The sequence below is a fragment of the Ornithodoros turicata genome, chromosome 5, assembly GCF_037126465.1.
Source record: "Ornithodoros turicata isolate Travis chromosome 5, ASM3712646v1, whole genome shotgun sequence".
In the NCBI taxonomy this organism is placed as follows: Eukaryota; Metazoa; Arthropoda; class Arachnida; order Ixodida; family Argasidae; genus Ornithodoros; species Ornithodoros turicata.
The window spans coordinates 19,083,299-19,196,056 of NC_088205.1; the positions used below are offsets into that span (position 1 = coordinate 19,083,299).

The 112,758-nt window shown below is 45.5% G+C and overlaps 3 protein-coding genes across 8 annotated transcripts; 2 read left to right on the forward strand and 1 right to left on the reverse strand.

Annotated features, from left to right (window-relative positions):
• Positions 1 to 13,677: 13,677 nt before the first annotated feature.
• On the forward strand, positions 13,678 to 26,801 carry LOC135394159 (DNA-directed RNA polymerase III subunit RPC3-like). Of its 2 annotated transcripts, XM_064624720.1 has the most exons (11): positions 13,679 to 13,958; positions 14,036 to 14,181; positions 14,379 to 14,476; positions 14,602 to 14,756; positions 15,911 to 16,062; positions 16,698 to 16,878; positions 19,312 to 19,490; positions 20,957 to 21,077; positions 21,157 to 21,225; positions 23,427 to 23,594; positions 25,721 to 26,801. In XM_064624720.1, the coding sequence occupies exons 1-11, from the start codon at positions 13,812 to 13,814 to the stop codon at positions 25,859 to 25,861; spliced, it is 1,557 nt and encodes a 518-aa protein (XP_064480790.1). In that variant the 5' UTR covers positions 13,679 to 13,811; the 3' UTR covers positions 25,862 to 26,801. The 2 variants fall into 2 exon arrangements, with proteins under 2 accessions (XP_064480791.1, XP_064480790.1); XM_064624721.1 differs by lacking the exon at positions 23,427 to 23,594 and having other exon boundaries at positions 13,678 to 13,958.
• A 40-nt stretch (positions 26,802 to 26,841) lies between these two features.
• On the reverse strand, positions 26,842 to 30,186 carry LOC135394160 (FHF complex subunit HOOK interacting protein 2A-like). The gene is made up of 2 exons (XM_064624722.1): positions 29,422 to 30,186; positions 26,842 to 28,875 (listed from the first exon to the last, which is right to left on the reverse strand). The coding sequence occupies exons 1-2, from the start codon at positions 29,875 to 29,877 to the stop codon at positions 27,214 to 27,216; spliced, it is 2,118 nt and encodes a 705-aa protein (XP_064480792.1). The 5' UTR covers positions 29,878 to 30,186; the 3' UTR covers positions 26,842 to 27,213.
• A 174-nt stretch (positions 30,187 to 30,360) lies between these two features.
• LOC135394161 (protein kinase C and casein kinase substrate in neurons protein 1-like) lies at positions 30,361 to 109,447 on the forward strand. Of its 5 annotated transcripts, none has more exons than XM_064624723.1 (12): positions 30,361 to 30,456; positions 58,281 to 58,372; positions 81,758 to 81,830; positions 82,710 to 83,053; positions 84,885 to 85,106; positions 87,166 to 87,392; positions 91,547 to 91,667; positions 94,360 to 94,470; positions 96,337 to 96,527; positions 98,740 to 98,823; positions 102,665 to 102,822; positions 106,880 to 109,447. In XM_064624723.1, the coding sequence occupies exons 4-12, from the start codon at positions 82,724 to 82,726 to the stop codon at positions 107,008 to 107,010; spliced, it is 1,575 nt and encodes a 524-aa protein (XP_064480793.1). In that variant the 5' UTR covers positions 30,361 to 30,456; positions 58,281 to 58,372; positions 81,758 to 81,830; positions 82,710 to 82,723; the 3' UTR covers positions 107,011 to 109,447. The 5 variants fall into 5 exon arrangements, with proteins under 5 accessions (XP_064480793.1, XP_064480795.1, XP_064480796.1 ...); XM_064624725.1 differs by having other exon boundaries at positions 82,713 to 83,053; XM_064624724.1 differs by lacking the exon at positions 30,361 to 30,456 and adding an exon at positions 51,911 to 52,055.
• Positions 109,448 to 112,758: the final 3,311 nt, after the last annotated feature.

Sequence of the window (112,758 nt, forward strand, 5' to 3'; positions counted from 1 at the left end):
AGAACCATGACGAAAACCCGAGACTGGGAAAAAGACGAAAAACATACGACACAACACAAAGTCTCAAAAATACTTTGTGTTGTGTCGTCTGTTGTTCGTCTTTTTCCCAGTCTCGGGTTTTCGTCATGGATCTTAGCCACCAGCTCGCTTGCTTTTTAACCATTTTATCTGTATCATTGCTTCCAGCACCGTGTGTCGGGGATTTCCGGCGCACGTCAAAAGAACCCCAGGTGGTCCAAATTATCCGCAGTCCTACCCTGCGGCACGTGCAACATGTCACCACACTGTGCAGACACGTACACTTGCGTGTAACATCACAGTACCATCATTATATTATTAACTAAAGTAACCCTGGCCAATCGCCCTGTGTGGCTTTTGGCCACTGTGCTTAGGGGTGGAAGAAGAAGAAGAATACAAGTGACGGCTGTTGTGGTGCGTTGTTTCTTCGTGCTTACCCATACTTAGGCTTGTCTACTATGGAGTTTATCCACCAGCTTGCCTGCATTTATGCCAGAATATTCTTCGCGCGTATACCCGCTAAACCTGAGTCGTTTCTATATTAGGCTTTCCGCAGGACTGGGCCGCTCCGGGATATGTGAAGTGCATGCATGCGCACTAGCGAAATGTATGCATATGTGCACTGTGGCATACCACCCAAGTAAATCTCTGTCTCAAACTTCCTGTTTGCAAAAAGGAAAACACGCAGTTAAACGAGGTATCTAACTGAACACAAGTACCTTCGAAAGAGTGTTCAAGTTAGATATAAAATAATGACCGTTAAAGTACATGTAAGATACCAAGTTGCTCCCAAAAGCATTTAAGATGGCAGTAGTATTTAAGTTACGTACAAGTCTGGCCGCGGCGCAGTAATGTGGGGACGGGGGCCCTTCTTACACAACTGTACTTTAGTGCTCAGTGGGTATTTCACTTATCTCATTGGCCTTTTTTTTTTTTAGTCTATAAAACCTCCAAGTGACGTCGTCGAACTAATATTCTTAGGCACTTGAGGCTTGTGTGTTGTGTTGTCCTTTCTTCTGTGTTCCAGCCTCAGACCATCAATTTCCAGCGCATATGAAACTAAGTTTCTTTGAAGTGTCGCGCTACAGACACACATAATGTGCAGTCTTTTTCGTGCATGGAAGATATAATGAACCAAGGCCCAGAATTTTAGGCATTTGCCTATAAATGCCTATAAACGCCTAAATGCGACGTTTTGGGGCTTGCCTGCCTCTTTATCAGCGCTATTAAACTGTAGCCTTTTTTAACATTTTTAGATGCCATAGCGGCCTTTTTTTAGAGGTACAAGCGCGAGTGAACCTTTCAGTCTCGTGCTGACTACTGCATTTTGTTTTTCGTTCCTGAGTGTTTGCACCTTTTGTTCTTCTTCTGTTTTTTTCTTTTTTTCTTCAGTACCTTGGGTTGCTAGAAGGGGTTCATGTATATTTGATCAAAACATTTGTCCTTTCTTGGCTCTTCGAGGTCTCCGGGGACGGAGAACCAAAAGTATTATCCAATATCGCGTGCTTCTATAGGCCGCCTCAGCATTCGTGTACAAGAAGTCGAAGCTTGTACAGTACCGTGGCCTTTTTTTCTGGATGGAGCGTTCTGAAGCATCAACAAAGCCAAAGGGTGTACCGGGTTAACGTGCCTATTTTTGTATTTTAATGTCCATTTCGCTGTTTTTGAGGGCCTAATTGCCAGACTATTTCCATCGTTTTTAGTGCCTAAATTTCCGGGCCCAAGTAATGACGATACTTATCCCACCTGTCCGAGCTCGCGGTCTTCCTGGTATTTCGTCTTCGAGAAATATTGTTACCACCGGCTGTGCCGTCTGAGGTTTTCCCTGGGTTTTCCGAAGACATTCCAGACGAATGTCGGCACAGTTGCCCCTGAAGTCGGCCCAGGACGCATACTAACCCCACTCCCCCTGTCCCGGCCCCACTCCTTCCTGCTGTCCCCTCTCCATCTATCTACGTCTGTACGCCGCTCATAGCAACAGTTGCTTCGCGGCGATAACACGGAATTTAAAAAAACTACACAAAAAAATAAAGAAAGAAAGAAACTCGAAGTTCGTGGAAACATTCACGAGGTAAACTTCGAGAAATACGTCATCGTCCACTTCCGGTTTCTCTTCGTTCTCTCCAAAAGGTATATTTGTAGCACACATCCTATAAGCTCGTTTGTATCACGTATTTCTTTTTGCAATGTAGTCCTGTACAGTATTACGTAATACAGTATCCAATGGCTCAAACGCGTTTTGCACAACGCAGCTGCTCTCGATTCCGTGCCACTACATCCAACTCGCCGTTTCGTCCATCGTGCACTTACATCCAAAAACGAGTCGTTACATCCACCCTGCTGTTACATACAAACGACCGTTACATCCGACGAGACTTTACGTCCATTTCTGGCCGATACATCCATAAGTCCGTACATACAACGAGCCGTCATATCCAACGGAAAACCATACACAACGACGTCCATTGTGCCATTACATCCACAGAAATAGGAAAGTGTGGAACAGTGGTTCCAATGCTAGCGCAAAGAACACATGTGCCGCTCAATATAGACGCCTGTGTCAAACCTAGATGCTAACGCGGTATCTCACAGGTATTTATTTGAATAGGAAAAAAATAAATAAAAAGAAGTGACCTGTAATACGGATTGACATCGATTGGTTCATAGACAGCTGCTGAGTCTTAAGCAACGCAACATTTGTGGTGCAACGCGCATTTTAATAAAATGTTAGGTGTACAGCAGATGGCTTTTTGTATTGTTAACGGGAGGCAATTTGAAAATAGAGAAAATTGCAACGCTGCGTCTGCATTCCAGGAAGTTAACTTTGTCGCTGCTTTGTTGTTACTTTTATCGTTCGCTGCCTTCGCGCCATTCGTTGTCGTGAAGCAGTGTTAGTGCTTGCTTATGCTTACTTACGCACAGTCCGTCCGTGCTGCCAGGATGTTTTGCCTGGGTTCCCCCCACGATAGCACATGCCGGTACGGCTTCCTTGGAAGTCGGCCTAGGACGCGCGCTGCCCACTCCATTAAATGACGCGTTGCGTTGGTCGTGACGAGCGGCCCGCCTTCAGCGAGGCCAACTACGGCAAGCAGAATATGACGCACCGCCAGTAGGTTTTTTACCTAATGGGTATATTATTTCGTGAATATTTTGAGATTTGGGGATTTCAACTTGTGCACCAACCTCGTAATTTAGAACCTGACCTAATTTATTATCTCACGACAGCAACTCTGTCCGTTACTTGTGAACATATCAAATCATAAAACAACGCAATTTGACGGACTGTCACGAAAACGAACATACGAACAAACAACTAAAACATTCCGAGGATACGCCGCGAAATATGTGTTACGGAGTAGCTGATTCCAAAACTGCATCGACACGACATATCCTGAAGCCGCTTGTCCAACGAGCAGTTACATCCAAAAGTTACCCAAGTCCCCCGTGCGGTTACATCCAACGTGTCGGTACATCCATACCGTGACGTTGTAGCCAACGAGCCGCTGCATCCAATGCACGGATACTCCGTGATCCAATGCGCCGTTACGTCCACCGATGGATGTAACGGCGCGTTGGATGTAGCGTCTCGTTGGACGTAGCGACCCCAGACCGCTGCTCTCGGTGAAGAAGTTTGTTTTAGGGGCGCGCCTTTATCTGTTCCCATCTTCTCCATCATTTATTGTTGTTGTTGTTGTTCCGTTAACTGTTTTGCGTTCTATGAGAAATGAGAACATCATATGGTCTAGCTGCTCTTGCTCACTCGCGTTATCGCGCCGCATAGTCTTTTTATGTCTAGTTACCACATTAGTTAAAGCTTTGCACGTTTCTCATAGTCAGAACACAATGCATCTCGACGAGTGCAGATAAGGCCACCCTCCCGAAACAAGCTTTTCTACAGCGTAGTTGTGTAATGCGGGGAAGGTGCATTGCCCGCGCTCAAACTGTTTCTCTGGTCAGATATCAGCATGCCTGTCGCATCTGACATATAGTTGTCTGGTCTATCATAAGAAGCAAAATATGCGAGCTTAACGTACTCACTGAGAGAGATAAATAACGTGTTCATTCAGCGTCTGACAGTCCAAAAGGACCTTAGGCCGGAGGCCTGGATTACATCACCCGAACGGGCAGTAGATGCACCGCGGTGTTCATAATGCCGCAGGAAAACACGTCAATTTAACAGCTGTCAATGAGTGTCTGGGTTGGCTGGTAATTTGTTTGGGTTGGCTAATGTGAGATTGTGCGCGGACCTTTCCGTTTCGTTAACCACAGACTTGGCTAATGGCGAAGTATTTGTAACAGATGCGAAATCTGCGAAAGAAGGCCAAGTCAGTAGAAGGGGCCATCGGTAAGTACGAGTTGCTTTTTCCGCGCAAACACCCGATGCTGTCTGGTATCTATCGCACGAAACGACTTTGGTCTGGATCGGGCTCAATCACGATTTGTTAATCGAATTACCTCGTCGCTGTACAAGAACCGAACTCACACTGGACAGTTCCAAGCGCACATACGGCAATATACGTGCGTGCTTCTAACAACTTTTCAACGAATACTGCTCTGAAACATTATAAACGCTACATGTGCACAAAAATTATTTTTACATCCTCGGGGGATCAGTCGGTAACGCATCTGATTCCAAGACGGTGAAAAACCGGGCAAGTTGGTAGACGTCCAACATGGTGAGCTAGCTCTCTTTGCCCGTGTCTTTAGCACTAATTCACGACGTCTGGTTCCAAGGATGCAGGTTCGTACCTCGTCCGACCGCGACAACGGTACGTGTTGAAATAGCGGTCGAGTCAAACACCTTAGAAGTTTTCGAACGCAATTGGAGTTGCGCGGCGCTGCGACGCTGCAAAACTGGATGACAGTTGAGAGGTTGAACGTTTATATCAGTCAAGTGCCTGCGTCATGACCGTCGCTGTCTCATTTTTCTTTTTTTCGTGCTACCGAAAATAGTCAAGCGCAATAAATAAATGAGAAAAAAGAAACACGGAGAAAAGACATCCCAAGCAGCACAATGCACTGAAAGTCGAGTGCAATAGGGGTGGACGGTATGTGTCTTATCAATGTTCTTTAGTCTCACGAGTCTGTTCAAGGCCTTCCACCTACCAGTCCACCCCCATTGCACTCGACTTTCGGTACATTATGCTGCTTGGGATATCTTCTGACTCTACGTGACTTTTCCCTGACCCTGCTCTTATTGCTTCAAAAAGTCGAGCCCTGCTCGGACGTGACCATTGCTTGGTGCTCTTGCTTTGGTCAAACTTGTACTGGTAGTCCTTTTCCACTAGCCGCCTTAAAATTGCGCGTACCCGCCGTTTAGCCAACGAAGCGCGCACGTGTGACAGCTTCAAATGGCAGTTGAGTCAATTGACAGTGCGCTCAAAGACCTTCGATATTCCAGTGTGACAGGGGTATTAGATGCGTCGAGAGCCGACATTTCAAGGCGCGTTAAGTGTAGTGAACGGCACTACTAACACCGTGCATCTTGAGTTCCTTGAAACGTAATGGAAAGCCTCAATACCCCTTATTTAGAGGAGCCGCGTTTGTGGCCTTTAGAAGATCGACCAGAGACAAAGTGTGGTATTTGAAACCCGGAGCAATCCGTCGCGTGAGAACGACGCGCTAGACTGCCGAGATTAAGGCCTCGTGGAATTTCCTCACGATATATTTGAGATTAGAGAATCTTCTACGACGACTCCATTTCCAACTACACTTACCTAAGGCTTAGGCCATAAGTATATAGCCTTTCCTTTATTGTCGTAGACAGCTTTTTCCGTTGCAGGTTGCGATGCATTACTTCCTCGTGTCACGCACTTTGTAATAGGTTGTCCAGTATTGCTACTATCAATTTCTTTAAATGCCTCTCCCATTCCGTCTTTTACGCCAATGCTCGTTGTAAACGTAGTCCTATAATAGTCGTTCAAGCGGATCTCCGTAAGTCTTTCATCGACGAATAGCTGCCGACATTTTTCATAGTCGAGGCATACCGTGTCCTACACAGTCTCGCCTGTATTATGCCCGTTTCGTGTTCCATGTTCCTGAATTCAACGTATCACTATGGCGTATCCTAGTTCTCCGTCTGTACCATCAAAAAACGGAAGAAAAAGAAAGTTTTTCTAGGGCGAAGTGCCCTTGGAGCGATTAATTCAGCAGGAGTGAAAGAATTGAAAAAACGCCATTCTCTCTCGACCTTTCCGATCGGATTGTCGATGCGCCTCGTATTACAACGGTCAGTTTTATGAATCTCCGCTTATCTTTTCAGAAAGAACACGTCGCCTTGTCCGCGTATTCGCACTTGAAACGAGAATTGCAGTTTCATGGGAGCTGTTGTTGTCGTCTGCTACGGTAAAAATGGTAACTAGGGTAGGTTTACACGAAGGTGTGCAAGCCCCTTTGTGTGGTGACATGCTTCACGTGCGCCGGAAAACTCCGACACACGGTGCTAGGAGTTCAGTGTCTACCTTCCCCACAACCGTCCACTTGGGGCCCGGAGTTTTCAGCTAAAGTCGTGCTCTGCTTTATACTATCTTCTCAGGGACGGCTGAAATCTCAGGGGGGGTGGGGGTGGGGGGCACTCACGAAGAAAACAAAAACGAAAAAGAAAGAAACAGCATGTCCTCAGATTTTCCAATTCATACAAACCCTTCCGAAAACAGCATGGCTGTTTCCTAGATATTTTTAAATTGGAGATTTGGGATAAGTCTTGAAAATGGTTGCGCTGTCGTCGGCTGAATACTGAATTATCAAAAATGGGTTCCTTGAAGGTGTCGCTTGAAGAGGCCTACAGGAGTACCGACTCTAGCCTCCCCTGCTAATATTTGGAGTTTCGACTGCGATCATTATAGAAATAACCGCAGTTGAGATGATGAACCTGTGCACTTCAAATGCTGAACATACGACTGAAGAAGCCTGTGGCTAGGCGCAGGTCTGAACCTAAACAAGAAAAACTAAAGCAATCTTACTCAGCGAGTATTACCAATACGATGAAGCAGCAATTTTCATGAGTCAAGGAATGACACGGAATCACATATGAATTAATTGCATCAATCATTCAACAAAAGATGTAAGTAATGCCTTAGCTGTGATGTGCAGTGGAGTCCAGAGCTTGGCCTCGTCCGCAGGGGCAGGCGATAAGACGATACGCGATGTCTGCGCTCTCATGCCCAGCGGTGGCCATACACATAACGCGTTCTACTGTGACTGCTGTTTTACTGTTTTAGACACCCGTTGGACAGACACACAGAGAACCGGTCACAATCTTGCATCCCTTATAGTTTCCAAGAAGTCTTCCTTCACGGCTCACTTAAAAGAAGCCTGCCTTTAACACCCTGTCTTTTTCCTGTAAAACGGTTAAGTAGGCCAGTAAAATGCACCATGAGAAGTAATTCACACCACAGAGTCATAATTATCGCAGAAATTATGCGAAGAAAACCGCCAAGAGGAAGGCTCACACGCAAAGCGACGTTGGTGGAGAGATACCAGCCTGTGACCTTGCGCTGACGCTACACAGTCTGCGCTCGTTGATTGGCTCAGAGCATCGTCTGCTAGTGTGCTGTTTAGGGCTCTGAATAAGCATTGCGCACAGGGAAACTCCGGCGGGACAGTGAAATCATCCATGCGCACGGTCACCCTTTCAATTCCTAATCTTCCCCTAGGGAATAAGTTTATTGACTGTAAAAGGAGAAAGCCCTCATAGACGAAAAGAAAAAGACAGGCGCTCACCTCCACTGACCGGGCAGACGGTATGACGTCACGGTCGTCCTTCTCATCCTCGTTACACCCCGGGGGGCGAGTCGAGAGTGAACCAGCGCTCCTGTGTGTTTGTGTACGTTTCTTTCTCTTTTCTTTTATAAAATAAAAACTGCATGCATCAAGACCTTTTGTGCTGTTATGCAAATTGACGCATACACTTTCATCAGATGTTTTCAGCTGAAAACACTTTGGATGGCCATTCCGAGAATCGTGTGACACCCTCCCTAAAGTCGGCTATACCTGTATATCCCATGGGTGCAAAGTATTGCACCTCGTTTTTCTCCTGCATCTCAATAAACCCAGTGTTGCCAGAAAATGTCCACGTCTGGACGAACGAATGAGACCCCCTACGACATTTTGATAGCAAAATCGTCCGGTAAAAAAATCAGGGAAACAAAGAATGATAAACTGATAACCGCACTGACGGAAGGATTGCGAAACAATGATAAGTCGTTTCACGCGGCCTTCAGTTTACTCTCCCGCCCTACCCAACAGTTCCTCCTTTCAGCTGTTGTGACCCGTGGCATTGCTTATCTTACAAGGCATTTTGGAGTAAGATGAAGCCAGCATTCAGAGGGAATGTCCCTGAATTCTCCTCATGCCTCTGTGCCCTCTTTAACACCTAATAAAACCTAATAATCACCAATTCCCTAATTGTTTCCATATGGAAGTTTCGAAAGAAGCTAAACAAAACGACCACGAAGAACGAAGGCTTTTTCCGTGCATACAATTAAGCACAAAAGAGCCGTCTTAAGGTGACACTAGAGTCATTAAATAAGCTGGGCTTCAGGGTATCGACACTGTGGTCCAAGGGAGAGCAGGAGCGCCATCTTGTTTCCGCTCCACACTGGTACCATCCCCAATTGAGGATCAAAGACGGCTAACATAGTGTTTGCTATGGGATAGAGAAGCGGTTATGATTGTTGTGCGACAATTCATGAATTGTCAACCAGAGTGTCCCGAAGATGTCAAGGTGAGCTCAAGACCGTCACCCTTGATGAGCTGCTTGCAAGAGAAAGGAACATTTCACTCGCGTACGATAGATGGTATCGTCCCAGTGTTGCCAAGTCATTTCCAGCTGTCTCTCCGGATGAAGCCAAAAAACCTCCAGAGTTTCACCAAAAACCTTCGTTGATTTTCTTCAGAAGCCGCCTTATAAACATCAATTTAATTCAACGTTGACATGCACACTTGCACGGGACATAGTTGCGTCATAATGGCCAGTTCTCACTTGGCGACGCACGACGCGGCGTCGTGAGCGGGCGGCGGAAGTAGAGGCGCATTTCCAACGCCCCGTCAGCGCGCACAATTTTCATGTTCCCACCACAGTGGCCTTCCGTCGTCCAAAGCAGACGAAAAATCAGGGGGCGTGGCCTTTCTGTGTCACCTAATTGGTCGCCAGCTGTCGTTCTCGGCAGCTCTCGCCGACGTCGTGAAAGAAGTTCGACATGGCAGTTTTTTTGGCTCGACGTCTCTCCTCTCCCGACTCCGGAAATGCGCGTCTATTTCCGCCGCCCGCTCACAACGCCGCGTTGGGCGTAGCCAAGTGAGAACTGGCCCTAAGAACCGCTGCACACGGCTGGAGATGCGCTTCATAACAGAAACAATGTAATGCAAAACTATACAGTGGCGAGACATGCGGCAGGCTCGAGTTCGGTATACAGGGTGTTCAAAATTAAGCTTTCACTAGCACTTTATAAATAGGTGAACAAAAGAAAACTGGTGCTATTTTTTCTGTTCCTTGAGTAAGAAACAGGTGCTACATAATTAGCAGCACCTGTTTCTTATACAAGTAGCGTAAAGTTATCATCCGGCTTCCTGTCATCGCTGTGTTTGCGTAGCGCTCGTGAAAGCTTAATTTTGAACACCCTGTATAGTCTTGGATATCTGCAGCTTGCGAAGTACTCACTGAAGCACAGCCCGCGTGGCTGTGGAATTGTACGCTGTCATAGTTCCAATGGAGCGCAGGACGGACCATGGTAGGACCAGAAGAAAGCAAAGTCAATTCAACTGTTTTCCTCTGGTAGGGTTCTTCCAGAGACATACGCTTCTGGGCGCTGTTTCATAAATTTTGTAAACTGAGAACGAAACCTCCAGATTTCCCTCCAATCTCGAAATCGAAATTCCTCCCTCCAGACGGCGACACCAACCCTCTAGATCTGGAGGGAAATCCTCCACCTTGGCAACACTGCATCGTCCGCTAAAATGTGCCCTGAAGTGCGCGTGTGCGTGGCTACCGTGGCGCGGAAACAAAATGCGAAACGGTGAGGAAAAACGGCGAAGCATGCGGAAAGCGAGAGCTGGATCAACCCTGCTCAGCGTGACTGGACGGAGAATGTCAGCGGTCCATTGGCGGGTAGCCAGAGGAGTCACGAGGCGTCAAAGTACGGACCGACGATCTCCTCTCAGCAGCACAATACACGTCCGTCTCCTAGACGAGAGAGCTGCTTCTGCGGCGCTGTCGGCTTGTTCATTCCCGTCGACATCGCAACGGGCCGGAACCTACTGAAAAAAAAAACAGCCTGTGTCCTGCTTCGTAGACAAGTTTGTAAGCCATTAACAAATCCATAACCAACGGTGCGGAGGAGCCGGATGCCGTGAATTTTCAATTAATTGCTTGAAGCGCAAATGTGGAGTCAGTGAATACGACCCAATCCCGTGGGGTAAGTGAACGATGTGCTGCAGAAAGAAAATTATAGCATAGAGTTCCGCAGCTGTGGATGATGGCTGTTGATGCGAAAGGCGACGTCCTTCCACTACGCGTTCGGATGGGATGACGAATGCCGACGCGGACTTGCCATTTCGAGATGTTCCATCAGTATATGCTGCGGCAGAGGTAGAAAACTTCGCATCCACCAGAGCATAAAAATGGGAACGAAGGACTTGAGGGGGAACCTGATCTCTTCGGTGCTGGAGGTCCGGAAGACGTGCGAAGGTGGGTGGCACAGGCGGAGACCAGTGAGCGTCCGGCGGTGTGGCGTCCTTAACTATGAAGTCAGTGAGAGCCTAGCGTGGCCTCTGCGCTACGCGATAACAATCACTTTCAGGACGGTATCGAATTTTCCTGAGGAGTGGGTGACGGGGAATGTGCGCAAGCAAACGAATGAAGTGCCGAGCCATTTCAAGCTCACGGAAGACCTCCACCGAGTTCACCAGCTTCAGCTAGGACTTGCCGTGTTTCAGCCACTCTTGGAACTCCAAGGCAACCACGAAGGCTTCAGGCAAACAGGGTCGCGCCGACAAACATGTGTACGCTTTGCGTAACTGAGCCTTCTCAAAGATTGACGCCAACAATGGCACAAAATAGGAAAGCAGATACGTCAACGTGACACATCAAAGAGGGAGATAATGCATCAGTTGGAGCAATCAAAACGGAGAGGTAGTAGGTATCCGTGGAGTGATAAAAAAGGAAGAGAGAAAAAGAGAGCAGGAGAGGCAAGTCACCATCACAATGAGCGTGTTTCGAATGCAGCTTGCTCCTGAAGCGCCCCCCCCCCCCCAGCAGCACACCCTCACTGGATTACGCAATAATAGCCAGCACGAAAATGCACGTAATTTACGTATATGCTCCTCATATTTGCACAGATAAAACAAGAAGTCTAACAACAGCAACAACCAATTTATTTTAACGATAATGATTCGGGAGTCTACCCAGGTGCTGGCGGTAATGTGGTGAAATAGAATATAATGTGTCGCCGCACAGTGAGGACCCAAGTCCTACGGTGTCCAAAACGTTCGGAAGGGCTTGTATAGGTCAGAGCGTTGGTGGACTGGATTCGGCGATGGACCACGCAATTTTGACATAGTGAGAGCGCGAGAGTCCAGCTGAGGTAGAGACACTGAAATTGTGGTTCTGGTAGTGCAGGCAATGGAGAAGGATGTGCTCTAGGTCTTCCAGATCACCGTAGCGTATAGTCTATTTTGTAAATAAGTTTTCTATAACTGCACACATCTCCTCAGTGGTGTCACTAGGATATGCGTCACCCGGTGCGGGACCTCCGTCACCCCACCCCCGCAATAATATGTCCCTTTCCATCCGAGGCGATACACCATAAATAACAGTATCATATCGTACGCAGAAAAAAATCACATGCTCGCCGATGGCTTCTTATGTTGTTTTTAGCGTCACCTCGCTAGAGAAATAGAGAGGAGGAGGCGGTACTGGTGCAGCGTCACCCCCTTCTGTCGTATGACCCGGTGCGGACCGCGCCTCCCGCACACCCCTAGTGACGCCACTGCATCTCCTTATTTCAAGGAAAAAATCGAATATTGCAGTGGTCCCAGTACCACTTTGGGATGGCGCACCACCATAGTTGTTCTCCTCTTTGCAGCAGAATTAGGGCTCTGTTCGCTCTGCTTCAAAAGCGGCGAAAGCTCCTACAAAACTGTATTTTCCATGCTACAAGAGCTGCTACGAACAGCAATTTGTCAGTTCCACCACTCAAATTGGAACCACACAGTATGATTGGGAGGATCTATAGGCCCATGGTTCATGGAACAAACAATTAAGACTTTTCATATATAGCGTGGTGAAAGAAAGGAGAGAAAGAATGATCATTAAATACATGAATCATGAAGAATCATCATGAAAGAAAGGACGAGAGGTACGCCACGATATCCCGTCAACCCGTCTACGATTTCTGCACGTCTGCGATATCCCAGAGTTCGAAATCCCAGATCTCAAAATACCACATACAAAAACCCCGAACTGCCGTCCTGTTGAGAGCGCTCCGGTTCAGCACGGCGAGGCGAGGTTCCGCTACTTGATTTCGAGCAAGTCAGTGAAAGTGGGATGATTATGATGATGATGAAAACAAGAAAATATATGTAAAGAAAAACGAACAAAAATGTGGGAGAGAGATAACCCTCTGTTGGCTTTATGACTTGTGACGCCATTCCATGCGCAGAGAGTATAATTATGAAAAATTTCCGAAGACACAGGAAATTTTCGTTCTTATGAAAGACATACATGACTGATCTCCTTGACCAAGAGATAAACTGATGTTCTGAGGCTGGAACAACATAGAAGGGACAGATACAAACAAAGCCTCTGCAAACAAAGTATCTGTCCCTTCTATGTTGTTCCAGCCTCAGAACATCAGTTTATCTCTTGTTCAACAGGTGCCGCTTGCGTCGATTTCCGCCTAGGGAGCCTCCATGGGTTGCTGCGGCTTCTCCGCATGGAGGCTCCCTATTTCCGTCGTATGAATGTGTGTAAGAGTGAAAGGAGGATGTGTGAGAGAGAGTGGCTAGTTTGTCGTCCCTTCAGATGACGCACCCCGAAAGTGGCTGGAGAGGCGTGTTAGCTTAGCTCATTTGGTAGAGCCCTGGACCGGTAATTCAGAAGATGTGGGTTCGATCCCTACAGCTGGCTAACCTTTCCAGTGACTTTCATCTTTCATCGTTGATCTCCTCGACCTCTGCTCATCTGGGGGGAGGGGACCGCCCCCCCCCCCTACATCGAAAGGGGTCATTCACTAGCCATTCATTTCATTCATTTCTTGCCAACGAGTGTTGAATCTTGTTTCTCGTTGTCATTGGAGTCCCCTTTTCAGTTTCCAAAATGCATCTCGTTTCTTCCTCTTCCCTATTGATACTTCAGATCGTCACTGCCCTCATTTCCTCGAAATGTTTTCACCCCAGAAGGAGAAACCATCATTTGTTGTCGGGATTTTTTTCCGAACCGTGTTGATAAGTGTGCCCACATCAACCGATTTTCAATCGGGGTCATCGGGGTGGTGTACACTAGAGTCACTAAATAGCTATTTAGTGACTCTAGTGTACACCATGGGGCCCATGGGGTACACCACCCAAATCATACTCCCCGCTTTTCCCATGCATACAGCTTGAACGCTGAGGGGCACCTGGCAACACTGATCCAAAGACCAAAGACGCACACCAGGGGGCATCACCACACGGCATCACTCTCTGGCATCACTCTAGCCCACCATAATCACTCTTCATCCATCCATTCCTAAAACGAAAGCAAATCGAAGGAAAGAAGGTTGTAGGTAATAGAACTTTTCCACGATTTACTATAAATGTCCCAGTTAAAGATTCAGGCGTGCTCACTGGTGCTTAAAGAGCACTTTGGAAGTGCTGTAGAGTCAGTTGGAGAGGAGCTGTTGAAGTGTCAAACACGGAATTTGAGCCAGCTCGTAAAAAACACAGGTCTTTCTCTCAGCAAGGTGAGTAGCAACAAGCACGAAAACTGCACTTCTCTTTTTTGTGTGTTCAACGCAGGCTTATAGACTTTATTTTCCAGGTTAAAGAGGCCTTGAGGGTTTTGTTCCATCACAACTTGGTTGAATATAAGCCGCATGCGAAGGGATACGTGGAGTATTCAATAATTTCTGACAGGGTACTACACATGATTCGTTTTCCTTGCTACGCGTACTGCGCCAGGACTCTGTAAGTATCTTGTGTGATTAATTTCTGTTCCTTAAACCCTCAAATAAGCGTCACACATACATGTATATATGCTTCGACAAATTTTCTATAAGTTATACAAATCCAAGTTCCGAATGCTGATATTGATGTTACCTTCCTTCTTTACTGTTATTAAAGTTATTTCTGTCGTACTCACCTTAATAATTTTAAACTTTAAGATATGGGGAAGAAGGAGAGATTATTGTCGAAGAAATTCTTCATACAGGACGTGCATGCATGTCAGAAGTTGTGAGAAAAGTATTGGAGCGTCTGCAAGGTGCGTTAGATACACGTCATAACTGTTCCGCATGTCACAGACCTTGCAGCTTCGAAAATATAGTGATAGTTATTTTGTTGTACATGTTCACCAGTGAAATATTGTACACTGTTTTTACTTTGAAGGTTCTACAAAACCAGAGACTGTAAAAAGCAAATTTATCGACCTGGTCGAAACTCACTTTCTCCGTCGTGTACCTTACCCTGACCCATCAGGGGATACAAATGCAAAAGTTCCATCTTTGATACTTCCAGATCATGAAACATATAGGATACCAGAGGTAAGAAAAGTCTACTTTTGATTTGTGTTTATTACTGTGTAACACTGGCTTGCACAACAAATAAAAACAAACAAGAAAAGGACGAAGAATTGCTCTTATGTCCTCACCCAGCTTCTGTGAATGCATGATGGGAAATTTAAAGTGAACCAAAATTACCACATGCATGTCTCGATACTTCAATGTGTGGGAGCAGACGGCATCAATGTTATTTTTAATATTAATTTCATACTTTCTCATATTCTGCCTCACAACTTAGGGTTAGATAAAGAACTCTTCAAGCTGTTCCATGTTTCCACTGATTTTTACAGGGGTACGGTCTCATCCAGGTTGAGTGGTTTCGAAACGTAACTGAAATTATGTTCCTGAGTTTTACCTATACACAGCCATGAAATTTGTATTCAGGATAACGAAGTAGTCATGGAAAAAAATTTCAGATCTGCACTGCAATGTTGGGAGAGTGACAACCTCTCTCTCACAAAATCACGATGATGTTTAACAGAACGTAGCTGAAGTGGGTGAGCCGGCAAGCAAACACAGTTGTTTGCAGTCAGGGTCCCATGCATGCCACCGTGAACATGATGCGTGTGTCAGCTCCTCATCCTCCAGAGTTTCCTCCTGTTCAGCGTAGCAACCGTCCTTGTTTAAGTTCAGTCATATTTTTCACCTTAAAGTGAGGATGCTAAAGGACTACAGTCATCCTATGTCCGACTCTTTAAGAGCGTCTCCTCTAGGCAGACTTTTTGTTTTTCTTTTATTGATGCTCGCGTGATTATTTGGGGAGGCATAGCCGGTGTCGTTCTTGCAAGTACAGCTCGTGGGAAGCTGTGCAGCTCTTATTAATTTCATTTCTTCTAATTGGGCTAGAGAATTCACACTCTGTACTTACCAACAGTAGAGAAGAGAGTAGGTCAAGGTGTGAGAGACCGTCCATTTAATGCTTAGCTTTGCTTTCACACATTCACACCTAGAAATGGACCATTTTGCTATTAGATCATTTTGATTCAGTGACCATCTTCCTCCCTTCTTTTTGTACACAGAGGATAATAAAAATGAGTTACATCAAAGATTGCAGACCGTCGTAGAACCTAATTACTTAATTTAGTAAATGATTAATTGGTACCCTCGAAGTAATATAGCTGCACTTGCAAATGCAGATCAAGCTGTACTTGCTAAGCAAGGTTAAACGAGAGAAAGAAGACCCCGACGAGCCACCATCGAAACGCGTTAAAGTGGAAGAGACACAGATGCAACCTGACCAAGGAATCTATTGGAGGGTCAACTACGAACGTTTTCACACCTTTATGAGGTTTGTGAACCTTGCATGGAACTGCGTTTCATTTGCAGAGAATACAGTGTTATCTGACAGTGAGAAGGAACTTTGAAGAAGCGAGGCCATGCTTTTTCCTTATGGAATTTTGTCCACTAATTTGATGCAAATCAGTGCACAACCTAGCGTCCCCAAGCAATGACTTTTGACGCCTTCTTCGAGCTGTTACCATTATGGGGCTACGTCGGCAGTCCTGATCCTGACGAGGAAAACGTTGCTTTAACATGCAATCATAAAGTTGTTTTATTTTATTTTGTTTTTTGCTTAAACGTTTCATGGTACATGCAAAGATAAATGCCTTCGACTCCATATTTTTTTGTTGTAGCTTATTGTTATACATGTGATGTGAGACACCCAGTATCTAAACTCTAAAATACAATTCTCCTGTATCTCACCATCCCTGTGATTCCTCTGATGTGGACAGTCTTGCCCATTGCTTTTAGAGGAACAACAACAACAACTTTTTTTTTGTGGTGATGATTGGGGAGCATTTTTGCATCTGAGAAATAGGTGGTGCTGATTTGTACGCAAATAACACTTGCATATTTGCACACTCTGCGCAGTGTTGACGCATTTACTCTGTTCTTGAGAACGATAGTTGAGACATCTTACAGGGATCAGATGCTCGTCGAGGCTATGGAACGACGTGTAGAAGTCAGAGGCTCAGAAGTGATCCGAGCAATTTTGCGTCTAGGGGAGAAGAAAGGTTCTGCTCCTAAGGAGACTTTCACGCCACCCGTTAGCAGGCAAGAGATCTTCGAGATTCTCAAGAAGGAAATCTCTATAACTCAACAGGTAAGTGTACACCTTTAATTCAGTAATAATAATAATGCACTTAATTTATCGCCTTCAATTAATGCAAAATTAGAATGCTCATGATCTCTGAGTAGAATCTTAATGGTTCAATCATGGATGATATATTGCACAAATAAAAAATATTTAGAGCTGTGTGAATACAAAATTTCCTAATCGAATTGAGTACGAATATATCACACACATTGCGAGTCGAATTCAAATATTCACACGAAGTCCAATTTTAATATTTTGAATATATCTCTGTGGGAAATTTCATGACTTTATGCTCATTAGGACAATTGCTGCCTCTAATCGGTGAGCCTTCAACTTTTCAGTGAGAATAAAATGTCATAGGAAAATGGGGCCTCTCTGCTTCGGACATTCGAACACACAGGGGCAGTGCAACACCTGAATTCCGGGGGATCCCAGATCCCAACCAGCACCCCCTTGCATCCCACACCGCCACCACCAATTCATGCCCGGTTCCCAAAAATTCAGGACTCCATTCAGGAAAAGGGTTTATGGCAGCACTGTGCGAATAGTGAAATTCTGGTTCAAATCGAATACAAATCTAATATTCATTTCTTCGAATAAAAACAAATCAAATACATTCAAATATTGTATTACTATATATTGTACTACTACTACATAGAAAGATATGGCTTGAAAAATGTCTTCTGTCAGCATTCACATAATCGATCAGCATAGCCATTGTCATATTTGTGATGTATTCCAATAGCTGCTGGGTATCCTTTGGGTGCAGGAAAAACATTCCACATGTAATGGCATTTGGAATTATGGAGAACACGTAACGTGTCTCTGAGACTGAAATGTAATGGTGAACTTGCATAACTTCGGAACAGGAAAAGAAGAGAAGAACGAGAAGGTCATCAGAAAGCCTGCGCAGTTTTTCAGTGAACATGCTTTTCTTATCATATGATATAAATAGAGGTTGTGAAAACAACAAGAAACTTACATAATTCGCAGAAAATGGATTATATCTCGTTTATAGCTTTCCGTAACACATGGCCGCAAACTTACTTTGTAACTCTTTTGCTTTTATTAGTGTTTGAATTCTATTAGTGACTTTCCGCTGGCAGCTAGGGTTGACCAATCATTGTTACTTTGAACTTGCAGGACACTGTACTAGATTTTTGTGCGACATTATGTTATCAATGCCAGTAATTGCTTTCTGGTTTCCTCTACTTCTGGACCAAAATGCAAAAGAAACGCGTCCTAAAGCAGTACTTCCAGGTACTCTCTTGAAATGACGCGTAACGTCGTAACGTAAATGGTCATAACGACCGATTAGTTGCGTTGCGTTTTGAGGTAAAAAAATATGCTCCACTCTTTAGCGCTTGCTATGCCATTTAATCGTGCAATATTAGGGCATAGCCTCGAGTCGCTTCATAATGCACCACGAAATAAGGCACACACAAGGTGTAATCTTCATCTGCGCTCAAACTCCCCATAAAAGTTTTCGATTTTTATCGGATTGGATTGGATTCACCTCAGTGTTGCACACATCGGCAGAACCAGAAATCCGCCAAATTTTTGCCCGTAGATACCGAAACTGCCAGATATGCACGCCATTGCGGTGGATGATGGATGACTCGAATATATTCAACATATTCGACAAAATACTGTTCGAATCGAGTATCGAATACACATGATTGTTGTATTCTACCCGAATATCAAATACTTCGAATAGTCTCACAGCCCGGGTTTATGGCATTTTATTCGCATGCGGCACATGAGATAACACTTTGGCACACTTCACAAATTCAGGGGGTCTACACTAACCCCTGTAACCCCCCCCCCCCCCCCCGGCCACCGCCTCTGCGAACATATTTTATGTATGTCGCTGGGATGTCCATCGTCTGGTTTATTTGTTTGCATTTGTACTTCCTGTACGTTTTACAAAGTACAAATATTACAAACACGACTTCTATTTCATGACACATTTTTGTATATGCAAATTTTTATGCCTGCCTTGGTCTCGTCCACAATGGTGACGTGAAATTATGCCAACGAAGGTTCTTGACCTCATTTACATAATATTCAAAAACTGTCAATACTCAAAATTACCTGCGAATACTAATTCAAATACCATTACCTATTCAAATTCAAATATCTGCACACTTCTAAAGATATTGATATTGCGCCCCATGCATTTGATTAACTTCAATGTGTTAAGTCAAGAGAAAGTTACTGGACATCATATTTCAAACAGAAGCAGAATATTCAGTACCTAGTTTATTGGAACTTCAATCATCTGTTTTTGCACTCCACTGTGTCAAGCTAAACTCTAAAAGCCATCCTTTCGTGTGTCCCATTTGTAGATTTTAACAAAATTCTGCTCAGCATCCAATGGGTCTGTGTGTGTACTTTGTATTTTGTACATATGTCACATATACCGTATATTCTGTTTAGGAATTAGATTCCTACTTACAAGTTATAACGGAGGATGTCAACGATTTTGTGATAAAGACTGAAGAAAGAGGAGGAATGTTCCGAATAGACATGCAGCGGGTACTACGCAAACTGGCCGAGGCACACATCGTCAGTGTGGTTCAGGACCGTTTTGGAGTGAAAGCGTGCAGGATATTCAGGTGGGCCACCATCACAGCTTACACGCGTACGACAAAATGCCTTCCGAGAACACAATTTTCTGATCCGAGTATCGTTATGGTGCCAGACAAAAGCTTACAGAGTGCAATGTAACTTGAACCACACTTTTTGATTGCCAGTCAAGTGCAGTAGAGGTTACACCAGGTACAACTTCCCAATAACCCAAGCAGCACAACATCTTGGCCCAGTATTGGGCCGGTATTGCCAGTATTGAACCAATGTTGGGCAAAGATGTTGTGCTGCTTGGGAACGTGCAAAAGGGGGGACAGACAAGTTAATCACGTTCCGTCGTGTTCACCAGATGTCGCCTGCCTTGCTCTATGTATGTATGTATGTATGTGTGAGTGTTTGACAAACATGTGGGAGGGATTGTGAAGATGATGTTTTCCCCAACATCGTCTTCTTTGTTTGTCTGAAAGAAGCTCCTTAGCAGATCATCAGGAAGTTGTGCTCACTCACTCCCTGCTCAGCTCTCCTACTTGCTCATTCATGCTCACTCAAGTGATGCTCACTTCTCCGTTTGCTCACTTGAGCTCACTTACTCCCTGCTCGGCCCTCTGCTTGCACACTCACGCCTTGGTTAGCTCTTTGTTTTTCTCACTCATGCTCACTCACTCCGTTTGCTCACTCACGTCATGTGTCGTCCGCTCAGATTCCCGTCTGTCTGAGCTCTCAGATGCTCAGGCTTCCGAGCAGGAAGTTGGTTTTAGTTCCTGTCCCATCTCACAGATCTCTAGGTTGTCAAGAGCGTGATATGAGGATAGTTGAGGTTACAGTCACTATATAAGCTTCGCTTACAGTGTCTTCACTGAGTTAGGTGGGCAAACACAGAGGCCATTTTGTGGTGTACGTCTCCCCATGTCTGCTAGCACAGTTCCTGTTTCGGATTGCACGCGATGGCGTTGCTTCATCTTGTCGCTCTGTTTGGGAAGTGCATTACTCAAGTACGCTTCATTCAGTTTGAGCATCATTTCAGTTCACTCATGCTCATTTCCTTGTTTTGCTCACTCATCTCATGCTCAGCTCTACGTGTGCTCACTCATGCTCAGGTCGTTTGTCACATTGAACATGAGTGAGCTTGGCCAAGCTATGGTCATGCCAGTATGGTGTAATGGCTAGTGCACCGGACTGGCAGTCAAGTGTTTTTCCACGACTGGTTTATATCAGCACTTGAGCGGAAGTAACCGTATCAGTGCGTTTCTGGCACATTTTCAACATGTTAGAGCATCAGGCTGTTTTGCTGCTTCATGCGATGCAGTATGTGTGCATGCATGTCATATTAGTTTGGAATTATTTGATGTGGTCTGCTTCCACATTACAGTTATTTTTTTCGCCTGATACCCGATAAATTGATGGATCTTAGGTGAGAATTAAATTGATGGCAGTCTTGCGGAAGAGACCGAAACTGATATGCTGCAAAAGACTGCTTTTTTTTTTTCCTTCTTAGGCTGCTGTTAGAAAAGAAGTTCATAGAACAGAAGCAGATTGAGGAGCTAGCCATGATTCCAGCGCGAGATGCCAAAGAACTGACCTACAAAATGTTCCAAGAAAAGTTCATCATGACGAAGGTACATCCTTATCTCTATACTGTGTCGCGTTAATATCATTACTCATGCCTTTATTATCCTCCATTTTGTATTTGGAAAGGAATTACCACGTACACCTGACTACGCCCCTTCCAGGATGATCTACCTCTTCTATGCAGACCTCTGCCAGGCAAGAAATACTTTGGCCATTATTGCTCTTGGAAGCGTATATATCAGCAGTATGAATTGCTAATGATGTTTAGTGCCCTTAGCTTTCCGCGATTCCCGAAAATTTTGCGGAATTGGCCATCTCGTCGCTGTCGTGCGACCTGCTTTTCCCCTCAGAATTTTGTGTTTCTTGCGTAATATTCGATATACATATTACATCATTATGTAGGGATTTCAATCTTGATCTGGGTCATTTTCACGGGTTAAACTTGGTGCTTTGCGAATGCAGTGCCCGACGCGACTTATACTGCTGGCACTTACGTGGCTATAAATGTGCCGTGACTGAAGAAAATTTCACGACGGCAATGCCTGGAGAGAAATAGTCACATTTGAGTCTCATTTCAATCTTTTGAATCTAAAAAATTAACGGAAGACGGGAGAAGCATGCGGGACGAGTTGGTAAGCGAGTGTGGGAGAATGCTGCAACATTTTTTTGATGAAAGTCACCGAAAAGGTTAGCCAGCTGTAGGACTCGAACCCACATCTTCTGGATTGCCGGTCCAGGGCTCTACCAATTGAGCTAAGCTAACACGCCTATTCAGCGACTTCCAGGGTGCGTCATCTGAAGGGACAAACCAGCCACTCTCTCTCTCTCACTCATCCTCCTTTCACTCTTACATTTTTGCTCACTCATACACACATTCATACGACGGAATCGACGCAGACGGCAACCTGCGTCGCCCCGTCGCTGCGTTGCCGCCTGCGTCGATCCCGTCGTATGAATGTGTGTATGAGTGAGCAAAAATGTAAGAGTGAAAGGAGGATGAGTGAGAGAGAGAGAGTGGCTGGTTTGTCCCTTCAGATGACGCACCCTGGAAGTCGCTGAATAGGCGTGTTAGCTTAGGTCAATTGGAAGAGCCCTGGACCGGCAATCCAGAAGATGTGGGTTCGAGTCCTACAGCTGGCTAACCTTTTCGGTGACTTTCATCTTTCATCGTTAATTTCTTAGGCAAATTGAGGCTTTGTATGTGTTTGTCCCTTCTATGTTGTTCCAGCCTCAGAACATCAGTTCTGTCTTGTTCATTTTTTTGCTTGTTTTCTCTTGCCCACTGAATCACGGATTTGTAAATCTCACTTTGCGGAAGTGTTAATTTTCCACCGCAGAAAGTTAGGGCTTTAATGATAATTGATGACTGTACATCGTGAGACCACTATGATCACGAACGACGATTTGCGGATTAATATTGCCCACCAGACGTTTCTTTAAAATGCTCCGAAATCTCAGCATCTGGCTCGTCGCAATTGAAGTCCCTAACAGAAATCAGTTCAAGTAAATTGCTGCCAGTAGACAGACATGCTGCCAACTGATGCACTGAGGCCATTCGAATATATGGGGTCATTTTCTAGTCATACTTCATTTAATCAAATGCTAGACACAGCCAACATTTTCTTGGGATATCAAGATATGGATCTATTTTGGTGTACTTAGATATTCCGCCGTATTCTCGCTTAGCCCTGAGGGACCCCTGTGCTTCGAGGGACCCTTGTGTATAGTCAGTGCCACCCATCCTGCAGCTATAGTCACATCTGACGTGTGCCTGACTACTGGAAGCTCTTTGTTCAGATGTGTTTCACCCGTTCATTATTACACGGGCTCTTGATGATGCTTGTTCATCTATAGTTTGAGGGTGAAATTGGGTGCAACGTATGTATCTGTTTGTTAGTGTTCTAAAGTAAAAGCAACCTTTTAGTCAACATCGCAGTGGGCAACCCCTATAATAAGGGTTTGGGGAAATACGTGGACATTTCTAGAAGAGTGACTACAACAGCGGTGTAGCTCGAAAAATATTGGGGGGGGGGGGGGGGGGTTCTATGGAAACTTTACATGGGATTGGAGGATTTCCCCTCATTTCACTCTCCCAAATGCACTATGTAGCAAAGGTACCATACCAGGGCGGGGGTTTTAACACCCAGAACCCCCCACTGGCTACACCAGTGGACTACAATGAGGATGTAGTAGATATAAGGACATGTAGAAAAGTTGGTTTGACACATGCAGCAGTAGGATGATTTCCTGCGAAAACCTTGCAGGTGCCCTTACCTTGCAGAAGGTAGGGCTAGAGTTGCGTAAAGCCAGAAAGGAACTTGGGGGACAAAAAGGGGTAGACTGAAATCACTTCATAAACCCTAGATTATAGTGAAAGCCACAAATTCTATCATTAGGTGAGTCAGATGCTGCTGGAATGGTGCTACAAGGCTATCGCAAATTCTATTCTGCGGCGAGCTCACGTCCTACAAGAGAACAAGAGGGTGCTCGACAAACAGCAGCGAGTTGATGTCATTGTGGCTTCCATGGAACAGAGTAACGCTGAACCTGACCAGATTGAAGAGGTAGGTCATTTTATGTGCTACCCTATGACTAGGGCCTGACTTTTTAGGGTTAAACCCGTATCCGCCCGATATTTACCCCCCGAACGAAATCTGTAAAATTCGGGTTTAACCCGAATCTACCCGAAAACATCCGGGTCGCGTGGCACACTCATAAGCTGATAAGCTGCTAATGCTGATAAGCATTAAAATAAAGTTTGATAACATTGGTAAACATTAGTTCCATGTTAAGACAAATTTTTATTAAACAAAAAAAAATCACCCGAATTCCTGACGACAGAATATGCCGTAACGGGATTTAACCCGAATACACCCAAATTTTCAAATGAAAAATATCACCCGATATTTACCCCCCGATATTTACCCCCCGAATTTGGCCAAAAATAAAACCCGAAAAAGTCAGGCCCTACCTATGACCTATCCTTAGAGCCTCAGGTTTTAGGATTTAACCCGATTTTTCCTCGAATTTGCACCCCGAATTGAAAATTGGTTCCTTAGGGTGAAACCTGATTTTTACCTGGAAATTACAGTCACTGACACGTCTGTAGGATTGGACACTAACTTGCTTGGCAGCAAATGCAGTTACATCACCGTTCGTACCAAACCAGTACAGTTAGTTTGAGCAACTGAGCCGGATTTCTCCCCTAATTCAGCATACTAGAAGTTTTTTTTCAACTAAATTTGCATGAATTTAGAGCATATGTTTATTTACCCGACTTTTACCCCCTGAATTTAGAAAAAAATATTTCCCGAAAACTTCATGCTCTACCTGTCCTATGTCCTATAACCTGCATGCACAAGCTATCTGCGACATTCTCACGGCTTAATCCCGATCAGTCGCGACTACCATTCCTGACCCGACTGATACTGCTGGCACTTACACGGCTGAATGAGCCGCGACAAAGGAAGAGTTCAATTTTCTTTGCACACTGAAAAGTTACAAAAGGCTGGAAAAGTATGTGGGACGAGTCACTAAGTGATCTTGGGAGGATGCTCCAGCATTTTTTTGCTCGTTTTCGCTTGCCCGAGGAATCCTGCAGATTTGTCCCACTTCGCGGAAATGTTAATTTTGCACAGCAGAAAGGTAGGGGCTTCAGCTATGGCTAGTGTCTTATGGCAAATTCGGGCAGGGTCACTTCGTGGCAATTTATTTATTTATTTATTTTTGCCAGATCCCAAGCACTCATGTTCGCTTGGTCAAAGCGCAGCAATCTCGCATGTTCGCGTGGCGCTTTTCAAGCGCCAGGAATTTGCCATCCAGCACTTTTTCCGCTCGGCCCCTCGATACAGTCGAGCAGTGGGTTGCCAACTATATCCGCTGTCATCATATCAGCACCGTGAGGGTAGCGAGGGCCCACATTGGCCCGCTTGTCCAAGTTCACACGGGTTAGCAGATGGTTAGAGACCCGTAGATGAGCAACCATAATGCCCCTGGCGTGATCCAAGCATCTAAGACCGCTAGCTTCTGAGCACCATGGACTATTCTTGCATTTGCTGACCAAGAGCGAGAGAGGCTCCCTCTCCTGGATGCTGGTCAATAGAAGGACGTCGAGGGCAGGCACTTCCCAGGCCTCTGCTCTCGCCTAAGATGATGGTGCAGCATCACCTTTGTTTCGCATGTCGCAAGGCGTCTGCCATGGCGCACCAATTTAACCTACGGCTTCGCCGTCCGTTAGCTGGCGTATGTCCGACTCTCGATTGGCCTTGTTCCCATATTGACGGAGAGCAAATCCGTTGGTTAGATTGGTGCGCCATGGCAGAAGCCTTGCGGCAGGCTAAAGAACGGTAGCTACACTCCTGTCTAAACCTCGTTCAGCCGTTGCATGGATCGGTGCACCACGGCTGAAGCCAATTGCGACACGCGAAACAACGGTAGCGCTGTGCCATCTGTTAGGCGAGAGCAGAGGCTTGGGAAGTGCCTGCCCTCCACGTCCTCCTATTGGTCGGCATCCAGGAGGCGGAGCCTCCCTCGCTCCTGGTCAGCAAGCGCAAGGATAGTCGCACGGGTTTGGGTGACAACGGTCAGGTGACCGGGCAAGCAATTTCTGAGCGCTAGGCTGTGTTGCCACATTTTGATCACCCGAATTTGCCATTAGAGGTGCATCCTAATTGTCTGTCTCTGTGCGCAGGTAAAGGAAATGGTGACGCCGCCAGAGCGAAGGGAGTTGGCCTACGTGAAACACATCACCACCAAGATGGAACTGTGCGAGGCCCAACTGGACGAGACCATCTTTGTGCTTCAGATGTTCGTGGACTCTTTGTGCAAATGAAGCTTGCGCTGTGACTTGTTGACAATTTAAGCTGTAGATCGTACTCTTCTATCTAAACTGTTTGCAGTTTATACACGTACACGGTACCAGCGTGCTTAAACAGTGCAGGGGTTGTGAACGTTTATAACAGTTTGTTACATTGATTTTGGCGCGGTGATCAAGGGCATGTGTCACCTTTTCGACATTTTTCAATGTTTGGAAGTGCTTTCTTTTCTTCTCTCCAGGTGCAGCATAAAGTGTTCATTTTGTTGTTGCAGCGTCCAAGATGGCCCAAGTTACCTACATCTGCCTGAATTATGCACCTGTGCTAAGCCGCGTTTATGTGACGAAATGTTATGAATATATGCACACGGGCTGATGCAGCTAGCAGTGCGTCAGCCACGACCGGCGGTTTACGAAGAACAGAAATGCCTTTATGAAACGTGTTGCAAGATTAAGTGTTCGCATCGGCAAACTGTGCAACTCGTTGCTGAGGCCATTCTTGCTACTGCTATGATTTTTACTAACTGGATGGTATTTCATTCTTGAAGCCTCAGCCAAGCTTAAACCCTGAAGTAAAATCTGACGTACACCTTTACCAGAGAGAAAGGCTCAAATACTCCAATAGTATTGATAGCACAATGCACCAAAAGAGAAAAATTACCTTTTGTTTCATACCATGAGATATTCACTCAAATTGACTGAAGTGTACTCAAAATTTAAATTGACTGCGTTGGAGATTCTGCTGTCTTGAGCTCTGCAGCTTAACTGTTGTCATAGTCTCTTAAGAATCCTGAATTCAGGTTAAACAACAAACTGGTGTGTGCTGGTAAAGGTTTGGGAGGTAAAGGTGTAATATATCTTCCCATGGCTCAACTTACAGCTCAGCATGTTGCCTTTGCCACGTGTTTAATGTTGGCAAAATGAAGTAATGTGTAATAAATTCCAAGACCAGAATGGATGGCTGTGAACATACCATGGGTGAGAATCAGAAAAGTACATCCAGTGTAAAACATTTATTATACATTTCTCTCCAAATGTAAAAACAATCCGTGCCAAATGCAACTCCTAAAATATGTCCACAGACAACACTGCGGACATCCTTGGCCCAAGGCATCCAGGTTTCACTGATGGTATCAGATATACAGTAACATTTTTGTGCTTTAAAGCGTGCCGTGATATGGCGGCATAATGGTGCCAGGCCTTGAGAGAGAGATCTCAAGATCCCACTGTGATTACCCAAGTGCACACATTTAGCTCTTATCACTTACAATATCTTATCAATTTTTGTCTGCACTTGGACAACCAGCAGCAGCAATGCCATCGCAATAGAAACTGTGTTATGTACAACAGCTTTATCCATAACATCGTCTTCAAGATGCAGCATGATATTTAACAAATGCCACTGCAGCCAGTTCCTTGCAAAACTCCTCTATCACTATGACTGCTTCCAAAACCCCGGACTCCTCGACCAGCGTGCAGTCATCACCACTATCGTTGAGCAGAGCGCTCCGTGTCAACGTCAGCTTCCTCTTAAGGTTGTCCATTTCACGAACACACACTTGGATCTCCTCAACCACTTTCCACAATGAAGAAAACAGGGAACGTGCTCCAGGAGCCAGTGGAATCAATGGGTTCAGCAAATATTCGTGCAAGTTTGGATGCGCGAAGAGTGCCAGTCGTGAAACCAGAGACGTCACCAGCAGGTTGATGTCGTAGGGCTGCCTGTGCATGTTCTCGATGCGATCCAAGATCATGCTCAGAAACGGACCCTCAAATGTCCGTGCGTCCCTCCTCATCAGGTCCGCCTCGGGCTGAGAGTCTGAGCTCTGGTCCTCCTCCGCGCTCGTGTGTTCCTCGCTCAGAGGTTCCGTCGGCCAGCCCCAGGAATCACTTAACGCTAGCGTTTCCTGGTACTGCCTATGCGCGTCGCTGATGTAAGCGTCGTACCCAGAATCCGATTCTTCGCACGACTTGATCTCATCCGGAAGCAGCATCAGAAAGCAGTTCAGAATTTTGTGTATCTGTGTCGGAGCGAATGTACGGCTGACTGGAGAGGAGCCCGGCGAGACTTCGAGGTCGCTGAACCCCCTTCCGCACTGCGGAACATCGTCTTCGTCGCTCAAGTCGAGCCCTTCGTCTGCGTGCGGATTATAGTACGATCTTGTTACTAGACTATTGAGAATTAAATTATCTAAGACTTCCTTCGTCGGTCGTTGAAGGAGTTCCTCAAAGATCTGCAGCGTCGCCATAACCAATGGCATCGGCGTCTCGAAGCTGCGACAGTGGTCGATCAAGACAGTTTTCAACAAGTTTGTGCACTCAATGCGATCCTCGGAGAGAAGGAAGGTGCTGAAAGAAGCTACAATCTGTTTTGCTGACACATTACGGAGGCAGACAGTGACTAGCGTGGTTTCAAATAGGACAGCATCTTCGTCCGCAGCTTGGACAAAGCCTTCGAGGAAGCAGCCGTGGAGGAACACTTCAGAAAAGACTCTCCCTAGTTCCGCAGCAACAGTCGGGTGCGAAAGCTCTGCCATCGTGTCAACGAATCCGAGCCATCTGAAGAAACACAGAAGCTTCCGTTTGCCAGGAGCGAGCGTCTTCAAGTCCGGCGTCGAAGATCGACCCGATTGGTCTGTGCTCCAAGAGGCAACCGCTTCCTCAATGTCCACGGCTTTCAGCGTAGGTGGTATGGCACTATAGAGCTTGACTAGATGCTGGACAACATTGTGGCACATTTCGGTCTTCTCAACGGCAAACTGAGCGACTTGGTCGTTGAGAGTGGACGTGCACATGATAAGGCACTCAGCTGCGAGGGTGGACACTTCAGAATCTGGGCTTTCCATGAGCGTTAGGAGGCCCTGAAGGAGTGGAAACTGGTGAGACAGCTCGTAGCTGGGGGAGGTGGGAGGGGATATTTCTTTGCCATTTGTGACGTTGTTGCCTTCAGGGCTCAGCAAGGCTGGTAGAAAGCAGTTCAGGATTTGAGGGTCGTTACGGATCTTCTGACAAATTGTGTTCAAGAACTGAACCTGCAGAAACAGAAAACGAGTAAATACTGGATGTTATGACAGGCTGCTAAAAATACAGAATTTTTATACTTCATTATTAATTATGTGTGTTGCGAGTTCTCTCGCATTTTCATGGATGTGACAACTACACAACTAAACATATATGAAAGCACAATATCAACACAAAATTGTGGTTTGAATGTTGCAAACTCGCATATTTAGCTCTCTCAAGCTCAAAAGGAAGTACTGGTTGGTGAAACAGCCATGAATTACACGACAATGCAACTATTATATTTATAATGCATTGCAGTCAAATCAGAACATTTTTGTGTGTGGCGTGCGATACGTGTTTAGTCGTCTTACGGACCAGCAGCAGTATCGCATGTGTACACGAAGATTTGTGCCTTTAACGTCTTGTACTGTACACATTGTACAAACACTGCAAGTCTCTTGATTGGCTGGGTTGAGCTCTAGGGGCTCGTTGCAGTATATTACAGCGATTTAGTATCCTTAACTTTTGCAGAATAATTAACCACACGATCACCAAATGAATTATCGCGAACAAACCTCTTCTCTTTCGGACGGTCCTGCAAGGACTTCACCACATAGCCCTATCAACTTCTGCACAGCATTATACACTCCCATTTGTGGGAGAAGGTTTTGTTTACTGCTGTTTAAAAGCCTCGTGACGAAGACAAGAATGCACTTTTTCATCCCAGGTGGTGTATCTGCTCTCGCTAAGGCACTCATCTGTTCCAGAAGCTTGTTTTGAAGAAAATATTCCATGCAAGGCCCCATGCTTTCACGTTCTAACTCGGACTCCTCTTGTTCCAATATCTTGGAGATCTCGCCGAGGTGCCCAGGGATTGTCGTTTCTTCCACGGGTTTCTTGCTGTTGGAATTTCGGTCGCTGTAAAATTTGGTGACGGCTGACCAGTGCCACACAAGTTCTTCTTGTAGAGGCAGTGGAGGTGCAAGCGCGTCAACTGCATTGTACAACGCTGTAGCTAGTCGAGAAAACATGCTTAGCTACATTGAGTACACTTTTGACGTGGGTATCCGCCGAGACTTTTTGATGCTTCGCCTACTACGCACAACACATGTCCTTGGTGAGTGTTGAGACGCGAACAATTCGAGTACGATCGCATAACTACAAGATCAATTTTTACTTTTATGGCTCCACATAACATCTGAATACAGAAAAGCTAATCGAAAGCCGTCTAGCGCACGTTTACCTCGTTTACCACCAGAAAAACAGATGTTACGTGTGCAAATTCACCAACTTGGCAATTCGAAACCTCCATCTTGAACGGAAGTGCACAGTCCGCAACTTCCTATGTCGTCTGCGAACCTATTGTTAATTATTTTCATTCACTTAAATTATTTGGTGCCTCAATTTGTCCTATAATATATTGTTTATAGTTTTAATCGTTAAAATTATTTGTCTTAGAAAGATTAGTATTATAATGATTTTAACATTTGCTGTGAGATAGGGCACGCCCTTTAATGGCTATCCTTCTGCCATTTTGTGTTGGACGTGCGTATTGTGTGTGTTGTGCTTGTGTGCTGGAAGGATTTTAGACTTGACAGCTGGACCGTGACGTGAGTCTTCACACTATATACCTTTCACGAGCTTCACGTGTACGGCACATTGCATGTCAACTCGACTGCTGTTGATTCGCAACGATGCCGGGCATTCTGCCCCGGAGGATAGCCACACAGACAGCATACCAACGAACTTGCTGGCGCTCTTGAGTCAATTTCGTCACCGACAATTTTATGAAACGCACACGAGTTGTTCTAATTTTGAACACACCACTCTACACCAGAAACACAACCCTGTTTTTGCCATGGAAAACAGTTCAAGGTCACATTCATAAACAGCGATTGGTGAACAGGCGGGAAATAAGTCCAGGAATGCGATAAGTGCCGGGAGGTTAGGGGGGTGGGGCGCTGTAATGAATTTTCGTGTTGTCCTGTGAAGGCCTGACGCTTCAAACGTGTGAGCGCTTCAACAGGTGACCGACGCCACTCCGCTGAGGTTATGCGTGTGATTTAAGTGTCTTTAGAATTTGAACGTCCGCCCGCTGACATAATGAAGTGGAACTTCAACCGGTAGAATCACTGGAGCGGAAAGTTAGCAAGGTGTAATGCACTAGAGCTGCTGAACTTCCCTCGGGGCGTTCAGGGATCGACGCTTTCGCGAAGTTGGATGCGCACTGATGATTGAGACTGGCCCGGGTGTTGGTTATTAGGTTATCTCAGCGTTTGAATTGTGCATGTATTTTACTTTTCTTTCTGAAGGTTTACTTGCAAGGCTTCTTGTCTTTTCAGAGCCCACGTCTACGGTGTTTTCAGCGTACGATATCCTCAAAGTTTCACACTGAGAGTCGAGTTACGTAACCACAGTTGAATGGCTCTCTGCAATGATGAACTGAAATTTTGTACTTTAGAGAACTAAGGAAAACCGCAAATGCGAACACTTTTAAAGTGGATATTACTGCACTGGTTTTCACGCACATTTGTGAAGTGGGACTGTATTTACTGACTAAAGACTTCTCTTGAAAGAGACTAAGTCGGTTTACATCGTTATTGCAGAGCGCCAGTGTTATTGTTTTGTAGAGAGTGTAGTTGTCACGTTTGAAGTGGGACTCGGTGCATAGCGTACAGGTTGCGTGCAGCTGTTTGCAACGGTTGTATACGCGTGTCCTAGTGTTAAAACATCGCGGACGAGTATTGTGACGTCACAGTTGGTCGACTACTTCACGACCTGCGTATATCCGATTAGAATATAGTGGTGTAACTATATAAAATGCAGCTCAATGGAGTATTGCAGGAGAGTGTCTTCAGTGATTTGTGGTGGCACAGAAACTTTGTTGAGAGTTGTGTGTTCTCAACAAAGATTCTGTGCCACCACAAATCACCGAAGACAATTTCTCCTGAAAGGCTCAAGATCGCGGGTTCGATCCCGGCCGAGGACGGTAGCAATGTGGGGGAGGTAAACATTGCTTCCAGCACAGTGCGTCGGGGATTTCAGGCGCATTTCAAAATAACCCATGTGGTCCAAATTATCCGCAGTTCTACCTCTCTGCACGTGCAGCATGCCGCCACACAAATAGACTGACTCACCTTGCGTGTAAACCTACACCTAGTTATTATTACTGTGAAAGACTCGTTCAAATACCCAGTTTTGTTTACTACGTGTCCAAGTTGATTATTTACGGCATCGTGAAGGTCATGTTTATTGGTAAAAAACTCACACCGGCAGTGGGTATGGGTAGACAGCTGGGCATTCACATATCTGGTAAACAACAGTGAAACAGGACGAAAAACAAGCACAAGAATGAAGGAACACAGAAGAGAGGTCACAAATCGACAAGAAATCCAGCTGAACTGTGTGACCACGTGTGGCTAACTGGACACAAAGTTAGCCTAGATAGCCCTGACATTTTAGCACGTGAGGAATGAAGGGGGATACCTAAACAACTCGAATCTTGGTTCATCAAAAAGATAAGCCGATAAATAAGATTTCAGCCAAGACACTTGTTTCTGATGATGGGACCAGGACTGTTCCCGAAACGTCTAACTTTTAGTTGTTTTTTATGTTGTAGTGCCGGCGTGCACTTTTTTACCAATAAGCATGCCCCCTTCCACCCGGCCTTTGCACCATATTCAATCATGAAAGTCTGGCACAAGTTATGTGGCCACTGGAGTACTGGTACCACAGCAAACCGCGTCCATGCCATCGGTGCATACTGAAACATAAATCGAGACGTCACAGTGCACTTCGCTGCCGGTTGAACGATGGATGGATGGAACGGTGACTTTCGTTACCAGGGTTGCGTGTCAAAATCGTGTTTATAGACATGTTTATAGACAGTGGTGTCAGGGATAGGTGTACGAATGCCCTCACCCCTCTTCAATGCTCCGGAAATTTTCTTGTCCTCCATTTTTTCGTTGGTTTTGCGTGGGAATCCCTCGTCCTATGTATCAGGACATGGGGGAGTGAAAGCTTCGGTAAAAATATGCGGATGAGCTGTAAAGCGCCGTACTTTACAATGTGTTTCTCTCTTTAAATAGAACTGCATCGCCTAAACATGCTGAACGACAACCATTGCACAGAGTATCACTCGCGAGTTGTGGAATTGCTCTTGTGCCGCATAAGTGTCACAAAAAGGCTTTCAGGAGAGAGTCATTCGGGATTATGGTTGACTAGGCGCGTTTGTCATATACCGTGAACTTCTATTTTAGGTAGGACGTTACGAAAGCTATCGGTAGTTTATGTATTAACTCTTGTAATTAAAAGAAAGAAGCTGCGGAAATGAAGCACACCGCCTGCGAAAAGAACAACTTTCTCTTAGAAAAGCAGTCAACTGCAACAAAATTAGTGATTAAAGAATTTTTCTCAGTGTCTCTAACCCATAATTCTCAATACCACATGCTTATTTCGTATTTTCCATTTCATTAAGTAATCAGCGTATCTATTTTTGCCACGAAATCTTTCTCCTCACCTCGTCTCAACCTGTTCCTCTGGGAATTCCCCTCACTTAATTCTTTTATTATGGTAATTTTTCTCACTTCAATCTTTTGGAAACTTCTCATTTCAATTTCCATGAGGTGGAGTTGAGAACGTCCTCACCCTTATCCGGCCTCGTGAGGATGCCGACCTCTGGTATCACGCACGACGGAAAGAGAAGCCAGTGGTAGCACGTTCGCAAGGTTGCCATTTACGTTATATTAAATCAGCTAGTCAAGTTCTTACAGTACACATATTCGGGAAGAAACGCTAGATTAATTGGCGTAGATATAGCTACATGCTTTACATGCCACGCGGAACGTGACTAGGAAAGGGAAAGGGATGTGACAGCATGCTTCTAGGTGTAGATGTTCTATTATTCACGGCAAGGTCTTCCTGGAGGAACGCTGACCGAACTTTATGCTGAGTATTGCGACGAGTAGGCCAAGCTTCATTCTGTTTCGCGAGTCTCAAATATAGCGCCAAGAAGTATAGCCAAGTTGCCGTCGCCCAAATTTTGGCGTCACGGATCCTGCTCGTGACGGACAACCAATAGGGTGTTCCATACTCAAAGCTGTAATGTAAAGCAGTACAGCTGCAATATCAGAGAATTTATCTGTTTGATAGCCTGTGCTCTCAGTACTCTTGCGTCACAATTGCGCGCGTAGTTTTTTTAGACAATTAAAATGAAAATTACGGGCAACATTGGGTCGAAGTAGCCACCAGTTGCGTATTGCTTGTTAATTGCGGCGGTAAGGCCGCGTACCCACATGCGGTAGAGATGTGCGCAACCGCCTGCCGCAAGTAGACGCGTATGCATGCCGCCCCAGCTATACTGCCTCCGCCCGCGACTCTCCACAGCGAAAGCTTGACAAGATGGCGAACGACAACGAAGTCGAGCTACTTACTGTAGCGAACGTTTCCTTTCTTACATCTGAGCTTTTGCGAAATCAACATCGCAGACGCAAGAAACGCAGGCTTTGGGTTCACTCGCTATGTCGATAGCGCATTCTTTTCTTGTGAACAATGTTTAGCTTTCAACTTTCTGACACTGTGACAGTCAATATCTTACACGTTACTTACCTGCACTCCCAAATTTTATTCCAGTGTCCACCCAAAAAGTCATTTTAACGCAACGCTCTATATAATGTAGGTAGCAAGGACATTTTATTTCCGTCATAAATTCGCCGTCTGAAAAACGTGAGCATCACTGCGACATACCTTCCAGTCAACGACACCGTCAATGCTCTCATTGCTGGAGGCCGGAAGAAAACACGAACGCACGCAACTTCCGTTTACTTCCTGATGTGCGGATGTCGCTAAAAATCGTGCACTGCGCGATCGCCAAAAAGCGGAAAGCGGAGGTGGCTTTTCCCGCACAGCGGCAAGAGTTTACAGCGCCGCGTTCGCGTTTCCGCGCAGATTCTCCGCATGTGGGTACGCGGCCTAAAACTACATTGCATGCGCATAACACTGGGTCTAAAACAAAAGAAGTCGGAAACAGCAATACAGTCGGGAACGTAATCACTGTTGCTTGACATACTATTGGGATTATTTCCCACCAGACGTCGCCCGAAGTTTTATTGCACGTGAAAAATATTTAGCGTTCCCTGTCGCATGTATAACTACGCCGCCAACGTAAACCTGCCTGTCTGCTACGGTGCCTTTGAGACCTTGAGAATAAGGGTTTCGTTCGCAGGGTTCTCGAAAACCTAGCTAAATTTCTACACGAAGCAGGTACAGGCGTGTTCCCCTCGAGTTTAGCTAGGGAATGACATATTTGTGAAGGCCTCACGCGATCCATTGATTTTTAGGGAATTAAAGTTTGTCAGGTTTTCAATACATGGGAGTCTATGGGAGATGCAATAAAATCGCTTCTCTCGGCACGCCCGCCCGCAATATTTGGGCCAAAATGATGTCATTCCCTACAGTAACAGCCGGGAAGTTGATTGCAATCAACAAATTCGACAAACTTACAACTCTTAGGCAACTTGAGGCCTTGTATGTGTTTGTCCCCTGTATGTTGTTCCAGCCCCAGAACATCAGTTCTCCCATGCTTACTGCAGTTTTCCTGATCCCTGCGAATGAAAATAATGGCTTTGTCGTTTGCTAGCATGTTCTGCACGCTGGCGCAGACTATGTTACTTTCTTAAAGTGCGGAAGAAAAGCAAAACGAAGAAAGCAATTCTGCTATGTGCAGCCAACTCACTCCGGAAGCGAAAGTTAACTAGACCGCATGAGTCCGTCTTAAGGCACAGGTAGTCCGTTTAAACTGATCTTCGATAGCAGCGTCAAAACACAAAACTTTATACTGCTACTCGCAATTAACTGGAAAATTTACTGTCAAACATGCAATAAAGGGTCACAAAGACATCTCTATGCCTATAAGGAGAGGGACCTGAATGCGGCATAGAAGTGAAGTTACGTGCCTAAATAAGATTTCCCCCCCCCCCCCTTTCTTTCCCATCTGAGCACCTCTTGCCCATACCTACGAGTTATGCTTGTCCTCGTTTTCGCGGCTGTTATGTAAGAATAGTTTTTTCTCTTTTTTTTTTTTCATGGCCCAAGCATAGTATGAGTTCCCTGAGACTTAGCGTCCTCCGAAGCCGGGGTTCTTCTCACCATTCTTCCGCTCTGTTCTCTGTATAAAAAATTCAACGAACCATTGGCATAGTGTTCGCTACAGTTTGAGAGATTGCTTTTGTACTGTCAAAGACAAAAAAAAAAAAAAAAAGCCACCAAGCGCCCTTCCTCCTCACACAAACAGTAGACGCGTCTCTTGTTTTACAATGGGCAAGGGGGTCTTGGTTGATAGAGTGCAACCAGTCATGGGTGAAAATGATCAAAGCCCGAGACAATGTTAATACGCAGACGACCACAAACATATTGATCGGCTGTGTATTCCTTGTCTCGGCGTTTAATCATTGTTATCATGTATCACCAGTAACCTGCGTTTTGACTCTTCTTCAGTCATGGGTGTTACTTAAAAATAACCAAGTTACAGCTAGTCTGCAAAAATAGTAACTTAGCTGCTTTGCAGTTACATTTTACGAAAAAGAATGTAACTCTCAAAAACTGTTTTTGCTTGTACCGACCAAGCGTACTTGTACTCTGTTATAAACAGGGAATTTCCCGTGGGACCGAACAGCGAGAGACGACAAAATTCGTGGAATTCGTAGTTGGGGAAAAACGGCAGGGCATTTGAAGCCTCGACGAAAACGACGCTAGGCGACTGACACGTGAAAAGCATTGTTCCTGAGTAACTTCGTTGCAGTTACATTTTACAGTCACTTTAAACAGAAGCGGTAACTTGTTAGTTACAAGATCATTTTGTAGAGAAGTAAGTGCTAAAAGTCACTACCCAAGACTGGTTCTAACCTCCGCTCTGTCAGCGACGTTGGTCTTTCTGCTTTCGCCGCCTTCGAGACATTCGATTACTGGCCGGAGATGAACTGAGGAAGTACGAGGGGAAGAGAGGTCCTGGGCGACTCCCTACCAGAAAACGCACAAAAAGAAAAAAAATCCTGGCGACAGCTAGGCCACTGTCTAGACCGTGGCTAGAGGTTATTCCTGAGGCGCTTGAACTAGCACACGCCCTGTCTTAAAAGGGTTTAAGTGCCGGAACTAACTGGCTTCCCACTGGTGCTCGGATTGTTTTTTGTTCCGTCGGTGCTGTCGTTTTTTCATGACGCCACGTGCCAATGGCGTATAATTTTTTGCGAGCAGGAAATTTCTCTGCGGCACGTTGTGCGTCCTCCTTATTGAAAAGCACGGATGAGTTTTCTGTCTTCCGCGGGAAAACAATGTGAAGTTATCTCGTAGTCAGCTGTTACCATAAAAGAGCGACAGTTTATGCCACAGACAGTTTGCATGCGCATCGAAGTGAACGTACGTGCATTAAAACGAGACTTAAAGCGCTAGGGGAGGTTCCCTCCTCAGCAAACAAGGAATATTTCGTTGGCGACAGGATGAGGGGAAGATAATCTGCGATGAAATGAAAATAAATAGAGCGCGCAGTGTGGCTGTTGGGACCCACTTTCTTTGAGAGTCTGTTATCACCGTATTTATCTCAGAATGCCACGAACAGCTCTCTCAGTTCTTTGCTGTTTTCATTTCTTCGACGTCCTCGTCGGTCCATACAGTTGCCGATCAAATCTTCTTTTCCTCCTGAAGACCAAATTCAACCTGCACTGGGACTCGAACCAACCTGCTCGCATTGCAACTCTGTGGCGCTACTTTTATTTGCACCGTGCCAAATAGTAACCGAGTTATAGTTACTCTGTTTCAAATGTAACTAGTTAGAGCTACATTCACTACATTGAACAAACTTAGTTACTTCACAGTTACATTTAAAAATAAATTGAATAACTTATTTGTCTTTGCGATTGTACTGTGCAAGCGTAATTATACCGTCTTATAAACAGGTGATTTCCTGTGGGTCACTGTAAGACCGTCGGAGTTGGTCTCTAAGGCTGTCCTGGAAGCGTCTGAGATGACAAAATTAGTGGAATTCCTGGTTGGGAAAAACGACAGGGCATTGGAAGCGTCGACAAATTTCGCTAGAGAACTGACGCATAGAAAACATTGCAATACCATTACTACGGTTATATTTTAGTTATTTTAAATAAAAGCGGTAACCAGTTATAAGTTTTCCTTGTAAAAATTTAACTAGTTACAGTTGCTTGTAACTTAGTTACTACGTAAAGAGTGCTACAAAAGGACTTTGGTACAAAAAGGACGTATGCGCCTCTCGCTGTATAGCGGAATGTAGGCCGTCGCGTGCTAGTGTCTGCGTGTCACGTTCGTACCGCGGTCACCCGTTCACCAACTGCTGTCGGGAGCTTCCACGAAGGTTAGGTCATATTTTCGGAAAACAATGCATCGCGTGCACTGTGCGTTGTGTTCCACTCGTTTAATTGCGTCCCGTGTTCCCGTCGGCGAATTGATAAGCATGATTGTGCCGCGTTATTGCGAATCCGGTGAATGGAAGCGGTTCACCTATTGATTGGTAGAACGATGGTTCACCTGGCTGGAAATATGTACACTAATAGACGACACGCACGTGAAAGCACCAGCTTTTATTTACTATGTCACTCGACGAAGGTCTCTGCGATCGTGATGTCTGCTTCTGATTGGTCACTAGGGAGTTTCGGAAGATTGAAAACAAAAACTACATTATTAAAAAAAGGGTGTAGTTTAACTCCTTTCCCTTGCCACATATATCACTCCCTTTGGAGAGTACAATTGTCATTTGAAGTTGCCGACCTCATACACCCTTCATAAAAAAGAAAAAGGGTGTACAGTAACTCATTTTTTGGGAGTGTACACCGTTGCCACATATATCACTCCCTTTGGAGTGTACAATTACCCACAAGTAGGGAGTAAAGGGGGTCTCCTCACTCCCTGAAGGGACTCCTTTGGGAGTAATTGTACTCTCCAAAAGGGAATGATATATGTGGCAAGGGTGTACTCCCCAAAAAGGAGTTACTATACACCTTTAAAAAAAAAGTGTATGAGGTCGACAACTTCAAATGGTGATTGGCTCACTGTCCTTTCGGAACCGTTACCGCGAACGCCTTACTATCTTGCTGTGTATGCATTACTTATCCAAATAAACATATCCCCCTTCCCTCTCGCTGTGTCCCTGTCCGTATGCCGTTGAGGGTCCACAACGCTGTTCAGATGAATTGCGCACGTAACCACCACGATCTACTAGATTATAACGATAGATAACGTTAGATAGCATGGGCGGAGATTTGGGTGATCATAGTTGTCTCGCTACGTAAAGCTGCTAATAAGTGTTACATTGGCACGCCTCAGTTATTGGATAATAGAATCGCTTGCTGGAACATAGGAACAGATCGCAAGCAGCTGGTGTATTAGTAACATTCCCTTGCGTCTGGGGAGGCACGAACAGAAACAGACGAGAGTCAACTGACTGTGACTGACTCAAAGGACCGTATTTCTTGTTAAAAGAAAAAGACCTCATCTCTATGTGTTTGGTGAAGGACGCCGTAAAGCAAGCAGTGCATAGCGCTTTGCTTCGCTCTATCTCCTCCTCCAAAGACCGCTATGGTGCGACGTCGGTTATCAGTGGCTTTGGGTAGTGGAACGGTACTCCATTCATGTCTTGGATATGCAGTAATGGACCTGCTATTCGCTCGGTGGCCTGAGTCATGTAATCTCTCACGTCCATCAACGGAAGATAATCTTCAGTGGAATGCTTCGGGTAGCTAGAAAGCTTCCGAGGCTTCTGGGTGTTCCTTTCTCATCCATAACGGGGCTTCCCAAGACATACGATGCCGTTTCGGAATGAAACAAAACTGGCTTCTGCGTGTTGCAGCACACGTTGGAGGAGCTGAAGATTCGCATCGGCTCTTTGTCACTAAAAATCGTGCATATAATAGTACCGTCCACTGTCTCGTGTGTGCACAGTTTTGCAACAGTGTTACGATGTTGATTTTGCGAGACGATCCTAAGGACTGGAAGGTGGTTGGCTCGAATCCCACCACTGGCTGTGCTTTGAGATTTTCCCGGCAGACCGTCCTGGCTTACCTTCTGAAGTGTGCCCGGAACAAGTTGTCTCCTTCCCGCTGTCACCTGCTGATAGCCGCAGTTTCTTCGGGATGAGTACGAAAAAATGTTCACGATGAACAAGGTTGAACACGATGAAAATCTTCATTCATTGTTATTCGGTGTCGAGGTAGATAGTTACCGTTCGTTGGAAAAAAAAAGAAGAAAGGAAGAAGAGTAAATGAAAGTTTCTCGCTCTCTCCCTCATCATCCCTTTTCTCCCCCTATTTGTAATTAGCGTCCAAAATCGCCATCCGTATAAGTATTTGCACGAACTGAGTAATCGGCGATTACGCGTAACACTTTAGTGCACTTTGAACGCGCAAGTTTTTGGAACTTGAAAGGACGACAGCCATCATTTGGATCCTCTCAAGACGCGTGCACGTTTTGTCTCCCTGGGGCCATTAGGAAATACGCTCTTCCCCGTACCTTCTATCGAATGAGATGCGGTTGAAACAGCGACAAAAGAAAACGTTCCCTTTCTGTGTCGGCTACAAACGTGAGAAAGAAAAAGGGAGGGAATGTCGTTTACCTCAACTCATTTTTCTTTAGGATCATTTTAGTGATGTCAGGAATGTGTCCCTCTTTTTGAATGGCCATTAGTAGTTTTTCGCTGTCCGTCACAATAGAGGTTATTCGGATCTTTGGTGCGGTGAACTCCCTTCCCCCCTCTTCGTGGTTTTTGGTTGCTGTCGACTTGTCAGTGTTTTTTTAGTTTTGTGTGAGAATCGTGAAGCAACTGTGGACAGATGGAGATGACTGCAGGAAGGAATGGGAGACGGCGGTTTAGTATGCGACCTGGGGCATCTGTGCCGGCATTAATTCGGACAGTCTGCCAGAAAACCACTGACAGTAGAGGCGGTGGTATGATTTGAACCCACCACCTTCTAACGTTCAGCATGAACTTGATGTTTCTGTTACGTTCAGCATGATGTGTTTGTGTGATTGTCTGGACGGACTGGCTGGCCTGCGGAATTCTTTCGCAGCTCTGATATAGATGACATGAATTCGGGTACTGGGCGCATAGAAGAGTAAAGGGAATGTGTGAGAGTTGTTGAGACCGACAGTCATGGTTGCCGATGATTCAACTTATACGTGTTCCATGACGATTTCTTGCGTTCCAGGTTGCATGGGTAATTTGCTTCTGGAACTTCGTTGATCAAAAGGAACTACACACCGCGGAGCGTGTGATATAATATATTTAATCGGCTCTCTGCCAGATTACATGTGTATACGGTATCCCAGGGTTCGCAATTAAAAACGAAGAGATGTTCTTGTTTCAATGGCTTCATATTTGGCTTTCGGAATATTACGGTCGCCAGTATAGCAATGTTGCTCATTCATGTAACACTTTGACTTCCTCTAGCTGATGAATTTATGAATTTATTTATTTGAAATTGAAGTGCCAGAAAGAAAAAGAAAAAAAATCGTGGTCCCAAACTGTGGCTTGTTTTCTCATAGCTATACCAGAGACCCCAGCATGATTTCCTTAAAAGGCGGGTTTCTTCCTTTTTGCTTCATTCCTTTCTTTCTCGTTTCCTGTTTTATTCGTCGTTATTGGTCTACTTCCCCAGCTATAAAAAAGAAAAACAAATTTTCTACTCGACGGTGCTTCTTTTTCTTACCCGCCATTATCGCTAGCTGAACCTAATCTCCTCAGAGAGGGCAAAATAGGAATCGACGTCAGTTGATCAGTTAACCGACATACCGCAACACTTCATTTTAATGATGATGATTTGTGGTGTCCCATCGGGACTTGGACCGACTTCCGAAAGTTACCGTTACGTAAGCTCATCCAGTTTCCGCGTTCGACTATCGACGAAGCAATGTGTTACATATGCGTTCGCCGGTTGCTTTTTAATGGGGTCATTTCACAACGAATTCAATCTCAGTTTATTGGAACAACGAGGGCACACATCCAATCACGTTGCTTCATGCGCGTTCCTTTAGAGCGCATAATGGGGGCCGTCTCAACATCAGTGGCCCTGGATTAAAGTCATTACGCTTAGCCGCTGCTGTCGGCGAGATCTCCAAAGAATGCGTTGTATTCACGTGGACTTTTTCCGATTACTGTAAATGCCGTTCAAAAGCAGAGGCTGCAATCGGGCACCGATCTTGAGATTGCAGTTGTATACTCGCTTGTTGAGCTACACGTGTAGATTCCCTGTGAAAATTTATCTGTCTGCAGTCTCGAAGAAGCAGTGATGGGAAGTACTTTTCTTCAGTACTTTCCCTTCAAGTACCAAACTGGCAATGCAAACTCTTGCTTGCAAAAGCTTGGTCGCAAAATCATTTCTTTCGGCTCGTATAAACGAGTCAGCTATCCATGTTTTCTAGCTATCACTTCGCAAGACTGCTAGCTAAAGGCTTTGTAAAGGTAAGAGTCGAAACATAATTACCTCACGTTTCATCACTACCAACTGTTGAAACGTCCAGCGATACGAGCGAAATTTGTTACGTACTTGATGAGTACTTTAAAGTAACTTCGCAAAGGACTTTGTACTTTACTTCAAGTACAATTTTGATGTGTACTTTACTCATCACTGCGAAGAGGACACATGAAATGGTGTTCGTGACCCTTATCAGTGTGGTTGACTACGTCACGTCATTCCGGACATCACACGGCATGCAGCCCTATAGCTCACAGACTGCGTGACAGCGGAGGGGATCTTTCTCAGATCTCTGGGATCGAGGTGGCTCAACACCCAAGGGAGGAGCTCCCATTTGACCCTGGGATTGTACATTAGGGTCAGTCAGTTGTAGGATATAATGGCGGAGACCACGGCAGGTGAATCCTTTACGTGCTCCCCGCGTGGTCTTACGCGGTTGCGGTTTTGGCAACCGGTGATTTCCTTCTAGAAAGTCTGGGCAGCTTTCAAATCGAAAATTTTAGTCGAATCGACGTCTCTAGATCAGTCTTGACTAGTAACTATGTTACAAGTAACTTGTAACTAATTACTGCTTTTGGTTAAAGTAACTGTGACTAAGTTACTCAGGAATGGCAATGTTTCTCACGTGTCACTCTCCTAACGTCGTTCCCTGTTATCCTTGCGCCAGTAAGGTCAAATCAAATCAAAATCCTAATGTCGTTTATTTCGTCGAGGCTTCAAATACCATGCTGTTTTTCCCAACCAAGAATTGCTCTAATTTTGTCATCTTGTACGCAGCCATGATAGCCTTAGACTTAGCTCCCGGTGTGCTGTTAGGACCCATGGGAAATTCTTCGTTTATAACGCGGTATAACTATATGCTTGGACAGCAGAAGGTGTAAAACAAAGTTACATTTATTCGGCTTTTTTTTCGTAAAATGTAACGTAAATTACTTTAATGTGGTAACTGCATCTGGAACTAGTTACATTTCGGAAACAGTAACTGTAACGCGGGTGCTATTTCTATAGGCTAGCAAATTGTAGCTCAGATTTTTTTTTTTTTTTTCAGTAACTTACCCACGACTGGTCTAGATGGTCGTGGCTTTAGAAGTTCGATAAGCTCGTATTTTTAGAAAGTCTGGATGACCATGTAACAGAAAAAGAAAAAGTACGCTCATTCAACAACTCTCGAAGTACTATGGTAATAAAATGTGAGCAAGCTGGTGTAGGCTAGGTGTTGGTAACATTTCCCTGGGTCTGGGGAGATACAAGACAATTCTTGTCTCCCCAGATTACCTGCTGAGCAGGGGCGCGCATAGTGATATCTGACATGAGAGCGAAACAGTTGTCCTGGTTGGGAAACGTCGCTCCGGAGCACACTTTCTTGTGGGCGCCCCAAATGACTCTACATCGCCCTAATGACTGGGATGAGGTGGGTTCGAGTTCTGCTACCGACTTTGCTGTCTGAAGTTTCCATTCGGTTTGCCGGCAGGCCTCCATACGAATGGCGTCTGAAATCTGAACGAATGAAGTCTGCCCGGTACGTGTGCTCACCCCCCGCATCTCCCACTCCTTCCTGCTGTTTTGTTCACGTCTGTACGTCGCTCTACTTACAGTTGCTTCGCGATGAGGGATCAATCAATACCTGATCTGCGCGACGCTTGTATTGGAATGCTGAGGAGACAGTTTGTCTCGCTAGCATGTCCAGGACGCGAGCAACACTTGGCCTCCTTTACTATACTCTCCTTTATTCGTCGCTCGCTTTCTTAATTGTTGTGTCGGATGTTCAGTCTGGGCACTGTGACGTTCTCCGCGAACGTTGGCCTTGGCATGATCCCAGTTCTCTGCATGACATAAATAGCTTGCATATGGAGTGTGACTAATTATACGTATGGACCCAAGTAAAAAAGAAAGAGAGAGATGAGACACGATTAGAAAGAATGGAGAAAACCGCGAAGAAACGAGGCGTTTAATAACAGAAAAATTGTTCACGCATGGGATGTCTAGTACTCCCTCGTGCCAGCGCGGTGTAATGGTTAGCGCAGTCGATCAGCAGTCGAGGTATATGGGTTTGAGTGCTCCTGCCTTGTTTCGAGCCTCCCTCGACAGACTCCCGAGGCAAGCTCAAAACAGTCATGCAAACAAACTTCGAAGCAAGAGGGTTCGAATCCCGCTGCCGGTCCCTTTTCGCCGACTGGCCTTCTATAATCGAAATATGGGAGGCTTAATGTTCGTCCTTGCGGGTTTTGTTGGCCTCGGCTATTATTACGTAACAATTAGAATGTCGACGTGAGCGGTTTACATATTCCGTCGCTCATAACGGACATGAACTCGATATGAGCTCACATTGCCAAGGAGAGCGAGTGAGAAAGAGAAGAAAGGCATACTTCAGCAGGAGGAGGAGTCTGGAATGCAAGAGCGATTTTCTTTCTCTTTTGCACTGATTGTGGCCTTGCGCGATGAACGGTATTAGTTTCGTTGTGTGCGCTATTAATTGCCGTTCGAGATATCGATGAAAACGATATAATAGCCCTCGAGCGGGACGATATTAATCTAGCTCTAGACGCCACATTTGCAATTGCGCGTATCTTTTATGCGAGGTGTGAGACCGTTAAGAACCGCCATTGTGTCTCTACCATTAGGAGTACCATGCAGTTATTCGTATAGGAAATGGCGCAAAGTAGAGATTGAATGGGCGCACGACTGACAGCAAAGCATTTGGGCGCTGACAAAGTAGGCAAGCACCTAATCGCAGCAGATATAGCACCGGTCTGACTGCGTCGCACTAAATGCAGAGTTCGCAAATTCGAGAATTAACAATCCGGCGCTGCTTGCAAATTCGGCCGCCATCGGAAGTTTGGTAGGATTCGTTGCGTAGTGATGGTAGGATTCGTTGCGGACGTATGAAGTGGACTGCGGAAGGTGATACAGCGCTTCTGGTCTGCTTTTCTAGAATTTGTCGAAAGACAATTCGAAAGAAAAACCGGGTTTAATTTGACAGGGACAAATGCAAAGAGAACTTTAGTTTTGCCCAAGAAAGCTGAGGTTATTTTAAAGGTACTGTAAAGCAGTTGCAATAATAGTTCATTTTGCAATGTGCCCATCAAGTTCAACAGCCGTGGGGTCTACCGAATGGTCTACCGGGCCTCTGTAGATCTCAGAAAATTTGTCTGTTCGATAGGCTCAGTACTCTTGCGTCACAATTTTCGGTGGCTAAATTACATTGCATGCTCATAACAGTGGGTCTTAAACGAAAGAAGTCGGCGACGTAGTCATTGTGAGCAGGAAGCCAGTCGGGAACATAGATCACTGTTGCTTGACAAAATTGGGATTATTTTCCACCAGACGTCGCCCCGAGCCATGTTTCCCCAATTTTACTGGAAAGTATAAAAATATTTAGCGTTCCCTGTCCCATGCATAACTTATTGTGCTGGGTTTACAAGCAACAAGTTGTTAAACTGCCAACTGTTGCCAACATAACTGCTGCTTTACGGTACCTTTCAGCGACACTTTGTTTTAATTATCGTGTCTTCCTCACACAAGGCGATAGATATTCCAAACAAGGGACGAGCATAAAAAACAGCAGTCGACACGGACAAGCTCAACAAACTCGTCCATGCCAATACCAAAACCCATATACCAAATACCCATATCAATACCAAATACCATTCCAAAACACCTATACCGCTAGGCCCGTCTTTCAACTCTTAGGCGATTGATATTTTATGAAAATATAATTATGAGCCTCAGAGTGAGGGCAGAGGTCGTACGCCATCCAGAAAGAACCACAGAAAGGGGGGAAAAAGTGAGAGATCGAACCTACATTATCTAAAGTAGCGTTAGCGCGGTATCTTCTTTAGCTGCGATGTAGCGGGTGGATACATCATCACCTCGTCTGTGATATCTCCAAGGTAACGCTAAACACTAGAAGGTGGTTACCAACCAAATCATACCAGAGAATGTACCGTCGACGGATGACTGCGCAGTTCACCCTGAAGTCGGCCCAGGACGCTCTCGTACAAGGCTCCCAAAATAATCGAATTGTGAGTAGATTTACACGTAAGATGAGTCAGCATATTTATGTGGCAACATGCTGCACACGCAGAAGGGTAGGACTGCGGATAATTTCGACCATCTGGGGTTCTTGTGACGTGCGCCGGAAATCTCCGACACACGGTGCTGGAAGCAATGTTTACCTCCATTGGTCCAGGCCTGCGCATCACTCATAGCCACGATTGGTGCTCACGAGCAGTATTTCTCTACTCTTTGTCAAAGCGCGAGATACATCCACAAGTTGCTCTGTCGCTTTCAACATTTCATCACGGCCGGGTTGCGACTACCCCGAATCCGACGCCAATCTTTGAGATGGATGACTCGAAAGGAAAGTGTGAAGAAGAAGAAAAGCTTCGCTGGCGAAGGTCAGACGGGGATGCATCTCATTGCCTTACTTTTTTTTTTTTTTTTTTGTAGTGGTAGTCTCGCGTGTCCTTCTCTTCCTGCTTTGTCGCATTTTCTTTCCATGGGAGTGAACGGCATAATAGAAAGCAGAAAAGCGCCAACAAAATTGTTCGTGACTCAGTGGGGTGGCATCGCCTTCGGAAATCATCCGTCGAGCTTGTGGGGCGGTTCGATGGATGACCGCTACAGTTTTGCCCGGCGATGGTGTTTGCGTTGCATTCGAGGGTCGTGCTTAATATTGTTCGTGTTGGACGAAAGGAAGCGGATGCAATATCTATGCTCGTGATATTCTTCTCTCCTTATGGCTGTCACGGGGAAGAGGACCCTAGACGAAGGGCTGAAAATGTGGCCGAGTGGATACAGGATCTGTTAGTTGGTGGTAGCTCCGAGGTAGCTCCGAGAACTGGGATCGAATCCCAGCTCTCCCGTGCGAGGTTTTCGGGCGAGGCGTCGATCCCCTTCCCTGATTCCTTCCCGCTGTCCTCTTAGCATTTGTACACCTCTTACCTCGATGTAACTAGGTTTTAGGTTTTTATTTTTGGAAAGATTCGGCGCATGTTTTTCGGTGTTTATTGATTTTCACGAAATCGTCCTTTTTCCGTATTTTCTCCTGGCGTGTACGTGGTTTACCCGACAGTTATCTGCGAATAGAAATCACAATGTAGTTCCCGCACGACGCTCATTCAACATGGCGTTGTTCGCTGCGGTTGCGTTTTACGACTAACGAAAAGGTAAACAGACATCTTTTACAACCACGGTATTTCTGTATGGTTTTCTTATCTGTATCAAGAACTTGCTAGGCACGTGCAGCAATGTATTTCTGTCCTCGTTCCTGGAATGACCCTCTTTATTAGATGTTTTTTGGTTAAAACCGAATGGGGGAAATTTACCCGGTTTTTCGGTGTTTTTCGATTAAAGCCGAAAACGCGGAACCCTAGATATATACCGAAACTCACAGGGAACACGATTTCTTTCGTTGTACCGAATATTTGTACCGTTGTACAGAATATCATACCGAATATTGCGTCGAGCATGACTAAATATGGCAGCCAATGGTGGCAAGGAATAAAAGTTATTTCGCTGTACCGGGAATTTCGTTGTATAGAGTTTCGTCATATCGAGGCCGGTGCTAACGCGCAACTTGAAAAAAGTGTCCTCAGCGCTCCGACACTTTACTTCTATGAATCCTCCGTGCACTCTGCTTGCATGCCTCTAGACAGCGTGTCGTAAAGTGTGGCAGGCCACGGCATCCTTCGTGCGCCGTGACGGGTAGGTTATATCGAGCCTTCAGTGCGAAGCGTCAGCTGGACTTCGTGTTGGCATTTCCCCTTTTCTGCGAAGGCTCGCTGTTGCTCGAAGTGCGGGCGCATATTTTTGGAATGCGCCGTTTTACGTCAGAAAGCCGTGTCGATTGGATGTTCGCATTGGTATGCGGCTCGTCGCACCAATGTATGCGTAGCAGCGCAGAAAGAAGCAACAGACACGGCAAAGGACTTCATAATGTCAAAGCCTCAGTCTGGGCACACAGAGGGACGACACGAACATCGTGTTCGTGTCGTCCCTCTGTGTGTGCCCAGGCTCAGGCTTTGACATTATGGAGTTCATCCACCAGATGGCCTGTATATACCGGTATACGCCATCTTGGCGGTAAAGGACATTACGTGCTTGGCATGCCTCGCAGCCTAGCAGTGTGTCGGTTCGCGTCATTGGTGGCCAGTACGTGAAACTGGTCTACGTTGGAGGGGGGGGGGGGGGGTACCCGGATGCAGAAAAGGTTATAGCTCCGTAGGAAGTCGGAAGTATCAATACGTTGCACAGGCTGGTGCGGTACGTTGACCGTATGTGGGTATTTATCATTCACTCTTAGTACTTGAAGTGACACTTTCATAGGTGTGGTTCATTGCACCATACACGCATTGGCTATACTGCATGTAGGGGTATTCGAATCTAAGTATCGTTGTTTGACATCGATCCCTCGAACAAAGCTCAGTGTGTCTACCCAAGCAGCTCAATGTACTGAAAGCCGAGTGCAGTGAGGGTGGACGGGTAGGTCGAAGGCCTGGAACAGACCCGTGAAACTGAAGAACGTTGGTAAGACACATACCGTCCAACCCCATTGCACTCGACTTTCAGTGCTACGCTGTGCTGCCTGGGTACTTCTGACGTCAGGAGGGTTTTGGCCATTCGTATTGGCTCTGGTAAGCACGTGACTTGTCGTGACGTCACAGTCTGATGAATGTCCGCACTTGTGGTGCCAATTTTCTGTTGTGGTCTGTTGCGCCCCTTGCTGTAAAACCTGCAAAAGCAGGTTGGTATTGACGCAGATGTTGGACTTATCATACCATGGACGTAGCTTTATCATGGACGTAGCTTGAGGCGAAGTGACTGGTTAATAGCTCGTATAGCCGCAGTTACTTCGCGGTGTTGACGTGTAATGAAGAAATCGTTTGTTTGTGCTCAAATCCGAATCACAAACGTATGAACATGAGAGAACTGATGTTCTGAGGCTGGAACAACATAGAAGGACAAATACATACAAAGCCTCAATTTAATGCCTAAGAAACTAACGATGAAAGATGGAAGTCAATGAAAAGGTTAGCCAGCTGTAGGACTCGAAGCCACATCTTCTGGATTACCGGTCCAGGGCTCTACCAATTGAGCTAAGCTAACGCACCTCCCCAACGTTAACCTTTCATCGTTAATTTCTTAGGCAAGTTGAGGCTTTGTATGTATTTGTCCTTTCTGTGTTGTTCAGGCTCAGAATATCACTTCTCTCATGTTCAACAGTTGCCGCTTGCGTCCCATCGTATGATTGTGTGTATGAGTGAGAAAAATGTAAGAGTGAAAGGGGGATGAGTGAGAGAGAGAGTGGTTGTTATGTCCCTTCATATGACGCGCCATTGGAAGTCGTTGGGGAGGTGTGTTAGCTTAGCTCAGTTGGTAGAGCCCTGGATCGGTAATCCAGAAGATGTGGGTTCGAGTCCTACAGGTGACTAACCTTTTCATTGACTTTCATCTTTCATCACAAACGTATGTCCTCTTTAGAGTTCGTGATTCCGAGACCACACGTGATTGCTAGACTCAACGGCCGATGGATCTCATCCGCACGAGGCGAGCCTATGCACTATTGTGTGCAGCCATGGTGGTCGCATATTGTCATTTCGTGCATGTGTACATGTGTGCAACGTGGAGCCGCTGTTTTACCCGAGCCATCAGTTCCAGGGTCGTTCTACTTGCGGGTGCTAAATTTAACGCCTTCCAGAGCAGAATAGCTACAATATTTAAAGCAACGTGATGAAACTTAGACATTTGACTTTTGTCGTCGTGCACGCATTGGCGTCGTGGACCTGAAACAAACAAACAAACAAAAACTTTGTAACGCGTACTGGTTGACAAGAGAGGCCTCTGGGATTAACCAGTAATGGCAGAGCAGAGAGCGCCCTAGTCGTTCTTGCTGGTTGTCAGAAACACGACCTCTCCCCGTGCTGATGTCTATGGAACAGGGGAGCATCGCTCACAGAGATGCCCGCCGTCACAGGCGAACCAGTTTCAGTTCTGGTGCGGTGCCGATTTTCCACGTATCAATATTTGCTGTTAGACGAACACCGCGGGTTTACGTCGGCGAAATAACGGTGGTGTGGAGTGTCACAACCACGTTAGGGGAACACCCTGGAACTGTAGAATGAATTTGAGATTAAACTTGGTGTTCGACTGTACGTTATGGGGAGATGCCAGATGCAAAATTTCATGCAGCGGAGTGCTGTAGTGACATTAACAGAAAAAAAAAAGAAAAAAAAAAAGTCAGACGCGAATTCTGTTACTGCACCATGCCGGACGAAGTAGAGGTTCGCGACCGAGATACAGGTGTTTGGCTCAGCTGCCACAGTCAAAACAATACACTCTGATCTGTGTATGGGAAGAAACTCATTTTCAATTCTCAAAACAATTATTTCCGCTTACGCTGCACGGTTCTATCCCTTCCCTCGTTTCTCCTTCTCGATGATCTGTCAACTGATGTCCATCAGCTCGAAGACGCTGCGTTTAAGACATTGTACGACACCGAATAGTGCTCAATTCATGGTTGCCAAGCATCCTTGTTCTACATTGTAGCCGATGTTGCTTTTTCCCCGCGGCTTTATTATTACTTTTTCCTCTACTACGTTCAGCGCTCGAAATGCGCGCTGCTGTATTTTCCAAAACGCTCCCTTCAAACCGTTCTTATTTTTGTATGTCTGAAAAAAAGAAAAAGAAAACTGTGTTGCCGTCGTCACAAACGTCCACATCGATTTAGCAATTTGAGAAGGGTATCCGTCGGACCTTCACAAAAGGAAGGCTCAGCTGCTGGATTTTTTTTTTTTTTTTCTGCGTCCTTTCAGCGTTAATTTTCCAGTTTTGCTTTTGTAACATGGGCTGCATTGATGAGAACGTCGTCTTAGATAAAGCCCCACTATCCCTGCGTTTTGGCGCAGACTTCAATCATCATCATCACTATCGCTGCGCTAATCGTGAAATTGCGCTGTTTCGTTTCCATGGGAAAGTGGGAGTTCATTAACCTGCTTCGCACTGTGGATTCACTTGAATGGCAGTTATAGAAAAGGAAAAGAGAAGAGAGAGTTCCGTTTACGTTGGCGCAGAGAAGCAGAGCACTTTTCACCGGTTGATTTGTTTCCAGCTCACGTTATCGAAACGTAGTGGTGATACGGTAGCGGAATGAATTCAGTTCTGTTCGTGTTCAAGGCTATTGATCACCATGCACTTCTCCATCAGCCCCCGCATAGCTAGCTGTTATAGCTTTGTCTCCCGCACCACGCGGGCCTTACGAAACGGTTGGGCGCCGTGCCATTGTGTTACGCCCACCAGTATGCGGTCTATCAGAATATGTATTCGACCGACTTCGTCCTTCTTTCCAATCTGAAAGCGACAACAAAGACTCCCTTCTTCCGATGTTATCTAACTTGCGCAAGGAATAACCTCGGTTAATAAGAAATCTGTCGTCTCCTCCGATGTATGCGCAACTCGACTGTGTCGCCACCTCGGAGCGCGTTTTTCAAGCCGCCGTCCCTCCAGCGGTGGTCTTCCAGGAGCGCATGGAGAAGCGGTTCTCGTCTGCTGCGTTTTTCTGTTTTTGCTGGCCAGCGAGCGAGGGATACCGCTTCGGGCGAATATTTTCTCGCCGAGTGTGGCTCGCTCTTTTTTTGTTTTTTTTACAACCAAGTTTCTTCAGTATGTGACCCCGGATGGCTCGCGCGATCTGTGAAGGCAACGGCGCAAGCTTGACCTAAACGGTAAGCTGCCCTGCGTTTGTCCGATGTTCGCGTCGCCTGTATTTATCGTAGCAGACAAGTCGTCTGCTAAATGCGTTGAATCTTTTCCGCGTCATTGCTGGTTTTACCCATGGTTCAGTTTGAAGTATGAGACTAGTTTCTAAAGCGTGCTCGATGTAGTAAAAAAAAAAAGAAAAAGCTGTACGCGATGTCACCGAAGCGCGTCCTTCCCTGTTCCTCGTACACGTGATATCCCGTTTCGGTCGCTCTTACTCAAGGTCGGATATTGCAGCAACGTCGGGGTATGTGGTGAGGGGGAAGGTATATATACCTCTGCTATCTTTCCAAATTTGTGTTCATAGTTTGTCTGTGACTGTCCGATAGAACGCTACTTCTGGGAAGAGTGGAGGTCTCCGTAAACTTTATACTGCACTAGATGCTGTAGACATGTGCCGGTTAGCAGCTTTGTGTTTTGACCCCTGTCACCACTACCCCTCGCGAAGGGCAACAAAAGAGGGGTTCCCTGTGTCCTGCGGAGGAGATGGCGAGTCCCATCTTCCTCCTGACGGCCACATTTCCACTGGTTTTACAACCGGGCGGTGTAAATATGTGCGCAAATTAGGTTAGATTAGATTAGTTTCACAGCCAAAAAAAAAAAAAAAACAAATCCTGCTTTAATAATACATGTCTTAAACGCATTACACGAGCGCACTTCTCGGTGGACTCAAATATTTAACTGCAATTTGCCCTTTCAGTCTGCAAGTAATGAGCCGCAAGTTGTTACGGTTAATCGTATCTTTACGTCTTACATAACAGTTCTGCAGCAAGAATGTTGTCTGAATGAATGTTTCGCACGGCAGAATGTCGACGAGAATCGGTTTTCATATTTCGTTACGAAAAGATGGTTGAGGTTTCTAGAAAATTTTGTATTTCTAATTATTTTTTTTCTTCTGGTTTCTGCATTTCCTTCGAGTTTTAAAGAAAAATTACAAATGTCCAAGAGAAGTATCGCCTTTTCTTTTTGTAATGTCAGTGGAAATTCATTCCTTTTTACCTCCAATGTGTAATTTTTCGAACATTTGTTTTGGTGTCGGGGAAAATTTTCAGGATCACATTTCTGCGAAACTGCACTGTAAAGTTACTTTATGTGCAAGCAGGACACACAGGATTCGACGCGTCCAGTTACGGTTTAGCGTTTCTGAGGTTCGCATTTGATAGCCTAGTAAAATCCCAGTGAAGCAAAGTGCCTATCTGTAATTGATAAATTCATTACACATGGTGTATGTTTTTTTTTTTTTTTTTCTGCACCAGATTTTTAAAGGAGGGGGCTACACGAGCAGCATAGATACCGTTTTTGCAGGTGGAGTTATGCGGCTAGCGGACATTCTCTCGAAGACAGTATGTTACTACAGGTGACTAATCACCTAACGTTCATTAAATTTTTAACAGGGGGCTTTCGGGCAAAAATATGGGGGACAATTCTCGTTGAAAGCCATCCACTTAAAAAAAAAAAAAAAAGATAGATAGATCCTGATATGCGCATGTGCGTTGGAATATCCCCGGAACATATCCGGATGCAAATGAACCGAAACAAATACCATTAGGTTAGCGTTCTTTCTTCGTCAGGTGGTCACGTGCTTTGGAGCAATGGTGTTAATTGGAGTATGAGCTGATCTGCTGGCGAGATCAACCGCTTTGCGGTCAATATAAGCCTCTAAAGGCGAATGTATTGCTCTCCTGGAGTGCACGGTTTTTTGGTTTTGGCTTTTGATTTGCGTAGCAAAGTTCAGTGCAACGCATGTGCTCGTTCAGGACTTTTAAAAATAGAATGACTTTGAAGGGGGATTGTCTCCCGTTCTGCTGTCTCACTTGTGCTGGAATTCCCACAAATAAAGAGTCGGTGAATTTAGGTGCTCTAAAACCCGGCGCGAGCCCTTAATTTTCGCGAATTTCGGGAATCGAGAAAATTCGCGAACTTTCAGGGCACGCGAAACTTTCAAAACAAAGGAGGAGATCGAGGAGCTCCAGGAGCTAGCGAAATTTAGTGGTCGCGAATATATCCCTGTTGCTTGATTCGCGAAAATTTAGGGCCGCGAAATTAAAGGGTTTTACAGTAATTAGTCCTCCAGCAGTTACATACTCGAGAGAACGTCCGCCTGGCCGTATAACGCACCTGCAAAAATGTCATCTCTGCTGCCTTCGTAGCTTTTTAATAAAAAATTTCGAGCAGAAAAAAAAAAAAAGACGGAAGAAAGAGGCACATGTACCCCCTGCTAGGTACATCCAGCTTAGTGGATGTCAGTGTTTGCCATAGCCTGGACTGGTAAGCGTGGCTGGTCACTCTGGTGACGTTATACCGACTGTACTCGCTACAGAAATGTACCTACAAAAAAAAGGCGGCCTTATCATTTGCTGTACTATTCGCGAGCTTTACAGTGTACTGCTCGCGTTGCTATATAGTGACGCTCTCAAACTGACTTCTGCGACTGCAATTTTAATGTCAAGAAGACTTCTCGGTGCCACTAAACTTGATAGATGGTTTCATTGGACGTGCCCTGTATCTGTCGGGTGGGACTTTTGCCAACGTATATAGAACCGAAAGTATAGTATCGCTTTTTTCAGCCCTTTTAATTTTCCTGGCGCCTAGAGAACAACGAAACCATTTCTTCTCTCTCGAAGTAAAGGAGAGAGAAAAAAAAAAGGTCGCTTCTGGTGCTAATTGCTTCCGACCTATTTATGGAACAGAAAAAGAAAAAAGTCCATCGATTTTGGATCCGATTGAATGGGACCGGCGCGGCCAACGAGCAATGCATTGAGACATCCTTGGAGCGTTTCGTACTTTTTTCTGCGATCGTGAAACTCTCATCATAAATGACAAGAAGCAAATAGTAACCGAGCTATACACCCGAAGGAAGTGTTGAAACTACAAAGAATGAAATATCTATCTACCTAATAGTGCAGACTGCACGAAAGCTCAAAATCTTCTCGAGACTTTACGATATAACTGCAAATCCTTGCTGAGTGAATATAGTTGTAAGAAGTACAAATATAAATTTATTATAACTTTCGCCACGTACGATTACACGCGCCTTATACGCCCTGCCCGCATGCACACTTCTGTATACATGTTGTTTACAGAAAGCGCTCTCTGCTGTTGAGTGGTTCTCGAGATTTGTAACGCCACTGAAGGTTGCTCGCCGAGGTAACATGGCCTTGTGACTTGGAGGCTGATAACGTTCGATCTCCGCAGAGATAAATTTTTTTTATAGATGGATGGATGGAATTATGCACATTGTTTGGATAGGCTGGTCGTGATGTTTTTATCGTTCTGGATGGAATGAGATTATAGGATTGGATAGTGTCTATTGATGGGTTTTATTGAACTATAGGAAGTTGTATCGTTGCCAAATTGCAATGAAACTGATGTGGAATCTTCTAGCCGTCGTTGTTCTTGGCGAAATTTCCCCTATTTATCTCTATCGAACGCGAAATAAATTCCCCGGGGAAATTATAATCAGAAGGCAGGGAAATAAAACACCAACATTGGAACTGAACTGAGAACCCGTGGCGTCACAAGATGAAGTGGATACGTGCTCTTCTACGCGTGAAAACGCTCCACCTGCGCCATATTTGTGCCGTCACGCGGTTGTCCACGGAGATATTTTTTTAATTAGTTAGCGCCGCGAATCATCTGTGGCTATGAGCGGCGTACAGACGTGGACAGATGGAGAGAGGACAGCAGGAAGGAGTGGGGGACAGGGGTGGTTAATGTGCGTCCTGGGCCGACTTCAGGGGGAACTGTGCCGACATTCGTCTGGAAAGTCTTCGGAAAACCCAGGGAAAACCTCAGACGGCACAGCCGGTGACAGGCTGTGTCACCTGTGTCACCACGAACCCGTGTCACCTCCCAGTCTCTGCGTGGAAAGCGATCATCCTAACCACTACGCCACGGGAGCTGGTGCACGGAGATGTGTAGTGGCCTTAAAATGCTCTATCTGCCTAAAATGATCTGGGATTTTAGAAGGTGAAGGTCAAATTACAGCAGCCATTGTCTGGCGTGGGTATTATATTCTCGCCTTGTCCAGTTTTCGAATTTTCATGTAGAGTATGTGTGGTCATTGTTACCACGAAGCATAATCCGCTCGCTGCTAGTAGCTGGGAGGGTCTCGATATTCCCTGTTGCTAAATTCCCGATCTCAAAAGGGCAAGGGTGCAGGCCAGCTGGTACATGGCGAAAAATTGGAACCCGAGAAACGGACAGAGGAGGGACGAGAACGTGTCGTGTCGTCCCTCCTCTGTCCCTTTCTGGGGTTCCAAATTTTCCCGATCTCAAAATTCCCGATCTCGAAACAAGAAAGTCAGGGAGAACGTTCGATTGCTTCGTGAGATTGTATGCCGTGTCTAAAAACCCGACATCACTATTTAACCACTCAAATTCACGGGTTTTCGATGTCTATCCAAGTCCTTTTTGGCGAACGAAAGCCACATTTTGACGGCCGTTAGTCTTAGCAGGGCGGGCAGGATGGAACAGCCTGTTGGTTAGTTTATTACTAGGTTAGTCCAAGTTTGGTTTTTGCATCTGTCCAGGTTAGTCTAAGTTCGCTGTTGGCATGTCCCCGCGCGCGACTGTGCATTTTATTGTCAGAAAACATTTATTTCCAGTAGTTTATTTTGCATCGGGGATTTCGATCACTTTATTTCGAGGTACACCCCTAGTATCTCATACAGGTCATGCTAAGAAACCGGAGGGGCTGGGTTCGAAGACAAACAGCGGCTGTCCTGTCTCGGGCTTTCTCGAGACAGCACAAGTTTCCCGTGAAGTCTCGCATACTAACCCTTCGTCCTGTCCTCCACTGCGTGTGCTGACATCCATAAAAGCGACTCAAGTAATAGTAATAGGAGGCATTCTTGTGTTTCGAAGCTGTCGGCCAGATTTGTCGACTGACGACGCACTCTCATTACGTAATGATATCTTTGATAATGGGTTGCGAGGAAAGTGATTACTTGCGCAGCGTGCTAACATGGCTATCAAGAAAGAGCCAATTCCCGAGTGTCCAATAAATTCCTTTCATATAGTGCGATGGACTCCTAACGCATGTTGGGAGAGTATGCCACCTACTGACACTGAATCATTTGCGTTGCGGTACTAACACTTCCAAAAAAGAAAGCCCCTTCGTGTATTCAGCATGTGTGTCCGTTGTCGATGAAACGGTTTCTCCTTTCGAGTATCTACTCTCACAGAAGACGGGCATCTCAGCGGGAGGGAGTCTGACTCAGGTTTCCGTTGGGGGTCCCGCCGACGGATATCGTGCGGCGCTTCCTAATTTATTCGGTTCTCCTTCTGCCGGGTCTTTGCGCCCGTTCTGTACACACTGAGACTTTGTGTTTGAGCCCCGTTAGAGTTGTCGTGTTTCGCGTTGTTCCCGTGAAAACTGTGTCGTTCATTATTCTCTCAATGCAGATTATTTTATCCTCTCAGTGCAGATTATACCCCTGTTTGTAGTAGCTTTTCTTGGCTGCCTGAGAAAATGTAAACGAAAGACAAAAAACCTCCGGGTATTGCTCTTCTCCGCCAGCCAGGCCGGTGAGGGTAATAGGAGTGATGAAGCTCCTTCCACGTCATTGTTCGTGGCTGCAGTGTGTTTATATCCTCATTCAAGTCAATAGGAGAGTGGCACACTCCACCCAAAGTGATGTCACCTTATTGGCAGTCTTCAATTACCATTGGATTGAACATGCGCATTGCGCCGTCCAGCGTGTAACATGTCAACTTCTGAAAGAGCATTTGATCCAATGCTCTTTGAGGAGTTGACACGTTACACGCTTGATGGCGCGATGTGCATGTTCAATGGCCATTGAAAACCGCCCTTGTGGCAGAGGTATCTATGGGAAGCTCGTTCACAACGAAGGCTATAATAATCACCTTTGTTGGCCTCCGCCACTCAGGTGGCTGGGGGGGGGGGGGGGGGGAAGGTTGCGTGCCTTGACAAACCACTAGGAATGACCAAGGTTCTCTGGCCCCTGTGATGTCAGAGCTTCACACCAAAGTGCTCTACACCGGCAACTACATGTAGAATTTTTTTTCCCCACGACTACTTTGAGGGGCATGAAATAACGAACCAGATATATCAGTTTAAATGAATGCAATCCAACAACGTGTGCTGGTTGTATTCCTCGATATTTGTTCAAGAAAAAGTGCTTAAAATACGTCGTGTGAACTCACGAACTTACGTTTTTCTTTTTCAGATTCCTTGTAGAAACGAGTGGATCTTCGAAAGGGGTGTTCTATTCCCCGTGGATTATTCTGGATGGATAAGCGACGGCTTTTCATGTCGCCGGTGAGAACGACTTAACCTTTAACCAAGGTAGCGGGTTCGAATTACTGCTGAGGGCGCCAGTAGTTTGGTGCCACAGGGACGTCAGAAATATCTGTCGGATACGGATTTTTGTCCGCTGTCTGTTAATCAGCGGCCATGGCGTCACTCGCTAGCGGATTTGCAGCAGTGGCGAATGTTTTGTCGGCCCTAGCTCTCATCGCATTCACCCTGTAATTGGACGTTTCTTAAGCGTGAACCGCATGGCCCGAAAAGCGTCCGAATTCTTTCCGAACCGAATTCGGGACCGAACTTTTTCGGAGAACAGAATTCCGTGCCGAATTCGGCCCGATCTGGCCCAGCCAGATTTCTCCTCCGAAATGGGAAGTGACGCCAACCGAAAAAGTAGAAGCATCCAATGGCTATCCAGCCGGAAGGAGAACCATAGCAACGATGACGTAGCAATGGAGTTGACTGTTGCCGTGTGTGCGACTTCTACCCCTATGAATACGGGGATTATCTCATTGACCTGTATGGTTGAAAGGCGATGTTCCCCAAGGCCAGAAGTCTTCGGCCGAAATTCGGGGTGCATTTCGGTAGCATGCGGTGATGCACAGAAAAAAGTTCGGTCCCGATTTCGGTTCGGACAGTTTTCGGACAGTTTTTCGTGCCATGCGGTTCACCCTTTATACTCTGCGAATATTAATTGTTAAAGTAGCACAGAAGTGATTTTTAACACCCTGTTTTCTTCTTATAAAACTGTTAAGTAGACCAGTAAGATGCACCATGAGAAGTAATTCACACAACAGTCATAATTATCGCAGAAATTGAATTTAGTACGCCGCAAAAAGCGACCGTGCGCAACGGTGGTGGAAAGCAGTGTCAGCCTGTGATCTGCCTGCGACCTCGCGCTGACGCTACAGGGTCCGCGCACGCTGATTGGTTCAGAGAAATGACTGCTACTTAGCTGCCGTCTGCAACTCGGCTGTTCAGGGCTGTGAAAAGCGTTACTCCTGGCTCGGTCATTATTCGGCCTCTCCTTCTATCCCCAATTCTCCTGGGGAACTGGTTTACGGCGGCAAAGGGACAGGGCGCTGACCCCCACTGACCAGCGCCCTCTAATTTAAATTTTTCACATTTTCGACGTTAATAATCTTTTAAATAACGTAAGGCAATGAATGAAAACCGAAAGAAAACTCCGCCGTCGTTCCAACATGACGGCGGCCCAGTCTATTCGAAACTACCGTCCTATGGAGGAGTCAAGTCTCCTCGTTTTGGGAGTATACAAGCTGACTTCCGCGGACGAGAAATTCTCTACGCTGAAAAGAGCGTGTAAGGAGGTCCAGTTCCCCCGCCAACAGTCTGTTACCTGCACGGACGACACGCATAAAAAGAGTGTCCTTTCGGTGTACTCTCGCCCCCCAGCTCTACGGAAGCGCTAGCAGTGACCATGAGAGGCGTAAACCGGATTCCAACAGCGGTTACCCGATCTAATTTACATTCGCGCAGCCAACAAACTTCCCATTACCGCAAAGTGGAATGACCGCTGCGACTCCTCTGGCTATAAAGGCCACGTTTTTTTTCTTTCTTTCTTTGGTTTGGTTGAACCGAGTGGGAGATGTGTAGCGTTATACCTTACTGGAGGTGCGTCCTTTAAATGATATTGGACCACGTGGATGTCTTCAGCTAGAGAAAGAAAGGACGTCGAACAGTCTTCGTTGAAAACGGAAAACGACATTTTGCGCGGTGTAATATGCACGACCGGTTTGCATAACGTAACCCTTATTATCGATAAAGGCACACATGAGTATGGACCTGTAGAATTCACAGTAATTAGGTGCTGTGTTCAGCAGTGGTATCGACAGGGGTGATAGAAAAGTCCTGGCTTTTTTCTTCCTTTTTTTTCCAACAAATTATTAGAAGTAGCAGCTTTATTTCATCCCAGATGGCAAAACAGAGTTGAAAAGAAATGAAGGTATGGGAATAAATTAAGCGTGATCGGCTTGATAAGTTTTCAGTGAGCTCTTAATTTCCTCTTCGCAACACGGTGAATATAATGCAGCACAAACTAAGCTCTGAAATCGTACAGGTAGACAGAGCCTACGAGACTGAACAATAACGCGTCTATACAGCAATTAGAACAATACAGATAACCACAAAGAAGAGTAACGTGAAAAAGCGCGTTAAGTCGTGTTTCAGAAATATCTGACTTTATTAAAAAAAAAAAAAACGAATCTGAAACATACGAGTCTTACTCCAGAACGGCGCTGTTGAATTTGTTGCGCTAAACGATGTTTCTTTCCTTTACTTTTCCTTGATTCTAGGACTCTTGTAACATCTCGCGTAGCGTAGCGTGGGGCGACGCAAGCTCACTTTCAAGCGAGTTTGGGGCACCCAAACACGGATTGCGCAGTGACGACCCTGAATTTCACTGGTGGTGGGTACCACTTGGGCACCATAAAAGTCTCTTTTGTGGCATGAACACGTTCCGATCGGCTTCTCCGCCCATACAAGCTTTCGCCGGATAGTCAGCTTTGCTTGAAAGGACCATCTGCCTGACCAACCCTCTTACACACCCCTTTCATGGTTACACTTTCTCCAAACTCCATTCAATCCTCCCTCGCTTCGGATACGGAACAGCGCTTCTTTGTAAACGAGTGTATTCCGCAAAACAACGCAACATCGACGACGACGCCACGCCCGCAAGGTATATACATAAACTTCCCAAAGGAGGCTCTCTCGGTCACACAATGTCTCCCCCCCCCCCCTTGTGCAAAGACAATAGGATGCTAAAATAATGGCACAAAGTAAAAAGGGGCATGCGCTGTACGTGACCGATCCACCTCGTTAGGCTGTTCAACGCGGAAGCCGGCCTCAACAAAGACACCATCTCGCGCGCTCAATGATGCTAAATTCTGTCTGGACGCTTTCCGTCTGATCCACGACAGAGCTCGATGGAAGGATGGCTTCGTCTTCGCTCTCTGAGGGTAATTTCGATAAGCCTGTGAACAAAGCTTGCAATGTCGGCACACGGTGTTCTTTTCTTTTCTTTTTTAATTTTTTTTTTATTTCGTGTTCCCTCCTCGAAATAACTGTAGCTATGAGCGGTGTGCAGACTGGAAGGAGTGGGTATAGTAACGTCCTGAGCCGACTTGAGTGGAAGCCCTGCCGGAACATCCTGGGACAATATCTGACAGCAACCACCTAGCAGTGGGTAGTAGGGTAGTCTACTGGATATGCCAGGTATAAGTACTTTGTACTCGAGCAGGGCGTCTCGCGATGTCTTTTTCCTTTTTAAACGCATTCACGGTATGTTGTAAATTGTACGGAGTTGTCAGCATCTATTACAGTCCGTGTTCCTTTCTAATCATTTTGTGGTTCTTCAGTGTTTCATGTCGAAGTTCGTTCTCACCTCTCCCCTATCACGGGAATTATGCTCACATACTTGAGACATTTTTCAGCCGTTTGTATTTTTAATTATGACATTCGTAAAGCTGTTACGTATAATCGTTACAGTTGATTGCTTGCAACTGTCTTAATATTCTTTGCGATAATTTTCTGTGTTTTTATAAGTGCATCATTATAAAGGCTCTGCTGCTCATGGGCACTAAAAAGAAATACTTAAATACCTCCCCGCATGACCTTGGATGAAGGAGCAGATTCTGCTTCTACCCGGCTGTGCGGTGGTAGTGCAGTTTGTGAAGATAGCTATGAAAATGCTCTCATCGCGTCCAGGTCACGGAGACGACGTCGCCAAGTGCAGTGGCGAACTTAAAGGGGCACTAAAACGCCAAAACAACTTCGCTTCAAATTACGTTACACGCTACGTTAGTTTCGTACTTGTTCTCATAATTCAAAACTTTGATCCCGTTACGAAGCTACAATCAAAACTATACCGGACTCTTTTATGCTTCGCCGCAAGGCAGTGAACGGCACTTCAGCTCGTGCATCGGCGTTTTTAGTCCAAGATGCGCGTGCCACGCCATGGAGCAGTCCCGGTGGAAAACGTAGTGCGCGTTGCGAAGCGGACTGACATCGCTGTCGGAAGGACGTGAAGATAAATGTTGTCAGTGGAACATTCGCGAAAGCTGTTGTGGGCTACAATTCAGTGAATCGAGATTGAAAAATGCAGCAGTGCGCATCATGCCTTGCATATAGACGGAACACTGCGCTCGGACCCGTTCCAGTCCACACACTCGGGATAGGTATGTGCGCGCTTCTCCGGTTGTCTCATACGCTCTGCAAGTAACCGAGCGTTCTGCGCATATCTCCTCTCCCGGTTACTCCACTCGGGAAGCCCCGTTGGCTAAGGCGGTGCCCTCCCTCTTCCCTCTCACTACCTCCTCTCATGCGCAGAGACGCACTGTCCCATTGGGGACCCCATTGGACCCTTGGGGATCCCATTCGTTGCCGCCAAAGACGGTTCTGTTTTCATTGCGTTTTTCTTCTAAACGGTAGCGTTGTGTGAACTACTTTTGTTTGAACTGTACTAATTGAAACACCGACTTTCATTTGAGATCGTTGTTTTTGCATTTTAGTGCCCCTTTAACGCGTTACATTTATATCTCCCAGATAAGATAAGCGCCATCCTGGGTCGTGAAACGTCGTTATCTCCGCGACCAGTGCAGCTGTATCCTCTGTGAAACGCTTCTAACATCGGGTGTAATCAGGGTTCTGTCGAAAAATTGGCAATGGTGTTTGCTGTATGGTCCTTCCCCGACTTTTATTGCGAGTTCCGGAGTTTTGTATCCATTTCCCTAACATGGGAACAGTCAACACAATAATTTCGTGGCTGATAAGTGATAACATTGAAATAACGGAAATTTAGTAAGTTGATAATGGATTCCGTTCGGGTATGACACCTCTGCGTGCATTTAAAATGTAACTGCCGCTCGGGTGCAGTTTGCATATTTTGACCCGTCGGTTTCGTACGACATTCTCCTATGCCTTCGTGGACCGTACATGCATATAGCACTTACTCTGCAGACATTTTTTTTTCCCTCAGAGGCATGGCCGAGCGGGTTAAGAGGGCATACCAGCTCCTTCTCCCCACATGCATTCTGTATTTCACATATTTGAAGCTCTTTCTCTGTAACCAAACCAGCGGTCAGATTTTAATGCGAGGGGTCTTACTGGAAAGAGGACGACAAGATCTGTAACAAGTGGGGCTTGGAATTTTGAAATTGTTCTCAGTTATTGTATGATCGAAGTTTGGAGGGTATCCACAAGAAGCCTAAGACAAATTCTGAAATTCCGGGCCCTACACACCTCAGATCTTGTCGTACTCTTTCCAACGATACCACAGGCATCAAAATTTGGCCGTTGCTTGCTGAGAGAAAGCATCAAATCCCGCGCCATAGAAAATGCACGTGGGAGAGGGAACGAAGTTCGCAGTTCTTGCAACGAAGTTCGTGCAGCAGACAGCGACGCGCACCAGCTCCATGGGACGAAAAACCAGTGGACGGCGTCTGAAAGTCTCGCTCTGATGTCGCTGTTGCCAGAGAACAAGGCGAAAGCTTAGTAGAATCAGTTACTCGAAGAAATGCATTTAATGTCACAAATTTTGCAGCTAAATTCAACAACTGACTAAAAAAGTGTGTGCAGTAATGTACCGAAAGGCATATTCAATCTTGCGAAAAGGAAAAGATGTTTCTTGGCAGAGGATGCCTGGCATTCTTGCGGTGCAGTAGGCGACCGGACGACGGCACCCCATATCAAGAAGGCAGTTCACGAGACCGGATGACCGCGTGCAGACGACATGGCAGCGCGGCCTGCGCAAATTGGTAGCGGAGGAGTGCTTTGATTGGTCAACCTCGTGTCTGAGGTGCTCCGTGGGTTTTCCGAATAGTTTCCAGACGGCACAGTTCCCCCTGAAGCCGGCCCAGGACGCATACTAACTCCTTCCCCACTCCTTCCTGCTGTCCTCTCTCCACCTGTCCACATCTGTACGCCGCTCATAGCCACAGTTGCTTCGCGGCGCTAACACAGAATAATAATAATAATAACATAAAAAATGTTTTTATCTCCATGCAAGGGAGGTGGCTTTAGAACCTCAACAGCCTAGTTCTTTCCGTCTCGCCAGCCCAACCGAATATCAGCCAACCTTTTTCTTGTCCACTTTTTCTCGAATATTCGACCCATGAAACTTTGGAAACTCATAAAATTCGGCCGTATCGCACTGCAGCCTGGGAAACTATATTGAGCGCGCTTCCGGCCACGGCAATTTTTCAGACAATTGTAGAATGGAGGAAAAAAAGAAAGTAGGGAGTGACCTCGATCTGCCCCCTCTCAATATGTATATGTATTCGCCTGTACCAACGAAAGTGCTAAATCTGCCAGAACGTAAAAACGAAAGCAGTTCTTCACCCCGCTCTGATCCTTCGTCCTGTTTCGTGAACACGGGCCCTTCCATCGTATACACCGAACCGCAACGTATGGAAGTGTAGATCGATAGCCGTATATTTCTGGCTACGAGTTGTGATTTTAATGACCGGCATTGTTTTTACGAGAGAGCTCGGTAATAGGAAGCTGTTCGACGCCGATTGGCGTTCGTGAGGGAAACTTCTTTGCGAAATGATCCCCCTTGAGCAGCGGTGCGAAAAGTTGTCGTTCTTTCGCTTCCGTCGCAATGCGTTTTTTTTTTTTTCTTTTCATGGAGTTTGGTGTCTGTGAAGTTTGCGTTTCACGTGGGCGCTTCTAGTTTGTGTGAGAAGTTGTGTTGACGATGTGGGAACGGCGGACAACTTCATACTATTGTGTTCGAGGGTGTAAGAAAATCTGGATGAGTCTAATCATGTAACTTCGTAATATATGAGACTGTTGACCGATCTTATTGGTCGGTGATGCGGGGGGGTATCATAAAAAGCGTGTTTCTTTTTAGGGTGTAGGAAGCAATGCAGTCATACGGGGTGATTTGAAGGACGTTTTAGGTTTATAGTTTAGTGCTGACGCTAATACGCGGATACCAAATGAATTAATAGCTTAACTCTCAATTATTTATATTTAACAAATTGCCGTAGACAGTTTTGCGGGAATTTTGTTTTAATCGCATTTATTTTGTGGTACGACACCGAGGGAAGTATTTGCTTTTTTCAGTGCTCACGCGTGCGGTATATATTGTGCGTATAATGTAATGAACTACACATATGAAGGAGTCAAAGCTCCCTTAAACCCGATAATGGCGGTTATGGTTGCTTAGCTTCGCTGTGTCCGGCGAGGGGCGCGGTGATTTGGGTGCACGTTGAAGGAGCAATGAGGTGCTCGATACCCCGTTTCATTCGTCGAGCTGTCCCTCAGTAGCAGTGGCGTTCCCAGAAAAATTTTTCCTGGAGGGGTTCCATGGGGACCTTACATGGGAGATGAGGATTTCATCCCACGTTTCCCTCTCCCAAATGCACTACCAAAGATTGAAACACTCAAATAATTTATTTTACTAAGAACAAGCTTTCGCGTAGAGTCTACGCTTCGTCAGGTAACATGTCTGTTGAAAACACAAGGTATATGTACCAAAGTTTAAAAGGGACGCGCTCACATCTCCATTTTTTTCTCCTATCATCATCATCATCATCATAATCGAAATCTTGTTTTTAGTAAAATAAATTGAGTGTTCCAATCTCTTTAATTACCTATCTTATTCACTTGCGAGTACTAGACCTTTCCCATTTGTGCCTGCTAGCACTACCAAAGGTACGATTTCTCAGTTCATGCGCCGCCTATATACCTGTTTGAGCTGTGCCACTCTACGTCACGAGTCACGTGCCCGGGGACCATGTTACGTCACGACGTTCCCGCGAGCTCTGTAGGTCACCTGCACTCGTCGTTCTTTGGCAGGAGCACGCACAACACGTCGCAGCGAAAAACAAAAATTTGAGGTGCCCCTTTAAAGAACCCACAGATATTCCCGAATATGTAACCCAGAAACGTTAATATCTAAACCATCCACTGCTCTATCGGTGTACCAGCAACTCCAACGAGCGTGAAGAGCACAAACATCGTCGTCCATGAACCCGCAAACCTAAATACACAGATGACTGCCGTTCGAGATTTGTGTCCCCCCAAAACACGCGCTTTACGATGTACCTTGCCTCGTATGACGAATTTAAGGGCGGGTCCCCTTACGAACTTTGGGGTAAGTGGCATAGGAGCTGCTTTTACGCGCGTTTCGTGAGCGAGTCCTTCCACGGCAAATGTGTGATACGAGAAAACGTGAATGCCGAAGTCGTGTTTATGCAATCATGGCTTAAGCATTGTATTTCTACCTCCCCTTAAGGTGCATTCTCGACGCAACAATAGAGTCTCAATGAACGGAAGCTGGGACGTCAGTTCTTGTCTGCTTTGCAGTCAATATTCTCGAGCTTTCTCGTCGCGCAGGTCGCGCTATTGTTCGCTGTTTATTTTTGGACCGGCGAACATACGCTGTGTGATATCTGCTCTTCTTTCTTTTCCTTTTTTTCAGTATGAATCTCCGATCATCCAATGGGGATTGTACTCCCACAAAGCAATTATACAAATCATTATGACATTGATTCGTCAAATATATAGCCCCCGCTTGTTTGCGGTAGCTTCAAGGTCATGCTGAACACTTGGAGGTGGTGTGTTCGAATCCTACCTGTACCACCAGTGGTGGTTTGCTGAAGTTGTGCCTAGGTTTTCCTGCGCACGTTTTAGACTGATGTCGGCACAGCTACCCCGGAAGTCGGCCCTGGACGCGCACTTTCGAGTAATTCACGAAAGAGAAAATAGGTGCCAGCGCCCTGGACCCTCCTGATTACCGGTCAGGGATGCTACCCTTGCGCTGCATTGGCGTGGCTTTCTCGTGATTTAGTGAGCCTCAAGTAATAGAGACGGTCAAGTTATACACTCCTTTCCACTCGCTCTTACATGCTTTCTCACTCACTCACATTCATACGCGAGGCGTGGTGGCTGTTGAGAACAGATATTAGCAAAACGCCGCCACGCCTCGTGTATGGATTGAGTGAGAAAGCGTGCATTTGACATCTCCTTCCCTCTTTGCTCATAGCACCATTTGCTTCGCGGTGTTAAAACGAAATACATAAAAACGTAGTGAGCCAACCGTCGGTTGTTCGAAAAGCGTGTGTGCCCGTGTTCTTGTATCTTTCCATTTAAAATTTTGTTTCGTAATCTTGGAGGTCCCCTGACGTATACTTGGGAAATAAACGCGCGTTGGTGAATTTTTGCCGGAGACTCGTGTGGATGACAGATGGCTTTCCGCACGACACGACAGGGCGGTTCTTCGCATGGTAAGCAAAAATACAAACTTAATTGTTTGCTCCCTTTCTGCTCTCGCAATCTCCAAGCAATGTTTATTTGGTTATTTGATCGCGCGAGTAATAAACAGATACAAAAAAGGTGGCCGTGCCAAATATTGAAATACAAAATCGTAGTCAATTATTTGAGATTGAATTTCTGTTTGTAGCGGATTCTTTGGATTTGTTTTGAAGAATTTGTCATTCGCCGGGACGGCGAATTCGAGGAAAAAGTGCCGTTTTGTTTAGAAATTCCCGAAACGATCTTCTCGGAAAAGAATAATTTGAGTCATTTTCGATGACTGCATGCATTGCCACAACAATTAATCCCTCCCGGGACTAAATTAAACGCACGGAACTTTGCGAGGTTTGCGCAACCATCAGGTAACTTTGGTTTTCGAACATTTCGCGTGTTCCGGCCATACTATTAACAACGTTCGCGTCGTTGTTCTCCGCTTGGGTGTCCATACCTCGAACTCGCGAAAATGAGAAGGAAGTCAATGACACACTGATCTCAGGCAGGGAAGTGTAACGGACGTATTTTCTTTGCAGTTTCCATTTTCGTTACTGCTATATTTTCGTTTCCGTTATCCGTTTCTGATGCCAGCTTTTCAATTTCGTTTCCGTTATGTTTCCGTTACTGTTTCCGGTAATGGAACGGCTGTTACAGAGCTGCGGCAGGACATCTCGTCCGGCCCTGTCAGCACCCTGTTTTGCCCAAGTGCTGCTTCGGTGTCAGACGTACACACTACACAGGCAATTTTACATTGTTGGGATGCGCATGCCTTGCAAGTTTTTTTTAAAAAGAAATATAGGAACATGTCTTCAGTATTCAGTCACTCTGAGTCCAGCAACCCAAGATGGGCGTAACCTTCATCCGATGTCGCATTCATATAGGCGGACGCTCTCAGTAGTACACAATACTGCCATAGCCGCGGTGAAATGAAAAAAGTAAAATCGTAGGCTGTCATCGTCGTGCTATGGTGGAGTAGAGTGCGTGGAGTCAATATTGTGTAAGTCTCATGTGTTGATGTCGTGGAGTTATGAGGACTAGGACGAGTAGGTAAGCGCGGGATACACCCTCGAGATCTAATATTGCGCTTTGCTTCCACGCTCTTGTGTAGTATTTAGACAATTACAGGGAATGGAGTCATCAAAATACAAAAACAAAATGAAAGGTCACTGAAATGCCATCGCACAACAGGAATAGCCATTACCCGAATTCAATACCGGACGACAATTTTCGTTTCTGTTTCCGTTTCCGGTAATGAAGGACCGTGGTACGCGTTTCCGTTATCGTTACCATCTCCAATTTCGGTAATATACCGTTTCTGTTTCCGTTACCGTTACCCTTCCCTGGCAGGTTTCTCATTACCTGTCGACCGGTGTTACACACGCTGCTCTAGTTTGCACCAGTGGTTTGCACATTCACGTGTAGGCTCCTATTGGGCTGGACGGTATGTTGAACGTCCTCCGACACCAGCATTCCGTTTTCATGTATTTTTTATTTTTTATGAAGTGCGTTCACTTGAAACGTAAACGGTTACTTCTCGACACATTCTTCGTTTTCCCCTTCCAGTACACCAGTCCCGGTTTTTTACTTGACCACCATTCTTGTGTTGTTTGGCAGTTCATTTTATCTTAGTGCAAAGTTTAGGGATGCTTTGCAGTGGTGGGGGGTAAATCTCAGGTTGAGGAGTCCAAAGATGAGAGAATGGAAGGACAAGAAAGCTGGAACACAAAGCTCTTACTCCTTTTTCCCACAGTGTGTACCGCCCTATCTCTCCTCGAGTTATAGAATAAAAAGATGTCGTAAACCGGATCAACAACTTCAACTTCAACTTGTGGGATATGTAGATATATTTGGGTAGAAAGTAAATTAGACGCCGACAACGGAAGTACAACAGGAGTAGAGATACTAAGACAAGACTAGTCATTTTTCCTGACTTCTCGCTAACACCTGCTGAAGTAGTTTTAGTCGCTCCTTCTCCTACATCTGCTGTATTCATCTGATTAATTTACAACTTGTATCATTTCGTGGCCATCCCAGCTCTCATTGGCAGGAGATAAATAAATGAATTCAAAATCGTACCATTTTTATCCTTGTCTATTTGTGAAAGACATTTAACCGGTAAAAGTCAGTCCCTATAGTTTTTCCTGCGGAGACCTTGCCCTGATTCTATACACTGACTCAACGTTGGCAGTGCTGTCAAATATTTTTCGCTTTCCGATCAATTTTTCGTATTTCTCCTTCGATCTATAAAAGGCCCAACGAGAAGGGTGGAAGAAAATGCCCCCGGTGGTGTTCGATCAACCGAAACGCACTTGTTTCTTTTCTTCTTCTTTTTTTATATTTCGTTATACTGGCTAGTATCTCCCTCAGAGTGGCATCTACCGTGGGCTGCTGACTCAAGACTTGATGCGAAACACTTGTTAGAATGTTTCTTTGAAAGGTCACCCTTTCGTTTCTATCAGTCCTTTCCACGCACGTTTTGGACTGTGTGTCCTTTTGCTTCCCTTAGCAACAGACACTCGTATTTGAACGTATCTAGTGTAGTGTTAATGATCGTTTGCCAAAAAACAAACAAACAAAAAACACGAAAGAAAACGACGTATCGTCGTGTATTTCCTGCCTCAGGTATTGAACTTTCACGCCGTTGTCGAGCAATTTGGCGTTGGGTATTTTTACCCCCCTTCCTCAAGAAAAAAGAAAAAAGCGTACGATCACCTCTCTCCAGACCTCCTGATTTCAATACGTTTGATACTATCATACGTGGCTGTAGCCCGATGACATGGGTGTTGCACAGAAAAAGAAAGTGTTCTCACCCCCCATTTAAAACTCCCGCTGTGGGTCGCGTCCGCTGGTACAGTACGTGTACGAAAACATTAGTGCATTTTAAATCACTAGAACGCTATCGCCTTTGCGTACGTAAGGGATAGCGTTAGTTGTTCTGCGCCCGCGCGAAACAGCTTCGGGCAGTGCGCAGGATCACCGCGCTATCCCTTACGTACGCAAAGACGATAGTGTACGATGTGATATAATTCACGATTGATTTGATAGTGAGTTCAATAGTGATGTTTTGCGCCTGCGCAGAACCACCAACGCTGCCGCAAACGTATACGCAACGGCGATAGCGTGCGATGCACTAAAGCTCCAGTGTTACGAACACGATCTCGATTGATTGTTTCTGCTTACCCTCTGTGACGTAAGCATGACCTCCTGCACAATGACGGACGTCGCCAGGGGGTGCGATCGAGATAAAGGTGACTAGAACTGTTTTGAGACACAGAAAAACGTTATCGGCAAGTTTTGTGTCTGATCGGTTGGCTGAATTGCTTGACAGATCAGAAACCGGAAGCTCCTCATAGTGACATCACGGTGCCAAAGGATGAAAAAAGCCAGCAGCCAAAGGATGAACTGGAAAATTAAATTATCAATAATTTACTGCGAATTTCATTCGAGCATTTTGCGCGGTGACGCGAAGCACAAGAAAGCACGTGACAGTGTTAGTTTGGTTGCGGACTCTCCGTAGGAACGTTCCTTCCTGGGATTTTTAACTATGCGGACACGATGAATGGCATCGAAGATAGGGAGGTCATTATCTCACACGCGCTTTTAAAGTTGTCAGCGAGCAACGACCAGTGGTGCGCCTGTTATTGAGTCCATTCTGAGTGGAACTCGTGCATTTGGCAGATAACGTAGATTGAAAAATGCGTTATCGCACATCGTTAATGGCCCCTTTAAGTCTCTGGAGAAACGTCGACTTTTACGAAGCACCGAGAAAGAGCCGTGAAATACAAACGGGTATAAATATATCCCTTCATTTCGTTCTCACCGAACTATCTCTGTACCAGCGGCGAGACTCTGTTTTACTGCATCCGTTCGTTTGCGGTAGCTTCAAGGTCGTACTAAGGCTCGGCTCTACTGTCTGAGGTTTTTCCTGGGTTTTTGCAGACTGTTTCCCCCTGATGTCGGCCCAGGACGCATACTGTTCTCTCTCCAATCGTGCACCTTTCATAGCGAAAGGTGCTTCGTGGTACAAGCACTGCATTTACCAAGAAATAACTCTACGATGCATACGAATGCATGCACAGAGACAGCGTTTTGAGAGGAGACAGAATTTGATTCTACCAAATACGTGTTTTGTATACGTCATCCTCCTCGATGCTCGGTAACTCTCAGTCAGTCAATCAGGTGTCCAAGGGTGTCTATGTTGAAATCCTACGCCCAAAGCTCTATGCCGACAGAGAGAGATATAACCATCGTAGACCTATTTGGCCCAGTGACAAAAGGGCTCCCGCGATAATGACTTTCTTGCTCCGTTTATGTGAGTGGCAGAATGTTCTGCAATCTTTGCTCCTGAGAGATCTGGGCCAGGAGCTTTATCGCAGTATCGCTCCATTGTAGGATGCCCGGATTTCGTGAAACTGTTATCGCTGCTTTTCTGCCACACTTTCGGTCACTCTTTCTTTAGCCGACAGGAAGGCCATGTATCCTAGAGAGGAAATTTAGTATATTGTCACTCGTAGTCTTTCTTCGCGTCCGCAGTAGCGGTTCTCCAGTATGTGGCAGCATACTTTGTTTGGCCTTCACTCGTATGTAGGTGGTAGAACTGGAAAATGTGATATCGTAGGGAGTTTTCGTGAACTCCATGGTAAATAAGCCTGAGCATTGGGAGAACGCTGAAGACAAGGCGTCCCGAGACGGGTGAAGACTGCTCGTTTTCCGGAAACCGACGCCGTGCACACCGTCGATGGTATCGGTCGGTCGGTGCGTGGTCGAGTAGCAAGGAAGGAACCGATCACAGCGTCGGCAAAGAGAGTTTGTTGAGAACCGGAGCCTTTACAACCGCTACGCAGAGCCGTTCCGCTACGATACGTCAGGAATAGAAGAAACACAGCTTTCCCTGGCACTTAGAACAATAAAATAAACGTACTACGTTTGACCGATAAGACACTGTAAATTTTACGAAATGGAACGAAATCGCCACAGCGTCCCCCACGTGGAACGGCATTCAAAATAAGCCGCAGCGGTCTTTTCGGATATTTTCTACGACGAATTTCTGACCTGTAATGTAAATGGCGACAAATCAAAAATATCAATGCAGTGCGAGGTTTTCGGGGAACGGAACTTTGTCAGAAACCCTTATGCTATCCGCGAATTACTTGGCTGCTGCAGCGTCGACATCAGCTGTGTTTGAGCTTCGTGTACGCTTTTGTAGCGCCTCGTGGACGACGAGGCGCCCCTACTACCGCGCACCACGGCACACGCCCGTCAGTTCTATTGGCAGCGTTCTGGTGTGAAGCTGTGTGTTGAGCAGCCCCCCGGAATACACCATCTCCTCTACATTTGCTGACCCGGACAACAGACGCCACAGCCCGGTAGACAATAGACGATTTCAGAAAATTCCAGTGCTCCTTGCGCAGGCGTTGCATTCTGGGAGATTACTGGAATGACGGAGAGAAGTGTCCACGGTACGTCGGTGTCGATACTCATCTCCTACGCCAGCGGTCCAGGAATCCAGCCCACGCTACCTTCCCACCTGGGTTTCCTCATCGGTCCTCATCTTCGGCAAGCCAGCCAGCTACCCACTGGCGGCCAAGGAGCAGCGAGGAACAGCATCCACGAACGGGAACGATCGGAAGTGAAACAATCAGCACCTCGAAGCGGTCAAGAGGATCGCCGCGAGGAAAGCGCATGTGGGCCGCTCCATTCTCTCCCAACTGATCGTGTCGGGAGTTTTCGGGAACAGGTTGAGCACAGCCCTTACGATCAGTTGGGAGAGAAGGGAGTGACGCGCGCGCGCTTTACCTCGTGGGGTTATCCTTCCCGCGCGGCGATCTTGGCTGCTTCGAGGTCACGATCGGTTCGCTTCCTATCGTTCTGTTTCGAGGACCCCTGAACAAAGCTGAAACATGGCTGTCGCAGCGACGCATTTGCTTGGCAACAGCCCAGTATTCCATGGATGGCGTAATGGTTATTCATAAAGTTCCGTTCCTTGGAACCCTCACGGTGTATCGATGTTTGTGGTTCATTGTTAGTCAGACAAAAGTTCAGAAACTCGCCGAATATGGGGAAAGACCACTGCCGCCATTTTGAATGCCGTTCCATGTGGGGATGCTGTGCTGACTTGAACTTTTATTTTCGTAGATTGTACAGTATCTTATATACAGTACACTGTAAATAGATGTACAATATACGTGTGGGGGTACGCTTATTATTGTACCGTGAAAGAATATTTACAGTGCACCGGAAAAATCAAACATGGCGCTGCACGTATCGCTGAGGTGTTTCCCCTTCGGTTCCGGAAAACTCCGCTCCGATCAGTTCCTTGCCACTGGACCACGCATCGACCGACCGACCGACCGACCGACCGATCGTATGCATTGCGCCGGTTCCCGAAAACTCCACTACGCCTTCGCGCGACCATGGGGAAGCGACGAGAACATGTGTCATCGTACGACGCACATAAGCGCAGTGTTACTGCAACGTTTCTCCGTAAGAGTACGCTGATGCGTTGCAAAATTATTTTATAGTTCGCCGTAGAGAGTCGGACTCAGGAATTCCTGTTGCTGATACTTCACCTTCCAAAACGTTTAATGAAAGCAGCCGTACGTAACGACACTGGTAGTATCCTACATGCATCGTTGTTTTGTTCTTTAAAACATCACTCATGAGAGATTGTTGAAAAAAAAAAAAGATTGCTGAAGTGAAGTTATTGTGAAATGTGGTTGCTGAAGTGGTAACAAGCATGCAGTGTTGCGACGTAATTTCGTTTGGAAGGTGCAACTGCCGAATGAGACGCACCGACTGAGTTGCTTCAAAAATTCTAACCGTAGCTGCAACTACGTTACATTTCGAAGAACTATCTGCAAGCTATCCACTACTGCAGGTATGGGGGATGTTGTTGTGTAGTTATTTAAACAATTGTTTGGGGGAATACATTCCTCTCAAAGGCGTAGGAAATCTCGGGCGTGTTCCAAAAATTATCCCCGTATTATGTCCTCTCCGTATTGTTCTGTCACATATCCTGCATGTACACTTGCGTAGAGGTACATGGACAACTCAAAGGGTGCTCGTCGATGTGCACGTCGTTGAAATGCCATTCGTGTGGTGGAATAAGGAACATGTTTACCGCCGAGCTGACGTTGCTCCACGTGTGGAGTATCTCGCCCTCTACGATTGCAAAAGTCGACCTATATATCGACGCAAACATCACACATAGGTGCTGTATAAACAGGTGTGGAGGATAGCCTTCCGCTCTCGATTTCACCGCACTCATGCATTCTACGACGAAGGATTCTAGGACGCCACGCCACGGGATCGAGTTACTGCCCAAACTTCGTCGTTGGCATCTAGCACGACATGTATGAAAAGCTCTTCAACCAGCGGCATGACAGAGTGGGTTAAGGCGTCTCGCTCGTTGGTGTCGTGCTGACTGGGAGGTGGTGGGTTCGAATCCTACCACCGGCTGTGCTGTCTGAGGTTTTTCCTGGGTTTTCCCGAAGGCTTTCCAGACGAATGTCGGCACAGTTCCCCCTGAAGTCGGCCCAGGACGCATACTAACCCCCCTCTCCCCCCACTCCTTCTTGCTGTCTTCTCTCCATCTGTACGCCGCTCATAGCCAAGAAAGTTTTAAAAAAAAGCTATTTTAAAAAAATTCTGTTTGGACCCGGTTAGTGGTAGCACTAATGTACTTCTAAAGTAGTAAACTCCTTTCCTGTTCGTAAGTTTTCCTAAGTTCCTTTCCTGATCCCAATGAAGTCAGCCCAGGAGGCATACTGACCCACCTGTCCCCAACTCCTCTCCTGTGTGCTGTCCTCTCTCCATCTATCGACATCTGTACGCCACTCGCTTTGCGGTTATAACACCGAATAAAATATGCGTGCACAGTGTCTGCGTTACTGCTTCATAGCAGCTGCATAGGAACCTTGATGAGGTTAATAATGCCGCGCGTAACATCGATGGCACTCTGGGCCATTCGAGGACATTTGGGAAAGTAATCAACTCCAAACGCTCGATAGCCCGTCCAAAAATATGCTGCATTCTTCGTCACTTTGTCGTTCCTCTCGCCACCCATAATCATCCCAAAAAGAAATCAGTGCTTAACTAACTCCACGAGGCACGAACATAGCCATCATTCCCTCCCACCGCAGCGGAATTGCAGCGGTTGACAAAACTTCTGGCAACCGTGGTCAAGTAACCGTGCTCGATTGCGCGCACAGTCTCATCACCGTGGCTGGAACAACGAGAGAACTGTTTTGCGAACCGCAACTCATTTCTTGCCGTTGCGCGCTGGCCAATCGTGCCAATACGGTTGGATAGGCACGTTGATTAGATGTGCAAACGTATCGACGGACGTTCTTTTCATTCCCCGAAGCGCCGAGCAAATATTAGCTAGTTTCTCGCTGGCCTGTCACCGTCGAGTTTAGATGACGAATCGATGATGGTGCTTCTTACGCTTTTTTTTTTCTTCGCAAGAAAGGATGGGGAGTTGGGTTTCCTGGATACAAGCCCCGCCACCGCTTGTTCAACCGTCAGCACGAGGCACTTCAGTGGTTTCTTGCGATGTTTCCGTATTTCTCGCTGCGGACACCGCTGGTGGAGTTTGCACGCGGAATGGGCTCGGTTGACGGCGATGTTGAAGTGGTTTGGACGTCCTTACGCGCCAAGTTCAACGGTGCAACGAGTTGAGCAGTACCATAGCTGTTGTGCACCACCAAGTTGTACATTCACCACATAGCACGCTTCTAGCCAGCCATCATCTCGAATGTGATATCGTTATCTGCCCAGGGGGCTTAATCGCTTCATCGTCGTTACGGTCGTTACAAGCTAACGAGTGGCGGGAAATTTAAAAAGGTAGGCATGTGATACAACACGTGCACGGCACTCTTCGCGCGGTACGTGAAGGCCGTGGTACACGTCACGCGCAATGTGTCACGTGCCCACCTTTTTGAATTTCCCGCCACTCGTTAGCTTGTAACGACCGTAACGACGATGAAGCGATTAAGCCCCCTGATTTGTTGAGAACGGGAGGCGCGCGCCTTTTTTGTGACACTTATGTTGTTCATAATTGTCACAGAAAAGGCGTTCGCCTCCCGTTTTCAACAAATCAGGGCATATAACGATATCATTCGAGATTATGGTTGGCTAGGAGAGTGCTATGCGGTGAAGTTCATTTTTAAGAGTGCACAACTGAATAATACACGACTTGACGCGGAATAAAAAAAAATCGATAGCATGTGCTTTTCGGCACCCCGATTTGCGAAAGGTATTTAACCCTTAAAGAGGTTCGACTCCGCGACCGCAACACATATCCAGCCGCACGCGATGTCCTGAGGGATCTTCGACCACTTTGTCACCCTCCAGTGCTCCCTAGTATGCGGCGCGAAGTGAGTAGGCGGGGACGGCTCGATCTATAGGTTGAGTGGGCCACCCAAAGAAGTCATCAGACGGTCAACGGCAACGCCCTGGGAGCCAAGTCATACTTCCCATAAGATGTACATGATGATGATGCTTCACTCGGTACAAGACTAGCAAAATGCAATCTGTACGGCTCTCAAGACAGTGTGGGAAACTCGTTTCTTTCGCGTGGAATGTTCCGAGCTGATACAAGATGGACTGTCTCGGTGTTTTTCCCCGTTATTTTTCCCAGTTTGAGATAAATGTTGCCACAGGAAGTTTGCCCGCAGTACGTGGTTCCTCCATACGCACAGAGTTCATTTGCATGCATAATGTAAAACCCAGAGCCTAGGGAACACGAAGGGATCGACACAACACGAAGACTCGTGTTGTGTCTGTCCCTTCGTGTTCCCTAGTCTCGGGGTTTTACATTATGCATCAACTTCACCAGCTCGCTTGCTTCTTTGCCATCTTGTCATTGTTCATTTGCATGACTCGGCTTTCATTGCTCGGTATTTCACACGATTGCATTTCTATAACCCGTGGTCTCATTGGCGGAGAGATCTGCCGGAGGGGGCCGGGCCCCTCCCCTCTTCATACACAGAGGTCTGGCACGGTGTCGGGAAATCCGTTTTGTGGGGTAAATTTTTGCAAGATTTTCATGATCACCAGCACGAAACACGCGATTCTTCCCCCCCCCCCCCCCACTTCCCCCCCGCAGTCGGCGCCTATGCCTCCGAAGTTTCACAATGTGAAACAGAGGTATATTGGCCACTCCCTGACCTGGAGGTACCCAAAGTTCCACCCCTCAATCACAGTGACATGCTTTGCCTCAGGCAAACATTGTTACTGACAATGATTTGACCACAGTGAGTTGACCATACGTTGCTCACATAGAGCATTGCCAGAGGTGGACACACACTCCGCAAGTTTCTGGACAACGAATAAATCCAACTGCCCTTATACAACTAAGTAACGTACCTGGTCCGGTGCAGTTTGATCTTCAGAAAGTGCCAAATAAAACCCAAACTCCTCCGTGCTTTCGTTCAATATGATGCAATTAAACCAACACGCTCTACATTTACTTTCACTTTTGTACTTACGCTTACGTGTAGTGTACATTTCTAATTTATTACGGCACGGGGACTGACTCGGACGTCTATAGTGCTGACTCAAACACATCATTAGCTTGGGTTTATGTGGATAATTGTAGTTGCATTGACTGCCTTAATAAAAGTAACGCTATGTACGTCGATGCACATAAGAGGACATAACCAGATTCGTCATGGGTGCATCCACTAGTAAGCTCCCACAGTGAATGTACCATATACGGAAGAATGGTACAAAATGAAAAGCAAGGCTTCAGAAACTGAGCAAAGGAGAGGACATGAGCTTTTCTCTCGTCCCGTATCTTTTCGTGTCCTTGTTCGTTCTATCATGTACTACTGTTTGGGATACGGACACGTTGGCCCCTGATGAGGCCGGTTTTCGATTGGTGGGCCCCTTAGTTTTATCACCCCCAGGTGGCTGTTTGGCCTATAGAGTAGCTGCTGTTCAGACTTTGATCCCCTTGTTTTGCTTCAATGTGTTCCACATTGACGTCATAGACGTTAAACAAATACGCGTGCGTTGTTTGGAAAAGTTCAATAATAAACGTTACCGTTTGTTATTCCAACGCAAAGGAAGGGAAAAGTAGAGGGATGGACAATTTTTCAGTCTACCTACGAGAAAGAGATTAACGTCTCGTGATGCTTGGAAACCGACAGGCGTTGCCTGCTGTTTGTACGAGGATGTGTTGAAAAGTTATTGGCCCGATAAGGAAGAACGCGGCCCAGAGCCATAAACTTTTATTAGAATTCGACATATTCGCCACGAAGTTCAACGCACTTGGCATATCGTTCCTGAAGCTTCTTTAACTCTTGAGAAAAGCAGTCCGGCGTCTGCTCTCCGAAATATGCATAGGCTGCTCTGATCATCTCCGAGAATCTCTCTCCTTTCGAAATTACGTTCAGTTTTGGAAATAAAAAAATAGTCTGATATGGGGCCAGATCCAACGAGTACGGCGGATGTTCAACGCATTGAAATCGCAAGTCCTTCAGAACCTGCATTGCCTTGCTTGCTTTGTGAGCTGGTGCGTTGTCCTGCACAGGAAGAACGCCTTTTCCTAGCTTCCCGCGCCGTATTTCTTTCAAAGCCTCCTTTAACCGGCAGAGCAAGCTAAAGTAGTATGCTACATTAACCTTTTCAGCCTACTGCGTATAGTCAGTCATCAAAACACCTTCCTATAGTCCCAGAAGACCGTAGTCATGGCTGACCCTTCCACGCTGATCGTTGACTCTAGAATTTCTTCGGCCCATTCCATGGACCGTTGTTTTTTGTCTCAGGATCATAGTGATGAAACCATGTTTCATCAGCTGTAACAAGTCTCACAAGAAAGGTGTCACTCGAACGCTCAAAATGCTGCAAAATCAACTTGGAGGAATCCATTCGACCTTGTTCCTCGTCAGCATTCAAACATACCGGCACCCACTTGGCTGACAGCTTCCACATAATAATTTTTCATGAATTACAAACCCAATGCGTTCTCTGAGTATACCTAAGGTCTCCGCAATTGTTTAAGCCCAGATTCGCCGATTTGCCAAAATGTCCTGGACACAAACAATTTCGGCTGTTGACGCCGTTGGAGGTCTCCCTGATCTTCCGGCGTCTTCGGTGTCAAAATCCCCACGTTGAATGTATGCACACCACTTCTTCACGGTTGAGTATGATGATCCATGATTTCCCCCTTTGAGTTTTGTTCTGCATGAACAGGAACTTCATCACAGCCCTTTGAAGATTTCGCGCTTGTATGGACAGGGTTCGGTTCTATTGAGTGAAACCATCGAGACCCGAGATAGAAACACAGACTGCGTTGTGTCATCCCTTTTGTTTTGTTTGAATGTTTCACCAGCTAGCCTGTGACCTCGCCCTTATTCATGGTTGTGTTGATAGTCCGAGCAAGAATGAACGAACCTACAATTTCTCTCCTCCTACGATGAGGAGACCGCGTTCGTATATCTGGCGAGAACTTTTCAGCACACCGTGGTATTTCTGCCAAATAAAAATGATTCGGCGCTCCAAGGATTTGGATTCTCAGTGGCTAGTTCACCGGCTTCGATGGTTCAGTTGGCAGCGTACTTTGCTTTACTGCACGACCTACTCTGTACTCGTACAGTATTAGGTCGTGGTTTACTGATACCAAGTGAACGAAAATCCAAAGGCGCTGCCGGGTACACGAAGACAGAAAATTGAAAGGCAGGTGTACCACAGTGGGGAGGAAGGGATAAGGGATGACGTGTCGAGCGAATACTCTTCAGATGTGTGAGACAGAATGAAGGATCGTCGGGTGACGTCTTGTACAGTAGTAGAGTAGACTAGAGTAGAGTAGTGAGCACCTAAACCCTTTTGATGCAGGGCAGACTCCTAAGTGGAATCATAGGTGCAGTGTAAAAATAAATAAAATCATCCGGAGTTTTCAGCAATTTTCTTCTTGAGTTTTGAGTTTTTGAGTTTTTCTACTTCTTACCAGGTGGCGCTGCGTACGCCGCAGCCATTCTGTGGATTCTTCCGTTGTTTCGGTTTCTGGTTTCCAATACAGTCTGTCGATGATGTTTTTGTCGTCTTCCCCTGTTTTGTTCAGCTCAACTGTTGGCAATGCGTCGCATCCAGTCAAGATGTGGTTTAGGGTCTCCGGTGTTTTGCCGCATAGTTGGCAGGTAGGGTGTACCTGGCCAAATAGTTCGTACCTCCGAGTATTAGTCAGGAGACAGCCGGTTCGTGCCTGGAAAAGGAGAGCGCTTTCTCTATCTCCTGTGTATTCGGGACAAAAGTCTGGTTTTTCTCTGTGTTTCTCTGTGTTTACTGTAGTATTTGAGACTCTGTTTCTTCTTTATTTATTTTTATTTATATATATGTGGCTACCAACAGCCTAAAGCCTTACGGCCTTACCAGCAGTATACACAATTCTTCTTTACGTTCATGCTTCTTTATGTACATGCCTCCCAGCCCGCTCGGGGGACACGTGAACGGCGTACACTAGGACGGCATGTGACAGCACGTGCCGACACACTAGAATGCTAAATTCTAGCTCACGCAGACGGGAAGAGAGTCGCCTTATCTATCATCTCAACACCACTCATCCCGGAGGTCTTAATGAAATACTTGTCCTAGGATTCTAGTTTTTCAGCACGTGCTGTCACATGCCACCTAACGGACTCGGCGGCATGTGCGTCGTCACCCGGCCCGACGATCCCTCATTCTGTCCCACACACGTGAAGAACATTCAATCGAAACATCGTCGCTTTACCTCTTCCTACCCACTTTGGTACACCGGTCTTTCAATTTTCTGTGTTTCTGACGCCATTCGTCGTATATGTCCCCGTGTCCCTCGGACATTCCGAAACATCAACGTCACGGGGGGGAAGCAGAGTCACTCCGGAACAACCACTGAAGCAGATGCAGTGCTTTGGCTGCTGGGGCTACAAAGTTTTCTAATCAGACATCGCGCTCACAATATGCGTTTAAGGAAGTATGTTTCGCAATCGTTTTCCTCCAAAGTAAAGGATGTTTTGCGGAACATGTTATGGTAAGCTGTTAGTGTCCTTCGATGCGCATGAGAGGACCTGTTACATGACCATGTGGCACTGTTTTGTTAAACGTGCGGTTTCTCGTAGCTGAAGCTTTCGCACCGTTTTGTTTCAGAGTTGACTCCCTTGTTCCTGGTGGTCCAATGTGGACGCATTCGGTGCGGGATTGACTCGTATTTGAGCAGAAGGTAAACCATCACTCCTTCTTTCTTTTTTCTTAATCCGTATGATTGTTAACTGTTATGTCCTTTGAGAGCTTTAGACACGAAATGTACTCGCAGGATCGAAAAATATTTTCGCCATCGTCCGCCCAGCGCCCAGCTAGCTACAAAACTGTTGAAAGAAGTGCGCTGCAGCGCCTCACCATTTCCTAGCAGACGATGGCCGCCCCTCGTGCGAACGCAAACATGGCGTGCCGTTATTGGCTGGGCTTGTGACGTCACGGTGCTTTGAGGCGACGCGCGCTGCCGCGAGGCGTCCCGAGTGGAGATACGAGCAGGGATATTTCGCGCGCGATCTTTCGCGTCCCGCATTGTTGTCCTGTTAAAGGAGCTGTGACACTTTGGTGTGTGAGGTCCATTACATCCTGCACACACAGTACTGCATCTAAGAATACTGCATGTTCTTTCTTTCTTTGTTGTTTTTTTGTTGTCATCTACGTGCCGTAGTCGGCGAGCTCAACCCTCGAACGAACTTTGTCGTCTAGTTCCAGCGTCGGAATTTCTTAGTTGTTCTTGTAAGCAGCCTCGCTGGTGGGGTGCCTGCTTTGATGCTACAGTCGAACACGATTCAGTATTCACAGTAACGATTTCTTTGCGTCTATTACACCATTTGCTGTACGAAGTGCAGGTTCGCATCGATGCATAGAAAAGTCTTTTACGTTTGCTCGTATTAATAATTAGGGCAAAGTGCCACGGCGCCAGTAGAAGTGTTAATACTCCACCTCCCAGTGTATGAACGCATTATTAATATTTGTAGGAAATATGGTAGACGTGTTTGCTATGTGAGAGTTCTAAAATTCTTCCAAGGGCGCTGCATCAGAACCCTTACGTTCAATTCTATCACAGTAGGACAGGGGAGGATGTCACACCACAGTGATGATGCTCTGCTGGTGGCTAGCAGCGATAGCTTCTGGGAACCAGGCAACTACAAGCGCACCACCAAGCGTACGGAGGACGGTTTCAGACTCTGCAATGACCTCATCCAGCTCATCCAGGAACGGGCCGACGTAGAAAAGTCTTATTCCAAAGGCCTGCGAAGCTGGGCTCGCAAATGGGCCGATCTCATTGAGAAAGGCCCCGAATACGGGACCACAGAAGCTGCCTGGAAGGGAGTGCTACTGGAGTCTGAGAGGCGAAGCGAGATGCACACTCGGGTCAAGGACCGTCTGCTCAACGACGTCATTGCGCAGGTGAGCCATTACCTTTTTCGAGACATTCTTTGCAGTGTAAGAGTATTCCTTGAGTTCAAAGCCTTTATTTTTTATCAAACGAGGCAGGTTGGCGCAAAAGCAGACAGTGGCAGGGCTTGAATTCATTATCTTTTAAGAGTGCAATCAATTTAATCAAGCTGGAATGGCTTCACAATGACTAGCGATGGCCTTGTTTTGTCCGTTTTTACACCATCTAATGCTTTTATTCTCGAGTATGTGCAACGAGGCACCCGGCAAACAGGAAGGAAAATAAGTAGGCCTGTGTGTTAAAAAAGTTTTGTGTGTTTTGGAAATTTTGAGCAAACATCATGTTTTATTTCAAGAGCTGAAAAAGACAGTAAAATTGGATGATATCTTGAGGAAAAGCCAATATTTGGGTGGAAGTGATTTTCACATTTCAGATTAACACCAGCAACACTGTTCTATGCCCACTGCTTAGCATTCTCCGGTGCACCATATTGGTGGCTGAGATCGCAAGTTCGTGCCTATAGTCGTGTTTAACTTAAGAAGGAAAAGAAATGTAGTCAGTCAGCTCTCAAATATTACTGTGGCGCAGATAGGATGGTTGGGCACAGAGACTTCACTCTGCCTCCTCCGCCAGATAACGTAGTCCATCACACTCACTCTGCTTCCATATTGGCTGTTAAAGGAGCAGTCTAGAGTAAGTCATTCTAAGTGGTAGAGACGCTCCTCATTGGACCTGGGATCACATGATCGAGGTGAGCAACACCGCGCAGGCCGAAGCGTCTGCTACCGCCTTGGAGACGCCATGCGTTCTCCGGCTGCATGATGTCCGAAACGGAGGATTTGAAGCCTGTCAACGACACAACCACTATTTCTTGGTACCGCTGACACCACGAGAAGAACGAGTGGTGCAGCCCGAAATTAACTGTGTGTTGTACAGCGATACCCCAGCGCTTCCCGACAGTGTGCAGCCTCTCCGACAGTTTTCACCGCACAGTTCGTTGGTTCAGTGGCTAACAGGTGGCGCCACAGTACCGCCGTGATCGCTTGCTTTGTGCTACTGTGAGTTCTGAGATTGCACGAAGCCACGGATATATTACTCTTGTGATTGCAACCTTATTTTGTCAGGCTGCATATATGCTTTCATTTTTTTTTCTAGAAAACGTTATATAAATCATATAAAGAATATAAGTCAACAAGAAACAGCTCGTAATATTTGTAGCAGACGTTTTCCTACCAACGAATGAGAGGGCTCTCTACCACAAACGTCACACGAGTGGGTGATTTGAGAGAGTGGGTGGGCGATTTTACAAATTAATTGCGCCGCGGTGAAGCAACTTTCGACAAAAATATTTTGTGGGAATGCTTTTCACGTACTGCTTTACAAGATGGCAGCAGTTTTTGGCCATGTTAGATACCACTTCAATGCTCCTTTAAGACTGGCCGCATAAAACTACACAAGCCCTCCCCCTTGGCGGCGCTGCAGTATCCCTCCTGGCGCACTATTGTCTCTTTATCTCCAACGGCGTATGTAGATGACGGATTAGATTTCTTTTCCTTCTTAAGTTGAACACGTGTTTTTTTTTTATATCTTAATCGATAATTATGCAAGTCAGGGGGGTAGAAGCAGGTTTAACCGTAAAACACAAGGCCCTAAAAATAAACAGGCCAAGGCTAGAGTACAAAGACAAGCATAATATTAAAGCCTCCATCATCTAGAAACTAAGTCAGTTTTCTGAGCTGGCCTCAGCTCTGTTACTTTCCTCCTGTTGTTACTCTATTCAGTCTCTGTTTTAGCCAGAAAGGAGATGTCGGGTCCCAATCTGACGTATGTATGTGCTTTCAGGTTAAATCGTGGCAGAAGGAAAACTTTCACAAGTCTATGATGCAGCTGAAGGAGCGTCGAGAGATGGATGAAGCATTCAAGAAGGCTCAGAAGCCCTGGGCCAAACTGCTGGCACGAGTTGACCGGGCAAAGGCAGATTACCACAGCGCATGTAAAGCCGAACGTTCAGCAATTAACCAGGAACGAAATGCTGGGGCTGACTCGTCGCTCTCACCTGACCAGGTATACCTGGTTTATATATTTTTTTCTTTCTCAGCAGTGTCTGTAGGCATGCTTCCATGAAGACAGTAAAAGTTGACTGGGGGAAAGAACGTAGAACATTGAATTGGGCCTGCTGGTAGGAGATCATGAAATTGGAAGCGCCAAAACCAGACGAAGAGACGAGAACACACACAGGTATCTGTGTCTGTGTAGCCACTGCAGGACATCTTTCTGGAGGGCTTCATCTATGTTCATCCTCTTTAACGGGGCCCAAACAAATGCTAATCACTTGGGGCTAAATCTGCGCTGTAAGGGGCATGGGGCAAAACGTCCCAGCACATTTTGGCCATGGAAGCTACCGTGAAATTCGTTGTCAGGCCGGGCATTGCCATGACGAAGAATGACCCTTCCGGACAACATCTCGTGCCTTTTCTTTCGAATTTGGTTTGGCACGGCACCCTTTATCCATAGATTGAGAAGTCACCCGCCAAAAAGAACTCTTTACAAGTTGAGTTACTGTGTGAAAAATGTAACTAAGTTAATAACGAAGTTCTTCAGCCTGAAATGTAACTCACAGTTACTGAGTTACTTAAAAAAAGAACGAGTTACGTCCAAGTTACTTCGGACACAAAATAGCATTACGCAGGTGGAACGTGCGTGAGCAGTTGAGTTAGACCTTGAGTTACCTGCGGAGGAGTACAACACGCTTAGATCGTTTTAGTTTACGTCCAACAATAAACCTCTCACTGTTTGTAAACAAATGACGTCACAGTGTTCGACAGCGCCACAAATTTCGTAGAGTTGGACTACGCTGTAAGCTAGAGGTGAACAAGACCGCGCCCGAAAGCCATGGTCTTGAGGGGATTACGATGTGGTCCCCTAAAGGGACGCGACCCTCGGTCCTACTTTTCTTTCAGTGGGGGGCAGCGAACAAGTGCCCGTTCGTGAAACCCAGCCTTTTCCTTTTGATTTGTTTCGGTTTCTCTCTGTCTACCAACGTCATGATGATGTTTCTCTGGTAGAGGTCTATTCGAACGCTTTGCATCTTACTCCCTGTGGGTGCACAAGGGTTCAGCTTCATTTCAATGGCAGCGGTTGTTACTTGCTGAGTAATATACTGTAATTCACTGAATATCACGTTTTAGGGCAAAAAATGCCATGAAGGAACCGGAGAGAAAGCAAGAAAATATGCGAACGTGAGTGAAAAGCGTGTTAAAAGTAACTTGGAACTTAACTGAAGTTACTTTGGCAAAGTTACCTGAAAAAGGAACGAGTTACTCTGAAAGTTAGCACGGCACAAAAGTACAGAGTTCAGTTACAAGCTACCAAAAAAAGGAACTTGTTACAGTAATGAGTTACCTCGAACTCTGCCTTTAGCCACATGTCAGTCAACGGAGAAAGTCTGCAAGAAAACCCAGAGAACCTCACACAAACACAGCCGGCGGTAGATTCAGACTCACCACCGCCCAGGCTAGAGCATGAGCTTGCTGCGACCACCACCGAGCGGATGCTTTTCATCCACTCTGCCATCCACTCGGCCATAAACACAATAAGTTTTGAAATTTTCACTTATCAGTTTGGCAGACAGCTAGGCGCTTCAGTCAAGTTGAGTTCTTGGAAGCTCTTGGAAATTCAGTCAACAGTCGTGTGTGACGCTAGTCGACCTTCACAATTAGCTGACTTACAGGTGCAAGTAAACGCTGTTTACAGTGCTTGTATTAATGGATAGATCCAATTAAAGATCGTCTGCATTTCAGCAGCTCTTTTTGTGGTTGTGCTATAATCCTAAATTACCTCTAAAGAAGTGGGGAGGCATTCCAGTCCCATTTATTGAGCACAAACATTTACCTGTTATGTTTACGACTGCAGTAGTAGCAGGCAAACTTGAATAAGATATTTTTGGCTAATATTTTGAGGCTCGCCAAAGTTTTGCTCAGATTACAAGTGAACACACTTATCTGGTGGTGTACTTAATAGGCATTCTTGAGTGCCCATGTGGGTTCGTAAGTACAGCAGCGGATGTTTTGAGTTGGTGCGGATGATTGACGTGACACGAATAATGAGTCATCATGTTATTCAGGTGAAGAAACTTCAGGACCGGGTAGCACGCAGCAAGGAGGAAGTCCAGAAGACGAAGGAACGGTATGAGACGGCACTGCATGACATAAACGATTACAATGCCAAGTACATGGAGGACATGACGGTGGTCTTTGATAAGTGTCAAGAGTTTGAGCAGCGCAGGCTGGCCTTCTTCAAGGAGATGCTCTTTGGGATCCACGCGTGCCTCAACGTTGCTACGGATCCAGAGTTAGTATCACCTCCTTAAATGCGTATATAAAACAGTGAACATTTTTTCCTCTCGCGAGCTATTGAGAATGTGACCGATTGAAAGAGAAGGAAGGTACTAAAGAGATGGCAAAACTGAAGGAATAGAGAGTGAAGTTTTAGGGTTTAACCCAATTCTTCCCCGAATTTGCACCCCCCGAATTGAAGGTTGCCTCTTTAGGGTGAAACCTGATTTTTACCTGGCAAATTGCCCCCACTGAGGCATCTGTAGGAATGCACACTAACTCGTTTGGCAGCAAATGCAGTCGCATCACCATTTGTACCGAACCAGTTCAGTTAGTTTGAGTAACTGAGCCCGATTTCTCCTCGAACTTTGCGTTCCGGAAGTTTTCCCACCCGAATTTGCATAAACTTAGAGCGCATGTTTATTTACCCGATTTTTACTCCCTGATATTAGAGAAAAAAAAATTTCCCGAAAACCTCAGGTTCTATGAATGAATAAGCGAGTTTAGAAAGGCGTAGCATGTCTGGTGATGCCAAACACTTGACCAGAAAAGCACCGTTTGGTAGTCGGGGGCACACGCGACTGTAAAGTGTGAAAACACGACTCTGAAATAAGTTTTATAATGGTACTGCAGCAAGAGACGAGGACAGAAGGAAGCAGACAAGAGGCCTGCAGCAGAGTACCATTCATTATGTACCTGTACCAACTGCCACTATTTAGTCATTTGATAAAAAATTTGTTTTGCAAAATGTAAATGGTGTCGGTGGACACATTTCTGCTAACGTTTGGATGGACGTGAATGTGTCTTAGTCTGTTAGAGAGAGAGAGGGACGTCTTGCTGGTCCCACCAGTCTGTGTTCTTGGCCAGCCAGTGGTAAGGGGTTTGGAGTCTGAAGGCAACCTTGGATGTGGTGTCAGTTGTTGTTCCAAAACAAACTCTCGTGTCAGATTCTGTTACGTGACAGAGTCGTAAAATGTGACCAAGACGGTAGGTTGTGGAATGGGTGTGAGTACGACCGTCAACATGGCCACAGCAGACGTTGGTGACATTTGGGCCTTGGGACATGAGAACCTCTGGCCATTACTTTGCTTTGCTGTGACGGTGTTGACTTCTGTGTGGGGTCATCTGCATCTGACAAGATGGCGCATATTCAGGCCACCTGGTGGATGCGACACAAACACACGAGTTGTGTGTTCGTGCCGTCCCTCTGTGTGCCCAGACTCGGGCTTTTACGTTATGGAGGTCATTTGAGTGTGTTCGTAAAGCATTCACCCCATGAGCTCGGGGTATTTACCGCACATTCTGAGAAGTGGTAGTGCTGTTGTGGTCCGTGACTTGCTCTAAGACCTATAGAAGCAGCATCTGACCTTCACATACAATGAGCTGATGTATGTTGTACGCACGGTTCCGTGTATGCTGCTCAGAAGAAAACGTAAGGTTGCAAAATCTGCACCGGAATTTCTGGGCGTCATTCACGGTGCAGCCGAGACGAGCAGCAGTAAAAGCAGACGACAGCTCTCACGTCACTACTCTTAGCTACCCGCATCTGATCAGGAGTAGCGCGAGTCGATCCTGATTCGCTACCCTCGCATAGGCGACCCGTTTTAGAAACGCGGGTTGTGGCGTGATCGGGTTGATTCTGGAACGCAAAGAGTAGCTACCCTTAGACTATATTCTTTCTTGCACTAGCGTAGTGAGGTGAAGTAGTTGGTATCTTGACATTGAGACGGTGAATATGCAGCAAGTGAAACACACTTAGACTCACAGAGGAACTGAAGATTATTCATAGGAGATGCATTTGAAGTACATGAAGGCTGTGTAAGCAAGAAGACACGTAAGCTACGGATAAGAAGGTCCACAATACGGCCTGATCAGTTTGTGGCATACTGTAGACCCTAAATTTCTCACGATAACAGGCGCAGCAATATCGCCTGGGTGGGAAAGGGGGGAGTTTAAACTCCCCTCCCACTCCTGAAATCGTATCTTTCGTAAAACATTTGAGAGAGGGAGTCTAGGGTGGAATCCTCTTCCCCCATTTAAAGCCCGCATGTAACCTCTCCTGACATAGTTTTCTGGCTGCACCACCGTTGGCAGCCTTGGCGAGAAGCCAGTGCAACTCGGTGCAGTAATGTGCAGTTGGTTAATTTGAAATCCCTCAATTCAAACTGGCACTGGTGTCCCGTGAGAGTTTTGTAGTTCGGTGGGGGAAAACACCCGGTAATTCGAACATATGAGCGTGTGCAACGGTTTATTCAAATTGCCTGGCCACGGCTGACTATGCATCTGACCCGAAGCGTCCAGCTGCGGTGTGCTGCTGCCATGTGAGGGACACATTAGTTAAGTGTTAAGTGTATTTATACAAAATCAATTACTTATAAAAGCGATCCTGTGCCAGAGTAAAGAGGAACAACGAACAAATCGCTGTAATAGCGTGCACAATCGAGCGGAACAATTTTGCTTACTCGTCGTCGTCAAAGCAAGCAAGCAAGCCTCGCGGTTTTACGGGGATCAAGACCCTTGCTGTTGACAACACGGCCAATAAAAAGGCATGGATAGCAGCCAATATTTTCTTGAATTGAGTTGGGGAAATTTGAATTCGCAAAGTTCATGACTGGGTTGGGCTCACCATCGCAAATGATGTTTGATTCGCGGCTGAAGAAACGAATGCAAGCGCGTAGAACAGATTTATTTCTGTTCAGAGATGTTTACTGTAAATAAATATTTACAGTGATACATGCATATTTTGGAATATGAGTGAGCCTCCTGTGTTTCCGGTATCGTATCGATTGGGAACGTGCGGCAAGGCATAGCGAGTCACGAACTTTACGCGAACTTCAGGTCTGACGAACTTTCGAATTTCCAGTCAGGTTGACTGGGGTTCGCGAAGGTTCGCAGACTTGGCCTTTCTAATAAAAAGGTAAAAATGTTGAGACTTACGTCTCTTTGTCAAACACGATAAAACATTGGTTGGGCTAGTCTGTACAAATTCTCAATGAAACGAGCGCAGCACTGAGAGGGACTGAGAGAGACAGACACCACACAGGCACTCACTAGCAACTACGGAAAGTTTATTGAAAACGACAGTTCTTATAACGACTACCACAGGAAGTGCAATCGAGATTGTAATAATGCATCTGCATCTATCAAACCTACCCCTTATGTCGTCTGTCTGCATCTGCTCCAGAATAGCATCTGCTCCGGAAATCACATTTTATGGAGACATTGTCACGTGGCATCTCTCAGTCGTGCCAGCAGGTGGCTCACATTCCTTTTCAGGTTTCCAATCCACTTTGCTGTAGTGTAATAAATACATATACAGTCAACCCTCGATTTATGAACACCCTCGGTTCCCTGAAAAATCGTTCATAAATCGAGGGATTCATAAATCGAAAATTCAGTTAACCTCTGAACCTCAGACCTCTGAACGATCCGTTCATAAATTGAGGGCAAAAATGCAGGGCAACTCCTAGTTGGTTCCCAGAAATTCCGTTCATTATTCGAATATCGAGGTTCATAAAACGAAGGAAAAATGAATGGAAAAAGTTTAGTTCCCCGTTAATTCCCCGTCATAAAACGAGGGAATTCATAAATCGAATGTTCATAAATCGAGAGTTGACTGTATAGCCCAAACTGATCAGTCCTCATTACTAGTAACTTTCTTATTTGTATCTTATGTGTATTCGTGCTGACTCGGCCTTCATGTACTTCAAATAGTATGTCTCCGATGAATAGACTTGAGTTGTTAGTTTGCATTTACTGTACATTTGCCTCTCCGTGTCTGTGTGTGTTTCACTTGCTGCATATTCTCCGGCTTAACATTCCTTCTTGGTTGGCAACAAAGCGGAAGGACGGTTCCAGACGGTTTATGTAGAAGCAACAATGTTGCTGAAGTATTTTTTGGTGATGCCGAGGCATTGATATTGTTTACTTCATGACTGTATGAATTATTTTTTTCTGGTGTTCTTTAAAGGGATACTCCACACAATGTGTTCTGATGAGTCTTACTGAAACTTGGAAGTACAGTCAAACCTCAATATCACGAAACACTATGCAACAAAATTTGCAGTAGAGTTAAATAATTTGAGTTCTCTTATATAAGTGTAGCAGTTATGAAAAATTAACGTTTAGTTTGGTACTTAGTTTGCCGTGATTTCCTTCCTGCAATTCCAGGTTGCCGCAAATCTATGAAGAATACCGGCACACAATACAGAATGCGGATGCCTCAAAGGATTTGAAGTGGTGGTCAAACAACCATGGTGTAGGGATGGCAATGAACTGGCCTCAGTTTGAGGTAAGTTGTGGAATGCTATGCAGTGGCGTAATTCTACTACTTGGTGCCTTTTGTTAGCACTGTGGAATATAGTTTCTTTAATAATTTGGAAACCACACGGATTCCTTCGTTCCATCGCTGGAAAGGCAACCCTTGGAGTCCCATTATCAATTGTTTATTACTCTAACTATATAATTTGTGTACAACAGGTATGGTCTTCAGTAGAATTTAATGAAATGTGTAGTTCCAACTTTTAGTCTGTTTTTGTGTACCAATTACAGCATTGCAAAAGTTTGTGTGAACAAATATTGACGAATGAGTACAGGTCCTCTGCAAGAGTGGCTATAAAAAAAATTTGGTAGATTCAATTGTAATGGACAGATGTCTGAGAGATGCATATTTTTCTAGGCGAAAATACATATATATTTCTCCAATGTCTCAGAAAACTCTATATTAATCCAGGGAAACAGCATTTTAATCCACTCTTATTTCAATCCAATTAGCTTGTTTTCAATCAATCCTGGGTAGGGTACATATTTTCTTTCAAAAGTAAAAAGTCACCTATGGCAGTGATAACGCAAGGATGTGTCCTGTTTCTCTCAGTTTGATTGAATTTGTCTATCGCGTATGAATCTGTGCTGTACTTGGATCACGTATGTAGTTATTAGTACCTGTGTACATCTGTTGCATCTGAGTATTGTCTTGTAGGGCTACCAGAGGTCCTTAGTGCTTCCTTGGTATGTGTATGCTTGGATGGTGCAAATGACATTGTGTTTGCTGCTAACCTGTGCTTTTTAGTGCTTTGGTTTATTGGTATTTTAACCAAGGAATATGACGCAGGTGGTCGTTAGTTGCAGCTTTCGTTCCCTATTTGTGAAACTTGTAACAGAATGAATGAAGTTTGTCCCTCTAAGGGATGGCACTAACTGTACTCTCTGGAATATGGGATCCCTCCATGCATCTGCAGTAGTGTTGTGTATACCCAATAGCGTGTACCCAAGCTACCTGAAGCTGCCCTAGTAGAGAAACTATTATAGTCGTACTCCTAATGTCTGTGACCAATTAATTCGAATGCTAGGGAGGTTACCGTGACCTGATTAGTTCTACATACGGTTTAGTGAAGTCAAGCCCTCATCCTTAGCTGTGTCTTAGCGTGTCGGCTAGTTAGTTAGTTGTGTTAGGCTGGATTAAGTATGCCAGACGTGTATGCTGCATATTTTGGTATGCACAAAGCACATGATCTGTATGGCACAGTTCTGAAAACATGCAGGTGCAGACAAAGTGAGCATGTGTAGGCGCAATTGTCTTTGGCAGAGATATAGCAACAACGTAAGCCTACTAGCTGCAGCCTGTACATAGGCTACAATGGTGCTGTGATGCTTTACAAACAGCTGAAATGGCATTAACCATTAAAATAATATTAATTTATAATAATAATTACAATAAGTTATTAAGTAATTAAGTTGCAATAATTTTGCCCCGATGACAGGAAACTATCATATTTTGGGCAATGTGCACTATGAACTTGCATTATTCCTGTTCCTGATTTCATGTTCCAGCTTTTGTGTTCCTAGTTTATTAACAGTGCACCAGTTAATGCAAAGTTAAGTTAATGCGCCATTATTACAATAAATGTGTTAGGAAAATGAGGTCAAATATGAATTACATGATGGAAGAAAAGCCCACAGAGAGGAACACACAACACTTGTTTTTTTTGACACACTGTCACTCGGGATTTTTTCTTCCATTGTGTATAACCAGCTTGCCTGCATCTTATATTTGGAAACTTCCTAGGATGCACTTAGGTAATGAAAAACTTAATTTGTGCATAGCTCTATCGATTTCACGCCCACGGAAGCCAGCGCTGTGCAAAACATCCGTCTGCTGCAGAATTCTGTGCAGGGAATGCTAATTATAGGTAAACAGTCCAAGGCACAGGGATATGCATAGCACCTTCTCTTTTAGGGTTTATCCCAGTAGCATTTACATCTTAAGATTTAGTGTAAGTTGACTGCCAAGTACCGTGATTTCACGCGTATTAACCGCGGCTTATGCGCGATTTGTTTTTCTCACGGGTGCTCTGTGGCTTATCTGATGACTATTTTTCCCTGGTATTTTCCCCATATGCCTGTTTTAACGAAAGGGCCGACAATGTGTCTGGAACAGCACCGCCCTGCCAATGCACGAACAATACGTAACAGGGATGCGTCCACATTCGAGTAGACTGACCTTCCTGGTGCATTCCCCCAAGCAGCCTTAACGAAAGTAGTGACAGGGATTCATGTCTTCTGGAAGGCCACTGACCAGTCGATCCATGAAAAAACGCTCAACAAGGGCACAATCCGATCTTGCTAGAACACTACAACTGACCTCCTTTGTTGTACACCAAGCCGACCCCGGAGTATGGACCACAGGGTTTATGGCCTTCTCTATGGTCTTCTTTGTCATACAAATCAGTCGCGTCGTATTGCCCGCGGCTTGTCTGCGAGTACGGTTTATCTGCCCGAAAAATTTCAAAACTTTCCTAAAAACTGGCCCTGCGGCTTATCTGCAGTGCGGCTCATACGCGTGAAATTACGGTATACTACTTTGAAAAGCCAAGCAGGTGTCTCATATTCGAGGAAGTACATTAGCCCTCGGCAATGAAGCGTAAGAAGGCCCGCGGTATTCCTTGGTTGTCTTACACGTTGCTTGCGTCTGGCATGCCTCGTAGGACTACTGCGAGGAATTCCGGGACATCATCGGGAAGAGCAGCAAGAAAGCGACTATACCCGAGAGCGGCATCATGCTCGTCAATCAGCAAAAGATCGGCGAGGAGTTGCCTGTAAATTGATAAATTTTTCATTTGTTGCGCTTTTCTTTTGCTGGCTTCTCCTCCTACTCCACCCGACTAATGTTTCTATTTTATGCTTACATTAACCGCATCATAGGGCATGTGTTGGTTGGCATTTGTTTCCCCGTGAACTCAGTGGTGTTGGTGTAAGGCTTTCTGCTTCTTGTCTTCCACTTTGCATGCTGTGTATTACTTCCATTGCCCTGGTACAACAATGGCGAAATGCTATGCACATTGCATATATATGTCTTCCGTAAATGTAAGTGCCAGTGCTAGGGCACGACTTCGATGATGCCACTGTTACTCTTGTACCATCTCTTGTGAGTAATCTATCCCTGGACATGGTGCACTGGAGTCTCATAATCCAAGAAGGGCCTGCTCAATGCATCCCTTCCCTCCTTCATTATGTAGTTGGACATACAAAGTCACAATCTGATCTGCTGCGTAGCTTCTTTGTGGCTACTTAGACCTTACTACTGGACTAGCCTGGCCTGGCAGGCTTGGCTTGGCAACTTAGTGACTACCTGTGGCTACTTAAGCGGCTGACATGGCTCGTGTTTGTGGCTACGGCTTCTGGAAGCATGACCGTGATTGGCGTACCCTTACTTGGGGCGTGGCAGCTACGTCAGTGATTTGCGATTAGGCCTCTTTAGTCTGGATGGCTTTGACTCAAGTGCCCTGCTTCCCCTACTCAGAACAAAGCTCTTAATGAAATGACTGCCAGGATCTGCTGGATGACAGGTTTTTGCCAAGACCAGTAGGGTTTCCCATGAGGTATCCAATTATGAAAAACATTGTTATCAAAGCACTCCTTCCCCCGAGAGATTTTGGCTGTCAAAGAGTGATGGGTGACAAGCACTCCCCTTGGCATGACGTGGTTACACTAGCAAGGACGACAACACGTAGGCCTTTGCATTAGTGCACCTACGTAATCTCTCTCGGATAAGCTCAGTAAAGGAAAAAAAGTGAGCTCCAGAAATTAGTGCACTTACTGCAGAAACCACGAGGTTGCTAGAGCAATTTTTCTTACTAGGAAAGTAAGAAAAGTTTGCATTATAACAACAAAAAGAAATCTTAGTCAGTGTTACTCAGACTAAAGTGTTAAGGATTAAGTAGAGTTATGGACAGTTTCATCTGCAAGAGACAGCACGACACAGACTAAAGGACACGCAGAACAAGCCGCAAACCGTAACGGAGAAACTGACACATGGTTACGGTAAACGGCATGGGGAAGGGGTGTGCAGATAAAGCGTGGCCAGGAATATGTACGTATGTGGCATTTTATGTTTTGTTTGATGTGAATGAAGCTTGCTTGAAAGTTGCAGTTTGCTGCTCTGTGTGTCCTTTGTCCTCGTTTTGTGTTGTTGCTTGAAAAGGTGAGTATGGACGACTGGCCCACCTGGTTACTGCATCACGCATATATTTTCATTGTACTAAAAAAACAGCCAAATAGCAAAGGCATACCTATTAGTGTTAGAAAAGTCGTGACGAGGGATTTTGCCGTGACATAAAAATGGAAGTTTATTATGCGGTAAGGCACTGCAAGAAACAGAAGTGTTGCCAAACACAAAATGTCTGTCTGAACCATGAGAAATTGCAGAGCAATATACTAGTGAAACACATAATGGCAGCTGCTAAGATTCATTCGCGGTATGATTTATTGCAAAACTTGTTCCTTTTCTCACAACCTTCTCCACTGATTGAAACATGAAAATTTTGAACTGGTAAAAATTGTACCAACTGACCCCTTCTTGAACCTTGCTTTGCATTAACCTGGAGAATTGTGAAGCCACTGACTAAAGCTCTTATGGAACACCTCCTAACAAATCCACGTTTGTCCCTAATGTTCTTTTAAAGGAATACACTCCAGAAGTGCAACACATCAGTCGAAAGGAGAAGAAATCTGCGGTTGATGGCGGCGGAGGCATCACGTTGACGAACGTCACTACCCGCCCAGAACCAGCACAGCAGATAACAACGAACGCGAAGAACAGCAAGGCCAAAGAAGCAGCGCCCTCAAATAACACCAATCGCAACTCTGTTAACACGTAAGGACTCCTCTGATTTTGTTTCTGTAATCCACATGAGCACTAAAATGTCAGGCATTACAAGAGTGGGTGATGGGACCTCCATTTTACAATTTTAAGCGATCTCAAGCAAACGCGCTCGTTGATCTTTGCGCATACATAGCTGTTTCAAAGATACGCATGTTGTGCTAAAAAATGCTGTGACTTTAGAAGGGTATTCTGCAAAAAGTGTTTGGAAGTTCATACCTCATAATTAGGGTTCTGCATTTTCGGTTTTAATGGAAAAACACCGAACGCTGAGGGACATTCCAGGATATGACAGAGATAAATTGCTACACATGCCCAGCAAGTTGATGTAGATCAGAAAACCATGCAGAAATATGTCTGTTTACCTTTTCGTTAGCAGTAAAACGCCACCGCAGCGAACAACGCCTTCTTGAAGGAGAGTCGTGCGGAAACTACATTGTGATTTCTATTTGCCGATAACTGTCGTTTAAACCATGTACACGCCAGGAAAAACATCGAAAAACGCCGATTTCGTGAAAATAAATAAACACCGAAAAACATGCGTCAAATCCGCCCAAAAATAAAAAGTAAAAACGCGGAACCCTACTCATAATACAGCAAGATCAGACTAAAATAAGATAAAAGGGAAGACTAAAAGTATGTCACTTATTTGTCGAAATGGTGTGCTTGTGTTCTGCCCACTCTTAAAACTGAACTTCGCCACATAGCACACTCTTAGCAAACAACCATCCCAAATCACGTTGTTCTGCCCCCTGATTGGTTAAAAACTGAAGGTGTACACCTTTTTGTGATACTTGTGCAGTTACGTTCAGTGTCACAAAAAGGTGTGCGCCCCACGCTTTCCACAAATCAGGAGCCATAATGGTGCATCATTCTCTGCAATGGTTGGCTTTCAGCGTGCTATGTGGTGAAGTTCTGTTTTAAGAGTGAATCATAGGAAATGATTGATGTGGAGCCTTTGACATGCTGTAGTATGGGTAGGATATTTATAGAGCCTGAAGTTTTAGGGTTTAACACAATTGTTCCCCGAATTTGCCCCGGAATTGCCCGGATGGTTGCCTGTTTACGGTGAAATCCGATTTTTACCCAGCAAATTGCCTTTGCCGAGACGTCTGTAGTAATGTACACTAACTCGCTTGGCAGGAAATGCAGTTACATCACCGTTAGTACCAAACCAGTACAGTTAGTTTGGATACCTAAGCCCGATTTCTCCCCAAATTTAGCATACTGGAAGTTTTTCCCACCCAAATTCGCATGAATTTAGAGCACATGTTTATTTATCCGATTTTTACCCTCCGAATTTATAAGAAAAAAAATTTCCTGAAAACTTCAGGCTCTAGTTATTTAGAGTGACTATAAAACTATTGCCTTTACATGGCAACATGATTCACCTCCTATCATGTCGCACTGGCGATAACTGTGCCAGTCGACTGACCTTCTGCAGCAAGTAAAGGCTTGGAGCCTACAAAGGAAACCTCTTCCAATAACCACGATTACTTGCATCACATTCTAGGCTTGGTTTTCCCTCCACATATGAACTTCAGGGATGCTTTCGTACTTTTCCGTGATCCTTTTGCGCGTTAGTTATAAAATAATCAAGCTGACTAGTTTTTTTGCTTTACTTTCTGCGGTTAAATTCTTGAGCAGCCTCATTAATTCATAATGCAACTGAGGATAGCTTAGATTTAAAGTTACAACTACTCCTACAGGGAGTGCCACTCTAAAGTCTCTCACACAGGTTCCATGTCCTGCTCTGGTAGTCTTGCCAAGGCAGAGTTTCTACGAGCCGGCGCAACATTGTAAACAGTAGCTTATTCTCATTATGTTTATTTTTGTTGTTGTTGTTGTTGTTGTTTACAGAAAGCAAGGCATTGGTTGTACCTCGAAGAGGAACTTGCATAAAATGTCTTAGTTGCAGTTTAGCTGGGGACCTGCAATAATATTGCCCACAGAAGGAGCTGTAGCTCACTTTGTTATAACAAGGTGCCTCGACGTTTTTACCTGTTAAATTTGAGCGATGTTCAAAATACTATCTCTAAACATGGCAGGATACACTGAAACATCTGTGCAGTCCATCTTTGGACACTGTGTGCTTGTTAACCCTAGATATCATTTCCTGTTACTGTAAAAATATACATGAAAAAGTACAATCATCTAATGGCTGTGTAGTGCCTGCAATGTACAGTGAGTTTCCTTGACAAAACAGGGGGACGAAGTCCTCCAACCCGTTTGAGGAGGACGAGGAAGACGACGTGGATTCCACGCCGACACAACCTTCGACGACTGACATGTAATGTTGCCAAAGTTCAAAATCTAAGCCAGCAGCCTTGAGCACCTATCGTCCGTTGCCTTTGTTGCCAGACTTGTTTAGTTCTACTGTCTCTTGGCGCATGCCTTCTCCTTGAGGCACTCTCGTTTTATTCTCGATGGCTGGCTACCTTTTTCCGTGTTCTACAACACAGCTTCGTTTTTGCGTGTGCGAGCACTTTATCCTTTTGCTTACGTAATGGGGCGTCAGAGTTGTGATTTTGATTTTTCGAGCACATGGTATCAGCGCTGCGTCAACACCATCCAAACTCTTCAATCACAATGCTTCCTCTCACCTTTCTGTGATATGGACACACACACACACACCCTGTGTCATCTCATCCAGCCAGTCATTGCAGACGTTTTCGAACATGGGGCACCTGCAACCACAAGTAGATGCCTGTCCTGTTGAAGGCTGCTCATTTCCATGACAAGTGTAGGCAAAAACATTGTTGTAATTGGAGGGGGACTGCTCTAGTGAACAGGCCCTCTGTGGTACTGGTGGTGTTGGCGCTGCACTGATGTAATGTTTGGCTTCACGTGCAGTAACAGACACAAGTTCATGAAAATGAGCACAACAAAGTTGACATTGTTATATGTTCCAAGTTTTGTCATGGGAAAGAAACCTGTTTCTCTACGTCAGAATTGTTGAGTGTTAAAAGTATAGAACTTGCTGCTGTGAACAGTGTGTAGCGGAGAGCTATATGGAACTTTTGACTGTCGCTCAGAGCTTGAGCGCTTTTTAGCTTGTATTTGTGAGATTCATGCAAAGCAAAAGCTAGCTATGCTTTTAAACTAATGCTGCTGTCTTGCTAATGCTACAACAGTGAGAATAGGTGCTCAACTGTGAGACCACTGAGGCAGGGACTTCGCTATCATTTCATTAACCCATCTCTAGAGAACAGACACTTTTTATACGATTTAACAATTGCTTTTGCCTAATGAGGAACTTGTTTAAGCTAGCTTTGCAGCCATAATATCAACTTCAATACGTATCAAATTGGCAGCTTTTTCTAGTCAGCGCTTCTGTTCTATATTTTGTGGGAAGGTAAACCAGTGCACAGCTTTAAATAGGACACGCTTATTTCTTGCTGGCAGGCATTGGAACTGAACTGCGCACATGTCAGACCTAGCCTTTGTTTTTAGCCATACCAGAAGTGGACGAAAAATGAAAAATCTTCCACCATTGGAGTTGAATCCAAATGTAAAGTATGCAAGAAAGTAAACTAAAGACCTTGAAAGGGCAACTGGAATCCTAAACACAGCTCGGTTATCCTGTAAGCTGGCAACAGTGATACTCGTAGTCTAAAGCAAGATCTACTTTATTATAGCGAACGTGTCACTTGTGTCCATAGGTGGGGAAGTTACTTTTATTTTGTAGTGCACTACCGTTACTCACTACTTTTTCAGAAAGTAACGCGTTACGTTATTCGTTACTGTTGCGGTAGTACGTAACGCGTTACTAACGGCGTTACTTCTGATAAGTAATGCCGTTACTTTTGCGTTACTTCATGAGGTTTTGCTTATACATAATATGGTTGAGTCACATAAGTGCATTCCGCAAATCAGTACAAGCAATGTTGGGCACAAACAAAGGTCACGCATGAACACAACTTACATGTACGATTTATTGCAATGCAGAAGTAGTTGATCTTCGAAATTTTCATCTGTGAGCTTCGCCCGTTGGGCTGAGAGGACGTCACATGACCAGTGAGTGCTCCTTGTCAAGGTTGATAGAGACGGTGACCTTTTATCTCGTACAGTACAAATCCAAACAGCCAATTCCTTGGTACTTTGTTACTTGTTCAGAGGGTAGAGGCTATTCTTCTGCCGCTTTTGCCCCATTCGTTCGAAAAACACCAGAGGGAGTGAAAAACAGAGGTGGTAAACAAAGGTGACATCTCAACCAGGGTAGGTCAATAACCCTTCTTTTGCGTTCTTCGTGGGTGTCGATGTGACCTTCTTGTCATTGTTGATGATGAGCAGCAAAAATCGTTTAAAAAAAAAAAAAAAGAATTCCCGGATTCTGCAGGCACAGTCCTCGCTCAAGCCTTCAAGTTTAGACGATGAAGCAATGTTCCCGAACACGCAGTAACGCATAACGGCGTTACGCGTTAGTTATTAAAAATGTAATGACGTTACGTTAGTCATTACTTTTCTCCCAAATGTAATGCGTTACCATATTTCACTACTCGAATGGAACGCGTTACCAGTAACGCACTACTTTGTAACGCGTTACTCCCCACCTATGCTTGTGTCCCTGCCCAACTCCACAGTTTGGAAGCTAGAAATGGTGTTGGCCATAGGTCTTTTTATTGCCTCGTTGTACAATCGGTGCACGGGTTATATGTAGAGCCGGACGTTTTTGGGTTGTATTTTTGTCAAAATTTGGGCTGTAAAAATCAGGTGTTATCTTGTCAACAGGGAAACATGGTGGAATCGTGCGAAATATCTTTACGGTACTCATTTCTTTTTTTTAAGATAAAAAAAATATGTTCATTCTCTCAATTAGATTAGCTTGTTCAAGGTTTATGCCACTTTTCACCAACTGAAGCGCGGACTTGTGAATGGCACCTCCAAGTTGCAAGCGTCAATAGCAACTGTGAAATATTGCCCTCCCTCCTTTCACCACCTCCTTTATCGCGTACTATGCCTTGCCGAGGTAGCTAGGGCGAGGTGTTCTTTCATTGGAAGCACGTTTTCACCACCTTCTTCTTTACAATCTCTCTCATTGCGTTCTGCTGCCCACTCTTCTAGTACACTGCCTTTTTTGGCTCACGACTACGTACGACTACGACCAAAAGCAACTGAAAGTTCCAACTGCAAACACAAAAGCACGCGTATGGAAACGTGGAACCTACGCAAAATCCATGCCAAGCTGTGTCGCACGCAACACCAAGTGACGTTCATGTACACTCAAGAGGGAGAGCTTTGACAGTGTTACCTCATATCCTGAACACCAACTAAACAGAAACTGACCTGTAGAAATTGGGTTAAACCCGATTATTTGCCATTCCAATCCGGGGATAAAACGGGTTGTATCGGTTTTACGTGAAAACATCCGAACCCTAGTTGTATGTACTTAAAGAAGTCATAAATTGAATGGAATTGCCATTCTATATGCTGTGATGGTGGCTGTACTGTTGCTCTCACCTGTTCTGCCTGTCTGCATCCATCTGCCAGTCAAAATTCAAAGTTGGAACATCCAATCATGATGGAGATCCTGTGGGCTGATTCATAGTGCCCCTAGCAAACCATACAGGCCTGACCCTGTAGGGGAGTTGCAGACCATGAAGCATAATCTAGTAGGTCGTACTTCAACAAGAGGCCACCAGGTGGCAGTACAGTGCAAGACCATGACTTGACCACACCACAAGACACCACCAGTATGCAGCAGAGAGCAACATCTTTAAAAAAATGACTGACAGAACATAGTTGCTTTTTGTGCATGCTGTGGGTAGACCTGCAGTCTTCACAGTACTGTACTGTCATGTTGCATTCCTGTGCCGTACTGTCAGCCGTAGTATCACTGCTGTTGACTTACAAGAGGATCCAGTTGTCAAATTTTAATTACACATTCATTTAACCCTTCCTTGTAATATTACATAGCAGCTGTGCCTTGTGAGGTGCAAACTAAAAAAAAAAGTCACTGAAGCTATTCTGGTTTGAACTGTGCTGAAACTTGACACGGACGGAAGATATAGTGACTGTAGTGAAAATAACTTTGACCATGAACAGTACATATCCAGTGCCTGCCTGGAGGTACGGTGGTTTTGCTTTCAAAAATCTGTTTAACAAACTGTTTACCATTGTCAATGAAACAGGAATGGACGAGGAGAACCAAACCCTTTTGAAGAAGAACATGAGGATTGGGACGAAGAATCGAATGATGCACTTGTGGACAATGGTGAACCAGGCGTTCCTGTCAAAGCACTTTATGATTACGAGGGTGCTGAGGCAGATGAGTTATCTTTCAAACAAGGTGCTTTGCTTTTTTGTTTTCATACTTCTGCGTAGGGGTATCGGAAAGTGGGGAAATGCACAGGCTTTGGCTTAAGAGGTGCATGAAGGACATGCTGGGTGTCTGATATTGTCTTGCATGTGCTAACTTGTATGAATCTTGTTTGCTTCAGGTGATCCTTTTTTTTCCCTCCTTTTATAAGGAAAATTTGTTGGTTCATCTAGTCACAGGTGTCTTCTGACATGAAACACATTCCAAGCCTAAATATGACTATACTAGCGTCTGATTTGTGTAGAGACGGACCAGCCATTGCCTAATCGTCCGAAAGCCGTATATGGAAACTGCTTAAAACGTGCTTGGGGTTATTTGTTGGGGTCATGCATGTAGCATGTGTCATTCTATTGCGCTGCTTTTTTTCGTGTACATGGAAAGTTCATGTACCTTTCCTTCGAACCACAGCTATTTATAGGGAGGGTTTTGCTATTAGGAGGAACCTAACTTGGAGTGCATCACATGATGTCACATCTAATCGACCTCACTGGCCGTGCTCAATTGTTCTCCCATCACCCACCAGTCGCTGACACCCTATGTGCCCCACCCTATGTGCTGACACCCTAAGTGCAAGGAGAGAAGACTTGTGTGTATTTCATGCTTAGAGAGCCCTTCGTTTCAGTATGCTTGTTGAAAACAAGCGTAAAAAAGTGCAGAATTCGTCCAAGATCACCTACTGACTCATTCCGCATGCTTTTCTAGCCTTTCGTTAACTTTTCAGTGCGCAGAGAAAACTAGACTCAACTCTTGCCATGCTTTAATTTACTTTCGTCACGGTGCGTTCAGCCGTTTAACTGTCAGTGCCATTACTGTCGCGACTGATCGGGTTTAAGCCACGAAAATGTTGCAGATCTATTGAAATTGATCTATTGATCTACCTTACATAATTCTGTAAAGTAAGACTATTCTGCAAAGAACGGACGTTTGTGAGGGGAACAGCAGGTTCCGCAGGAGATGGCTAATTGCGTGGAATTTTGCAGATTAGTGGAGCGCTAGTTGTTCTGCAATTCTGGTGGACTACGTTGGGTGCGACAAGGAATGTTGTGACGAAAATCCTTCATTATCATCATTAAAATAAAGTTGTTTGACGAAGCATGCAGACCAGCTGGCAGACTGCGTCACAATGGCATCCACTAGCAGGCTGATAAGCGTATTCCGGGCTTGGGCTTTTTTGGGCGGCACATCGAAGACTCCGATGCCTAAGAATTCATTTAATTTGCCTAAGAATTCATTCATTTAAGAATTTAAGAATTCATTTAAGAACTGAATGAATGAACTGAATGAATGAATTCATTTAAGAATTCATTCATTTAATTTGCCTAAGAATTCATTTCGGCGCGTCACGTCACCGCCATAAACCATCGCATCACAACCCATTCAACTTCAGAAACTTCAGAATTCATCTTCAACTTCAGAATTCATCACACTGACTTCAGCTTCGGATCCAATCACGTTTTTTAAGTCTCACGGTGGCTCACACGTTGTCATAGTGCAGTTCGAAGGGGTGTTGAGCTGTGCTTCAAGGTTTCGTATTCCATTTGCGACTACCACAGCAAAGGATTATTAAGTCCGTTAATTGTCACTTTTATGAGACTGTCACAACGAGGGTAGTAGAAGACTTTAAAGGGCACCCGTACTCCCTTTCAGTGACTTTGTTATTGCTGTTGTGGTTGCGATGAACCGTGTAAAATTAGCTGCCTGCCATTTACTGCTTTGCTACTGGTAGGCCACATGTTTGTATCATGCATTTTAAAGGGTGCTGTGCTGTTCTCATTCACTAATCCCTCATATCGCTCGCTCCAAAGCCATGATGATAGCAAATAACGTTCTAAAATTCACTGGGATTGTAGTACGGATGGCTACAACATTCTTTAAAAAGCAGTACCGGACTCTTTTAGTATGGACCAATGCAACGTATCGCTGGTGCCAAAGTCATACTGCCAAAAAAAAAAAGTTTTAACCTTTATTGGGACTGCAGCTACGGTGACCAGAAAATTTGCACAAAGTCGCTCCGGACCCCTTTGATATGGATCTGTGCCCTCCTATATCACTGATTTTAAAGTCATAATGATAACAAAAACGTTTTAAACTTCACAGGGATTGCAGCAGTGGTGGCCGCAAAATTTGCAGAAGGTTGCACAATGACATTGCCTTCAAAACCCATCGCACGGACTTCAGCTTCAAAGCCCATCACACTGATTTCAAAATCAAAATACACCACACTGACCACACTGACTTCCACCTCAAAACCCATCACATCACATCATAGCCCTTCATTCAACCTCACGTCATTCTCCATAATGTGATGGTGAGTGAGGTCGGTGAAGGCCGCCATGAATGAATTCGCTGACCTATGCTCCGATGTCATAACGGGTTCCACCCACGAGGCGACAAAAGTTGAAACAATGGCCAAACTCTCCCTATAAGCAGCTCTGCTTCAAACATAAGCTATTACCCCCTGTGGCAAGAGGCTTCTGATGCCTTTGCATGTGTGTACTCTCTCGACATGCATTGATCCAAAGATAAGTGAAGTATTCAAGTTCCCGACAGTGCAGCTACCTTACTAGGTTCAGAAGGTCGAAAATACGCATCTACAAAATGTGTCTACATGGTACAAAAAATGACTCAAAACAGACTGAACACAGCAGTGTTTTGCATAGTTACTTCTCATGAACTGAATTAACAAATTCAATTCAATTGGGCTGATCAATTAAGCTGGACTTCCAGAAATGTCCTCTATGTAGCAAAGCGTAGCCAAGCCAAGGCGAGCACAAAAAGGAACGAAGAAAGCACTGCAGCTTTCATTCTAAGAACAAAGAAATAGGGCAGCCAGGCAAAGGAGTCCACATGTTGTGTCCCTTGGTGTGCTAGCCTCGGCTTGGTTACTTTCCATCATATGCACCAGGTGCCTCCTGCCTAGATAGAGAAAGCCTGCGCATTGCCTCCTCTCCCTCTTTCAATTAAGAGTCAGAATTTGTCTGCTACTGCGATTCACCGTTCTGCGAATTCAAGAACCCGCAAATGACTGCAGCTCACCTGGAACCTGCAGACCTAAATACTTAGACAGAAAGTGCAGGACGCTTTCCAAAAAATCAGTTTTGAGAAAGATTGATTGATTGATTTCCCGTTTAGTGTGTGGTTCAATCACAACTCGCAGACGACAGTAGTTCTTCTTCATGGCCATGACCGCTGAAGGCACGTTCGTGATTGGCTACGGCCGTTGAAAGCGCGACCCTAATTGGCTTGACTCTTAATGGTCACGTCACGTCGACGAGCGCGCAGGCTTTCTGTATCTACAGGGTTAGTCTAGCAAACGTTGCACATTTTGATCGCATCGTAAAAATAGAAGACTGGGTTCATCCAGCACCAAACTTTGCAGACTGGTAGCCATTTGTCTGAAGTTTTGTTGGAATTTTTTCTGAGTATTTTGGTCCTGTAGAAGAAAAATTTAAAATCAAGCAAAATCTTGCCCCATGCATTTTCAATGGCCTATCTCACTCAAAAGCCGCCATTTTCTGCTCTGTGCGCTTCAGTTTTATTTCACCACACACAGGTGGCACTAGCATACAGAACAAGACTGGAACAAGACGAGCGGTGCATAACGTCAGAATCGGCATGTCACATCGTTGTAGGCAGCGCTACCTGTGGAAAGTGATGTGAATGTGAAGCAGACACAAGAAAAAATGGCGGTGTTTGTGTGGGATAGGCCATTGAAAATGCATGGGGCGAGATTTTGCTTTATTTTTAATTTTCTTTCTACATGACCATAGCCCTTACAAAAAATTCGAATGAAACTTCAGATAAATGGCTATCGGTCTGCCAAGTTTAGGATGGGCCAAACCTAGTCTTCTATTTTTACAGTGCGATCGAAATGTGTAACGTTTGCTAGAATAACCCTGTAGGTGGTGTTGGTGATGTAGTGATTGGTGCACTTGACCAATAATGTGTGTAAGTGTCTCTGCACCACTGTCTGGCTTTTCCTAGGCTCCTTTAACTAGATGAATCTTTTATCGCATCCACCTTCTAGGCGACGCTTTCGAGAAGTTAGAGGATGAAGATGAACAGGGCTGGTGCAAAGGCCGAAAGGACGGCCGGGTTGGTCTCTACCCCGCCAACTATGTGGAAGTCATCACCTCTGCTCCCGCTCGGATAAAGTGATTCCCTTTCACCCGAGGGTGCTAAGCTCCCTTGTGTTGCCGCACGTTGGACATGTGACAAGGGTGCTGTGCTTGTGCAGACTTGGGATGTGCGCGCACATGGGGGTCTGATACAGGGGAACAGGACACGTGCAATTTCATAGTTGGAGAGTTGGAGTAGAGAACTGATTTCACCTTCCCCGTATTGCTTTTAAATATATATATATACTTATCACAAACCTTTGGGGTCTGTAATTAAACGGGTAACCCACTGTCGTTGCACCAGGAGGGTTTCTTGGAAAGGCTTCGAGTTCTCAAGAAATCAAGATTTATGTTTGTGTTTTTGTAATTGCTCTTTTTTTTTGTGTATTGTTGCTATAGGTTTCTTGTTCTTGTCGGACATAAAGTCGCTAGTGTCTACGAGTAGCATGCACAACGAATGCTAGTGAAACCTTCTTTTTCTTTTTCTTTTTATACTGCTTGTCTTAATGCTTTCGAGACTGACACTAATCTAGTTTCAGGGGGTCACTATAGCCGTTTCCTGAATGCGTGTATAGTGGCTTATAGATCTACTCCAGTGGAGTTGTAACCCCCCCAAAATTGTTTTTAAATTTTTTTAACTTCCTAAATTGATATCTCTGCAGGCAGTCCACTTTTCTCGGCATGTTGAAGTTGCAAGCATTAAGTTTCCGAATGCAGCCAGCTGTGTAATTCTGTACCCATGTGTTACTGTATGGGCATGGTTTTGGGACCCTTCCGTAGTTTGGTTGTTGTATATGATTTATTTAGCAAGCCACGTGTACAAGCCAGACTGTCAGGCTAGAAGAAGCCACAGGGTCTGTCAGTGGACTCTGTGTGGACTCTCAGAATGATGTGGACTCAGTGTAAACAGTCAGTTGTACCTGTTGTGTCCTTCCTCCCTTTGAGAACCGTCATGCTGTTTGCAGATGAAACATTATGTTCTCAGTTGCCATGGCTACGATAGCCAGCTCTACATGTCTGTATGTACATAAGAGATTATTCTCGTGAAAGCTTTCTAATGAGCCCAATGTGTATTCCAGGTTTTTGCGTCCTTCTGAGGTTGTTTAGAACAAATCCTAGAAGGCTTTTCAAGAAATCCAAATTCTTCCAACATGTCTACAGTTTGTTGTTTGAAACATTAAGACATACTCTATTAAAGGGCCACTCCAATCGTAGATACGAACTTTTGCTTTGCTAGAAATTTACTGTTTCGTGGATTGCATGCCTAGCATTGCTTCTGCCAGAATTCTGTGTGAAGCTTAGTGTAAAATATCATTTGGGTGATGTAATTTGCCTGTGGGTGAAGGTACGTGTGGATCTTTTCATGTCTCGAATTTAACCAATTGAGTAACTGATAACCAGAAGTTGTTATGCAGAAGGTTAAGGAAGGTGTTATCATGGCTTCTGCAAGGCCATTGAGACATTGGAAAACCGTTTAGAAGGCCTAAGTGTCCCGGGTTCGATTTTCTAAAACCGAAGTCTCTAATTTTTCTACAAATCATCTTTGAGCTTCTGAACCTGTCTTAACTAAATCTATCTTGCATGTTTTTTTACTGATCATGTATTTGCTGATCCCAAGCCTTAACTCCAATACAGCAAATTTTGTAAGCCTTTTGCTACTACGCTGCGTTGCTGTTGCATGCATAAAGATGCATAACATGGGATGACAATATAAAAATGCAAGTTTGTTGCAGCCCATTTCAGTTTTGCAATTTCTGTTCACCATAGCTTTCACCATATTTCTTTCGGAGCAGTCTCCTCGAAGGTTTCATGACACCGCGATGTCATGCTATTGTGACGAAATTGTTGCAGGAACACAGATGAAACAGTTTTGTTCGGATACTATCAGGGAAGTCGTTCTCTCTTGGTATTGCATGATTTGGATCTCGTTTTATCCAAGAAATCTGTCCGTATGAGCAAACGCAACAGACATGTCATCGCTGACCCAAACTCAAAAGTCGTATCATTTAAATCTGATTTCACAGCTCCTTTTGGCTCACGTCCTCAAAGTGTGATATAATGGAATAAATGTCGTACTTGGAGATGGTAGCAGCCATTTCAACACTGGTGTCTGGCATTGTAAATATTGTCACGCATTTACCTTCCTCGTAATGGCACTTATTGCTTCGGCTATGTACGTGGATGCACGTACGATGGACATGTGCGCGTGGACCACGCAATCTGGGCATGCAATGCTTCTAGGACGCGGAACATTGAGCTTTCTCGTTGTGCATCTGTTCAGAGTGCAAGTGTACATAAAGTGGTTCTATAGCTAGTTGTCTCTAGATGTTTTCCAGGGCGAGAAGTATTCGCTTCAAGGTATACAAGAAATTTAAAACTGGAAAACAATATTTTCTGCAGGATATGAAGCATGCAATGATGCATGTTTTGCATCTAGGATACACGAGCATGCACTAATAAAGTTATGATGAACAGTTTGTTTGGTTTCCCTTTTTCAATTTTTAAAGTGTCACTAAAATGCAAAAACAACGTGATATCAAATGAACGTCAGTGTTTCAATTGGTATAATGCATGCAAAATTAGTTCACACAGCGCTACCGTTTAGAAGAAAAACGCAATGACAGCAGAGCCGTCTTTGGCGGCAACGAATGGGATCCCCCAGGCGGCAAAGATTGGCGGCATCCAATGAGACAGCAGGAGAAGTGCGCCCATACCAATAGACCTCTACCTGTTTGTAAACAAATGACGTCATAATGTTCGACAGCGCCACGAGTTTGGTAGAGTTGAACTACGTTCAAGGCTAGTGGCGAACAAGGTCGCGTCCGAAAACCACGGCCCTGATGGGTTTACGATGGTCTCTGAAAGGGACGGGACCTTCAGTCCTACTTTTCTTTCAGCGAACAATTGCCCATTCGTGGAACCCAGCTCTCCCCTTCCGATCTGTTTTGGTTTCGGTCTGTCTACCAACGTCATGATGACGTTTGTCGGGTAGAGGTTTATTGTGGCCGTGTGGATTTGGAGCGGGTCCGATCGTAGTGTTCCGTATATGCGCGGTATGATGCACACTGCGACAGTTTTCAATACCGATTCACTGAATTGTAGACCACAATAGTTCTCGCGATTGTTCCACTGATAACATTTATCTTCACGTCCTTCGCACAGCGACGCCAGTCCGCTTCGCAACCTAGCGTGCTCCATGGCGTGGCACGCGCAGCATGGTCTAAGAACACCGATGCGTTTTAGTGCCCCTTTAAGGTTCGTGAGGGAGTATGTTGAAGATTGTTGGGGTGAGCGCCCGGTTTTGCCCCCCCTCCGCCTCCAATAATAATGGTAGCTTGGCACAAAATAGCAGAAAGTGCACCTCAAAGGACGTAAAGCCGATCAGTCCGCGCCCTCTGTGACAATTTACTGACATGGCTTCACTCGCAGGGGAGCGCCAGAGTTGCTAGTGAATGTGAAGCCACGAAATTGGTCCTGGCCATCATCGCATTAACGCCATTAACCGTATAGCTGACCACGGTATCGAAAATTTCACGCGAAATGCTGGCGTAGATTGACTGTTACGTCGATCGAATCCATGATATGAGCGGGCGCGGCGGATGTTGAGAATATGCCGGTATCCCCCTCTCAGGAAAACGTCATTCTGTACCCCACCAATCAATGCACGGCCTTGAGAAAAGCAGTGACGTCGTGTGGACGGTACCTTTCTCCTCTAGGCGCGGCCCTCTCACTCCTCCTCCTTTGGGAGTGACGTTACGCTGTTTGTCTTGACGCCGTAGCCTGTGCAGCTGCAGAAGTAGCGCTGATCTTTAAAATTCGTTCATTTAATATCTAATCACTTTTTGGACGAAAAAATCAGCCAAGAAGGTTAGTTGTCGGGCGATGCCGAAGTAAGTGGTATGTGCTATGACCTATATGTATACGGCTGTTTCATAGATTAGACAGGGAAGAAGCGAACGGAAACAAGCAATGCTCTAACGTACTTACTTTCGACTAATTTTGCGTACTTTTGAGTTCTGCTAACGTCTTAGGTTAGAACTGCGTTAGACTGATAGATAAAATTATAAACACGTCGTGGAAACCCCTCTTCTCGGCGGATGCCCGGCAGATCTGCAGCCAAACGGCACGAAGAGGTGGCGTGCCGTCACGAACGAGAACCATGTACTGGCCACTAATCTCTAGCACGACGTTCCCAGATACACGTAAAATTTCATCACGGATGAGTATAGAGAGAGCAAACTCTACTTACAGGGAAGGCGTCTACTTTTCGCGCCCCGGGGGCATAAGTGGGGTATCTGAAAGAAAATCAAGAATATGGGGGGGGGGGGGCTATATTATTGATTTTCTTTTACTCTTCTGTCGTCCCAAAGCGACTTTTTCTTGCCCCGAAGGTGTCGTTTGGGCGCTTCTTAAAGCGGGCGTAGACGCCGGCACTGTCTTGTTATAACGAAATCACTTTTTTTTTTAATAGAAAGAATGATCGTGTTATTCGTGGAACGGTTACACGCTGTCCCGGCTAAAATACATGCATTCGGAACCGGAATATTGGAAGCGTACCGGCAGCCCGCAAAAGCCATTCTCTCACTTGTGGACATAAAAGGCTGCCAAGGTCTGCTAGCTTCTTCGAATATGTATTACACTATGCAAGTAGGTCAGCTGTCTGCGCAGCTCCCGGTTTCTCTCTCTGCCCTGTTGGCGCTAGAGCGACCTCATTGGCCCCTCTCTCAGATACGGGGATGGCATTTCAAGGTTTTACGACGCACATTCCCCCAGGGCGTGAGTCGTGACGTTGCCCACATACGTGAGGCCGACAACGGCAAGCCCTATCACCACCACCACCACCACCACCACCGCGCATATGGTTTGTTGTCTGGACCACTGCGACTAACCCCCTCGTTGCATCCTTGTGATTGGACAGACACTTAGTCACGTGGTTTCTCCAAAGTTCTCTTCCCTGCGCAGCCTGCGCAGAGACAAACTGCATATCGCAGCGATGTTGTCTCGCGCTTCTGGGCGATAGAGCGCAGCTTGCGGCATTTGCGCTCGCTTTCGTCGAACTGCCGCTAAAATCGATTTTACTTTATTTATTTTTACGTGAAAACGTCTGCAAGTTCGGTTTGGTAGCCAGGTCACAATTTACGATGCAACGACATTATGCCGAATTTCATGACGCGATAACTGGGTGAGTATAAACCGATAGCAACCAACCGCCTAAATTCAGATAGCTCATACGTGTAAGATTCTAGCTAACAAGGTCATTGCGGCGGCTGACGCAATCTTTGGATCTGGCGGGCGCGTGCGAGAGAGACGGAAATATAGAGGTACGCGTACCTTCCCAAGCAGCACAATGTACTGAAAGTCGAGTGCAATAGGGGTGGACGGTATGTGTCTTATCGATGTTCCTTAGCTTCACGAGTCTGTTCAAGGCCTTCCACCTACCCGTCCACCCCTATTGCACCCGACTTTCAGTACATTTTGCTGCTTGGATTACGGGCAGTCTATCTCGCGAACGTGTGAAGCTAGGACGCCGATCGAGGACTCGTTGTACAACAATAACCAAGATTTTATAAGGATTTTATCAGTTTGCAAAGTTGAAATATAAACATTTTGCTAGAATGTCGGAATATATGAAACTAAAATATGATCAGAATCGAAGGAAACGGCAATCAGAAGAAAGGGCTGCTCAAGAGGAACCCAGAAAGCCCAAAGAGCCCAGCACCGAGCGATCAAGCGACCTACGGGAGCGTCGAAGAACACTAGCGGCGGAGGCAAATTCGACTGCCGTCGC

Excerpts from the sequence above, each read along its gene's own strand:
- LOC135394159 (XM_064624720.1), top strand. The coding sequence starts at position 13,812 with ATGTCCCAGTTAAAGATTCAGGCGTGCTCACTGGTGCTTAAAGAGCAC. Across the intron at positions 13,959-14,035 it reads CAGGTCTTTCTCTCAGCAAG|GTTAAAGAGGCCTTGAGGGT; the intron begins GTGAGTAGCAAC and ends TTTATTTTCCAG. Across the intron at positions 19,491-20,956 it reads AAAGCGTGCAGGATATTCAG|GCTGCTGTTAGAAAAGAAGT; the intron begins GTGGGCCACCAT and ends TTTCCTTCTTAG.
- LOC135394160 (XM_064624722.1), bottom strand. The coding sequence starts at position 29,877 with ATGTTTTCTCGACTAGCTACAGCGTTGTACAATGCAGTTGACGCGCTT. Across the intron at positions 28,876-29,421 it reads GACCGTCCGAAAGAGAAGAG|GTTCAGTTCTTGAACACAAT; the intron begins GTTTGTTCGCGA and ends CTGTTTCTGCAG.
- LOC135394161 (XM_064624723.1), top strand. The coding sequence starts at position 82,724 with ATGTCACACCACAGTGATGATGCTCTGCTGGTGGCTAGCAGCGATAGC. Across the intron at positions 83,054-84,884 it reads TCAACGACGTCATTGCGCAG|GTTAAATCGTGGCAGAAGGA; the intron begins GTGAGCCATTAC and ends ATGTGCTTTCAG. Across the intron at positions 98,824-102,664 it reads CAACCTTCGACGACTGACAT|GAATGGACGAGGAGAACCAA; the intron begins GTAATGTTGCCA and ends TCAATGAAACAG.